Raw genomic sequence first — 139,892 nt, 5'->3', positions numbered from 1 at the left:
GTCGTCCCCTTCCCACCCAGCTGCAGAGCAGTCATCATCACACATCCCCCAAAATACAGAATGAGGCTCTGCACAAGTGATTTTAGGGTCATCATTACACCATTATCAGCACAGCTCTTCCCCCTAAGACCTTTAAATCTCAGGGGGTTTTCTACGGCCAGCTAACACTCACTGCCTCCCAAAGCACCAACCCTGAGCTCCCTTCTGTTGGCCACCAGGGGACTTGGGGGGAGAAGGGAGCATGGAGCCGGACACTTCCCACACTGTCCCCATCTGCTTCCCTGGTGCCGGTTGCTCTTCTCCAAGCTAAATAAGCCCTTTGCATTTGTTGTGGTCTCCTCTCTCTTTCTCTCCTGTCCGCTGCTCTGTCAAGGCAAACCTTGCCCAAAGAGCTGCTGTGATTTACAGCGCTGCTAACAAATGTCGGAGCCAGGGAGCCGTGCTGGAGCCACTGGCTGGCAGCCTGCCTGGACAAACACACTAAAAGTCAACCCCAGTGTGGATACTTGAGGAATTAGTGTCCATACAAAGATGCATTAAACACAGGGAGAAAAATGGGCATTTCTTTACAACGTAGGGTTGAAAGGCTCTTCAGGGCTGGTTAACATATGTTGCATCTCCCTGCACCTGCCCCGCAGCCCCTTGCTGTCCGTCTCTGTTCCTATCCCCAGTCCCACACACAAGCATCCAATGAGCACTGCTCTGCTCTCAGCATTTGCCAAGGGCCTTGCCATCATACAAGGGCCTTCACCCATGTTTGGGGGTTAACCCCCTCTCCAGCATCTTCTGCTCTGTGGATTTGTCCATTCCCTGCCAGGAGAGGCAGCTCAGCCTTGTAATGCTCCCTGCCAGGAGAGGCAGCTCAGCCTTGTAATGCTCCTTGTCCAGTGCCAAATCTCCAACAGACCGGGAACAGTATGCAGAAAAATATGATGTCCTAAAATATAAAAAAAGAAATAAGTAGCCTCTGGGGCTCTTAGTCGGACACAACACTTTTCCCAAGCAAACCTATTCCCATACACACGCGGCTGCACGCCGCAGCTCTGGAAAGGCCATTAGACAAACTGATGTGCTGTAAATCTCCTGCATTAAAGGGGGATACCACAACCCACGGTAACCCGGCAGCTCACAGATCACCACGCTGCCCCAGCGGACAGCCTTACCTTATTTTACCTTCATGTCTCATCTCCAAAGGACAACTCCTCACACACCAGGAGATAGCTGGAGAATGGAAGCCTCCCCTTTATCAATGCATGGAATGTGGGCTGGTTTTACTCCGGCCACACAGTACCATCCATGCCAAAACCCAACTGTCATACTCTAGGCACCCAGTTGGCCATGACCGTGCCACCCAAAAGATACCCTACAAAGCCAGCATGGAGATCCTCCAGCTGGGATGAGGAATCAAAAAAGCAGCACTTTTTCATGCTGCAAGAGTCACCAAACAGGGTGAGCCCCAAGGGCTGGGCTTGAACCCTGCGTGCAGCAGGTACACAGAAAGATCCTGTTTGTTCCAGACGGGATCACCATGAATGGCCCTGCCACACATCATAACTTGAGATTTTATTAGCCCCCAGCCGCAGTGATTCCGGGAAGTTCTAAAAAGTCACTTTGATTCTCAGGCTCTGTTTTTTCTGTGGGAATTAAAATACCTTTCATCGTTGCAAAGAACGTAGAGGAGTTACAGAAAAAGGGTGGGGTAGGAAATTAAAGTAATTAGGGGGAATGGGTGGAATGTGCCAGGCCACTTTGGGCGCATCCTCACGTGGGGCGAGACTTCCTCACGTGGGGCGAGACTTGACCCAGCTCTGGCAGGGCAGAAGCATCGCTTGGGGCTATGGTGACTTCCCTATATGGGTGACGTGTGGTGGGAGCCCTTCCCCATGGCCATGGGGACCTTGGGGCCAGGAAGCATCTAAATCAGGCAGTGCTGCAGCACGCAGCAGCTTCCTGCCCAGTCCCACAGGAAAGGAACCAGTGAGCGAACAGCAGTGTGGCCAAAATGAAGGTAGTCCCCTGAGTCAGTAGGTTCATTTGGAATGCCAGTGGGGGTGTGAAAAATGGCAGCTGGGGGCCCAGGGGAAAAATAAGCAGGTCATGGATAGAGTCCTGGAGGCCTTATGGCCCATATAATCATAGAATCATAAGGTTGGGAAAGCCCTCTCAGCTCACCTAGCCCAACTCCAGCCCACCCCCACTGCCCATGCCTCTCAGTGCTGCATCTCCATGGCTCCACAACACCTCCAGGGACAGTGATTTCACAGTGAATTCATAGAGCTGTCTGCAGATCAGAGACCATCATGAGAATCATGGCCAAGTTCAGGGGGAAAAGGGAAAGAATACAAACTTAGGTCACACCTTTCCTCAGCTCTGTTTCCAGAAACAAAAATATCTTGGAGTGGAAGCCGTGGGGCTGCAACTCTGGTGCTGTCACCACACGGAAGTGCATGCAGGGCTTCTGCATCCACCATGCTCTGCTGTGTTTATTTGTGGCTCCAAGGGGGACCCCACAGACAGGGCTGCATATTGGCAAACATCTCCCCAACTCTACGTGTCAGCAGAGTGGAGAGGATGCCAGGGAAATACACTGTGCAAGCATCTGTCTGTCCGTACAGCTCTGAATCTGTCTGTGGGGACACGAGGCACTTCCACATTTCCATTTGCTTCTCATCGAGGGGCATCTGGTCGTGCCAGCACAGCAAAGCCACACTCGGCTACGGTGTATCGTTAATTTGGGCAGGCAACAGGAAGCCTCTTCACAGCCTGGGAGGCACCAGGCTGGAGGAAAACAATACTGGCTGCTGAACACTCGGGGCCCGGGTGCTTTTTTTGTAGAAAGTAAGAAGAATGGATGTTTACTTGCAGGAAAGCTAGGAGCGGAAAAAGTTATCAACTCCATTGTTTGCCACAAATAATTTCACCTTATCCAGTCATAGGGTGCATTTGAAAGAAAAATATCCCACAAAAAATTGTTATTAGTGTCACTCAGTGCCTTACCATGGAGGCAGCACCATCTCCTGGCCAAGCTCCCTGCACTGAGCTTGTAATGCCCCAAAGCACTGACCCACAGCTCACTTGCAGGGGTTGGCAGTGGGACCTTTGTGTTTTTGGGCATCATGTTGTGGAGAGAAGGGACAAACAGCCACCAGCTGGCTCTGGAAGGAGGGCTGATAAATGGCTGCACCGTGCTGCCTGAAGAATTATTAACATCAGGAAGGCTGACACCTTGGCTTTATTCATACAGCTGGGTCTGGGGCAGGAGTGGGGAGCCCACTGCTTCTCCCTGACAGGTTTATGAGCACGATGCTGGGGGGGGGTAAATCATTGCCAGAACCACAAGGCTGAGAGATCCCTAATGTAGGGGGCTCCTCACCACAAGCACCCCAAGCTCACATGCTTGTTGGTTTGGTGCAAACCACAGCCATCCTCTCACTGTCTCTCCAGCTCAAAGAGAGTGGGATGGAGCCGAGCGCTAAGTTCCAGGCTGGCCCCAACCCTTGTTCCCTTTGTCCCTTCTTTCCCCAAGACCCCCCCAGGGGCTCCAGGTGGCCACAGCATAGCATCAAGTATCGACCTGGTGTTATCAGCTCCCACTTTATCAGAAAGGGGCCCCTCCACGCCAAGCACCTGCCCCATCAATCTTCCCCCGTCCCTCAGTGCAAGGACCCAGCTGGGGACAGAGCGGCAGCAATGGGGACGAGCCGGCTGCCTGTCCCAGGCTGGCACCTGAAGGCTTCACAAGTGATGGACGGGCACCAGGTTCTGGACGCAGACATGCCTTGATTTGCCCTTCTGTCTCGCACTACAAAGTCTCCCCACTGCCCTCCCCATCGAGTGCAGCCCTGGCCCAGACGGGCGGCGTTCCCCCTCGCACGGCTTGGGATCCCCTTTCAGCTATCGCTTTTTGTATCAATTTTAAAAGGGGGCACTGCAGCTTTAAAGAGATTCCCAGACTTGCCTTTGTGACCGGAGGAGAGGGTGGAGTGGTGGCGGAGGTGGGGACCCAGAAGAATGAAATAAAGAGGAGTACAACAAAAAGAAGTTAAAAATGTGAGTGACAAGTTTGCGGCAACAGGCTCCAGCCCCTGTGGGGTCGTTTGCGCGAAGAATGGAAACAAACGAACAAATGAGCTGGATTTTCATGCTTGGTGGACGGTGAATGAATAAGCATCTTTTAAAACCCTATCAGGAACTCTTTGGATTGTCATTATAGCTGTGGGGGGGGGGGGGTGGGAGGCAGACTTTTGAGTGCTGGCCATGTGAAAGAATCCCAATTCTTTGCCTTTTCTTTGCCAGCGAGCGTGGCTCCACTGCAGCGTGCAGCAGTGCGGGAGCTCCAGGTCCACATGTGGGAGCATCCCATGCCCATGGAGCATCCCATGCACACAAGCGCATCTCATGCTTGCAGCTGCTGAGAGGCCATGGGGTTGGGGAGTGCCCCAGCCCATCAGTATCTGCTGCACTTGATCGCTTTTTGGAGGTGAGGGAACGAGGAGGAGCGGGGACACCTCTGTTGCCCAGAGGAAGGGACATGCTGCTTCCCCTTGGCTGGCCCTGGCCATGAGCCTGACCTTTCCAAGACATGCACATCACATATTGATGGACAGGTCCTGGTCTCAGTTGCTTGCTGTCCAAAATCTGGTCCAGCAAAATTCTGTATTGATGAGGCAGTAGTAAGCATATTACATATTCCAAATTTCCTATCTAAATCCAAATATTGTAGTGAAGGGATCACCCCCTCTGACTGCAAAACGAAAAGTCAAGTGCTCTGCAGAGGATTTCCATGCACAGGCCTGGCACAAGCCTGCACTCTGGGCTAGTGCGGGTCCCCACAGCCACCTGTCCCTTCCCACCACAAAGTGCAGAGGCATAAAGGCAGGCACTGGCACTGGGACAGCCCCATAGGGAGAAATGAGACCATCATGCACTGAACATAGAAAAAAGATAAATGGAAAAGGAGTCTTTCATTCTTCATTATCAAGTTTCCATGGGTTTGCCAAAACCATAGCAACCAGTTCAAGCAATGATTAACTTAATAATGTGGAGGCAAAGGGGGAGGAAAAAAAGCATTCAAGCCCTTAAAGAAGTCACTAGTTCTCCTGAGGTAGTAAATCCGACCCCCCCCAACACACAGCCCCACACAGGACCAGAAGCATCCCAAACTCCCAGAGAAAAGAAACTGCAATGCCGCGAAGTCCACTGCAGCAGCCACATTCTGGAAATCCAGCTGTGCCGTCCCCTTTCAGGACTTCTGTAACACCTGCTGCCCACTAGGCTTCATTTTCTTACCCCTTCTTCTGCCCATGCGTACCCTGAGTTCCTTTTGCCTGCTTTGACAAATGCTGCCTTTGCAGCACCCGTCCAGTTATTCTCCCCATCCCATGGCACATGCAGACACAGAAGAGTGATGTCCTCCGATACAGAGAGAAGCTGGGAAAGCATTAAATAATTTTATCACCCAAATAACCACGGGTTCTTGCCTGTGGCCACACACAGAGGCCTTGGAGCACTTTGCAAACTGTTAGGGTATGAAAACAAAAAGCAATTCAAGCAGCAAGGGGGGAAGGGGAGGAATACTGTTAGGTCTTTCATTCTGCCTGTCTGACCTGCGGTGCAGATAGATCACGTTCGGGAGCAGCGCTCACAGATGGGCGCACGCTGCCTGCTCCTGGCCTCAGCCTCTCCCACCGCCTGCGTTCCCCGAGGGGCAGGAAGAGCAGATCCCTTTTAAAAAGCCATGTATACATCCCAAAATAACCCGGCAGAAGTTTCCGAGCGCATCAGCCCCTCGCGGCCCTCTTCCCACCCCGCGGGCCGGAGCGCACGGCGGCGCCTTCAGCACCATGGCCAGGGCCCGGCGCGCCGCCGCGGGACAGCAGCGGGGCCGCCCGCGCAGATTCCGCGCAGATCCCGCGCAGCGCAACCGGATCCAGGACGAGGCGCCCGGGAATCCCGCACCCTCGCTCTCGTCTCTTTTTTTTTTTTTTCCCCTCTCGTTGCGGGGCCGGGAGGCTGTTTGTGCGCGCGCCTTTGTTTCCAGTAACCAAATTTCTTTTGTTCTACAAATTGCCTCAAAAGCGTCTCTTTGCTGCTGGCAAATGGGCTCAGATGAGAACAATTAGCATCACAATGGGCTTTCGGCCTCGCAGGGCGCTTTGTCTAGCGACGACCATCCCGCTGGGGAGCACCGAGCGGGGTGGGCGCCCGGCCGTAAATCTCCAGCTACAAATTGAGTCGCGGGAGGAGAGGACCGGGGAGGACTCGCGGGATCCCCTCCTCCCGGGGCCGCTGACGTGGGGCCTGTTCCTTTTCCCACCGGCTTTGCGGAGCTGCCCCGAGCCCGGCACCCTGCGTTAGGCTGAGCCCTCCTGGGGAGGCCGGGGTCGCGCCGGGGCCGCTCAGCTGCGGGCACTCGACTTCAGGAGCGCTGCGCCCCGGGGACGTCCCTAAAACTGCCTCGGGGGGCGAATCGGGCTCTGAAAATCGGGGGACCACGGTGCGAAGTGCGCGCAGGGTGCCGGAGGGCTCACGGCGGATTGCTCAAGGGCACAGGACCCCGATGAACCGCTTTGCGTGCACACAGTGCGCAGGCCTCCGCGAGGCCAGCGCTGTCCTCCCCGGCGCATACTGCGAGCAATTTTGAAAGATCTTGTTGGAAAGAAAAGCAGCAGGTTGCACAGGTCTGACCGCGACACATTTTATTCTCCTCTTCTTCCAACAGTAACTAAAAAATAATAAGGAAAAGAATACATCCGCGGCCCCTCCAACGGTAAAAACATGCGGACCACCGCTGCCAAAAATACTCTTATATACAAAATATATATTTGTTACGAAATATAATCAATAAATACAGATAGCGACAAATTAATATAATTTACCGTTTCCGAGTACAAAACCGTGATTTGTGTCTGCCCGCCCGACCTCAGGCCTGCTCCGCCAGGCAGGACGGGGTGGGACGGGGGGCCCAGCCGCCGCCCCCGGCGCAAGGTGCGCAGGGAGACCTTCGGGCCGGGGGCGATGTTCAGCGCCGGAGCGCGGCCCGACGGGCTCAGAGAAAGGCAGGGAAAGCGGCGGGCGGCGGGGCAGCGGGGCAGGGCGAACTCCAGGGCCCGGAGGAGGCGGCGGCGGCGACGGCGGCAGGGGGCGGCGGCGGGGGAGGCTCGGGCAAACCCTGCTCGGCCAGAAGCAGGCTCTGTGTGAGCGCCCAGATGTAGTTGTGCGCGAAGCGGAGAGTCTCGATCTTGGTGAGCTTGGCGTCGTCGGGGAAGGTGGGAAGGACGCTGCGGAGCGCGTCCAGGGCGGAGTTGAGGTGGTGCATGCGGTTCCTCTCCCGGTCGTTGGCTTTCATGCGCCGGCTTCGTTTCTGCTTGCTGAGCGGCCCCTCTCCGCGCGCCTTCCCGCGGCCACGCCGCGCCTTCCCCAGCCCCTTCCTGCGGGCCACCTCCCGCGGGGGCAGCGCGCTGCGGGCGGGCGACGCGCCCCGGCTGCCCGCGCCCGGAGAGCCGCCCGCGCCCGGGGATGCGGCGGTGTCGGGGCCGCCGAAGTAGGGTTGCCCGGCGCCCGGGGCGCGGTCGCTCTGCGGGGCCATCGTGCGAAGCCGAGCGGCGTCGGCCCGCGGGGAGCCGGCCCCGAGGCCCCGCTGCGCCCCGCGGCCGCCGACTGCACCTACGCGCCTTTGGGGAAGGCTCCGCGACCTCCCCGTGCCGAGCCTCGAGCGCGGGCAGCACGGGTTGCGCGGCCGGCACACGACTGCCGTTAAGCCCCTATATATAGGGCCGGCAGACAATGGGGATTTCCCGGTCGGGCGGCGTGCGCGCCCCCCCGCCCGCACCCACCCCTTGGCACGCTTTTATCTTATCAGCCCGCCGGGAGCGTGCCGGCCCGGCACCGCCCGCAGCCCCGGCCCGGCCGAGCGAGAGCCCCCGCAGCCCCTCCCGTCCCGCGCCCCCCAGTCTCCGATCTCCGGCACCCGGCCGGGGGAGGGGGAGCCCTCTCTGCCGCCCACTCCCGCCGCTTCTCCGCTGCACCCCGGGAAACGGTGGCTGCTTCCCGCCGGGGAAGGGTCCCTCCAAAGTGTCCCCGGCCCTCCTCGCCCCACCGGACCCGCGCTCGGCCCGGAGAGGGCAGCCCCACCGCCGGGGCTCGGTGCGCAAAATGAGTCCAGAGCTTTGCGCACGGACGGTGGCGGGCGGTGGGGAGCGGTCCCCTCCCTGCCCTCGTTCGCCCAGCGCGGTGTGGGGGTCCACGGACGGCGGGGCCGGAGTCCCCCGCGCAGCACAGAGCCCTCGGGTGGGGCGGGCAGGTCCGACTTCGGGGCGCAGTCCGGGTGGGGCGGGAGCCCCCCTCTCCATCACCAAAACGGCGCGGCGGTGCCCGCAAGAGGACGACGGCTCCGCCAGCGGCCGGGCCGGACCGCGGCGGGGCGGGGGGCGCAGCCCAGGGCCGGGCCCCGCCTTCCTCTCCCCTCCGCCTGCCCGCAGCCCCCGACCGTGGTTCGTGCCCGCGGGGGAGGCGGCGCGGGGCGCGGGGCCTCTCCAGGAGCGCGTGGCGGCGGCGTTCCCCCGCGGGCGGCGGTCGGGGGATGGCGGAGCGGGGCCGCGGGGTGGGGGGTGCGGCCCCAGGCGGCCCTCGCCGAGGGGCTGCGGAGAGGGCGGCGGGGGATGAATAGGGAGGGCTCGGCGGGGCCTTTTTTTGTTGGTTTTTTTTGTTTTTTTTTTTGTTTTTTTTTTGTGCCTGTGCAATTGGATGACAAAAAAATCTGGCGAGCGAATTTGCAAGGCTCAGACTGCCCACTTCAAACGTCCTTCAAACAAAAGCTGGAGAGGGAAAGAAAGCCCCACCTGGTACCGCTGTTTGCTAAAATAATAATAAATAGATTTCGTTTAATAAATAATTACAAGAGATTGTAAAGTGGAGTGCTTTGGGAAGCATTAATCACGGGGCCGGGGGCAGACATCACCTGCTGGCGGACGGGACAGCGGCATTGTGACATCACCTTCCCCCGCCGCCTCCCGATAACTGCCCCGCGCCGCACAAAGCCGCCCGGTGTGTTTACCCACGGGGGCAGAACCGGCACAATATCGCCGCGGACGTGATAAAAACCCGCGGGGGCTCCGCGTCGCGCTGCCGCTCGCACCTGGCCGGGTCCAGCGACGCGGGGTGGCACCGAGCGGCCCTCGGCCGCGTTTACATTGCCCCATTTTATGCTCCTTTACAACAGGTTTACTGCAAGCCCTATCTCTCGGCCCTATTTGTCTTATTTTATTGAAAACATATGGTAACCAGAGCGGCCCCCGCCTGCCAGGCGTTGGAGACGTTTCGCAAGCCGCAGTCTCCCGGCCGCTGTTTGAGCACCGGACGGGGGGGGGGGTGTACACGATGCTCGCCTCCCCCCGAGCCCCTCGGGGACCTCGGCCGCCCCCATCCCGCACAGCGCGGCCCCGCGCCCCCCGCCGGGGCTCCCTCCGATCCTCTCGTCCCCCCCCGGAGCTCCGCGCTGCGCTTTGTCACTCTGCGGAGGCGCCCGACAGATGCGCGCGGCCCCATCCCGGTGCGGGCGCGCACGGAGCGCAGATGCCAGGCGCGGGGTGCGCAGATGCCGCTTTGTGAACGACCGCTGCGAACAATATTTCTCCCTTCCTCCCCCCATGACGGGGAGAGGGGAAGGGGCGAGGAAGGGAAAAAAGAATTAAAGAGAGAAAATAGGAGAAAGAGAGAAAAGCGGTCATGGAAGCGTGTCCCGCCCCGCCGGGCGCACGGAGACCGTCGCGCAGCGTTCGACACAGGGGAGGGGGCGAACCGCCTTCGCGAGAGGGTCCCCAGGCGTCTCCTGGCCCCTTTCGCCAACCGGATCCCGCGGAGCACAGCCAGAGGCTGAGCTAAGGCTGTGTCCAAGGAGAAGGGCTGTAGGGAGCAGGAAAACCAAATGGCCCGGGGAGGAAGGAGAGGCAGCAGGTGCCGAGCACAGAGCGCTCAGCGTTAGCCGGGGTCTGTGGTGCACACACAGGTGGGTGCTGTGAAATTGTTCTGCTGAGGCATTCCACAGCGATGTGGGATGTATACCACGTGGAATTGCAAGGTCCTCGGTCACCACATCCCACCAGCTCCAGCTCCCTTCGTGGAGAGCACTCAGTGGCCCCACGCTGATTTACCATCACCAGGAGAGCTGCTCTCCTCTGGCTGTGCCTGAGCTCCACAAGCTCCTGGGGAGATCTCGCAGGAGACCCCAAGGCTGCACCCTGCACCCCATGACAGCTCTATGGGAAGCACAGATCTCTGCCACCAAGGAAGCAATCTCAGGCTGCCAGCCCTGAGCACTCCCAGCTGCAGGGCAAAGCCCAGCTCCTGCTTTGCAGGTGCACGGTGGATTTATGACTGGCACAACCCAGGATGCTCTCAGCAGCTGCCCGTCAAGCACACAGAAGAATTGAGCTGTGCTTGGCTCTGCTATGGAGCTTCCCTGGTTACACTTTAGGACACCAGGAAGGTATCCAACAGATGCCAAGCACCAGCCCTGATGCTCTCCATCTCCTTCCAGTCCTTTCTACCCTGCTGCCCAGGCCAGGCCAGGGCAAGGCTACTCCCAGAGAAAAGGAAATGTGTTCTGCTGTGGAACAAAGTGTGCAGTGGATGAAGTGAGCCCAGGAGTTCCTTGCACAGGAGGTGCCCATCCCCAGTCTGGTTGTGCTGTTTTGGTGGGGTGTGCAGGGGAGGGAGACAGCCAGGGGAATGGGCAGCTCTGGAGAGAAGATGACGTGTGAAAATACATTCTTGAAATACATATTGAAAATAATAAAAATTTGGGTATTTTCATCCAAAGCACTTTGCAGTACATACCTCATAACTCTACCACCACTCAGCCCTGAAAGAGAAGCTGAACCAAGACTGAAGCAGCTCTGGGCACTGCAGTTGCAACAAGTCATGCTCCAACCTTGTGCCAAAAGGCTGTGAAAGGTGGTGATTTCAGCATGGAACCTCACAAATACTCACCTCCCCAGGGCTGCATTATCTGGGGAGCCAGATGACCCTCAACTGTAAGGGGGGACCGGTGGTTCCCTACCGGCCATGCCTGGACTGGGGGGGGGCAGAGACCAAGGATAGGATCCTGCAAACCTATCCAGGATGGAGGCTGCCACCAGCAGCCCCGTGGCACCATCTGTTGAGCCTGTGCCCCAGCTGAGCTGGGCCATCATCGCAAAACATAGGAGGGAGTACAGGTTCACCCCCTCCACTGGCTGGAACTGCTGCCGTGCCGCACTCTGGGCTCCAATGCTCCCCAGTCCGCTGCTGGTCCCCACCCCCCACTGGCGACCAGGGGACTTGAGGCTGCCTTCCCCCTTACACCCACACCCGGGGGTGCCATCACCCAACACCTGCTTCCAGGTGTTATGGACGTGCAGGGCAGCGTTGCCTGGACTGGTGAAGCAGTAGGAGCTGTGTGACCCCAGCACACTCTGTGGACGGCTCCAAGCCACCTCCAGCTTTGGGGTCCCCAGCCCGACACAGCCCCTATGCCCCGATGTCCCTCCCTCCCCCAGCTCTCACAGTGGTCCCCATATTTTCCCAACATCATTTAAGTTTCTGGAGCAATCTTTTTTCTCTTTTTTTGTCCTTCCTTTTTTTTTTTTTTTTTTTTTTTTTTTTTTAAAGCAAACCATCTACCATATGTTCTCCCCTGAAAGGGGTAATTGTTAACAGATCATTAAAACACCGTGGCGAGTGCTCTGAGATTCCTTCCCTTGGTCTTACGCATTATCCCGTCTCTGTCACCCTTTCAATGCGGCTTTGAGGGCTCTGCTTTTCTAACTTCCTTCTCGGGGGAGAAAAAAAAAAAAAAAAATGAAAGAGCCACTAAAGTGACCCTCTTCACAGCTCTCCTCCTTTCTTTTCAATGTCTTTTTCGACACCCAACAATAATCGGGGCCGGCGTGCTGCAAGCTGGGGGCTGAGGGCTGCATCCTGCCCCGCTCGTGGGCACTGGGGTTCAGGGGCAGCACATGTTGTGGCATCAACCTTGCCCTTCCCTTCTGCAAAAGGGGTCTGCACATCCCTAGCCCTTCATCCCCTTGACTGTGGAGAGTGTGGGCACGGGCAGTGAGGTTTGGTTCCACATTCCCTGCTCAGTGCATTTTCCCCCGATCCCTTGGTTGCTCCCCCCAAGCAGTGCTGCGTTTGCATGGCTCAGCACAGCCTTGCTCTGCTCCTCCGTGTTTCTGAGCAGCAGCATGAAGCCCTAGAACCTATCCCTACCCACCTCCGGCACAGAAGCCTGGCACAGGGTAGAGGGCACTGACACCTGTGTTGAGGCAGATGGGAAGGAAAAGCCACTTGAGTTTAAAAAAAAATAAAAACAAAAAAAAAAACCAGAAGCTCCCAAGCCCGGCACGCAGATTCTCCAATGGCCTCCAGTAGCTCAGTGCCTGTTGCCTGCATGTAACCCTGGGGTCCAGCAGCAGGACGCAGTGATGCCGCCAGTAGCGAAAACATCGGCACGACGCATCGGCAGACGGCAGCAAATCTCTCTGCTCGCTGTTCCCCAGTTCTGCCGTGACGCACAAAGCGTGCGGCTGCCTCCTGCTGCTGGACATGGGCGCAGAGCCCCAGTGACGCGGTCCCACTGAGCCCCTGCATTCTCAGCAGCGACGCTCAGCCACCGCCACGTCCCTGGGCTGCAGACCGTCTCGGGTCCCACAGCGCCCATCCCGCAAAGCCCATCTCCACTTCATCCCGCTCCCATCTCGCTGCAGAGCCGCCCGCACACCCCCTCCCAATCCGTGGCTGAGAGCTGCTCGTGGAAGGGCACAAACGAAGCAGACACCAGCACTCGCAGCACCAAAGGATGCACAGCACAGAGATCTTGAGCAGCTGGTATAAAAAGAAAAAAAAAAAAAAGTTTCTTGTGCTCTGTCAAACCCACACCGCTAGAGGGGGGCTGTTTGTCGTGGCCCCACAGGTTTCCATTGCGCAGTGGCACAGAAGCAGCAGCTCCTAGAGCACTTTGGGGGGATGCAGATCGGAAGTAAGCAATGTTCAGCACTATTTAGCACTCTCAGGAGGAAGCAAGTGCTGCTGGATCCGACCCACCTGAACCAGAGAACCATTTCACGCCGGTATCCATCCCATCAGGAGGGCAGGAACTCCCTGGGAAGGGCTCAGCTGAGTGCCACGAGCTGGGCCACAGTGGGTTCTCATAGAGGCAACCACTGCTGGGATCAGCACAGCCACATGGGCACACTGAATGAGGTGCTGGCAATGGGTCCCCAGTTCCTGCTGAGCACCAGCAGGGAGGAACCAGTAAAACCTACTGCCAAACACTGTGCCAAGAAGTGTGGGTGGCCCCAAACCCTTTGTGCCCTAGCACCCGCTGTGCTGAAGAGCTGCTCCCCAGCAACCCCAAAGATTCTCCCATTATTTTATAACCACCCAACATCTAGCCATGCTTTTCTTGCCCCCTGCTTACCCACATTCCCGGAGCAAAGACCAGAGTGTGCTTTGGAGGAGACAACCAGACACTGCTGATGGGAAGAGAGATGTTCGACCTCTGTAACCACCATCAGCCATGCTGTCAATAGAGAATGGTTGGGCCAAGGTCTTTCCAAGCGCTGTGGAGATGTGGCACTGAGGGATGTGGCTCAGTGGGAAGGTGGGGGTGGGCTGGGTGAGCCAAGAGGGCTTTTTCAACTTGAGTACTTTTCTGATTCTTTTCTGGTAGCTGGAAAAGCACTGAACTTCCTCAGAAATCCTTGGTCAGGAAGAAGCCCTTACCTTCTCAGCACTGAGTGTCCAAATCGTTTTGAAAAAAAATATATATTTTTTTATTTTGACAAGAATCAAATTCAGAAACGTTTCAACATCGATAATTCCCCCCCAATCCCCTCTAACACTTAATTTACTAATGAGGAAAAATACAGTACATATACAAGACTTAAACATCTCATAAACTGATACAAAAGCCAGACAATAACAAACTGCATTAAAAGTCTATCAAGCATTACCTGATTAATCCAACATTGGCATTTGCCCCATCATTAAAAGGCACGAAGGACCGAGCAATGAAGTGTTCAGTGTCACACCCATTACTGTCAGTAAATTGATTGAGATTAGCATAAAAAAGTCATTAAACACGTGTTTAATATTCACCCTTTAGATCAGCAAGAAATCTCTCCTCCAATTTGCAACCAGTAAGAAATTGAAATTGGGAAGGGCACAGAGAGGCTGCCCAGGACATGGGGCTGCAGCCTCACCTTCCAGCATACAGCCAACAGCTTTAACTGCCAGCAAGGCCACCCTGCTTGCAGTGAGGCCCCGGGGTGCACAGGGAGTTGGAAGTGCTGGAGATCCCTTCCAACCCAAGCCATGCTGTCATCCCATGCAGCACCCCGCTCTGGGGCCAGTGGGCAGCCCCCAGCATTCTGCCTGGTTTTAGCCCCTAAAGAGGGAGGAGGGGGATAAGGAGGGAGGAAGGCGACGTGGAATGGGGCACGCGTGGTGATTCCACAGCAGTGTAGGCACGGCGGTTACTTGGTCCGCTTCCCAAAGAGCCAGGAGCAACCTGAGCACGGCACCCAGAGGTCTCATGAGAGCTGAACACACACCCAGAGGCAGCGGAAATGTTAGAAATATTAAGACCACGGGGTAAAGAAGAGACTCTGGTTTTGGTATTCTGCTTTAAAAGAAATACCAAAGAAGAGTTAGAGTTGATCAGTTGCACCCAATGTCCGTAATGGCCACAGAAGCACAAACCAGCACGCAGGCTGACAGGCTCCAAAGGCTCCTGCTGTCAGCCCGGGTAGCACATGCAGCAGCCTGCGCTGGCAAACTCGGGATCGGAGCGTTGCTGCATCTCCCCAAACAGGCTCTCGCCAAGCTTGTGCTCAGCTATGATGTCTTCCACCCGCGTGATGTACAGCAAGGACAGCAGCACCCCCAGGAACTGCAAAACAAGGGCATCGCACGCTGCTCACTGCACCTCATGGCACTGCTTGCACAAAGCACATACACAGCGCAGGCAGAGGGGCACAGCGTAGCATACGCACTGACATAGAACTGTGGAGTATCCCAAATTGGAAAGGACTCATAAGGATAACAGAGAGCAAGCCCAAAAAGCTCCCATCCCAGTTAAGCACAACAAGAAGTGGAATATCTCATATTGAAATTTCTGATGGGCATTTTGCATATAGGAGAAAATACAAGATATTGGGGGTTGGAAGATTCTTGACGTCCCTTCCAACCCTACCCATTCTATGAGAAACGAATAGTGCTTGTGAACAGCTGATATGACAAAAGATTTCCCACAGCACAAAGCAGCACTCCCTGTGGAGCCACGGCCCTTTTACCTGGGGGAGCAGGATGCCCAGCAAAACACCAGCCATGATGCTGTAGTTGTCCAAAAACCAAATGAGCACTGCATTGGTGCACCCACGGACATAGATGACATCTTGGATACTCAAGCGCTGCAAAGCAACAGAGCAGACATTATTAAAAAACTACAAGCCACCTTCTTTTAAGCCGCTCCCCCAAAAGCAGTGCATCTCATTCTAATTGCAGACCACACAAGAAGGACAGAAGAGTCTCTGCTGTTTTTATCAGTGCTTCCAAGTTTTAAATGCAGCAGTGGAAAAATATTAATAGTGGACAAGCTTTGCAATAGCCTACGAAAAGGTCTGCAACCAAAGCAGAGGCTACGTGCCACAGCACAGCCCAGCAGATCTGCTCCTCTTCCAGGAAAGAGCTCTTTCCAAGTATTTCAGATCCCAGTGGTGGGTATTTCATTCTGATGTCCTAAATTGGCTGTACAGAAATTGACTGTAATCACATCACTAATTTGAATATTGATGTGTCCCTCTTTGCTGAGCAGTGACTGTAAGTGGGAGGTTATTTCTGGAAATAAATGCTTCACGCATGTGTCAAACAAGGAATCACAGAAAATGCACAGTCAAGTACAATCAGTTTAATGGTTGCTTTAACTTTTCAGTAGATTCAAGGATGCAGAAGATCTTTTGTTACTGACAAGGATAAGCTCACAAAATCAGAACCTTTTACCATCATGAGGTGGGTGCTGGTTACTTTACCTCTTTGTCAATAGTCTTGTATCCACACATGGTGTTGATAATGTCTGTCTGAAAAGAAAATAAAACGTAGAGTAAAGCAAAAACCCAGAGGTGCCACCACCCCGGGTCATGGGCTGGGGACAGCCACACCACACTGCTTCCTCAGTTCACAACGCAGCCGGGAAGCAAGGAGGGACAGCCTGCAGCAGTGATACTTGTGCCCAACTCAGCCTTGGGGAAAGCAGAATGGTGATTACAGTGGGGAGAACCAAGAGCTAGTCCCAGGACCCCCAGGGTCAGACCTCCACGAGGCAGCTGACCCCTATCCATCCAGGAAGGAGTGCAGTGCCACAAACCGAGGCTGGCCATGACAGACCTCTAAGCTATGGCTGTTTCCATACAACAGCCAGTTCTAATTTTAAGGCTTTAATGGCTTAACTTGTCACATTAAGAAAGCCGGGGATTAAGGCCGTCATTCCATCACGAAGACAACTTTCAACTTGGAAATACCTGAAACCTAAATAATTTCCAATACTACAAGCGCTTAACGAACACATTACAAACCCAAAGCCTGAGTGTTTGCATTCACAGACGCTTACCAAAACACCTTCTGCAGCCATTTAATGCTTTGCTTGAGCTGTGAAGCCCAACCGGCCTGACAAGGCTTATAGGAAAGTACTGCCGTCGACTTACAAACCAAACATAAAGCCCACCGAGATCAAATGAAGCAATGCACACAGTGACAAAGCCAAATGAGAAGAAGAAAATGAGGAAAAAAAAAGCAGAGCTAACTCTACCTTGCTGATACACACCCCAACACAAGGAAAGACATAAAATTGAGATTTCTAAGTGCTAGTGGGTAGGGTCACATCTTTCATGCACCCCAAAAGCCAGGCTCTCCCTTGACCATGTGACAGGCAGGCAAACCAGGTTTGGGGCACTCTGTAGAAGCTCTCCCAGTCCGTTTTTGAAGGCACAAGGGGAGGTCCCAGCTGCAGTAACAGGGCACAGTTGTGAGGGGACTGCCTCTCTCACAGCACTTGAGTCTGACATAAACACATGGCCACCAGCAAAATATTGGACACCAGAGAACTTCATGACATCATCGCTGAATTTTAAACACAACATTTGCTAACGAGACATCATGGCACAAGAAACTGTGCTCAATGGAGATAAATGCATTCAAAACCAAAGTTTGCATACATCCGGGAATTGGATTGTTATCTCAGCTACACTTGTGTAAGTCTTTAATAAATACTTTGACTGGACAATAATTCCTTCAGATTGCCTCAACAGCAGCATGACCAGGGCCTGGCTCATCCTGTACAAGGCTTTTAAAACAGATCTGAAGTTGACCCTCCTACACGAACAGGAGTTTTCCATGACTACAGAGTCACTGAGTAATTACAAACTGTATCTGTGGCTTTCCAGGACAGAAACCAGCCTGTATTTGGAAGTATTTGTCAGACAGCCAAGATTGATGCATCTCCCAATGTTTTCCAAAGGCAGCAGGCTGTACAGTCACGCTGCTAACACTGCCCTGCCCAACGCACAGCCCTGCAACTGCAGCATAGCTACCAGCCCTTATGCTTTGCAGCATCTTGCTGAGCTCTCCAACATTAAATAAAGGGGTATCCATCATCTGGGGTCTTCTTTACACTTCTCAGTTAACTTGTCTGAGTTAACAAACCACATGCTACATCTCCTCTGCAAGAAACCCTATCCCTCCTTCCCCAGTTGGCAATGAAACAAGAGGAAACAGAACTCCTTGCATTCCTCAGAGAACTCCTTGGTTTTAAAACATTCCTGACTTTGGGCTGCTCTTGGAATACACAGTCTATGTGATTACCTGTCCCATGGCATGTGGCATTATCTCTGTTCCCCACAGAAGCAAGAAGAGCCCATTTGTCACAGACAAATAATAGCTCAGTTACAAAATCTATCAGCTCAAACACTGCGTAAAATAAGGAACACGCACCAAACACACGACCTAATAATTCTAAAGGAAACATCTGTGTAGCACCAACAGCCACTGCTTGTTATAGCGTTTCCCTTTACAGCACTGCTGCAATTCTACACACATGAACTGAGCTTCTAAAAGAAAGCTCCAATTGAGAAGGGCGAGACTCAGAAAAACAAGTGCTCCATTGAAACCACACTGAGCAGCCAGACTGCTCTCTCTGAGCCGCCTCTGCCTCCCTTCATCACCAACCGAGGGCAGAAGCCTGAGCTCTCCTGCCAGCTCCACACAGTTGTGGATAAGCATATATCACTTTCAGATACACGACTTCTCAAACACCTCGAGCTTAAAACATAGCTGTTTAGCTTTGGTTTCTCAGAATAAATCTCAGCTCAGCACAGATCTAAACACACTTCTGACACACAAGAATGTGCAAGTGTAAGCAATAGACACCTTTGTACTATACACACTTCTCAGCAATATCCAGCTGGATTACTGAGATTACTATTGCGTTTCTCTTCCCTTCTTTAATCAAACACCCAAGCCCCACAAGGAAAGGGCAGCACCTAACAGGCACCAGTGGGCTATCCATCACAGGTCTCTGTTGGAAGAGCTTCAGGAAACAAGACTCAAAGTGCTGACACAAGTGGCAGGGCTGGCACTGAGTGGGAATCACCACCCACCGCTGGCCCAAGGGACGTGAGCACAATGAGGCAGTGGGTGCCACATTTCAGCAGTGGTGGCAGTGGCTCACCTACACTGGTGCAGAGATAGGATGAGAGGTGATGGCCTCGGGTCGTGCCAGGGGAGGTTCAGGTTGGGTATTAGGATACATTTATCCTCCAAAAAAGCAGTGATGCAGTGGCACAGGCTGCCCAGGGAGGTGGAGGAGTCTCCACCCCTGGAGGTGTTGCAGAGCTGTGGAGATGTGGCACTGAGGGACGTGGGCAGTGGGGGGTGGGTATGAGAGGGCTTTTCCAAGTTCCATGCCTCTATCTTTCTATGACTGAGTGGTGATAGGTTGATGGTTGGACCTGATGATCTTGGAGGCCTTTTCCAACCCTAGTGATTCTTGGATTTGTCCATCTGTGAGGACAGAGGGTGGCTCAGCTAATGAGACAGCAGGCTCACCTTGTTCCGGACACAACACGTATAAGGCACTCCGCAGGCCAGCGGTCCCGGAGCGGCACAGTCATGGTAAGCATTCTTTGACCAATCCGTATAGTCTTCCCCACCGCAACACTTAAACTGCAAACACGACACAGAAGGCAAAGGCAGATTGCAGATAGTTACAGAAACTCTTCTAACAACTGGAGAGAAAAGTAGGAATAAAGCAGTTTTAAGAGCGCTGAGGGATAGGGCAGCTCCCCAGGAATATACATGTACTAGGTAAGTATAGTTATATACACAAGAAAAATACGTAAAAAAAGGGGGAAAAAAATTCCGATTAGACAGGAGCAACAAATATTTACACCTCCTGAATGCTTCCAGAATCAGCCAAGCTATGGAGATCAGTGCAAAATGGGGAAGAAAAGGCTCTTTGATTGCAAGTAGGAACGTTGTTTAATAATATATCTTATATAAAGTCACATCCAACGTGTGAAGGATCAACAATGAAATGCTTTCATGCTCAAGACAAACAGAAAAGGCAAAAAGAGACCCAAGTGGCATTTAAAATATCTGAGGGTGGCACAGCCAAACCAGCATAGCTCAGCATGGACTATCGATTCAACTAACAATATTTCTGATCACATCTAAAAGAAAAAAGTGTTGATATAAGGTATTAAATATATATATATATATATATATATCAAAATATTTCAGGCATAATTTAGTTAGTAGAACTGAGATCTGGCAAAAATAAAATACTGTAAGTTTACATTTGCTTAATACAAATACTCGCTCTGTTTTTTAAAGGAAGGGAGAAGCAGCAGTTTACTTCATCGCCACCATTTATCTCACTGCATATATACAAGATTTTGGGCAGTGCATGGAAACTTCAAAGCATTATGAAGTATTATGACAAAACTTCCTCAGACTTTCCGCGCTGACTCTGTTTTTCAAAGTAGGTTGCCCTTACCATAGCGGTGTCATAGAACTCCACAGCATTTACTGACCTAACTTTTTCAGTACTTTTTATCTGGGATGGCCACAGGCACCACGTAAGTTCTGCAAGCACATTTCTGAACGTTTTCTGTTTTTCCTGTCATCCCTGAACTGCATGGCAATACTCTTCCTTAAGCCAAGAAACATTTCAACACAGCAGCATTAAAAAAATATAGGGCTGTGAGTCAACTGCACGTGCCATTAAGTAATGCTCAGCTGTGCTCACTGCAATTTCTGAATTTTAATTGCAGGTATATACACTTCCACAGGGATTTCATTTGAATAACCACCCTATTAAAGGGCTTGCTATATGGCCTTGAGTGAAAACACATCAACCAGGTTCAAACAGCCCCACTGCCACCTCTCTTCTCCTCTTCCAGCACTTCCAATAGTTAACCATTGGTTTTGGATGTCTTGGACAAGCCAACAGAAACACAAAGAAGAACGTGGGTGGAATTGAAGCTGAGTTTGTCCAAACCTGGCTGTGGGTCCCATAGAAAAATCAAACATTTCAGGGCTCATTGAGAATTTGATTACCACATCCCTGGATCAGTGAGGACCCACCACATCTTAGCATTGCTAAGACTGAGCTGGTCTTCAAAAAAGGAAAAAATAAACAAACCCGCTTTTGAACAGAATCCATGATGTTCTTGAAGTCTAAATCATCGTAGTAATTCTCAATTCCTCTTCTAATGTTATCATTCAGAAACTTGATTGTCTAGAAGGCAAAAGCAAAAAGACTCATCAGTTAGAAATGCCAAAAGTTAAAGAAAAGGTCAAAGTTGTCAGGCTCTGAGCTCCTGATGGAGCTGTAGGTTTCCCTGTTCACAACAGGGGAGTTGAACCAAATGGCCTTCAGAGGTCTCTTCCAACTCTAAGGATTCTGTGATTCAGTAAGTGCCAGCTGTGGGTGGTGAGCACAAAAGGACAGCCTGTTTTCTATTTATTTTTGTAAAACAAGAATGGTTATCATGTTGGAAATTAGAAATGCCACCTCCATTTGTCACACCCCAACGCTTGATACTTGCCCTTGGGATCCTGGGACACACTCTGTCCTTCAAGAGCACCAAACAGATGTGAGCAATAAGGACAAGCAGTTGACAACCAGTGAAAACCCATGACAACCAGTTGTCCCACATCCCCAGTGCACCAAGCCAAACGGGCACGATGGACACGTGCTCACATATACAGGCAATGCTTTCTTTGTAAATACACACCACTGAAGGGTATTTCTTACAACAAGCACAGCTCAAAGAAAAGAAATAGAATGCCTCATATCTGAGAGGGGAATAGGGAAATAAATGGGGGGGGGAAAAAAAAACATTGGGACATGTGCAACAGTCAGCATTTACATGGAGGCTCTTAGCCTGAGCTTCTATTAAATGCTTCCTTCTCCTCCCCATCCTCACCCCAACGCACCCATTCATCTCACAGCACAAACACAAAGCTCTGGCCCCCGACACTGCCACCAACAATCGCACTGGGAAACTGCTTAGCACAAGCAAATCCAACAATGTGCTTTCTATGTACAAAAGCCAATCACTGTTCCTCCTCACCCTCTCAGCAAATACCATTCGGTGTTTACTTCACCTTCTGACCCACGACGTTCCCTCCTACACCACATGGGCTGCAGTGCTCCAACCACGGCTCATGAGAGCACAGTGCACAGGGCCAAAGTGAGCCATGGGGAGCGCCATCTTACTACTAAACACAAAGAACAAAATCTATCATTTTCCATGAGTTTGGGGTTTTTCTTTTTGTTTTTTTTTAAATGAAGGTGCGGTAAGCTTGTACATGTTGATGTTGGCTATAGAACCGAGCTCTTTTGCTTATGGACGTGGGCAGGGAAGAGATGCCACTCTGGTCAAGCATGTTGGCCAGTAAACAATGACTTGGTCTCCAAATGCAAATCTGAACTGGCAACCTGAGAGACAGAAGGAAAATACAAACACACTCTGCAATACATTAAGAGCTGAAAACCCGTTTTGCCTGTACCAAACCACACACAGATATTCTCCAAATTCTCCATCCTTGAGTTCATTTCCAGAACTGATGACCAGTTCCACCCTTCCCTAACCTGAAGAGCCCTGAGGAGCCTGTGCTTATCTTCAGGCTTCCTTCAGCTCTGCTGATGAACTGAACGCCTCTCTTTGCTCAGCAGCACAGCCATAACTCCACACTCATAACCCCAGCTCACCTGGTTTCTGAAAATTAAGGCCACGACAGCACCGGCCAGCTCGATCATCAGGCACAGACCCAGAATGTACATGAACTGGAAAGAAACAACAGCAAGTGAGATCTTACAACAAATCAGAATTGCTCCTTCAAGGACTGTGATCGAGTCTGTGACACTGCCAACTTTCTGAATATGAGATGTGTTCAAAGAAAAATAGATTTTGTTTTGTTCTTATAAAAATTGCTCATGCCACAGACAAGACTTCTTTCCTCGCTTTGATTTCTTTTTCCCCCAGTCAGCAAATCTATAACCTCCTGCTTTGAATGGAAACAAAACTAGGAGGTGCATGTATCATGCTGAGATATTTCTACCTACAAGAGCACCCTGCTTCATAGCAAAGCTCATAAATGCTCAGCTACATGCAGAATGTTACGCTTTTATGCTCCAAAGACAGCAATTACCTGTTAGCTTTCATTTCTTTGGTAAAGTGGTGCTTTAAAGTAATCCAAGCCATTTTCTATCAATTTGTCAGTGTTAAATCAGAGCCAAGTTCTGGCCTTGCTACATTTTGGCACATAGCACATTCATTCGGCACATTCATTTACTTGTGTATGTCTTGTCCCTTCATAACAGCAAAATTCACCACGGAAGCTTCACAATCTCCAGCAGTGTCAGAGCAAACCCATGGCTGATCTCAGGAGGAGGCTTTTCCCAGTCAGTGTAATTTTTGGACACAACCCGCTGGGTGGTAAAACCCAGATTCTGAGCTCAACTGTTTTGGATGGACAGGGTACATGCAGCACCACCTCAGGAGTCCCTGCTCTTCCATCAGTAATGAGTGCTTTAACCAAAGCAGATGTCTTTTGCTTTCACCCCAGACTTCTCCCTGCAGATCCTCCTGTGCCATGCTGCTTTCAGCTCTGCGCCACCCACACCAGTACCACTGTTCCAAGTTACCAGACAGACAGATGTCTTTGCTGCTGCTAAATGGGGAATCAGCCCAAGAAACAGACTGGGGGACTTCCAGGCTCATTCCCACAGCATGAACAGAAAGCGTGCTCTGTGCCAGACAAGGAAGCACAACCCCCAGGACAGGTTCTCAGCCGTTTGATGAGGAGAGCACAACACTTTTCAGCCAAGATCCAGCAAATAGTTTCAAAACTCACTATGACCTCTTGCTTTGGTCTATGTAACATCCTCCCCCACCTCCTCCCCAAGCTAGGGGCAGCCGGGCCCCAGCCATTTCCATGCAATGTGACCAAGGCTGGTTCTTGCTCTTGTGGCTGCCTCTGGTTGAAACAAGAACTTGTTGGAGGAACCACTGTGCCCAGAACTAAACCCTGTGCCTCGTGTTTCCTCAGTCTCCCAGCTGGTAGGCTGCAAGAACCCCCTGAGAAGCTGCAGCCACACCTCGGGGGCTTCCGGCTATGGGGCAGCACTCCAAACATCATTCACCCCCCTGAATGTGCCCACAGTACAGGAACAGGCATGTGCCACAGCTCTAGGCCAACCTCTCAGGGTAGCAGGGAATCAGCTATCAATACCTGGAATCTGCTCCTTCTAAATACACAATGTTTTTAGGTCACTTTTTGCATTTTCAACAGCAGCTTCTCTAAAAAAGCAGCCTGGCTCCCTCCATCCAAAACAGATGACCTCAGGATCTGGGTTTTACCACCCAACAGGATGCACAGGAGATGTTTCCATAGCACAGCTGCTCCCCAGCCTTCTGGAGCACAGCCAGCTCCAGACTCCCATTCCTCATCAGTTTCTCCATGCCCATGGAGCAACAAATCACCCGCTACAAAGTCAGGGAGTGCAATGAAATATTTTTCAGCGTAGACCTAGAAAGGGCCCCAGCTCTAAATCTAATCTATGTGATGATACAAAGCAATAAGCTCTAACTACCATGAAGAAGAAACCAACGGCACTTACTGCTTGAAGAAGGCAGAGGTTGTCCCTCAGTGAAGCCAGCACGCCCACAAAAGACACAAAGAACATGATAATGCCCAGAACGATTAAAATGATGGCTGGGGCTAGGAAGGCACTTTCCAGAGTCTTGTACCTCTGTCTTTCAACTTCTGCATAGATCCCGACAGCGAGAACAAGGCCCCCGATCACCTGGAATGACAACAGAACATGTTTTTCACTCCTGCTGTACCAGATCCATGATCAGGTGGACATGCAACCTGCTGTCACCTGAATAAACCCATGCGAATTCTCGTTTTAAAGCACAGCACAGCCTTAGCAGCGCTCTGGGAACGTGGGCAGCTCGAGGCTGCGGGGTTGTATGCACACCCCCAGGACAACCCGTACCCTGCTGGCACCAGGGGGCAGCCAGCTCAGAGCATCACAGGACGGCTCAGGGTGGAGGGGACCTTCGAGACCACCCAGTCTCCATCCTGTGCCGCAGGCAGGGCTGTGAGACCAAGTTGCAATCCGGGAGGGATAGCGGGAGCTGTGCGCCGCTCCTTCGCCCTCCTCCAAGCGCAACCAGCGGCAGCATCCCAGCCGTCACCGCCCGCTGCGCTCCTGCAAGCACACAGACCGTCCGCCCGTTCACCAGGCGGCAGCCGCTCCGCACCCCGCAACGCTGTAAGGATGATCCCGTTCCTGCGAGCAGAGGGGGAACGCAGCCCTTCCGCAAGCACCCGCCTGCTTACATCCCCATCCCGGCCTCGGCTCGCTTTTCCCCGCAAACCCCTGGGGCTGCCTCTGGGGCTTTCCCACGGAGAAGAGAAGCGACTTCTCAGCACTACCCGTTCAGCCCCGCACGGGTAGCTCTTCTCCTTAAACCGCTCGCTCACGGCAGCGCCTCCCGGTCACAGCGCGGGGGGTGGTTCCGTAGGGTTCCATAGGGCGACGGACACGGGCGGTGCTGCTGGCAGGAGGCGGCCCAGACGCGGCTGCAGGTGCCCGGGTCCCGCGGGGAGCTCCGCCCCGGGCTGCGCCTTGTGGCCGGAGGGACCCCGCGCCCCCGGCGCCGCGATGAAGCGGGGCTCGAGAGCAGCCCAGCGGCCAGCCCTCTTTTCCCAACCACCGCAGCTAGGAAACGCGGGCGGGTTTCATCCCCGTAGCCGCGCAGGGACAAAGCAGCCCCCGCCCCGCCGCTGCCCCCGGCCGTTCGGCTCACCCAGAAGGCGGTGCAGTAGGTGATGAGGCTGAATTTGAGGCAGAGGTAGGAGAGCCGCGCGCAGTACCGCGCCTGCTCCGCGTCCCCCGTCGCCATCCCGCCGCCGCCTCCCGGCAGCACCTGCCGCTCCTCTCCGCTCCTCCCGGCACCGCCGCTTCCGCCCGCGGAGGGCGCGGGCTGCGGGGACGCGTCCCCGGACCGAGCGCGTCCCCGGCAATGAGCGCGTTCCCGATGCCGAGCGCCGCGGCTGCGCGCTGCCGGGAAAGGGCTCGGCCGGGAGCGGCGACGCCGTCACAGAGTCGCGGTTCGCTGCTGGAAGCGGGCAGCGCGGAGCTGCTTGGCTCAGCGGCCAGCCCGGCTACCCGGTGCAGGCAGCGGCAGAGCAGCTCGGAACGTATAACACCAATAACATAGAACAATCATTCCGAGTATTCCTTGCCTAAGTTATCGCCTATTTCGAATGCCTCTGACATCTACCGCCTCGTCCCGTTGGCGTCACTCACAGGTGGATGTCCCTCAGCATCACCCCTGGTTAACAACTCGTGACTTCGGTTGCCCTTTCCCAACACATTCCCTTGTTTTCGTACTCCAGTTTCAGCAAAACATAACCTCAGAGCAGGACACGCTGGATGGGGACGCTGTGTGATAGCATCATCCATTTGCCCATTTGTGTTACTCTGGGGTTTCTATAAGGAAGCCATATGAAAATAGTTGAATAACCTTCTTTTGTCTAAATCCAGGCTTTGCCTCAACACTAAAACAACACCTTTCTGGACACAACTAATAGAGGTCAGCAGTAAATGGCCTTCCTCTCAAAGCTGAGGCCAACATGCAATACAGTGAAAGCCTCCACCACCTCTCTGTGTTATCGTTCCAAAACGCAAAATGTACCTTGTTCACGCTCATTGACCTTCCAGCCCCACATCTTTTGTTTGCATCTCTCACCCTTTGCTCAACCCTCTATCGCGCCAATAGAAAAAGCAACAACGGCAGCAGCCAAACCCAACCCCTGCCTTAGGTTGCCCCTTTCCCCGCTGTGTCCTCAGCAACATTGCAGGAACAGATTTTGCTCATGGCCACGGGCAAGTGTGAATTCTCAAGGAACTTGGAGCTGCCTTTGCAAAAATCACTCCAGTTTGGAAGTGAAAAGGCCAAGAGTGCATGCTCCCAGCCAGCTGGGTGCCAGCCTTGTCGCAGCAATGCCAGCCGGCGAGTAAGGACGATGATTGGAAGTGAGCGCAAATCCCTGGTGACAGCATGACACACATGGGACACATCCTGCTTCCAACAGAGCAGGCATGAGCTGTTGCCAAACAGCCTTTGAAACCTCAGCCTTGCCGTGCTGCTTGTATTTATGCAGTTTGCTCCAGCTCTGACAGTGAGCAGAGCTGTGCTCACTCAGCCCAGGCTTCTCACACACTTTTCTGCACCAGATGGAAGTGGGGCTGAATTTTCAGTAGCTGAAGGGAGATTTCTTCAGAGGGACTCTGAGAACCAGCATCCCCCCTAAGCCGTACCAGAAGTCACTGCTCAGATCTGGCTGTGGCAATAGGCACTGGCAATCCTTCATGCACCAACAGGACATGCTGCTTCCATTTGCATACATTAAATCATACTCCATCTATTAAACATTGATGGCTGAGTCATGTTGCATTGCACAGTCACCATTCAGTGAAACGTATCAAAATGCTGATAAGCTGACAGATAGCTGCAAAGGGCAACTTGCTCAACTCTCGTTGAGGATCATTTCCTTCTTGCTGCAGGAGTTCCCACATAGGCCCTGGATATACAGGGACCACAGCAATGCAGCCACCCCTTGGTCTCAGCCTTCAAATGCTGATACAGCAGCACTTCCATTTCAGAGTTTATTCCCAAATAAACGGAGGGAGGAAAGGAACTTTAAGCACCACTTTGCTGCGTTTCATTTGATGCCAACTTGGTTGTTTAGCTTTTGCCTGTGAGACTCCACCTCCTTTCCGAATCCCCTTAAACCACATACAACATCTGTCCCAGTGCAGCTCCTGCCCAGCACACCAGCAGAGCCGCGTCCCCGCGGTGCTGCAGAGCAGTTGGGCACGCGGTGCCTCCAAAAACCGCCACCACACAATGGGATTCCCATTGGATTGGAAGGATTTGTGGCTTGAAAGATCTATCAATATCTTCTTGTCCCTCCAATAATCTAAAGGAAGAGATTGCCTGGCACCAACTTCGGAAACATCCCTCTTCCTATTTTAAAGGAAAAAGGAGCGCAAGTGGGAAGAGTTCTTCTCTTGGTTTCGCTCTCCGCATGCAGGTTACAATGCCAGGCAGGGAGGAGGGCCTCTCTATCGATCATCTCCTCCTGGCACTCTGCTGCCTCACTCAGAAAACAAGAGAGGACACGAGACACCTCATCCCAAAGTGTTTTTAACTGCCCTTGAACCATTGGTTTGAGGATTCATAACACCAGCATTTACTGCAAGAAAGCACACAGATGCCAGATGATTTTGTTTTGTGCTTAGCTGGAAAGAAAAGATGAGCACCTTTCCCATTTCAAACGCCAGCAACATTTCGCAGGTCGACTACCTTGAGGACGATGACAACTGGACAGCAGTCACCCAATTCACCCAGCCTGGATGGCAGATCGCCCTGTGGGCCATCACCTATTCCTTCATCGTTATCGCCTCCATCATCGGCAATGTCACCGTCATCTGGATTATCCTGGCGCACAGAAGAATGAGGACTGCCACCAACTACTTCATTGTTAATTTGGCCCTTTCGGATTTGCTAATGTCCGCTTTCAATACCATCTTCAATTTTATCTACGCCAGCCACAACGTCTGGTATTTTGGCGAGGAATTCTGCAGGTTTCAGAACTGGTTCCCCATCACCGCAATGTTTGTGAGCATTTACTCCATGACGGCAGTGGCGGCAGAGAGGTAAGAGGCAAAGGGGCAAGATCTGAAAAGCCTTCCCTGAGTTATAGACCATGATTGCAATGCTTTGTGCGATCGGCCCCCACCTACCGTGTCAGGTGCCTTATCTGAAGAGTGGGGTGAGCGCTAGGCAAGTAGGCTATGGGGTTACAAGCTAGTCCTGGCATGAAAGTGTGCTCTTCTGGCTTATCTCCACCCTGAGTCTATAACAAGTAGAAGTGGCTGCAATTTTATTGTTCCCATGTTACTGGTCATAAAATGTTCCTTCGTCATCATGTTATCTCGTTCTTTCTTTTCAAACCACGAGGAGCCATCCCTGGGATGGAGCTGAAGCAATAGGAACACACTGTGGGATGCTGAAAACATTGTAAACCTCAGTCCCACTTGCTAGCCCAGTGCACTGGCAAACCCCCAGCAACAGTGGGAAGCAGATCAGGGACGGTGGTTGCAGCGGTTCACAAGAATGGCACATTCCAAGAGGGAGGGAAGTAATCACAGTGATTTTGTTTGACTTCTGAGGTAATTGGCATTTTCATAATACTCTTTACATCTGCCAAGCCTCTTTACTCGAGCTTAACTTCGGGCACTCACTGTGTTTACACCTCATTGGTAAGCAGTGTGACGCTGTTTTTCTTTTTACTAGAAAGTGGTCAGAAGTCCATGGGAATTTCCTGCCTTGCAGGCAGTCAGTGAGGGCATGGAGCAGCCGAGCGCCCTTCGGGACTCTCTGCCCTCCTTCCTTCCATCCTTCCGCCCTCCCTCTGTTCATTCTGCTGGCTGCCTGACTCCGGGAACCTTTTTGGCAGAGGCCTGTCCCCAGGCATCCAGAAATACTGCTGCTTCCTTATTGAGCACTCCTGTTGACCCCACATTCCCCTCCGATTTCCTGTTTCTTATCAAGCGTGCATATCTGCAGAAGCTCTTCCAGGGAGATGGTCCCTCTGGAGCCCCCCCGAGAAGCCCTACTCTGTGACTCATTGGGGTGAGCCCATCGCTCCCGCCCTGCTCAGGGCTGGGCTCGCCCCACACCCCCAGCAGCAGGAAGCAGGAGACGGGCGCATCGCAGCAGATAAACAAACCAGCTGGCAAGAGAAGGCCTTGCCCTGTGTGCGTGACGCCCAGAAACCGGCCCTGCAGCTTGCCAAGTAAGGGGCAGCGGCTGCCATAGCGGCTGGAAGGGTTGGTAATAAGCATGGGGATGACTGATGTGTTGATCGCCCTGCAGATGAAAGCAAGGCTGTATTTAGATGCAACAGCAGCTCCTTCTGAGACTCCGATACTCTTTTGCTTTTCCTGGCTTGAAAACAAGGGCTGTCAATAACAGCTGTTTCATACACACAGTCTGCTAAATGGGGTTGAAATAACCCCATTTCGGCCTGTCCCCTCGGCTTCCCGCTCTCATTGTTAGGGACGTTCGATGGAAGTATCTATACAGCCAAAATCTCCCTGGTCACATGGCAAGGATCAGAAAGAAAACTTGGCATCTCCCCACAAACCATATTTAGCTATTCTCGCTTACCCTTAAAATAGATCCTGACACGGTCTCCTGGAAACTCACAGCTTGCATTTATTGTTATGAGAACTCACGTCCTTTTCGGCTCCATTGCTTAGGTTTAACAGAACACTGTCTTTAGAACCTGTTTATTGTAAGAAAGGGGGACGAAAGTGTTTGAATCCATTTGTCATCACTGCCTGCATGGACAGTCACGGCTTCAATTGCTCACATCCACATCCTGGGATGTCCCGTGGATGGGGGTATAAGCAGGGGGCAAAGGCAGATCTGCACAGCAAGAGGAGAGAGGAAAGCACGGTGATACTTTGGGTTCCTGCAGCACGGGCTGCTGGTCAGGCTGCTCCAGCAGCACAGCAGTCATACCTGGCACCCACTGGTGCTGCAGATCATGGGTTTGGGAAACTCTTTGGAGAATATTTGCCATGTCATGCTTCCCTGAGCAGGTTCGAGCATTGTGTAACACTGCCTGCGATGAGCTAAGGAAATGTAAGGTGACACAAACATTTTATAGCTAAAAAAGGCTCTGCTGTGTGCAGCTCTGGCTTGTTGACCGTGCTGCCTGTGGGGCAGCCACCCTCCATCCTGCAGCAGTGTCAGCGGAGCTCCCTCTCAGCAGCTCAGCCAACAGACAGCACAGGATCCACAGATTTCCACCAGAGGCCATTGGCATTTTCCACTCTATTTTGCCTTTGTAACAACTGTGACAAAGACTGTGGAAAGCATGACAAGAAATGCATAATTGATTATGTACTCATTATGATCACACGCGTTTCTGCTTGGGGAACTTAAAACCAGGCAGAGAAGTAACCCAATAGTCAGATGTGGCATGAGGGCCCTGAGCAGGTGTGGGGCAGAAGCGGCAGCCCGTCCCTTAAATCACAAGGACTCCGGCTTTGGCAAGCAGAGGTGAATAGCACAACAGTTTCCCACTGCTAAGAATCAGTGGGAAAAAATGCAAAGTAAAGGATATTGAGGCTCCAATCTGCTGTCCTCATGATAGCCGGTATCAAATGATATGGACACAGTGGGAACAGCGTGTTTAGGTCTTTTTGCTCAAGGAGGGAAGAAAAGTAGCACGTAACTCCAAACAAACACAAACAGTTCACAGCACCAAATTTTAGACCAAATATACAAAGCATTTTAAAAAATAATTAAAAATAAAACTAGCTTTTTTTAAAAAAAAAAACAACCCATAATTCAAAGCAAGAGAAATACTTGAGAAGTATCGTCTGCAAACAGACAGCATAGGTGGTGCTTCGTCCTTGCACCAGAGGTACCCATCCATCCAAATGGGACTAACGTCCTACCTTAAGACTTGCAGTCATCCCCTTCGGAATGGACTTAGCTCTTGGAGCCTACCAGAATAGCTCTGCAAATAAGGCCCACCATATCGTTGGGTGAATTTTTACACTTGTTGTATTTGTTGCAAAGTTTACCAATGCAACCATAAATGTATTATTACCCATTTTTCTTGCAGGTATGTGGCAATAATTCATCCCTTCAAGCCCAGGCTTTCTGCTGGAAACACCAGGGTCATCATTGGGATAATCTGGCTGGTGGCCTTTGGGCTCGCCTTCCCACAGTGCTTCTACGCTGAGATCATGATGGACAATGGGACAACAAAGTGCATCGTCGTCTGGCCAGATGATGTTGGGTCAAAGCACCAGCTCACGTAAGAGAGAGAAGAAAACTCACCATTTCTACAAAAAGTTACCAAACTAATTTCATGTCTGAGCTGTTGGCTGCAGACAGTACTGGGGGAGAGGGCTGAGGGAGGGGGAGATATGAAAGAACCACATAGTGAGGGAAAATAGGTTTGAGGCAGCCCATCCAAGCTTAGTTTTAGTCAGCTGAGGGAACAGCTGCCATATGACCATGTTCATAGTAAGAAAGGGGCAGTCCTGCCCTGCTTTGCAAAGTGGCTGTAGGAGCTAGGCACTCTGGACACCTCCTGTGGCTGCTCACTGCCTCTGTAATTGATTGTCACACAATTATGTGCCAAGTTCCAGGAGCTCTGTGTGATCTGCAGCCTGTCCAGCATCATAAATCTTTGTGGATCTGCTAGCTCACTTCTCCCATGCAGCCTCAGACCTGAAGGATGGGGAGGCAGAGCTACAGGAGGCGGGCAACAGAGCAACCATCCCAAGAAGCAAACAACAGCAAGCAGCCTGATACCGATCCCTGTGGTTCTCTACAGAACAGCTGAGCCTGGTTCCTAACGCAATGAGGAGTTACACGGTGCTGTCACGCAGAGAAAAAGCACGCATACCCAGCCTTGTGCAGGCAGTGCCAGCAACGTGTGCCAGGGCCCTCCTTCCTAATCCCAGTTTTCACACTGTTTATGTTAATTTGACAGCCACTGTAATTGAATGAGCAGGTTGTTCCCTCCCCATAAATGGTGCTTGCTTAAAATAGTCAAACCCAAGCAGAGGAGCTGTGGGGTAACAGGGAGGGCCAGAGCTCACATACAGCCGAGGACCATAGCAGCACTTTCATCTGGAACAGAAATGGAGCAGTGTGCCGGTGAGAAATGCTTTCAATACACCACTCTCCTGCTGTAGCCCAGCAGTGGTCTATCCCACCACGAGAGAGATGAGCCTTTGCTGGAGTCACCATCCCTGGTGTTGCAGAGTCATGGAGATGTGGCACTGAGGGACGTGGGCAGTGGGCAGATGGGGGTAGGCTGGGTGAGAGCAGAGGGCTTCTCCAACCTCATGATTCCTTGATTCTGTTCACAGAAGCCCCTGTAATGATGTTGGTAGGCAAAATTTCTTGATGGTGCTTTGGCAATGAAGTTGATGGGAGTCAGACAACTTCTGGAGATCCCTTCAGGAGACACACTGATATGGAAATGTGCTTGTTTTTCTTTTTCAGGTATCACATTGCCGTGATCGTGTTGATTTATTTACTGCCTTTAATGGTGATGTTTGTTACATACAGCATTATAGGAATTACGCTGTGGAGCAGTGCGGTTCCAGGCAACCACGTTAATCGAGTCCGATACAAACATCAAGTTAACGCCAAAAAAAAGGTCAGAAGTGAGACTCAAAAATGAGTACCTTCAGCACAGCAGCCCTTCTGGCTCCTGCTTCAGTTAGAGCTTGTGTTTGATGTAAAATCTTGTGGGATCTTTGGGCATCAAAGTTTGATGGACTGTATCTTAGGCCAAGGGGCAAAGGGCATCATCCAGTGAGCAGGGTAAAAGCAATGTTCTTCACACCCCAGCCAGGGTCCAAAGAAGGCAGCTCACATCAGTGGCTGCCCGGCAGAACTCCATGCCTGGTGAATCCACATGCCTCCCATTTCCTCCACCGGGACTGGTTTCCTTGCCCAAACAGCCCATACACAGTACTTCGGGGGGCAAAACAGGCCTAGAACAGTAGCAGAGTTTTGTATATCCCAGCAAAATCAGCCAGACAGAGGCCCAGGAATAATGTACACTTCTTGTTTCTTTTCCCCAGTTTGTGAAGACCATGGTGGTGGTTGTGATCATTTTTGCTGTCTGCTGGCTGCCCTATCACATATACTTCATCCTGGGGAGTTTTAAGGAAGACATCTACCAGCAGAAGTACATTCAGCAGGTTTATCTAACCATCTTTCTGCTTGCCATGAGCTCAACAATGTACAACCCTATCATCTACTGTTGTCTCAACCAAAGGTGAGTAGCATGCCTTAATAGGAGGGAAGAATCTGCAACCCCTTCAATACATCTGCTGGCCCAGCACCAAGCTGATTCAGTCGCTTGCCCACACCTGAACTCCCAGCATGGGAATGATGCTCATGTGGGTCTGCACACCCCTAGCAGCACCAGCCCAGATTCACTGGGACACCACCAACAAAATGCCAAACCCTAGAGCAGAACCTTTTATTTCCATGGTGATTCAGGAGTAGAATCAAAATGCACGTTTGCTCTTTTGATTGAAAAGGTCTTTGCATTTATTTTCTTCTCTTATGCTTACAGGTTTCGTTCTGGTTTCAAATTAGCCTTCCGGTGGTGTCCATGCATAAAAGCAACTGAGAAAGACAAGCTTAAACTCACGGCCCCATCTCTCTGTCAGTCAACCCGCAGAAAGGCAAGAAGATCAAGTTCCAACACTGAAACTCAATTCAATGAGAAAGAGAAGACATCACTTACCCTCACCCAGCAAACCCTTTGATTTCTTCTGAAAAGCCTTTCTGGAACTGTGCTGAATTCTAGGGTTTTCAGCCCTGCCACTTCCACTCTCACCAATTAGAAGTGAGAAACAGTTCCCTAAAGAGTTATCTTTGCATGGATTTCTGTAAGCTTGTACCAAAATATGATGTAATTTTCCTGTTAAACTGTGCTCAGGTGACTCCTCCACCTTCACCTCCTTCATTGTGGCACCCAGTTGGGGACTGGTCCTCTGAAGAGTCACAGACAGGGTTGGTTGAGCCTGTGAGCTCCTGTCCTTAAGGAAGGTGCTCAGCAATACCTGCTGAGGGCAGCTCCTTAGCCCCCACATTGAGCAGCACATGGTGTGATACATAGGTGTGCAATAGCCTTGGCATTTCTGAGCTTTGTACTCTGAGGCTGCCTGTACCACAACCTCAGCAGCCCTGTCAGGTCCCCATCACAGAAGCCCCTTTGTTTTCCCCTTCTAGACTTACCCATTTCTGTCATCACTGTTCTTCCCTCGTCAGATACTAAAATAAAGGCTGAAATGTGTCATCTTCAAAGCCTGAGATAGGCGCACCTATGCAAAACAGAAGCTGAAATACAAAAGTGATATATAATGTGACACAGCATTTTATACCAGGTTGATAAGTAGCACCTTGCAATCCCCTTCACCCTTCATGATAGGTTTGCATGTAGCATTACAGAGCCACACCTTGGCATGCAGGAAGATCCTACAATGTCAACAAGATCCACTTATTTCAAATACGGGGTCTAGAGGTTGTGCGGACTCATGCTGCAGGGAAGCAAACACCTCCCCAGTGAGCTCACTATTTTGTTCTCACAAGCCAAACCTCTCTCACATGCAGCAGTCCCTGAGGACTTCTATTCTCTAAGGGTAAGAAGCAGTTTGGAAATGGAAGCCCCACCAGTTCCCGCTGCTTCCACCTGTGGTAGGTGGTTGCTATGAGCTGCATCCAACTAACAAAATCCAACAAAACCTGTGCCCTCACCTCCAAAACTCAGTCACCCTAAGATCAGGGTGCTGTCAGCTCTGTGCCTCTGCTGAGCTATGAGGGGGAGCACCAGGCACAGAGGCCTGCACGACAAGCACCCTGTTGGAACAAACACACACACACAAAGGCATACACACACAAAGGCACACACCAGAAAAAAAAACAAAACAAAAAACAACCAGGCACTATCAGGATTAGGTTCTGGCTCTCCCTGCACAATAACTCTTCCCAAAGCACGAAGCTGGCGGCCAACAGCACCTCTTCCAGAAAGAACCACTAAACACCAGGTAACACACATCAGAAAGTTTAATATTGTCACAAATACCATGTAACACTAGTATCAGAGCTACTAGTGTGCAAAATAAAAAGACTCTCTACCTTTGCAAAACCAGTCAGGCATGCAATTTTTCAGGTAGACACACTTAAAGCTGCAATGACTGTTTGTGACTCACATGTTACTTTACAACATTCACTCACAGTGCACCATAACGCATATTGAAATGTTATCGATAGGTAGGGCAATCCAAATCTTACGGGTGGCAAGAGGACGAAGAGGAGCAGCCCGCACGCTGTCAGCTACTTTCTGCGGGAGAAGAGAGTGGGGAGAACCATGCAGAGACTTCACATGTATTTTGGTAGAAGAGTGGGAATTCAGCGCTGCTGCGTGGTCTCCCTCTTTGCAGAAAGCAGAGCGACTGGCAAGTGTTATTTAGCTTTTGCCTTCCTAACTTGCTTCTCAGTGTAAGTAATGCAACTGACTGCTGTGCAGATACAGTAATGGCATCGACTCGAACTCGACAGAGGGCAGGATGCACCAAGTGTACACGGTCTTTGTCATTGCTTTAGTCCTTGGAATAAGCCGGGCCTGATGTTGTCTTTGTGGTTTGTTTAGGTCCTCAATGTCAAGGATAAAACAAAGCCCCCATGTTCCTTTCTGGTCATTAGCTCTAGCTGAATGCTCGTGTTCTGAGTGCCTGCTTAACAGTACTAAAGATTAAAGCTTTGTGTGGAAGCAAATACCCATTTAAGGCGAGAGGCAGAAGTACGCGTCTGAGCAATACTACTGAGCTGCAGATTCCTAGGAGGGCAGCCGCACACCCTGAGCTAAACTAATGAGAAGAAATAAAAAATAACTTTCCTAAGAACTCTTTAAACAGATGAAGGTCAGCACAGCCCAGGGACCAGAGGTTTACTCATTTCCCAGGTCTGAAGATTTGGATTACCCCAATCACCAGCTGCTTTGTTGGACTCCGTAGGGATTTCGTGCCAAAATGTTACAGATTTTGCTCAGTAACACAACACCGTTCACAGAAGCAAGGGGAAATACCAGTGGAACCAGAACAGTGGGACAAGGGCGTTTACTTTAATTTTACCATGACAAAACAGGCATCAAGAAAGCAAGTAAGTCGCGTTGTCAAATCCCACTATAGAGTTACGTGCGTGCACAGCGCCGACACACCGCAATTCTTCCAAAGTGGCCTTAAACAAAACAACAGCAGGTAGATCTGCGGGAGGGAACTGTTGCTTCCCTTTCACAGAAAGCATCAGCACCCAGGGATGGTGGTCAGCGTGCTGGCAGTGCACTTCATAGGGAAGCTGCAAAGGTCACACTCGGTACGACGCAGTGGCAGATCTCAACGCACATCAACTGGGGGGAATTTCATCTCGGACAACAACCGATTGTTTTGTAACTGCGGAAATTATAGACCAGTTTTGTCCATGACCTACAGATGGGAAAGGTACCAACAAGGTGAATAAGAAACATGCAGATTGGGGTCCATAAACAGGAGATATTATTAACAGCACACATTCTATCTTGAATCCTATTCTTTTTATGTCATTAGTTGCATTTTTTTTTCCCGATAAAGCAGTGAGTTCTGCTGTTTTCTTTCTTTTCTTTCTTTTATTTTTTTTTTAAACCAGTTCAGACTACGCAGTCGCTGCTTTAGGAGAAGGTGCTCACGAGACAGACTCAAGGCCAGGGTTGTGGAGTTCAGTTCTGCTCGGCATCACGAAGCCTGCATCCCACTGCTGTGATGAGCGCTGCCCCTTTCCCGCTGCCGTCTTCTGAGAGCAGGAAAGTCACATCACACTTGGGTGCCAGGTCTTTGACTGTTTGGTGCATAATCCTCGAAAAGCTGCAAAGGGAAACATTGGCAGTGGGCAAGGGAGGTCTTGCAGCACCTGCAGAGCACAGCACTGCTGCAGGCCTTTGCAGTGCTCCCCTTATCACAGCAAAGGCAATTAAATGCTGGAAACTATAGTGGGTGAGAAGACTGGGAGCAGAGGTCTCTTCTCTCTCTCTCTCTTCATACGGGTCTACCTGGACCACTAGAACTACAGCAAAGTGGAAAAAAAGATACTGTATGCTCTTCTCCTTCTCATCTACCTCCTTACACTGGAGACAGGCACTATTCCTGTCCTCCCTGTGGACCTAACTGTGCTAGACCCCCTGCCTTCGCCTGTTGCTGCTTCCTAGTGGTCCATCCCCTCTGCCTGATGAGCAGAGCCATCTCCCAGAGAAGCGTCAGGCACTCAAGTTGCTCTGTCATTGTCAGAGATCATTCCCTTGCAACGTGGCCTCAAACGTGTTCAGCAAGCTGTGTCGCCTTCAGCTTGGCACAGCCCCTGAGTCCTTCCCAAGTCTTTCTTGATCCTCTCATAACCCTCTAGAAGGCTCCAGCCAACCCTGATTAAGATCTCTTTTCCCTGGCTCTCATCCTAGCAAACAAGTGAAACCACCTGGGAGAAGGACACGCAGCAACACACTACAGGTCGCAAAACAAACACAGAGGTGAATACTCACTGTGGGTGTAGTTTGTACAGAGTCCCATCCACACCAACCGTTATCTCCAGGTGCTCTAAGCCTCTGTTCTCCCTAATTTTATCTACAACTGCAGCCATTCCAGCACCACACAACTGAGCTGCTCGCTTCGACACCGCTCCACACACTGTCTTGACAATGATACTGTCATCGCATGTGCTGTTGAGCCCCAGCTGCTGAAGAATGGTTCGCACCTGAAGCAAGGCTAACCTGTCACTGTGGGAGCAGAAGAACACAGCATTAGAGGCTTTCCTCAGCTGAGCCACTGGCAGGAGCCTCACTGCATCAACAGCTGCTTCCACTGTCAGGCCCCGCCAGCAGCACCACGACAGGTTACCGCACTGATTCACTCTGCACAGCCTCCCACACGATGCCCTTACCTTTCAATCTGTGAAAGGAACTTGGTTTCAAAGATATGTCTGGTCTTCAGTGTCTCTGAGATCTGCCCTCTGAACAGGAACCCTCGTTTGGTGAAGTCAATCAAAATATTGCGGACTATTTCCCCCAGGTACATCCCACTGATCATCTTCTCATACCTGCAAGGAAAGCCAGCAGCACAGCTCAGAGGGACACCTGACAGAGGGACACGTGCAGGCAGGGCATGAAACATGCAAACCAATTGAAAAAGAACAGTCATTTATTATGGCAAGAAAAAGCAAAACACTCAGTGGCAAACCTTGTGAGTCCATCTAAAAGTACCTCACATATTCTTCATGTCCATTTCTGCCCAGGCAGGCAGTTGTTAATGACAGTTAATATTTCTCCCATACAAAAGAAATGAAAAATTGTTGCCAGAGAGACAAATGGTGCCTGAATGGAAGCTGTTTGCTGTGCATTCCTTAGCAAAGTGCTGAGCAGAACCTGGGGAAAACCTGTAGCCACTGTCCAGCTTGGGGAGTCCTCTCAAAGCATGGATGGGACCTTGAGTAGAAGAAGCTCAGTGGCTCCGTGCAGGAAAAGTACAGCAAAGTCACAAGGTATGGTCACTCTGAGCACAGCATTTTTAAGGGAGTGCTGCAAAATAGCTCTTGAAAGTTAAAAAAAAAAAAAAAAAAAAAAGGTGAAGAGGTATGGTCAGCACATTCCCAGAGTCACTGACCTGTATGCTAGCAAGCCAGGGGACCAGGGCTGGTTTGGGCTTTTCAATTAATTCCAGCACCTGATTTCCTGTAGAGAACCAGTATTCAAAAGCCAGCAGAAGGAACCAAGCCATTCCAAACCTCTCACTCAGCACACAAACCCTAGTTTCCCACCAGGTCTGCCCCAGTCTGCGGAGAGGGAATGTTTTCCCCTTGCAGACTTCCTCCTGGCACACACCAAGTAGTGGCTCTCCATGTGGCCGTGGGCAGCCCTGTGGTGAGGACAGGAGTCTGTTTGGCTCTCCTTCCCTTCCAGCATCATTCTGGTGTGAAAGGAGCATTCTGTGCTCCGTAACCGAGCTGTGCCCTTAGCAATGAGAACTGAACAATTTTTCACTTAGTGAAAAGTGCTTTCAGTGATGCATCCTTTATTTCACCTCCTGAAGCTCTAAGCAGGGTTCCTGCCCTGTAGGGAACTGAGCCCAGCAGAGCAGCCACCTGGAAGCAGGCCATGCAGTCCATTTAATACCAGGATCTCTCCCAGGCTTGTACCCAGTAAGGGCCCTGAGTGCCCAACTCTTTCTGGAATCAATTATTCCCCCTGGCAGCCTCCCTCCTATGGCTGTTTACTCTATGCCAGCTCCACCGCTGCATGAGCCTCACTCAGTGTCTGCCCCTCTGCGCCTGTTTGCACTTTAGCCTCCCAAGAGCTTCCTCAGGGACCTTCCCACTTGCCCACATCCCCGAGGTTCCCAGGCAGGTTTACTTTTTTTGCACAGTTTTCTTATGCACTGCTGCAGAGAAAAATAGCAGTCTGGGCATGAGGCAGCACATGTGTGTCACCACAGTAATGCCATGCTGGGTCCACTCCTTGTCAGCCCTTTCTTACAGGGCACAGGGAAATGCTCACACAAGAGCTGAGTCCCCAAAATGGGGCCAAGGTCCTCTAATGTACCACATTATCCAGAAAATTGCCTCAAACAAGAATTGGCTGCAACTGATAGAGAGCTCATAACTGCATTACAGTGATCAGCTTCAAGCTCCAAACCATGCCAGCAGGTTTAGGCTGAGCATTTCAGCCCTCCAGAGATTGGAGTTAAATGATTTTGAGGTCTGTACCTACTCAAGCCATCCTGTAATTCTGCAACTCCAAGAGCTCTCTACAGGGAGAGTTCAGCTAAAAGAGATTGAACTGAGATCAAGAGCACAAGAATGACAAGCCATCATGACACCACTGCATACAACATGGCATGAGAAATAGGGCAGTAATCAGAAGTCTCCTGAGACTCTCACCAAAAACCCTGCACCACAGTTCCATGGCAGCAAACAAGCACTGGACAGACATTCAGTGGACATAAGGGCTCTACCTACTCAAAGGGCTGGAAAAGGAATTTGATAGTAGTTAAAATGAACTTAGGGCTTTGTAAAGAAGACACAGAGATGCTGCTGCAGAACAGCTTGGCAATGATTAGGACCTCAACTACCAATATAAAAGACAGTAGAAAGAGAAGATGAGAGATGTTTGCCCTCTTGGAGGCTAGAAAAAGAGAAACAGAGAAGGAGGAAATTACACAGGATAGAATGGCTGCAGTCATTCTCCACTCTTGACCTCTCCTTTCTGAGACCTGGGAGCAATCCAGTTCTCTCTTAAAAGCATTTGAGGCAGCCTGGCTTATTCTCAGCACAGCATTTATCCCACAGTACCTTTGCTTTCCAGCATTTAGTGAATAGTCATCAACTGCTTTGTCATATATTGTCCTGATATCGTCCAGGCATCCATTATCCCCGAACGCTCCCCACTCCATGTTCACACACATCCGTCCTTGCTCACCATCCACCATCTCTATGTTTCTCATCTCCTCCATGTAACAGGCATTGCTGCCAGTTCCTGAAGAGAAAAAACATTGAAAAAATATTGAAATTCCTGGCAGTCACCTCCAACAAAGCCCATAGACCTGTGAAATCTGGGGGAAAATCTGGCGAAGGGAAAACTTCAGGAAGTTCTGAGGCATCAAGCAAAGAAAGCTCCAGAGATTTTAGTGGCTAGTGGCAGGGTATTGTGTAGTTTTTGCTTGTTTTGTTGGGTGGGTTTTTTTCTGATGCACAAAATTCAATTGTAGACTGACAGGCTGTAGATGATCTCTTGTTGCCAGCAGGCAAAAAGCAGAGACCCAGTCTCACCTGTGGCAGTTTCCAAAGTATTCAATGGCCAAAGCAATTCAAGCAGGGGACAGAGAGCTGCTAAAGCCCTGGGGTTTTTGCTCTTATTATCCCAGGCCACCTACCAAGTCCCTGCTCTGCACGCAGACAGCAGCTGCAGATTGTGTCTGGCAGGGCCACAGCACAGACAGAGGATGCTCACAGCATCCCAAGGACGTCATGCCCTTCCTGCAGGGAACTCCCCCTGCAAACATGTCAGCAGTGGAGCAGCACAGACACGGCTTCCTACCTACACTGCACTGTGCTGACTCATCCTGGACATTCTCCAGCTGTCTGAAGGAGTAATTGGTAATATTTTATCTTCCTCAATGCCAATTTGAAAGCATTGTTTAAGCTCACAGATGCTTTGATCCCTTCTCTTTCTTACTGGGCAAGGCCCAGAGAACTAATTTCTCTGGAGAACTTTGTAAATTCACACTATCCATGCCATAAGGATAGCCAAAGCCCAGGCATGACATGTGCAAAGGCATCAGCAGACACCTATGGAGTTAAGCTCTTTACTATGAGAGTGGTGAGGTGCTGGAACAGGCTGCCCAGAGAGGTTGTGGATGCCCTGTCCATGGAGGTGTTCAGGGCCAGATTGGATGGGGCCCTGGGCAGCCTGGTCTACTATTAAGTGGAGGTTGGTGGCCCTGGATGTGGCAGGGGGCTTGGAGGTTCGTGATCCTTGAGGTCCCTTCAACCCTGGCTATTCTGTGATTCTGTGATTTCAGCTGTTCAACTGCCAGAAAGGGAGCTGGTAGCAGATGCATTTTGTCAATCAGATGCATTTAGTCAATCAGAACCTTCCTTTGTGTGCACAAATGGCATATTTTTAGGAAAGCACAGGGATATCCCAATGAGAATACAGACAGAAGTATTTCAAACATACCCACAATGAGTCCGATTTCACAGTTTGGGTCTTCATAAGCACAAGTCATCATTGTGCCCACTGTATCATTCACTACAGCTACTACATCCAAGTCAAACTCCTTGGGAAAAGAAAAAAATAACAGTGAGAACTCTGAGTTTGGAGAAACCCCCCACACCAAAGGCAGCACCAAAAGGGACACTACCAAAACAAACAACTGGAAGTACTGGCCTGATTTCACATGTGCAAAAGTCAGAAGTTAACATTCCAGCAAGCAGTGACAGCACCTTGCATACTCTACCTGCTAAAGACTATAACAACAGAAGGAAGTACTTTTCCAGCTGTTCTCTTTGGCTTATGCATAGTTGAGTACAGATCTTGTATACAGGCACACAGCAGAGAGCTGTTGTCATTCTTTATTTCAATAGTGCAATAGCAAATCCAGCAGCACTTGCTGATAAAACTCAGCTAAATTTCACGCTGTCCTCTGGTTATTTTCTTCCCTTACTAGAAAGCATCAGTTAAGTTGCTTGAAGCTTTTTAAAGAACAAGTGTTACAGGGGCCTGTCATTTAGGGTGCACTGAGAAGCATTCCTACAGCCACTACATTGAATACTCCTGCTTTCTCAGTGCTCTGATGCAGTGGCAATCGCCACAGGGTTTGAAAACTGCTTTGAAAGCTCTGTTCAATTTAGCAAAGTCAGAAGCCTCTGGGGGAAAAAAAAAAAAAACAAAAAAAAACAACTAAGCGAAGAAATTCCCCAGCACGGCCCATTTTCAGCAGCAGTTGCAGTTTGGTGGCTGAACTCTCTCATTTCTCCTAGACTGCCCTCTATGGTGACCAGGACATGTGGCCAGCAGAGCCACAAGCCACCAAAGTAGGTGCGTCTGGACCTTCCATGCAAGGCAGGAGGCACACTAACCCCACCAGAGGGAGCCAGACTAACCAGGAGTTCTGTAGGCCCTGCAGGGGGGGGAGAATTAGGAGGAAGGAAAAGTAAAATCACCTCTCTTCTTTTAATTCCTTCTCTTAGCAAATACACGACGTCTTCTCCCTCACAGTCTGTAGCTTTGAATCCTTTTGTCCAGTTGAGAAGGATACCCTACAAAAAAAGCAAACAGGTTATCACACTTCCTGATGTACTGCAGAATGCCCCAAATCCCATATCCCCCTAAGGGAACATCACTGAGTACTTCTATCTAATAATTTCCCTGCATATGCATTTGAAATGTGAAGTGCTTTAGTGTGTAGTTTTACAGAAGGTTCTGTTATCTCTGGAATTTGCATCTAACATTACTAACCATGCTCAGTCTCCAGACTTCCAGGACAGAAACACTTGCTAATGAGTGAATCATTCTGCATCATGCCCAAAGACAGAAGAAGACAGTTAAAACGAAAAAGGAAAACATCAGACATCTTAGTTTGAGACAGAAACTACTTTTTTTTGAAAGCACAGCTCACTACAAAGCCATCACACCAGGAGACAGAGCTACTGCCCAAACTGCAGCAACGCGACAAACTCAGAAAGTAAAGAACGCAACAGAAAATGTATCTTTCTTCCAAAAACAAACAAAAGAAAATGCTAAGAGAACAAGAAATTATTAACAGCTGCACAGATGGAATTGGTGGTGATACATGGCAGCAGAGGAATTCAACAGGAACTGTAGGCTACAGCAGTCCCTGGTTCATCTGGCAGTACCAGATCAGCCTGGGAAGGGCTCTGGCAGCAGGGGGGGACAGAGCCAGTGCTGCTTACTGCTCACACAACCAGGGAGGTAGCACAGTCCAGTGCGTTTATATGGTTGGAAAAAAACATGTTGCATTAAAAAAAGGCACATTGCCATCATGGAAAATTTAAATGCTCTTATCTGTCACGGCCATGGGCTAACCAGCATTTGAATTACTGCCTTAAAAAAAAACTATAGGAGGAGCTCTACTAGTCATAGTCAGAGCATGAACCCTCCCCTCTTACGACTTCCCTGTAAGTGCCCAATGGCTGATCCAAAAGCAGAGAATTCAGGCCTAGCATAAGCACAAAAGCAGATTCAAGAAAATTAAGGAACTCACAGCGTCCAGACTGGTCTGTTTGCAAGGGAAGGAGAACGTGAAGCCAAGAGGAAGCCGTGCACCTTTTATTCCCATATAATCCAGGAAGTCGGAAATGCAGGTAACGATGTGGTCAAACAGCTTTAAAGAGAAGAGTCAAGCATTTGAAGTTGCACATCACACAACTGTTCTTCAAAAAGCAGCAGTGCTGTAGAAGAGAAACACAGATAATCACCTCTTCTCCCGTTCCCTGCATCACCTCTATAGGAATTGCATAGATCTTGTTGTGCATTTCAACTGTTCTCCTTTTACCACTGCGAATTTTCACCAGCAACACTCTGAAGTTTGTCCCTCCGAGGTCAAGTGCCAGAAAGTCTCCGTTCTCTGTAAAAGAATATGTGTGTGTGTGCATTTCAAGAATAAGAAGCAAAGACATGGGGTTGGGCTGCCTGCAGCACAAGGGTAGCACAGGCTGCCCTGTCCGGGACTGGCATTTTCTCTTTTGAGGTAGTCTTCTCTTTCATTACAACAGACCTGCTCACCCTTCACCAAACCCAAATCTCATTGCAGACGGCTCACATTGGGTGCCCACGCATCCAAGCCACATCCTCTTCTCCAGCTCTGGTACTCCCATACCTGTGCCATCTGGTGTGCTGCGGACAAAGGTGGGCAGCATTTTCACTTTGGCAGTCTCGTGACTCTTCTTCTTCAGGCCTGCTTCCATCTCTGTCCTCATCCTCTTCTTCACCTGCAGGAGCTGCTCATGGGTGAGCTTGAACTCAGCCAGCGTTTCGTCGATGAGCCGGTGCTGCTCCGACAGCCGGTACGCCACCGCCGTCACCATCGCTGCCCCTTTCCCACTGCCGCTCTCTGACAGCAGGAACCGCACATCTGAGTCAGGCACCAGGCGCCGGGTGGTTTTGTGCAAGCGCCGAGCGTACCTGCGGGGAGAGGCTGCGAGTTCATCCTCTGTGTTGCCTCCCCACCGGGCCCCGGAATCTCGAGCTACAGCCTTTCAAGAAGGTAAACTGCCAGGGAAGAGCAGCTCCTCCTCACTGTCCCTTTCCTTTCCTCCTGAATTCCTAAGTACTTTAATGTAGGTCTTCCTCAAAGCCAAACCCATCTGCGCAGCTGAAGACTCTGTAAATGAAGTCTCCTTCCGAGACATCTATTGAGACCCTATGAGAGAATACGTACTCAGAGACTACATAGCTTTCATTGATACTGGAGTATCCAATTACTTTGGGGTTTTGGCTGCTTTGTTATCTTTGGGTGTTGTTTTTTGTTGTTTTTCTGTTTGGCTGGTTGGTTGGTGTTTTTAATCTCACTCTTCAACTAAAGGCAGGTTTCCTTCCCATAAGATCCCCATCTCAGACTGAACTGCCCACACCCATTTTTTGGACACCTCATCATCTCACATCCAGTCTGGGTGACATCTTGGGATTACACATCCAACTCTTTGCAAAACAGAACCTGTGGCTGGAGCCAAGCAGGGAACTCACTGTGGATGCATCTTGTAGAGGGAGCCATCGACGCCCACAGTGGTGCGGAGGCGGCCAACCCCTTTGTTATCCCGCAGTTGGTTGAGGATGGCACCCAGCGTGGAGGCCACCAGGTTGGCTGAGCGGAAGGACACGATGGTGCAGACGTGCTGGACTGCTATGCAGTCCTCGTGGGACGGCTCCACCCCCAGCCGGGTTAAGATTTCTTTGGCTTTGTTCAAACCTTCTTTGCTCCTACAAAGAAAGGGTAGTAATGAGTACTCCTTAGGCTATAAAATACAGGATTGAGACACATTCAGCCACATATCTTCCTGCATAGCATATGAGAAAGGGGCTAGAAAGACCAACTCTTCAGACTCAAACCAGCTTCTCTGGAGCTGGAAGCACCAGCCTCACCACTCAGCACAGGTCTGAGTGCACAGCTAATCCAGCACCCGTTCAATCAAGCAGCGTGGAAAACAAAACCCTGAGCGAAGGTTGCCTAAGTGATTCATCCTAATGGCTCTCTTTTCAGACTTTTACAACATCAATGAATTTCTGCCTCTCACACTCAATTTTCCCATGCTAGAACCCAGCCTGAAAGCAAAGTTTCTGGCAAAACTCACTCATGTGCAGCTCAGTCACTTCCAAGACAAAAACAGGAGGTGTATATCTTGCTGCCATCACTACACTCCCATACATCTCTTTAAGCACTCTCGCACATAGTTAGCACCAGCTAGAAATTTGAAACTGCACAGGAATGTGCCCCCTACTTACAACCAAAGTGCTCTTTGGACGGTGAGGTAGAATTTCAGGTCTAATTTTGCTCATGATAACCAAGTTTCTCAATATCTACATTTTTCTCACTATTGTTCATCACTACACTGGCTCCACATGGATGTGAGACCAGCACGAATGGACCCACACATTCACTGGAAAGCTGTTCAGACTAGACAGCCTGCAGGGAGTCACTGCCTGTCCCCTTGGCACTGCACTCACTGCACTCCCCTTGGTACACGAGCACCAAAATCGGAAGCTTTTCAAAGAGAAAAGCTGGCCCAGTCACTACAGCACAAATACCCCAGTGATGTGAATTTTAAGAACGTGGGGGACAGAGCCAGTAGGCACTGACCGAAAGGGTGATGACACTGTAAGAAACCAACTGGCGCATAGCTCAGAGGTCGCCCAGCGCTGCCTACGAGACTGAATGCTCTGCCTTGTCACACTTGTTTTCTTGCTGCCCAGCAATCCCGTGGATACAGCAAGAAGCAACACAAGTATTTGGGAGGAGGCACTAAGCCAATTCACTCCCACGTTTAGCTGCAGGGTAGCAACTTTTAGGTCTTTGCAAGCTGGGTGAGTGGTAAAGCACAGTAGCTGTAGCAGTGTGGATGGTCAGGCTTTTATCGTGCCTCCCAAAACACACACAGGGAGAAACCTGCTGCCTCTCAGCTCAGCGGAGCTGGTGGTTTTGAGAAAAGGGTGCTGACTGCCTCCTGTGGATCCTCACATGTTCAGTATGTACCCATGCTGGAGGACGGCTGCCATCTCCAGTGCAGCTCATTCCCCAGCAAAGCAAAAAGAGAGATTGGAAAATTAACATTCAGAGTCATTTGGAAGTCAAAGCAGAAGGGAGTACTCACTTTTCAATGGCAGAAACATGCTTTGTCTCAAACTTTCCTTTGGTGAGAAGCTCAGGGGTAATTCTTCCCTCAAAGAGCAGTCCCTCCTTGGCCATCTTCACCAGGATAAGCCTCACCAGCTCCCCCATGTACATTCCACTGACCATCTTCTCAAACCTGCAGGAGAGGGCAGCAGCAGTCAGCCATGAGCTCACAGGCTACACCAAGAGGCATAGACCAGCTATGCATTTGCACCACATACACCAAACAGTGGTTTGCATTGGCACAGGCAAAGTCAGGCTTTCTTGAACTTCTAGATTCACAACATGAGTGGAAAAGGGAGCACAATGCAGCAAAGAAAAGCAGCAAGAGTTAACTTTAATTGTCTGGCTCCAGGAAGGGCTGCGTTGATAAGCTGTGAATTGAAGCTAATGAGTAAATAGCCCTAATCAAGACTCTGATCATATCCTTCCTCCCAGAAAGGTCCTATCTGCATCAGGGCTGCTAAAGGAGCAATTCTGAAGCAAAGACAAAAGAGGCACAAAAACCGACCTGCACAGGGAACAACCAGTCATCCTGTCAGATGGCCAACTGCAGGCAAAATGTGATCATGCCTGGACCACACCACCATCTCCTGTTTATGGTGACAGCAAATATTTTGCCAGAACCACACCACACATCAAATGAAGCCCAAAAGTTCATAAGTAACCGCCTTACTCACAGTTGCTTGCCAGGATTTAGGGATCCACGGTCGATCTCTCTGTCAAACTCTGTCCTGATGTCTTCTAGTGAGCCGTCATCACCAAAGGCCCCCCATTCTGTGTTTATGCACATCCTGCCCTCATCCCCTTCCACTAGGTCAATGTGCCGCATCTCCTCCATGTAACAGGCATTGGTGCCAGTGCCTTTATGGGAAGGCCATGAAAGTACTAATTAAACACGCCAGGCAAAGGGAAAAAAGCCACATGAATTCTGCAGCAGAAATGCGTCTTACCAATGATCAAGCCAACTTCACAACGTTGGTCATCAAAACCACAGGTCATCATAGTCCCAACGGTATCATTTACAACAGCCATGATATCTGCATCGTAGTCCTGATGGAGGAAAAACAGTATCTGTAACATATGGCTTCTCTGGAAAACACTGCTTGTGTTTGTCATTGGTTTGCTCAGAACTAATTCCACCAGGAAGAGGGGAAAATCATAGAATCACAGAATCATTAGCATTGGAAAAGCTCTCTCTGCTCACCCAGCCCAACCCCATTGCCCAGGACCTTCAGTGTCGCATCTCCATGGCAACACCTCCAGGGACAATGACTCCCCCACCTCCCTGGGCAGCCTGTGCCACTGCATCACTGCTCTTTCTGAGGAAAAGTATGTCCTAATGCCCAGCCTGACACTCTCCTGGCACAACCTGAAGCCATCACCTCTTGCCCTATTGCTATTACCTGGGAGGAGAGGCTGACCCCCATCTCACTGTATGAGCCCAAATTCATCCCATCTCATGCTCAAAGCCTTCTTGTCTAAAATCAGCAACCTGGTTACCATCACCCTCCATAAAATCTGCAGAGAGAAACTGCAAGGAACAACACAGCTCACTGAGCATAAAACTCCCCTTCTCTTCTGCTCCTCTCCCATGTCAGCCTACTGCACAACTTTGCTGAGCTGCTGCGGGGGAGCCTGAACCATGACATGCAGCTTCTCAGGAATGAAATGTGTGGGTATTGCTGAAAAATTGTGGAACCAAAGGGCAGCACTTCCTCAGTTTTTAGAGGGTGATAGAATTGCTGAAGATTGCCAGCAACAAGCCACTACGTAGTAGTTGAGTTTTGTGCTACGAGGAGCATCACAGCTTCCACACAGTAATGGTAAGATCACTTCATTTTTCCCAGCAAGCAGCACGTCTACATGCAAGTGCACCATCACTCACACCACATGCTCAAGTCAGTGCTGTGAACAAAGGTCTGTGACACAGAAACAGCAGTTTGCTATGATGAAGAGTTTAAAAGAGGGGAAAAAAAAAAAAAAAACAAAGCCCAGTTTACCCCACGTTTCTTGATGGCCTTGTTAAGCAGCTTCACAACATCTGCTCCCTCCACTCCGCTCGCTTTGAAGCGCTTTGTCCAGGTTATCAGAATACCCTGATGAAACAAGAGAGCGACCTTAGGACAGTGCCACCATAAAAGCAAGTCAATTTTACTTTTTTCCCTTTAAAAACAAGATTTTGTTCTTCAACAGCATCCACAGGTCTCTGTTCTTAAACGGAAATATCAGAAATGGAGCAAGGGTTAAAATGCTTAAACACCTATGGTATGTACCTGTGCTCAAAGGTAAGTATTGGGATTAGGTGTATATTTAACATATGTACACATATAAAAAGTCATTATAGCCAAGGCTTAGACACAAAGTCTAAGCATGAAAATAATTTCTATGCTGAAAAGGATGAAAACAAGAACAAATGAGGCAAGAGAACAAGATTTAAAAGTTAAACAAAGAAGAACCTCAGCAAAAAGCATGTATAATATGATAAATTCTATTAAAAATCCTGATATACAGCATGGTTCAAATACATCGCACAGCTCAAGCAGTGTGAAATGTAATCAGCACTGCCTCACCTGGCCCTGCTCAGCACCAACACTAGGAGATGTGCACCAGGGTGCCTGCAGCCCTGCAAGCTAGCAAACAGGTCAGGCTCTAACAGCACAACCTCGTACTAAAGGTGCAGCATGGGGTTGACTTCCCTGCATTTATTTGCTACGCCATTGCCATAGCAATGCTGCACCAGGAGGCTGCTGAGTCACTTGCGCTATAAAGAGCAAAAGAAGGAAAATATTGTAGCACACTTGTCATGGGAATCACACCAGTCACTCCGTGCAAGGCTGGGTTTTTTTGCATGCAAAAGCATGTTGCTCATGTTGCTCCCAGGCATCATATACAGGAGGGCATGGCTCAGCACCACTGCTTGCGAGGAAGACCCCAAGCTGAATTGGTGTGTGCACACGGGAAGTTCAGCAGCAGGATGGGCCCTTCCCAATTCTCCTCCACGCAGAGGTGAAAGGCTGCAAACCTGCTGTTTGTGTTTACACAGCGAACCACAACCCTGAGGAGCTCCCGCAGAGGCAGTATAAAACATCAGATGCCTCTTTGTCATCTGCTAACCGGCTTCCTCGCATAGAAGCATAAATACCAATCTGACAGTGAAGCACAGCACTCACTTACTCCAAAAACATGAAACCTGTCTGGGATTCTAATTTCATAGCATTCTTCTGCATGTTAAAAAAGGTGTGCAGTCGTCTTACCTCATCCAGCTTAGATTGTCTGCACGGGAAAGAAAAGGTAAACCCAACCGGTAACTTCTTGTCTTTGATTTGTTGTTTCTCCATAAAGTCTCCCAGGCATTCAGCAACATGATCAAAAAGCTGCAAGGAAAGCAGAAAAGCGCCTTGATGAGAGTTACGGGTTGAGGGAGGGCACACTTCCACAGCATGTGAGGAGAAAGGGGAAAAGGTCTACTCCAGATTTTTAGAGATGTTACTGTCAGAACTATAGAAATATTCCCAGGCCGTGTGCATGTCCTGTGTTATTTAAAACACTGAGGGGGATAATTGGAAGGGAGTACCAAAAGCTATCTGTTGGGTGCAATTAGCCCTTGCAGCTTCACTGAGAACAATTTACAGTCTCAGAGACAGCAGAGCACTACAGACGATCATGAACACCAAGAGGAATGTCTGGCTGTCTGAAGTGGGTCAGTGAGTGGTGTGTGCAACCTTACGATTTAACAGAACACCTTTAACTCGTTCCTAAAACGAGATCTAATTTGATTAAGCCCAGCAACAGTGGTTTCCCAGGGAAGAGGCTGCCCTTTGCTGTCTGGGGCAGATCAAGGCCACTTTGCTGGGTACACAGTGATGCAGCATGGGACACACTGCACTCAGTGAAGTAATAAGACACGATGGCTTCTTCGGGAGGCACACAGTAATAACAACAGCCAAATGAAAAACAAAATAGAGATGTAGGAAGTATCTTGCTACATACTCAATCTCATTAAAGCTCCAGCTGCCAGCAGAATTACAGACAACAGCCAGGGGCCAAGTGTAAACCCCTCAGGAGTTTGGAGAGCAGGAAACAGATACTGACTGAAGACATTGCTGCAAAATTCCTCTCTTATGCAACAAATCACGACCATGTCAAGAAGAGACAGGGCATGCTTCATGAGTCTGACTACAGAAGATCCTTCAGCATTCTCAGTGCAGCTGGCTGTGCAGGTCCTGGCAGCCCACTGGGATGTCCTTCTGCAGGTCAGCAGGCAGGCAGGCTGCAGGCAGTGCACCGTGACTCAGGAGGCACGCAGCAAGCCACGCGCACACCGCTCCGACCCAAAACGTGCATGGGCAAATCCAGTTAACTATTAGCTACATTCTTCATGTTACAGTAGCTGTGTCTGCTCAATAATGCATGCTCTGGGTGTGCTACTGCTTTCAGTAAAGCACAGAATAAAGGCATTGCTCAAAAGAAGGGGAAAAAAAGGGAGGCATTTATCGATTTTGCTACCATTAAGCGCAGTGCGTTTTTTCCTAAGAAGACTCAAGGATGCATCTGTGTGCTCCCCATGTCCACACTAACATCCACTTCTCACAAATAACCAGTTCTGCCAGGACGGTAGAGGCAACATCACAAGTTCTTGAGGATTTCATATAAGTGAGGCAGGCAGATGGAGGAAAAGTCCAAATCACAGGTGTGCAGTCCTGGAAGCCCAGCAGTATCATAGATAGAACTGTAGAATCATTCAGGTTGGAAAAGCCCTCTCAGCTCACCCAGCCCAACCCCAGTCCACCCTCACCCACCTAACAGGTGGGGGAGCAGAGGCCGACCCCCACCTAAACACAACTAAGCAACCAGGCCAAGACTCTGGCCATGACGTTGCCTGCTCAGTTGGGCCCAGAGAGGTTTCCTCAAGGATGCACTCAGTGGGAAGCCAGCAGGCTTTGGCAGGCAGCTGCAGACCTGAGCTCAGGCTCAGATTCCTGAATAGGGAGGACTTAAAAGGAGCAAGGAAACCTTCAGATCTGGAGAACAGTCACAAACTCAAAACCTACCTCCAACACAGAAAGCAAAACCGAAATCAAGCATCACACGTGCTCCCATTTGTTGTGCTGACACAGAACAACACAGAACACAGACTTCTTACAAATTTTAGACCTGCTATTACATTGTAGGAGTCAGTAAGAGTTTTGCCCTTGACTTTGACAGGGAACTGTCTCCAACTGTCAAAGCTGTCAGGCCACACCTGACAGATGGGGAAAAGTAGAACTTTGAATGCAGTGAAGTAGGAAATATCAAAACATACTGCACCAGCAAGGCACAAAGCCACAAACAGCAATCCCTTCAATAAGGTGATTATATATTAGGCTAAAAGAGTATAACTCACCAAAGTTAATCACACAGTCTGCTGAAAAACATTTTCATAGCCTACCCTGAGCAGGCAGTTCAGTCCAAGTATTCCACTAATCTAGCTCAGAGATCTCACAAACCTCAGCCACGTGCATCACATCATCACCTGCCTGTGTGCCTCCCAGGCATCTGCCATGTTTTCCTGTCAAGTCTCACAACAAGCATTTCAGTCGTGGTCGCATATTGTCACAAGACAATTACGACCTGGATGCAATTTCAGTGATGGTCAGCCCTCTTTTTCCTGTTAGTTAAATACCAGAAGTACTGCCCACCATGAGTCACTGGAAGCCATCCTTGCTCCCTCTCCCAGTTAAAAAACTATGAGAGAATCTATCAGCCTGAGCTCCAAGCTGCTGCCTCCCAACAGCAGAATAGCCTTGGGATATTTAAAAACCAAAACACAAACACAACAAAGCCCAGGAAAGAATGCAGCTCCTCTCTCAGCTTCTCCTTAGTGTCCTTCTTGTTCCTCCATCCAGTCTCAACTGTGTTAGAATTGCAGGGTTGGGCATGCCATTTGCCTACAATACTAAGTCGTCTTCCTGCCTTCCATTCCTATCTCTGGAAGGTAAGTTTACTACAAACGCTGGAATTTTTATTTCTGGGCCAATTTGCTCCTGCACAATGTCAGGCCAAAAGTCTCCTGCACAATGACAGCAGAGCAGCAGTAGGCATGAATGCTCTGTTACTAACTACAGCTTATTTATTCTCAGCATTGACAAAGAGCTGTAGGGCATCCATGCGTGGTACTGTTAAGATGCTCTGGTCATTCTTGCGCTCTTTTCCAAAAAGTGCAGAGTGAAAGCAGTGAATCTTTAGGGAGGAGTCATAAGGAAGAGGCACTTACCCGTGTCCCACTGCCATGCATGATATCTTCAGGTGTATTATAAATTTCACTTTCCATTTGTACTGTCTGCTTTTTTTCATGCGATACTTTCACCCGCAAAATTCGAAAGTAAGAACCACCGAGATCCAGAGCGATGAAATCTCCTTTCTCTATGTGGAAAACAAGACACAGGTGATTAAAAACTGCATGTAACACACACTTGGGAAAAAAATAATGCACAGAGAAATGCACAGTGCTTATGGCAAGCAAGTCTTTAGCTGTAGGGCATCCACGCAGAGCATCAGCCCAGTTCCCCCCAGCTGAAGATGAACATGGTGCAAAGGCAAGGATGGCTGCCATTGATGCATGGGTAACTGCAGTGAGGGCTCATCCAGAAAGAATGAACCGAGAGCGGGCAGTTTGTATCCAGATCTCATGACTAAGCTGGCAGAGCAAGGATCTCAGGAGAAAGCTGAAAGGATGTTGGAAAAAGAAGAGGAAACGAAGGGATGCCAGAGCACTGATGAGCCCGCCTTGTGTTGTAAGTAAGCCTGTGTAACTTTGGCAAGTAGCAGCAAATAGTGGCTGATTTGCGCTCTGCTTTGAAATCAACAGATTACAGGGAAACATAGTTAAGCAGGAGCTACCCATTCCACCCCTAGAAGCAGAGATTCACTACAGTCTGCAGTCACATAACAGAAGTCAGAGAAACGGCAACCCGACACACCACGCAGAGCCCTGTGCTGCTGCAGGAGTTACTTGAATCTGCAAGCCCTTGCATAGAACTCCTAAGCACCTCACCAGGAATCAGGGCAGAAGTGAGGGTGCCTCCATCCCCCTCTGCACTGGGAAGGATTTCAGAGGTCTGAAGCCAAATACACAACCCTGCAATCAATCCAGCTATCTGGGAAACCACACTGTCAGTACCCCCTGGAGAGTAAGGCAAATACCATCTGACTGAACTGCTCCTGCTATCTTCTCTTATCGAAGAGGGAACAAAGACAGCCATCACTGAAGTCTGTGAATAGCATTTGGGGAAGCAGCAGCACACCTTAACAAACAGCCATGTGTGCCCAGGCTGCAGCTAATCACTGAGGCTATTTGCAAGCACCTGCATGTGTACACAGCATCCCCGGCTCACCCAGGCTGCTCTGAGGGAAGCAGCACAGGCACGCAGTGCTTTCTCACCCTTGTTTTTTATTGGTTTGTGCTTTTTGACAGTGCCAGAAGTACTCTGCACTGCAAGTGGGATGAGCTTCATCCCCAGCTGCCTTCCATATCACCAATTCCATCCCACAGCACTCTTCAGGCTTGCATCTAAGGCTGTTCCAACTTTACTCTATGCCTATGGGAAGGCCATTCCCAACATCATCATTTCTCCACTTCTAACTAAATTCTACATGGAAAGAGCTCTCGCAGCTGGGAAGATCAATATCTATTGATGTGTCATGCCGCTTCAAACCTCAGCTCTTAGAGCTGTCTGACTCCGCACTGCTGCCAAAACACAGGGTATGCAATGTACCATGAGGATTAGCAGACTCAAACTCACTTCTGAGATAACTGTCCAACATCAGGCCACGACTCCTCCAGTCTCACAGCTCCTCCGCATCACCCCACCACCCCAGGAGCCCTGCTCCACTCAGCAAAGCCCTCCAACAGCCAAAAGAGGCAAACACACAGCAGAAGCCCTTATGGTTTCGCAATATTGTGGTCTAACACAGCAAACAACCACCACATGAGAAATTACAAAGAGCAACAGCCTGTTTACAGAATATGTAATGAAAAGACAGTGGAGCCCATAACTTCTACCAGCCCTTAGAATTGCACTGCTTTTCAATGCAGCCTTCTCTTCACACTGCCTAAGACATGGGCAAACTCAGGGTTTGCTGAGATAAGGGCTGCGCAGTGCTTGTCTTCCTGCTTCTGAACGCTGAAGCTTTGAATATTGCTTTGCACCATTGAAGATGTCATTGAAAATGTGAACACATCCAAATTGCACATGCAGTTCTCCTACTGGGGTTTGCATCACAGATTCAGTCCCTCACCTTCATCGGGACAAGACTGGAAGGAAACATTTACCAGGAGCACCTCATTAAGCCAAATACCTGAATAAGCGTTATCGTTACAGGGCATCATTTCTTGAATGTAAACCATTACCTTCAATAAATAAATGAAAAATCAACACTGGGCCAGATGGCCCTTTTTCAAGCCTAAATGCACCTCAGTACATACTTCAAACAAATCCTGCACTTCAGAAACAGCTTCCCTGGCAGCAAACTGACAGATCAGGCTGCTGATTTCCAGCCAGACTCATAGCAAGTTAATATTCAGTAAGAGCTATCCTTCTGCATTAAAAAGGTTGAAGCGCTCTGAACAAAACCTAAAGCTTTCTGTATGTTAAGTGACAGTTTTCTCTCCGACTATTTCAGGAAAAGAAACTCAACTAGCAACAGTGAATCTACAATTTATACCACAAAGATGCTGGAGCCAGAGGAGCAGGAGGGACCAGGCAGAGCCCCTTTCCCCATGCCACACCACATCCCCAGTCCATACCGTGGAACAATCTGCAAAACTATAGCAGCACTTGCACGTGATTGCCTCTCCTGCAGTCCCTTAGAGCAAGCCCTGCCCATTACCCAGCTGCATGCAGCAGCTTCATGGCTGCCTTTCTCAACAGGCTGCAAATTTCCACACAACATTGCAACATAACAGTTAGCAGTGCTAAATCAAGGGAGATGCAGGAATTGGGCTTGTTCTATCTTTATTTTTTAAATAGAAAATTGCATTGAAGTTAAAAAAGCATAAGGTGGCAAGAACACAACAGCAGAGCTATCAAAGACTTCCATCTACCAGACAATTACAACTACTACTCTCAGTAGTGCTTTGGACCATTTCTAACAGGTATCCCATGAAGCACACCATCTTCAATAAAGAAAATTCTCAGATGCTTACCTGAGCCATCAGGAATAGACCTTACAAAGGTAGGGAGCATTTTCACTGTAGCTGTTGGGTTAAAATCTCTGGAGAGGCCGTTCTTCATTTCCCTCCGGAAGCGAGCCATGATGTCTATCAGAGTTTCGTCAGAGAGCCGCATGGCGTAAAGGTATTTATCGATCTGCGGAGAGAGATGAACACAAGCATGGATGTCCCAAGGTGTCCAAGCAGAGCTGTACGAGGTACTGCTCCTGAATTACACAGATAATACAAGGACAGTCCTTAGCACTGGTGCCCTGCCCAAGCCAGGAACACAGTTGAGCACTTCATGCCTTGTCTTTTGATACAAAACCGAGGAACAAGTACGAGTGCTATGACTTGCATTAGTTGAAGCCAACCCATCCTACTGCCTTCCCAAGGCAAGGCCCAGCCCCACATCACTCTGCATTCCCCATCCCACAGAAAAAGCTTACCCACAGCCTCACACCTTTACTGCCAGCCTTCCTCCACCTCTCATCTCTCCTGACTATCCACAAGCTGAAAAACCACAGCTAAACATTTCTGTTGTCCTACATGGGGGGATGTAGGCATTGCCACAGCGCACCAAGGTGTCTTGTGTTGAAATCTTCAATTGCTAAGGAGCCGCTGCAGCAATTTCAGCGCTATGTTAATAGCTGAGAGATGATTCCATTTCCAGAGTACCTTCCCTGTGCTGCTGCAAACCATCTCAGCCAGAGGCTGGGGAGAGGCAGAACTTTGCTGTGGGCAGGTTGAACCTTCCTCCTCAACATAAAACATCAAATTAAAAGTGGTTGACTTCTCCCTTCTGGTTTCCCAAGACAGGAACTTCATCACCCTGGAAAAAGGACGTGTTTCTAGACTCCTGGTAACGTTGCTTTTATAACGTTACAGCCATCTTCAGTGCCAGGAAGAGTGAGAGATGCTTTGCACCTCAGAAGTACAACTCAGCCTTGGGAGTCCTTGCCAAATGTATGACCCACTCCATCCATCTAAGCTGTCAGTCTATTCATGCCTTCATTTATTATTTGCCTCACAAACATGATTCTGCAAATGGCACACAAATGGTCCAAACTGAAGCCACACCTCTGGGATTGCTTTTGCTCGCAGCTTAGCAGGATCGAGGAAATAAAGCCCTGCTCATGTTTTATGTCCTCAGCAAAACTGGAAGAATCACCTGATTCAAAGCCACACCTCCGTGCCGGGGCTCTGCATCTCCTCTGCTGCTGTGGAAGACTCAAGAGCACTCATCTCCCCGCTGATGTTACGTCTCAGCAGAAGCAACAAGAAAACACCCCTTGAAAAGTGTATATATGTAAACACTCCATATACCTGGGACTTTGATACAGGAAATGATGGATAATGCCAAACATGAAGGAAACACAGACAGCCAAAATGTAATTAGAGCCTAAGCTGGTCATAAACCCAGCGCCACTTGGATTGCTCTGCAAAAAGCACTTCTGCAGTACCAGATAGTGTATCAACCCAAACCAGATGTACTCCAGTGACAGGCACTTGTGCAGCCAAGGAAGGGGGCATAGATAGCACCAGCAGGGCTGGGGGCTGAAACGTGGGGCTGCAAACGCAGGCAGAGCAGACCCTGCACATCACCAAGCAGCGTGCGGACAGACGGGTGCTGAGGCTGGTGCCACGCTGCAGGAAGGTTTCTCTCTGCCACTGCAAATGCCGCCAGAGCTTTTTTTAGCAGAGCCTGTTCAGCAGTGATGTCAGAGCCCGAGGTTATTCCCTTTTAAAGGAGGGAGGGGACTGGAGCTATCATGGCTGTCAGCAGCCCACGCTGCCGCTCAGAGGCCCCATCACCCAAATCCCCCAGTGACAGCTACGCTAATGCATCACGCCATGAAAATACCGCCTTACAACATTGCACTCTCCTTCTGAAAACAGGGCTGAGGCCCTGAATTCCACCTTACCCAGCCGTGAGTGCAGCTTTTGGTGTTTGCACAGTCAGGACCAGGCAAGCCCATGCTCCTAGAGCTGCTCTCCTGCAGTGGGGAAAAATGGGAGGCAGGGCTCTGGTTTCCCTTTGAAAGGCCAGTGAAAGCCATCAGCCTCACCAGGCTAGGAGCATCATGCTGAGGCCATCTCCACCGCTGGGACTCATGGGGCAGGGAAGAGGGGAGGCAAGGACAGAACCATGCTTCAAAACAAAATAGCTCCTGTGTATTAGTCTGGGGGGGGGGGGGGGGGGGGGAAGGGGGAATAGCTATTTTCTCCCAGGCAGGAAAAGGGTTAGTCATCTCATCAGGACAGCCAAAGGGAAAAGCAGCACTCCTCTGAGGGAAAACCCCCAGCAAACAGCAGTGAATAACTGGGCAGGGAGATGGGGGCTGGATTACGGGAGGGAGGTTTAATAACACCCCACTCTGCTCATGGCCAAAGCCGATCAGAGAGCAAATCCCAGCCTTATCCAAAGGGATGTGGCAGCAGGGCGGCAGGGACAGCGGGACTCCTGGTAGCTGCCTGCCAAGCACAGCCCTGCACACAGTGTGAGCAGCAAGGGGCGGAAAACACTGCTATATGTAGCTGCCTCCAGGATGGGCATCCTCCCTCACTGCTGCTCTGCAAGCCTCCAGGAGCTTTCCTTATTTCCATTTTTTTTAAATGTTTTTTAACAGCCAGACAGAACTTGCAAGCATATTTTTTTTTTAAATGGGATTTCATCATCCAAACCACACATAGGTAATTTTTCTTGGTCACATAAAAAAAGACTCTTTGTACTGGGAGAAAAGGGCTGTTTGAAATTTGGAATATTGCAGGAGCCCCATGGGAAGGTGTGGATCATCGTGAGTGGGTAATGCAATAAATAGCACTGAGGGCGCATCCTCACACACACTGCGGAAGACGAGGAAGGCTCCATGGACACCTGATAACAGTCTCTCAGTACCTGGAAGGAGCTTATAAGCAAGAAGTGGAGCAACTTTTTACATGGACTGATAGTGATAGGACAAGGGGAAATGGCTGTAAACTAAAAGACCTGATATTCAGGTTAGATGTTAGAAGGAAATTCTTCACTCAGAGAGTGGTAAAGAGCTGGCACTGCTGCCCAGAGCTGGGTACACCATCCCTGGAGGTGCACAGTGCCATGGATGTGGCTCTTGGCAACCTGAGCTGCTGAGGGACAGCCAGCCCATGGCAAGGGTTGGGGCTGGGTGGGCTTTGAGGTTCCTTCCACCCCAAACCATTCTGTGGCTCTGTGATTCTATGAAACACACAGCCAATAACTCAGACACTGCCAGCAGCATCCAAGAGCAGGGCACTCCCATAACTTCGGAAATCATTAACATCTTTTGTACCAGCGTAGTAGCCTTCGTGTAACGCCCATCCCCATGCCAACACCTTCCTGCAGATCTGTGCTCCTTGGGAAGATTCACCAGGAGCCACACATGTTACAACAGGCAGCTCAGCCATCCCAACCTTACTGTTTATCAGATCAGTTTCTGAAAAGCCTTTACACAACAGGACAGAGCTCCAGGGGTTTTCTTGATACCTACATTTTATGCCCTGTTCCATCACATTCTTTTCAAAGTTAATAATCTTGGTGTCACTCTCAAAAGATTTTTTTCTTCTCATGTCAGGCAACACGACAAAAAGACACTGTTCCCCTGATAGGGCAATCAGGCAACACCTAGTGCTCCCCACTCCAGAGGCAGCTCAGCAGGCACAAACCTGCTGGGACCAAAGCATTCAGTCACGACCCAGTCAAACCACCCTATTTGGGTAGTACATGGCATTGCACGTCACCTGCTTGATTCTGCGCAGCAGGCTCATGTGCAAGTGTGTAAGGCTTTGTGTGTCCTTCAGCACCCTACACACTGCCTTGCTCCTCCTGCCTGCTGTGACTCGCCCTGTACAATGCTCCAAAACCTGCAAGGTGGGGCCAAAATTCCTCTAAAACAGTAAGAGAGTGCCTAACATCCAGCAACACAGAAGCAGCAGACCCTGCTCCTCAGGCTGAGGGAGCCTGAACCACGAGCCTGGAACCAGCCTGAGGGTCACACAGGGGCTGAGCAGCACAGAGACTCTACCTAAAGACGTTCAAGTGAAGGGGCTCAAAACCTGCCCCAAGTCATGTAGGCAGGAGCAGATGTCTGAAGTCCTCCAGAATGGGCAGCCTGCTTTTCTCTTACTGGATTTCATTTTAGTTTCCAAACCGAAGAATGCCTCCCTGCTCCCCAGCCAAATGATTTGCCATGCCACCAGCCATCAGCAGCTCGTGCTGCCAAACCAGCCTGCAATAAATAACCCCCAGGAGTACCATGGAGGCCTACATGCTTCCTCTCAGCCCTCCCCACGCAGCACCGCAGCATGCAACCCTACGCTTATCTGGGGTTGCTAAATATAACAGCACAGCCGGGCAGGGGAGGCCTCACCCAGGCACACAGGCCCAGCATCGGCTGCAGCGTGCACAAATCCTATGGGAAAGGGAAAGAAGGGCCTTTGGGAGCAAGGAGCTGCTACTGCAGGGGCTGAAGGCCCTCAAGGCCTTCCAGCTCCTCACAAGAGCTGCAGAATGGAAGAGCCAAAAGGCAAAATGGTGGAAGGAGATGGGGAGCAAAAGGGGTGCTGCTTGGGTTGATGCAAGGGAGGAACGGACCGCAGGCAGGCAGGGCGGGCAGGGCAGTGCCCCCGGGCACAGGCAGGGGCCCCAGAGAGAAGATGGCTCTTCCTGCAGGGTGAGCCCCACAGAGCAGCCCTGTCAATGCCACGGCCGAGGCTTCCCCACAGTACTGTAGGAATGGATGCCTTTGGTGGGCACTGGGCTGCGCCGAGTGGGTCACGTAGCAGCGCCGGAGGAGGTGGCAGAAAGGAAGGGAAGCCTCTGCTCCGTGACGTCAGCCCGGCAGCACAGCGGGGCCTGGTGACATTTGCAATTATTTTCCTGATTTGCATCCCCACATCCCCAGCCCTAGGCTCCCTGCTCCGCCAGCCCTGCAGCGTGCTCGGCCAGGACCTCCCTGCCATGTTTGTATCTACCCCGTGCTGTGCATCACGCCACAGGGCTGCTACGCCAACCGTGCTGCTTAATGCAGGAGAAGAAACAAAAATACCCACAGAGCAACTTCTCCCTTCCGAGCATCGCCGCCTATATACTCAGAAGACACGGCGAGATGAAACTCAAAAACGATCTGCAAGCAATTGCTGAGCGATGGATGCTCACGGCGGCCCGGAGAGGAGCAGTCCCCTGTTGAAGGATGCCAGAGCCAGGAACGGCCCCTGGGGCTGCACCCATCCCCATCAACAGCACGGCACTCCAGCCGTGCCCACCTCGCCTTGCTCGGGCTGGGTGAGGCTCACGGTTGTGCCGCCCATAGCGGGGTGGCCATGGGGACAAAGCAACGACGGCAGCAAAATAAATAATTTAGGAAGAAAAAAAAAAAAAAAAAAAAGAAGAAAAAAAAAGCAGGCACTTGGGCTGCGGCGGGGGTGCAGCCCTTCCTCCTCGAGGCTGAACCCTACCTTTTTGACCTGGTCCTCCTTAAGCTCGGTGAAGTAGTAGGCCAGGAGCTGGGCGGCGATCATCCTGCCGGCTGCAGCGGGCGGCTCCGCGCACGCAGCGATGCGGCGCCCCGGGATGGCCGCGGCGCCTCCCCTTCCTCCACTCCTCCTCCTCCTCCTCCTCCGCTGCCGCCCCGGCCCCGCCCGCTCCCGGAGCTCGTGCGGCACGGAGCCCTCGGCCCTGCGGGGGGAAGGAGGCAGCGCGAGCGAGGAGAGGAAGAGCGCTACAGAAATGGTCTTTTCCAGCAATGGGAAGGACAATGCAGGCTGCTGGGGCTTGCATTACTGTGGAACAGGAAAAGCAAAATGCAAACAAACAAAAACTTCGGAAATTCTGCGCTACAGCCTCTCCATTCAGAAGCATTTGAGAAAACAGCACAAACGCGGTGAGAACCGCCCCCGCCACACGATGCTGGGGCAGCTCCGAACATCCCCTCCCGATGTCTGATGGCACCGAGCGAGCAGGACGCAGCCCTGACCCCTGGACCTGATGTCTGTCCTTCCTTCACCAGTGCCATCCCCACACCAACGCTGCTGGACAGGATGGGAACCCCTCTCCCAAAACTTGCTGCCACTCCTCTGTCGTTGCGTTCTCCATCATCACCCCAAAAAGTGTGCCAGTCACCGAAAAGCCCAAGTCCACGTAAGCAAGGATGAAGCTTCCCCCTGGGAGCAGAAGGATGAAGGCAGATGCCGAGGTGACACGTGTTGCACCCACACCTCGTCCAGGAATGCACAGCCATGCATACTGCACTGATGCTTGAAAGCATGATTTGCATAGGCATTGTCTGCCGAAGTCCAAGTGATAAAAAACCTGGTTCTCGAGTTTCCGGCTTCCTTTTCAGTGCTGCTTCAATTAAATGGCCACACTGGTGAATGCCACAAGTTCTTTGGCAGCCATCCTCCTTTGGACTGCCACGGTCTCTGCAGCAGGGCAGGCAGGATTTCCTCCACCTCAGCACGTTGGCTTCAGCTCATCAAGTGTTCCACTGCTCTGTATGCTCGGTTTTGGAGAGCCAACAAGTGAACACACAGTGCTCCAGGCACGGGCTGTGGGTGCCTGAAGACACAGCAGCCTGGAGCAGGGCAGCAGCTTCCAGCTATGCCCAGTGATACCCCCCCAGCCCCTCTCACCAGCCAACAGAATTCTCATTTGGGTGCAGCTCTCTGCTGGGCCTCTCCTCTGCTGCTGGTTAGAAAGTACCTTAATTCCCAGCCCGGGCTTGCTCCTGCTTTCAGTCCATCTGTCATCTCCTAACCTTTGCCTTTCACCTCAGCTCACACTCCAAACTCCTGTTGTTCACTGGCTATAAATACATAGGAAGGTAACTGGACCCTCCTTAGCATCTCCTTTGCCAGAAAGAAGAGACCAAGCTGGATTAGCAGCCCTTTCCCATGTGTGCTGCAGTCCAAAACTGTCTCTATTAAACATGCCAGCCAAAGTAAGGTGTTTCAGAAAAGGCTGAAGCCCCTGTGCCGACTTGCATGGCTCAAACTGGAAATACAGCACCAACCCCTTTCCAAATAGGAGCACAACGCCTGAGGCTCTGAGGATAACTAGGACACCAAGATTCCCCCACCTTGGCCCCTGCTGCCAGTGGTGTCCTCACTCAAACCAGCCCTGCAGCAGCCCAAGCAAGGTTTGAAAGCAAGAAGTCGCTTCCTGCATGTAGGCACTTCCCTCTGCCTCTTGGTACTGTGAGAATGCAGCCCAACTCTGCAGGCTTTGTGCTAGCTGTGCTGCTGCTGCATGAAGTGTAAGAGCCCTCTCTGTCATCACATGGCCACCACCTAACTACATGGTACACAGGAATGCCTGCCTGTTCGGTTAAAGCACATGGGCAAGTGCAAGTTTTTCTCAACTCATTAAGTTGAGAAGTTTCATTTGATGGGGTTGGAAATGAAAGGGCTTGGAACTGTCCCCTCTGGGCTCGCAAGGAACTTAAGCCAGCCAGCTCACAACAAGCAGCCCACAGTACCCAAACTGGTTGTGAGTAACAATGGTCTGAATGACCAAGAGAAGTTTGATTTCTTCACCTGCCAGAATTGTGACTCAGAAGTGAATCGAAGTTACAACTTTCACAAATCTTTAGGATGTCTTTTGTCTCTGCTGACCATTTGTACTGGAACATATTTCAACACTTGCCAAGTGCAGCTGCTTCATGTTTACTGTAAGCAATAAATAAATTCAGAACATTGCTACTCTGAAGACCTCTGAGTTCTGCACAGTGACAATAAAACCAATACATACTACAAACTCCAAAAGTATGTGTTTAAGCAGCAGGTGGCTTTGGTTTGCCTTCAGTTGTTGAGCATGGTGCTCAGCAAGAACTCTGCACTCCAGAAGCCGTTACAGAAAAATTAAAGCCCATCAGAAGCAAAGCGACCGCGTTGTTTGAACATTCGGTATCTCCACACTGTTCCTTGCAGCGCCTGACCAGTTTTCACGCTGGAAGCACTGCTGGATGAAGGAGCTTTCCTCCCACCTGCCAGCTAGAAAGGCAGCTCAGCGTGCCCACATGCACAGCAGCCCTCTTCACAGTCCAGCATGCAGGTGCAGCTGCTGGGTACCCCACAGGATCCATGCAGCACCTGCAGCAGCTCTGTGTGCCAGGGCCCCCACCAGCCTCCTGCACCTCCTCACCATGCAGCCCTGCACTCTCCTTCTGCTTTACTGCAAGAGATCCATTCAGCAGCCAATTAATTAGCAGCACCTAATAGGTGCCGCCAGGCATCCCGCAGGCTATTTTTGCAGCCCGGCATGCTGTGAGACAAATGACCGGAGGCCAGCATGACACCTGATGACTTGCAGCTATTTCGCCTGTGCTCTAATCTCATTGCCCAGGTTTAGCTGTGCTGTCTGAAGTCATTCGGTGCACCAGCTCTCCTGGGCAGCTCTCTGCTTGTTTTTCCTTCCTTACCTATTTCTTCATTAAATACTTACTGTTCTGTGTTAGTCCATGTTCAGATTTAAATCCTCCAGGATAGGGGGGATTTTGTTATCGGTCACACCCATTGCATAGTTTTGATGCACTCAGTAGCTAAATACTTCTTTCTCTTGTCATGAAAACAATCAAGTCGTAGCTGTGTTTGTAGAGTTGTCTGTTGTTTGCTTGTTGTAGGTTCCTGATCAACGCACATTTACCTACAAGGCATTTCTCCTTCATAATATTTACAGCAATGTGAAAGAAAGCACCATCACTAAGAAGCACTCATTTCCAGTTCACAGCAGCCTGGCTGACTAACGAGGGTTTTGTAATAGCCTTCCAAATTCCCATTCCTCAATAGGACGCTACACGCACAAAAGAACTCACTGTGCATTTTGCTGGACCCGGTGCAGAAGCAACAAACAAAACCAGATATCGATTCGATAAGGAACTCAGCTGAGTGAGGTTAAATCCATGGTCTAACTTGACCTTGCCAGGAGGCACAGCAAGCAGGCACTGCCACCACTAATCATGGTGTTTTACCTTGCTTTTTTTCCCTACTAACACAGTTAGCTAGAGTGCCTCGGGGGGAGCTCATTCCATGCACAGAAAAGGCCATGCCACACGTAGACATAGCAGAACACTCTTCAAAAGTGGGTTTTACAGTGTCACATTTTTATGCTCCAGGTACAGTGTGTTTCCCAGATTTGAGAGCTTCCCTGGGAAGCATGGAGCCAGTACCTTAAGGAAGGGCCAGAACAGGCTCAGCAGGCCTCACCGAGCCAACCACTCCAGCCAAGAAAGAGCCACAGGTTCCACCTGCACCAAAACATAGGCATGGCTCTGAGCCAAGAGGGACCAGCAGACCCTGCTTGGGCAGGAGAGGTGAGAGCAGACAGCCACCATCACCCATGACAGAAGGACATCAGGTGACAAATCCCAGAATGGTTCGGGTTGGAAGGGACCTCAAAGCCCACCCAGCCCCAACCCCTGCCGTGGGCTGGCTGCTCCCCAGCAGCTCTGGCTGCCCAGATCCCCATCCATGGCACTGAGCATCTCCAGGGATGGGACCCACAGCTCCCCAGAGTCACAATGTCACACCACTTCATGTCTAGAGCCTGTGCTGCACAGCAGGGATTTCTTTGCAGCTGTATGACAAAGATTCTAATAATTTTAAGCATTTTAGTATTCACTTGTGTCATGTTTCAACAGCGAACACGTCACCGGAGGTGGGCAGGTGGCCCAGCAGCACCTTGGTGCTCCAGCAGCACCTTGGTGCCCCAGCATCCCCTGCTGGCTGCAGGCGGGCAGGAATTTACCTACAACTAAGCATCATCTCTAAACTCAAAGCTCAAACTCAGGTGCATTGTCACCCCATGTTCATACGAACATCAATCATCTAAATCTCCAGTTCTCTGGTGTTTTATAATGTTTACAAACACCAAATACTGCTTCAGGACAGACGCCCTTCCTGCAGCAGTGTATCACCAGCTCCAACACAGAGCACACACAGGAGGGCAGCACCGTCCCCTTGTGCCCCAGGCACCCCCAGAGCAGTGAGGGGACCCACTGCAGGAAAAGGCCCTTCTTCCTGTGAGGCTGATGGATAAACCAGGGAACCACTACCCCAGAGGTTTTCCCTTCCTCACAGGAGACAGTGAAATCAGTGCTGTGATGTGCATCAAGGATGATTGCAGGCATCATGCCCCAGAGAAGTACGGTTGCGTGTGCAGCTCAGCGGCAGCTCTGGGAGGTGCAGGCATTAGCCGGTGTCCATCCACACCCCCAGCAGCTGTGCTGCCATCACACAGCCAAGGAAGCATGTGGTCTAAGCAATTAACCAGCCAATGTAGAACACAATGCTCCTGTCCATACAAGGTGCTGAGTTGTGTATTAACGCTAGTTACGATAAATTACACCTACAGATTTTCCAACCTATGATAATTTCCCAACATAGAGCCGGACTGCTCACACCCCTGAGCACTTCGCATGCAAGTCTGCTCAATTTGCTCTTTCCTTACATACTAAAAATGAAGTGGAGGTATAATCCAAACTCATCTTTCTTCTTTCCTATGTTGTGTACAACTTCTCTCTCCCCCATGCCAAAGAGGAGAAAGAAGGAAATGTACCCAAAGGGAAGCAATACCTGCCCTGATTTTCTGACTCAACCTGGGGACTGTGGTGAATCCATCGAGGTGAAAATTGTTGCACTGAGGAACTGCTTTTTCTAGTGTAAGTCATCATTGCAGACCATGGGTGTGCACACATATACACACAGAAGCATTTCTGCAAACTCACTTTGCAGGGCAATAAAAGGGCTGTGTTCCTATAGAGATGAACCTGAAGTCAATTAATGGTTTTTCCTGACCAGGAGGTGAAGTATGTGTTTCATTTTGTAAAGGATCCCTTCACAGCAGCAATTTGAAGCGAGCACAAATGCATGTTTCTGATACGCTACTTAATCTCTAATGTTAACAGAATGTTTAAAGAAACAGCACTGTCCCAAGAAGGCTTTTATGTGCATCTTCTCTCCATCAGCATTAAAACCCTAATGAAGAGCTTGTACTGTACAGAAAGGAGGGTGAGATCCGCCCCTCTTTTGTTTGTCCAGCAATAACTGATTCCAAACAAGGCACTACTTCCTCTCAGCCCAGTCCAAGAGCAAACGTATACATTTCTCTTCAATCCACCACTTCATGCTAGTGAAAATCACTTTGCATTGTTGGTTCCAAACCCACAGTAGCACAGACATTAATTATAGAGACTTCAGAGTCACAGTCCTCTTTCAGCACACCCAGTGCAAGAGAGCTCTGCTCCAGGCCAGGTTAAAACGCACATGACAACAAGCTTTCTCCACCACCGTGTCAATGACGCCCACCTCCCTTCAGTTGGGAAGAGGTGTGAGGCAGGTACTTACTTTGCACAGCGGGGAGCAGCAGTAGCCAGATACATCCAAGGCGTTGGGTTCCTTCCGCACAGCCATAGCGAGAGCACCTCTTGCCATGTCACATGGTCATCACAGGGGCTGTCAACAAGAATGGAGGCAGAACTGTAGGTTTTCCTATCTCTCTCCAGCCTCAGGATGCCTATGAATATCACACAGGCTTGCGCATACCTTGCAGTCAGGTGCTCTGTTTCAAGCACATCCAATGGCTGGGGTATGGCAGGTACAAACCCATGGTTTGCACCTCTCCAAGAACCAGGGAACATGGGGACACATGGGCAACGGACAGCAAGTGTAGCTCAGAATAATGGTGGAAATGGGGAATGTGTGGGCAAAATATTGGCCTTTATGTGGATCCAAGCGAGGCAGAGCTGTGGAATTCCTGCTGCATGTGGGGAAGGAGAACTTAAACAAACATTGTTTGGCTTCACAGCATAGCTACAACAGACAGGCAACAGGAAATCCTGGTGGGTATCTTGTTTTAATGTAAAACAAGAAGCACTACTTAATTTGGTTTTGTAAACAGAAAGAATCCTGGAAAGAAGACAAACCTCAGATATGGTTTTCTTTGAAAGACGCAAGTTATCTGAGATCCATGCTAGGGGCTTTGAGAGGAAAAATTTTGTTTACAAAGCAAAAGTGCTGAATACAACACCGATTTCTTTAATGGAAAAGTCATCATCCATGTGCCCACGTGTCCTGGTATCCCAGTTTCTGTTGAATCTGTATCATCTTGGTGCTTTATATATGGGCAACTCACTGCTATCACAGAGAAACAAAATCATAGGGTTAGAAAGGACCTCTGGAGATCATCTCGTTCAACCCCTGCTAAAGGAGGGCCTTACAGTTTGTGGAGGGTTTCAGGTATCTCCAGAGAAGGAGAGTCCACAGCCTCTCTGGGCATCCTGCTCCAGTGCACTGTCATTTTCATATTAAAGAAGTTCTTTCTCATGTTCATTCTCATATTAAAGAAATTCTTTCTCATGTTCAGATGGAACTTCCTATGCATTGCCCCTTGTCCTGTAACTGGGCATTCCTGAAGAGAACCTGGTCCCATCCATTTCACTCCCACCCTTTAGGTATTTACAGGCACTTATCAGATCGCCCCATCTTCCCTCCTTCAAGCTGAACAGCCCCAGATCTCTCAGCTTTCCCTCTTACAGGAGATGCTCCAGGCCCTCATTTGTAGCATTCCACTGGACTTTCTCCAGCAGTTTCTTGTCTTTCTTAAACTGAGGAGCCTGGAATTGACAAGGTACTCCAGCTGTGGCCTCCCCAGGGAAGAGCAGAGAGGAAGGAGAACCTATGGGATGTGGGTTCCCAGCCAATATTTCTGGCCCTAGGTCAGACTGGACAGGGCTATGAGCACCTGATGGAGCTGTAGGCAACCCTGCTCATTGCAGGGGAGTTGGACTAGATGACCTTTAAGGGTTTCTTGCAACTTGAACAATTCTGTCATTCTATGATTTCTGCAGCAGCCCCTATCAGTCGCTGCAGCAATACATAACCCCCTCCAGCTTCTCACCCTTTCTTCCCCGCAGAGGATGTAATTGCTGGCAAAGCAAAGCTACCCCCACAAAATAGCTTTGTGTTGTCTTAGACCACTACAACTTGTCCCTACTAGCTTGTCAGACAGCTGCCATGAGCTCATCAATCCCCTATGGGACATGACCCAGCATCAGCTGACCCATGTTCTTGCTCAGGGCACCCCTGTCTCCAACCAGGGTTACAGTCAGTTCAGCTCTGACATTTAATATCAATACAAACAAATGCATTAATGATCACTTTTATCTATAGCCAGATTTTGGCTAGGTAATGGCAACAACACAGTCTGCAGTTACCATTCAGCATTCAAGACCCAAAAAATCCCACCAGCGTTTCTATTGCCTGCCCCCAATATAAGATACTACCAATGCAGGGCTACAGCACCAATCTGCATGGCAGGGATGTGCATCACGTGCAGGTCAGGAGGTCTCAGGCTTATCAGTATCGGCCTGGTCAGTCCCCTCCTTCCCCCTGCACGGTGTTGGCATTGCATGTGGCTCAATAGATGCTGTATGGGTGTTGGGACGAGCACGTTTCTCACAGTGCTCTGTCGGCACCCCGAGCACACAAAGGGGATTTTTGCCTCTCTGAAGCAGAACATTTTCAGAATAACAGGGATCAGTTCAGACTCCTTAAACTTTGATCAGAGCAGGGACAATAAATCTGATTGCTTTTCAACTGCAAAATAGAAACTTTCATAAAAATAACACTGAATTTTTCACATACCCTTGTCTTTATCAGGAGAGCAATCTGGTCAGTAAGATACAACCACCATCACAAACAGGATCCCAAACATATTTAAAGAGCAAAGAGCCTCTCTCTGCAGTTGGGTGACAATGGTGCTTCATTCGGATCTGCTTTCCAAATACTTACACAGCATCCCCTTCCAATCACAACATGCCACTTTGAAATGCCAGTATCACTTAGCTCCTGAGTCTATTAGACCATGAAACAATAAACCCAGAGATACAAAAATAACTCAGATACCTACTTTAGCACCCAGTTGAGTTGGCAGGTGTTATCCTGATGGCTCCGTGGCAAAAGCATCCTCAGAAGTGCCATATCTTGACCTTTGTGCAGCAGGCATCATGAAGCCGATCTCCAGAAACCACGGTGTCTTCCCAAAAGGTGCTAATATTAACTATAGCCCTTTGTTTCTTTGCACTCAAGGTTTCTCCCCGTCAGCTTTCTGGCATTTGCCAGTGCGATGCACGCTTTATTGGGCAGATATTGAGCTGCAAATTCCTTCATACTTCTCCATCCGCAGCATTCTGCAGCTAAAGCACTAACCAGCCAGCAGATGAAAATGCCACTTGCTGCTTATTCCTGCTGCAGTTTGTTGAATTAAAACCTCTTTGTTTGCAAGCTGTAAACAAATTCTTCTTAATCTTTCAATAAAAAATGTCAATTATGCTCTCTAACAATGAAACTTCACTGCAGTGAAAGAGGGCATTGCTATTGCTCTAGTCATGATAACATATCAGCTGCTTTTAGAGTCAATTCCTTTTTGTACAAAATGTAATGACCGTGCAATTATTCAAATTTCAGACTAACAGACCCACAGTGCTACTCCCCTGCTCTTCAAACACAGCCTTGAAAGCAACAGAAAAGTCTCTAGAGTACAGGTTCCGAGCTCAGAATACAAAACACCTTTAAAATTCATTCAGTACAGCCAGTATCGGGCCCTCGTTAAACACAGCTACTTCAGTGGAGAGCCAAAAAAGAAAGCCAGATCTTCAGCACGTTATTGCAGGCACTTCTCAGGCCCATGGCCTTCATTTGGCTTTGCTGGGGGCCGTGTTTATCTGCAGCTTCCCCGTCTCTCTCCAGTTTCGGTGCATTTCCTGCAGAATTGCTGGCCACAGCAGATGCGCCCTTCGGGCATTTCAACTTTTTTTTTTCCTCATGCCACTATTTATCCCATTTGTTTCCAGAATCAGCCGCAGCTCTCAGATCAGCATCTGTAACTTTCCGCTGTGAAGCATTCAGGACAGGCCTGCTGCGAAAGCTTCCTCCTCCTTCACCTGCTCAGCCCCTCACCGACTCCTGCTCCATGGACTCCTGCTCCATGCCCTCCCGCCGTCCATTTTCTCCTCCTGCAGAGAGCTCCCCCCTACAACACAGTTGTCCATCAGCAGCTGCTCTGCTCCATTAACCGCTTGTGCCCCAACAACCATTCTTGCCATCCTAACCATGCTCTATGTATGTTGGCATGCATCCACAGCCAGAGCAGCCTCGGTTCGCCCATAAGGTGCCTTTTCCCCATTGTCGAGACAGTGTGTGCCTCCCAGCTTTCTGTACTGGCACAGTACTTTCTGTACAGACTGTCTCTGTGGCTCCCAGGAGGGGCCACAGCCGGCAGCGAGGGGGACGATCCTCTCCAGCAACCTCATGGGAGTTCTCTTGGTCCCATAGCTAAACAGATGGCCCAGTATCACGACCATATGGCCACCCTATAGGAAAGAGGACTTCCCAGGGCCTCTCCAGATGCACAGAAACCTTTGGCAAGCCAAAGTTACATATAGCAGGCACAAAAATATTGCACTGAATCAGCAGCACCGGTGTTCTGAGAGTTGAAGCCTGGTATTTTGTATATGTCCAAGGCTGGGTGCAACTTCACACTTCTGAGTCCCAATGAATGAGAAGGGTTCTGATACAACAACCACCCTGCTCCTCCTTCCCCTGTTATCCTACTCACAAAACAATACAAATCTGAGCCAAATAACTTAGTTACCTCCCTTAATTGTCCTTGCAATTTGCTGCTTGTAACACATCACATCTTGTATTGCTGTTACCTTTTTTCCCCATTACTGTGACTTAAAGTTGCTCCAAACTGCAGTAACAAATCTATAGGAAGTTCTGACTGCTGATGTGCCATACTCCTCTCACATCCCCCCCTTCTTCTCCAAACAGCTTTTATCCTTTCCAACAAAAAGGAAAAAAGACGTGGTGGCAGTGAAACAGACTGTCTTCCTCCACTCCCACCCACTCCCAGGATAAAACCAAAGTACACTGGCACTTCCCTCTCAGATACGCATTGACCATCACCTTTACACACTTTCAGTGTGTGCCTACAGTGTACTGGGATCAACCAGAGAGGAGAAAAAGTTAATTAAACTTCTGGTGTTTTTATACACCCAGAGACTGGAGGCAGTGCTAGGGCAAAGCAGGCACTGATTTCCCTGCCTCTGCACATCACAAACAGGATTTTCACACTCAAGAGCAGGAATAGTTTTGTATTTTTGTTCACTTGTGGGTTTCTTTTGGTTGGTTTGTTTATTATGTATTATTTTTTAAGAATCACTTGACAAGCTACCCAATGGACAAGTCTGGGAAATGCTCCTGGTGGGCCTCAATGACGCTTCAAGGCAGTGCAGATGCCTTCCAGAGGATCATGAGGGGTATGGCTTAGTGGGCATGGTGGTGATGGGGTGATGGTTGGATCTCACGATCTTAGTGGTCTTTTCCAATCTTAATGATTCAAAGATCATATGATTAAGTGTAATTGTACCTGGCTGGACAGCACTCACCAAGCCCCCCTTCCTCCCTTCTCCATGCAGCACAAAGCTGATGTTGTATCTGAGACCCCCAAACAAGAGCCAGCTCATTTCAACATAACCAAAGAAACAAGTTACAACAAGACTTTCATTCTGATATTGTCTACATTTCACTCCTTTGCGCTAATCTGCTAATCCTATAATACTGACTTCCCAAGAATGGAGATTATGCTAATCAGGCTTTACACATGATCCTATATTTACTTTTGCACTGACAAGAGGAACATGTCACCAGTGAGCTGCTACTGCATTTTCTCTGGATTACGAGTCAAGCATCAGCGCTGTCCAAACCTACAGCCACTGAAATGCTCCTCTAGCAAGCAAACCAATGTATTAAGGATCACTATTTCACTGCAGCTGAAAGGGTAACCACAATACCCTGCTGGGAGTTTCTAGAAGGCAAAAACCTTTATTTCTCGACTCAGTAATACTTCTGCCATGCTCACACCTGGTGTGGTGGTTCAAAGGTCTTCCATTTTTCCAAAATCAAACACAGGACTCAGAGCTGAAAAATGATGTTCATGTCTTCAAGAGGCAACAAAACAAAAGAGTAAATTCTAGAAGTACCAAACATATGGACTGGAACAAAATCCCACAAAACCCACAGAAGTGAAATATCATGAGAATACCAGAAAACAGTAGAAACGCACATCTAAAATGTGAAACTGGAAGAATCTCGTTTTATTTTACATTAATTAACAATTTTATGCAACCAATTGTGCTATGTTTTTCAGAATATCTTTCATAGTTAATGGGAGGCCTCCACCTTTGATTTTAAAACAGGGCTTCTGAGTCACCACATAAAACACGTAGAGAAAGATTTAGGTTTGGTGGCTTAAAATCCGTAGAAGACAGTATGCAAGTTCGCATTACTCCTTGAGTTTCCACACATCAACACTATCAGGGACACGAGTGCTGCATCCTCCCAGCCCAGATGCCATCTCCCTGCCCAGCAGACATGTTAGCAGACCCATGGGGCAGCTGCCTGAGTTTGCAGCAACCTGCAGGAAAGGCAGGAACATGCATGTCCTGGGCCTTAGGGACTGCAACATGAGCTGTAAGTCACCAGGCACTTAGCAAGCAGCATTTCAAGTTCATGTGATCAGATTCCACACCACCCACGGATTCAACAGAAAGAAAAATAAACAAATAAACCCTGTAGACGTAAAAAGATATATATTTTTAAATCGTGTGGGCCTAATCTACTGCAGCTGAGGTATAAACTGTTGCATATTTAACTTCCCAAAAAAGACTAAAAAGAAAATTCAAAGCAATACAGATTTAAATTTCTAAAGCAAGGATCTGTGCAAGTGGTTTACCTTGTGTTGTTACAGATTTGCATTCCAGTTGTGCAGAGCAGGCTTTAGAACAGAAGTGCAATAGATCTCTGCATCATACTCACGTGGCCATCCTGGGGCAAGTCCATGTCACCTCCCTCCAGCTATAGAGGGACATATTTCACCCACGGGCGCACTTTTGCAGATTAGCACAATCCAATCCCCCGAAAGGACCCAGAAGTACACAACAAATACAAGATCTCAGAGTGCCCAGGGGAGAAACAGCCAAACCAGAAGAGCTATTTCTAGGCTCCACACAGCCCCAAGCCAGGACAGCTTTTTGCTGCACCTTGTCCCACTGAATTTAATCTGTTCATCATTAGGAAAACAGCCAGTTCCAAATAACTTTGCACCCCCTGCATAGCAAGCTTCAGTTTCTGTGACTCGGTGGATTCAGAAATAAAGACAAAATTAAAATACTAAGCTGCTTGACAGAAGGAAGAAAACAGTACATGCTACTTCATAATGTATCTCTTCTCAGTTGCCCTCCCTGCACAGAGGGAGCTCTGTATGGTGAGGAACTCCTTCTGAAAATAAAAATTATTCCCAGCTCTTATTCTTTAACCATCCTGTGGCTGCAGCACACACACAGAGATGCTGAATGTTTCTTCTAAAAAAACTACAAAACAAAAAATGTTGGTATCTTTACTTTTTATACTTGCCATTGCTAAATTTAGACCCATCGGCCTTATTACAGATTTTTATATGAATTCAGCTGCTTATCCCCTGTACAGTAGTTACTTTTGACCCATCTAAGGCTTAGGTATATTTTTGGGCCCCGCTTTCTGCTGCCTGCCTGAGTAGAAGCAAATACTCAGGCATAGAGGATGTCAGAAGATCCTGCAATACCTGAGAACAGAATAGCAAGCTCCAGACCTGCTGCTTCTCTGCACCACATTATTGTTTCAGTTTACTCTGAAATGTGTACATCAGGGGAAGGATATTTGGTGACACAAGAGCATGAGTTATTTTTCCTGGTGTTTGCAGGCCTTTGGGTAAGCTAATGATAAATTAAAAAGCGCTTTATCAGTGTAGAGGTAAATTTGGCTCCATTTAGGTCCTGTCTGAAAGCCACTTTTGTAATAACCACAATGCTGCAGAGTACTGTTATACATAGATTTAAAGAAAGTTCTGACTTGCCTGTATGTTCTTCCCACTGCTCAGAAGAGGCAGTAGGCAGAGAAGCAAAGACTCACAGCGCCACGGATTTATTTATGACAAACTGCAGACAGGCAGAGCAGCAGGCAACAGACAACAAAAAGCAAGGATAAAGTCCCTTCCACAAAATGGAAGTTATCCTCCCTCAAACAGGCATGCAGATCACTGAGTGAAAACAAATAGGAGAATTTCAGAAATCCAAATGATTCTTTTTTCCTCTCTAAAAAGCTATTTTGATGGCCCAAAGATGAGCCATTATGTTACCCTTTAGACAGATCTAATACACACGTGGCAGACCTTGTAGCTGCTTTTACATCCTCTTTTTCCCCGAGAATCAAATAAAATTACTCACAATCAAAATCCATTCAGTGCTGTTTATGTCTATGTGCACTGAAGTGCACCAAGATATTTTGGCACAAACTGATATTCTTTGGAATCACACTTCTTTTTCACTGCATCATTAAACACACTCCAGTACTTCAGGGAACTACTACATTACAATACACTCATAACCAATGTAGCTGGGTGCTGGGGAAGCATCACTGACCAAAGCCCATTCATTTTATTTACTTGCAGATTTATTGTAAAACCTGGGATGCATTAAACAAACATGTCTACTAGATATGTGCAACACTAGATCTCAACACTCCTTGAGACAGGCCAAGTCAAAACTAAAAACCACACCAAATCTATGAAACTTGTGATAGATTTGATTGCGCTACAGTAGCTTAATTAAACAATTGTAAAAATACATTGTTGGGTTTTTGGTTGGTTGGTTGGATTGGTTTTTTTTTGTTTGTCTGACTCTCCCATAGATGTTATAGATGCGCTTCAGGAAGTAGAGAATTGAGTATGTTGCAGTGTTTCAAGACATAATGGTGGGGAGAAGAAACATCAGACCTAAGAGATGTCCAAGGGACAAAAATTCACAATCCTGGCTGCTCAATAACCAGCTGCTCCCTAAAAAACAGGTACCTGTATGCTGGTGTCTGGCAAAGCTGTCTTCAATCACTTGTCAACAAATCTCTAGTGTGCATGCCTGGTAATGTTGAAATGAATTGAATTCACTTCTTATTTTTACTTCTGTCCAATATTATGCAATCTTTTTGCTACTGCAGTAATGAGAGCAGCTCCCTTCCCACTCCCATCTTCAGAAAGCATGAAAGTCACATCACACCGAGGTGCCAGTTCCTTCACTGTTTCCTGCAGGACCCTAGAAAAACTGAAAAAAAAAGGGAGAGAAGAATATTCCAGGAGTGCTTTTCTGATCCGAGACCTTTGCATTTATCTGCTGGTGAGGAACCATAACCTCAACCAACACTTTCCACTGGTTCTCCAGAGCATTCCTTTCCATTTGTTTTTTCTCCTATACAAAACAGAGACAAGTTCCTATACTCTATCAGATTTTAATTTCTGTATTTCTATTTTAATTTTCTTCAGCAACATATCAGACAGGTCTCTAGACTTTAGAGATTATGGAGAAAGCACTTCTCATGCAATGGCTTGGGTCATAAGGGACCTTAAAGCCCATCCAGTTCCAACCCCTGACATGGGCTGGCTGTCCCCCAGTAGCTCAGGCTGCCCAGGGCCCCATCCATGGCACCGTACACTTCCAGGGATGGGGCACCCACAGCTCTGGGCAGCAGTGCCAGCACCTCACCACCCTCTGAGTGAAGAATGTCTTCTTAATATCTAACCTAAATCTCAGGTTTTTTAGTTAAAGCCATTCTCCTTTGTCCTATTGTCATCTATCTGTGGAAGAGGTTGCTATCCCTCTTTTCTGTTTGTTTGTTTGTTTTCTGTACACCCCTTTCAGTACTGAGAGATCTCAATGAGGTCTCCCCAGAGCTGTCTCTTCTCCAGTCTGAACAAGCCTAGCTCCCTTAGCTCCCTTCACATGTCATGTGCTCCAGGCCTCTGGTCATCTTCATGGCTCTAAAAAGCCCACATCTTTTTTTATGCTGGTACTCATGACCTGGATGCAGTACTCCATGTTGCCTCTTCTCACAACTCTAAAGTTAATACATCTATTTCAAAGCCTTGTTCACAAAGACACTCCCAGCTCTAAAAATTCAACATTGCTTTCCTTCTGGAATACCCAGATATTGTAGAAATCCCCTAAAACACTAAAAAATAAATACTAGAAAAGTTTCCTCTGTACCCCACAGAGAAAGAGCCTTCAGCCGGTAATTGGACTTTTCTCTCCAGTTTTCAATTCTTTGCCTAGGTGAAATAAATGACAGGATACAGGGAAGCCTGTTAGATCTTTATCCTCTCTCATTTTTGACTACCTCAGAAAGAAGGCTAGTAGAAATTGGTGCATGTTCACAGTGGAAATGAGCAAACAGCAAAGGGATGGGCAACAAGGTACTCACTGTGGATGAAGCTTGTACAAAGTCCCGTCTACTCCAACGGTAATTTGCAAGTGCTCCATACCTCGGTTTTCTCTCTTCTTCTCTACAATGGCTGCCAGTCCTGCTCCACACAGCTGGGCAGCTCTCCTGGAAACAGCCCCACACACCTCTTTCACAATGATGCTGTCTTCACACGTGCTGTCGAGGCCGAGCTGCTGCAGAATCCGTCGGACTTGGAGGAGGGCGAGCCGGTCGCTGCGTAAAGGGAAACACAGGCAGCGTCACAGTATTATGGAAAGCTCTGGCAGGTACGAAAATTCTAAAGCCTTTCAGATGAGATTCTGTCATTATTCAAAGGAAATGGCACCACTGCTTCCAGTTCTCACATCCTCTGATTGTTTTAAAGCAGGTTTCAGTCCAGATCCCAAAGTTGCTCATGGCCCATTCTTTGTTATGTTCATCTATATTTCCAGTTATTCACCTAGCTCCCAATATCATGAGGAAGCTGTGTCAGATCAGTCATTTGACCGTGTTGTTCCTTAATCTAATGGCCAAGACAATACCTTCAAAGTTTTTTCAGTAGTCAAAGTGTTTCAAGCATCCCTGAGGACTGCTGTAGTCATGCACAGATAAGTAGGTAAGCACATGTTCAGGGAGTATTTATGTAACACTGATTTTTGATTAATTATTTTTAAGTATTGAAGATCTACGAAGAAAGATTCCAGATGCAGTAGTGTTTAATGGCTAAGTACTTGAAGACAACATAGCTGTGTGGAAATTAAATGATGATTCATTATTTGGGTTAAGGCTGAGGGCTTGGGGGTAAAGGAGAGAACCATAATTGATTTCGTGAAGAAAAGGGCTCCACAGTTTCACAGAAGATTATTTTTCTACAGGCCCTAAAAGACCTTGAGAAATCATAGCAAGTAAATTAATTAACTTTACCTCTCAATCTGAGATAGGAATTTTGTTTCAAATATGCCTCTTTTCCTCAGTGATTCTGAAATCTGTCCTCTGAACAGCAGTCCTTGTTTGGTCAAGTCGATCAAAATTTGCCTCACTATTTCACCTAGATACATTCCACTGGTCATTTTTTCATATCTGTTAAAATATCAAAGAAGAAAAGTGCTTTTAAAGAGGTTGCAGATTATTTAACAGGAGTGGTATGTACACATCTGATCAGCAAGATAAACTCAGGAAAGTAGTAAAACCTTCAAAAGCAATAGCCATTTTTCAACCACCAAACGAATCATTATTGAAGTTCCCTTTCAAATTATTTTCATTATTCTCATTTCATAAAGCAGTCAGTGTCTCAAAGACTCACTCAATCTGGTTCTTAGCATCAGAATCATCACATTTACCTCTGTTTCCCTGCATTTAGTGAGCCTTCATCTACTTCTTTATCGTATTTTGTTCTGATGTTGTCAATGCAGCCATTATCACCAAATCCTCCCCATTCTGTATTAATGCACATTTTTCCTTCATTCCCTTCGACTGTTTCTATGTTCTTCATGTCCTCCATGTAGCACACATTGCTACCTGTTCCTAGGAGAAAAGAAATGTCAAGAGTTCAGTCAGAAGAGTGAACTAGCACCTTAAATACAAGAAAGGTGATTACAGTGATCATCTTTAAAGCTCTTTTCTCCATTCAAAGACCTCCCCAGGTCTTAGACAAGCAGGCATTAGCAGTAATGCTTCCCTAAGTGTGCGTGCTGTACCGTATTACAACAGAAATGTTACTGAGTGAAGTGGATCCAGCACAGAATATTCCCAGTGCAGAGGAACATAGATTCCCTGTTATAGGTCAGAAATGGCTTTGGCAGCCCATTGGCAAGCACTGATCAGTCATTGCTGCCAGCTTGGTTGTAATATACCACGAACCATTTGCTAAAACAAAGAGCCGTGACATATTTACTGTTCTCATACTCTTTCACCATGCACTCAGTTACTGGGCTTCATCAGATCCTGAACCTGTTGAACTGCTGGTTTTATCTGCTGTCAGTGCTGTCTGCTCTGTTGAATACCATACAGATCTGCCAAGAATCCCAAGTGAATAGTAACACCATATATCAAACTCAAATAAAGGACATTGTTTTACAAATTCTAAACAAGTGTGTGAAGCCAAGCAGCTGCTTACAGTGGCAGTTTCAACATCACCGTACCTGCAATAAGGCCAATCTCGCAGTTTGGATCCTCATATCCACAAGTCATCATCGTCCCAACAGTGTCATTCACCACCGCTACAATGTCCAAGTCAAACTCCTGGAACACAAGTCACAGTCACCAGTGGAGTTGTGGAGAAAGAGGCATCAGGAATTAAATCATTAAGTACATCAGGAAGCTCAGAAAAGAATAGCTCACATTTCTTCTTCTGATGGCCTCCCTAAGCATATCAACAACATCTTCCCCTTCACAATCAGTTGCCTTGAATCCTTTTGTCCATCCCACAAGCGTTCCCTGAAACAGAAGAGGGAGAAAACCATAAAATGAAGATAGAGAGAAGATAAATATACCCTTTTTTCTTTGATCCTGAACTATCTTTTTTACATACCTCTTGTGTTCAAGAGGCGACTGGATGACGTGCTGCGTGATATGGTTTAGTGCTTGTGGTGGCAATGGTGATGAGGAGACGATTGGACTAGATGATCTTATAAATTGTTTCCAACCTTGTGATTCTGTGATTCTATACTGTTATTTCCCTGGCCAGGCTATAGTGAGTGCCCAGTGCAGAGTGCACGTCCACATATCTTTATGACTCAACTACAGATAGGATTGACTTCAGGTTTACACAGGCATTTATCAGCTCAGTGCCTTCTAACACACTTTTCTCCTTTGGAAAACATTCCCATCTCACCTCCTTCTGCGCACAAATTCATTGCATCATTTGTGGGGGAAAGAGTACAAAAAAAATTTACTTGCGATGAATAAACACACAACTACCATTAACGAACGTCAACTGTTAATTTTAGGCTCATTCACTGAATAACAGTTGTTATGACCATCGGTACTGCAGACAATGTTGCTTGTTTTCTTTTTGGACAGCAGCCTGGATCAATAGAAGCAGTTTTCAGGTTTTGTGAAGTAATGAGCCTTCCATTTGGTGACTGGCTCTGCACTGTCTGTCCAAAAACAGGAAAAACAAACAAACAAGAGACAACAGGAGGAAAAACTGCTCTTCAAAACAGAACAAAAAATCTCCATTTCAGCTCACCATTACTGTTGTGGAGATTGTTTCTTCGTGTTTTGCCAAGATCTAAATCCTGTGCTGCTGGTTTGGAAAGCGTATTAAGTGGTCTTCCAACAAACAGACAACTCTACTGCTATAATGACAACTGTGAGCTGACAACTGAGGCAGATTAGACTAATCTCAAGATTTAGAGACTATTACGAAAACCACCAAGACATGAAAACCTTCAATAAAATAGTAGTCTCTCGTTTCCTAATATGTGGTAAATATTTGACTAGAAGTAGGCAGAAAAAGCTCTTTTCTTCCCTTTAGAAAATGAACTAAAATAATCAAGAATGAATTCTTTCTGAATTAGATTTCTTAATTGTAATTACTACTCTTACATCTGATCCAGGAAGATAAAGGTATGAGATCAGTCATAAAGCCGTATGTGTCAGATTGATAAATCAAAGACAGAGATCCAACCATTCCAAGCTCTGAACAAGCAAATTCAGTTCTGCTCACTAAAAACCTTGCCAAGTCCTACCTGGAGGAAAACATTCAGAAGAAGAGTCTTTGGTGGCAATCTCCCAACCAACAAACCATCCTCCCACCCAAAATGACATCAGCTGCCATTTGACTCATTCTTTCTTGCAGTCCTTACCTTGTCAATGCTGGCTTGCCTGCACGGGAATGAGAAGGTGAAACCCAGAGGTAGGCGGGCGCCTTTAATCCCCATATACTCCAAGAAGTCTGCTATGCACTGGACTATATGGTCAAAGAGCTGGAAGGGCAGAAAAAACATGCCACATTTGCTCCCATGCACTGGGGCTCAGTTGGATCAATTAAGTGTTCTTTAGAAGTTACCTCTTCCCCTGTCCCTTGCATGATCTCCAAAGGAATGGCAAATATTTTATTATACATTTGTACTGATCTCCTTCTTCCACTTCTAATTTTGACGAGCAAAACCCTGAAATTTGTCCCACCAAGATCAAGGGCAAGGTATTTTCCATTCTCTGTAAGAGAAGAAAGATATTTCATTTTGGTGCTTCTTGTAGCATGTTTTCCAGTCAGAATGCTATACTCTGCCAGACATTTGCAAGAAACTTCACCCAGGTCAGTGACAGCACACTACTCCTTATGGCATTTATCCCATCTGTATGTTAGGCCAGGGGCTAATGGACCAGCCAGGTAACACTGCAGGAAACATTGGTTTGCCAACAGAAATTGTGTCATTTGCCAGACAAGCAGCTTTCCTGCACCATCTCCAGGCAACCAGGTAATAACCTTACCTGTTCCATCCGGTGTCCCACAGACATACGTGGGCAACATCTTCACTGTAGCCCTGTCTTGTGTCTCTCTCTTTAGCCCATACTCCAGCTCGGTCCTCATTTTGTTCTTTACATCTCTGAGGGTCTCCAGGGATAGCAGGAAAGGTGCAAGAACAGCATCAATTTGCTTTCGCTGAGCGGCCAGCCTGTATGCCACTGCTGTCACCATGGCAGCCCCCTTTGCACTGCCACTCTGAGAGAGGAGGAACCGAACGTCACAATTTGGGACCAGCCTTCTCACCACCTTGTGCAGGCGTTTAGGATATCTACAGGAATAAAGAACATTTCACACAAGGCTTGCTTTGCATTTGCTTCTAATGCACGTGCACATTCAACACTGCAAGCACTGAAGCGCCACCAGAGGAGCACAGAGTCAGAAACAAGACAGACACAATACTTCTGGTTTCTTGCTGTTCTGCAGAAGCTGTGTGCTTACAGGAATGTGAAGATACCTCTAAACTAGTGTGAGTGCCTCGGGGGAAAAGCCAGGCAAGAATGGAGAGCCCACCATCAGAAAGCAGATAATAAGTCTTCAGAGTAGGAGAAATGTAAGCATAGGGGAAAAAAAAGAAGGAAACAATGAACAGCAAGCGTTGTGGATGCTCAGGAATCACTTGGAAAATCAATTGCTCTTACTCAGGTGCCAGTCTGCCATGTCACATTGTTCCCTCCCCCCGTCCCACCCCAATCTCTAAAGCTCTTCAAGCAGCCTTGCGATAATGAGATCCTCTACATTCCACCACATCTCATCCCAACCCTGCAGCAAAACAAGCTCTTCTCCAAAAGCCATATATATATGCAGGTGGAGACACTGCAATACCAACACGGGTCCAGCAATTATCGAACCCTCTTTATCTGCTTACTGGGGGTGGGTTTTATAGAGTCCTCCATCAATCCCAACAGTGGTTCGCAGCCGTAGCAGTTTTTTATTCTCTCTCAGTCGGGTCAGTATGGCTGCTAGGGCTGCAGCACAGAGATTGGCTGAGCGGAAGGACACGATGGTGCAGACACGCTGAACGGCAATGCAGTCGTCTTCAGAGGGAAACAGGTTCAGCTCTGTGAGGATCTCTTTCGTGTTGCTCAGACCTTCCTTGTATCTAACCCAAAACAAAGGAAAGGATCACCTAATGCAAAGATACTAAGGCAGCACTTAAATCAGTATCTGCATGTTGGCTCAGACAAGTGAGAGAAGACCAAGGTACAGCCTACTGAGCAGTGTCATAATTGGTTCCATAGATCAGTAGTGCCCTTTCCACACTATTCCCAGAAGCATCTGGGAGAGAGACCAGACTTTTAAGAGGCTATTCAGTTTTATGCAAGACATACAGAGAGGCTGGCCAGGTATGGAACAGGATAAATATTTAGTTCATAGAAGAAGAGCACAGCAGCTTCACTCAGTACAAGGGAAATTATTCCTGAAGTAACAGTGTAGATCAAGATTCAGTTTCCCATGCAGCCATCCATTAGATGACCTGGAGCATGCCTTGCCCATCCACAGCCCTAATATTTAAACATCTGAAAACTGCTGAAAAATCCCCCCACGCGCTCAGGTCTCCAAATAAGTTCTTTACACAGAGAACCTGTACTCTGTGATGGTTAACAATACATTTGCTACTGTGATATTTTGTTAATACCCAATCCTCCATCACTTCTACTCACAGAAGAATCCATTTTTCTCTTAGGCAAAAGTAAAATCAATTTGAACAGTTCACGATCAACTCCCAGCACTCCCTGATTATGAAACATTAATTATCACTGCTCTGCTTGTGGAAATTTAACAGCACCTCTGTTAAAGGGCATATCTCAGGCCCTTACTTTTCCATTGCAGACACATGTTTCATTTCAATCTTGCCCTTAGTAAGCAGAGCTGCTGATGCTTTTCCGTTGAAGAGCAGGCCTTCCTTTGTCATTTTAAGAAGAATGAGTCTTACAAGTTCCCCCAAATACAGGCTGCTGATCATCTTCTCAAACCTGGAATGGGAAGCAAGAAGGATTAGAAAGCGCCCACAAGCTCACCAAAGCCTCCACAACTTCAAGAATGTTCTTATGCAGGTTGATCTCATTTAAGCGTCTGCATAGGGGACCAGAAGATAAGCTGTGGATGTGATGCCTTCCTGAGGTCCTGGGACCCAACTCCAGCTCAAGATAAGTAATCAAAAAGACTATTCAAAAACCAGAGCAACAACCTATTTTTCATGACACGTAAGTGACTGCAGCAGCAACCCTTTGGGCTGGGAGGCAGAGAGGTGTACCCACCTTCTCAGAAACCCACCCTTCCCTGAAGAGAAAGATCTGAATAGGAAAGGACCAAGGCCACATTTGTTAGGGTTTGCTCAGCTGCATTCCTGTTCCAATGGGACTCCTGGGAAATGCCAGAAATGCACTCAGAGAACTCAGATGGCCAAAGCAAATCAAATCAAGGGAATCACTTACAATTGTTTTCCAGGATTGAGAGATCCCAGATCGAGTTCCCGATCAAACTCTGTGCGGAGGTCATCCAAAGCACCATCATCTCCAAAAGCACCCCACTCTGTGTTAATGCACATTCTCCCTTCATCACCTTCCACCAAATCGATGTGCCTCATATCCTCCATGTAGCATGCATTGGTGCCAGTCCCTGTTTGTGTTAGAGCCAGTGTGGTTAAATTAGCTGTTTGCCTCAGGCTTTTTGTTTTAAGCCCACATGTTTGCAAGTAAATCAATATATCGCCTTTGAAAGAAAATACAAACACATAACCCAGTGGTAAGGATGTTAATATCAAGCCACCTGTACTTGTTAAATATTCATTTATCAATGAGTGAAAGTGTGAGAAATTCATCTAAGGTTTGACTTGTTTAAAATCATCTTTTCCCCTATCTCAAATGTACTTCCATGTGCCTTTAAAGAGTCACCAATTTGTGTGAAGTGGAAGGGTTATGGAAAGCCTAGCTGATCCTAATTACTAGACGTGAGATGAATTCAGCTTTCTCTGGACAGACAGACAGTAATTTTCTATGCAGTCAGCAGAAAAGTTTAGTTTGCTGGTCACAACTGAACCCAGACAAAATGGGGACTGTGGTATTTGATGGCAATGTGATCAGCATAAAAACAGCTGCTTTATAAAGGGCAGCCGTGCTTGAAAATCAGCCGCTGTTTTTTTCCACTTCCTTCCTGCTCCTTCCGTTACTGGGACACTCCCTCCTACTCAAGATTCATTAGGATTAACCAAACAAGGAAAAAGACAGTGCATAGTGAGCACATAGTGAGAAAAAATTACCAATTATGAGTCCAATTTCACAGCGTGGGTCATCGTAACCACAGGTCATCATGGTTCCTACAGTGTCATTGACCATCGCCAAAACATCGACGTCTATGTCCTAACAGCAGGAAGATGAGCAATTAACAGAAAAAAACTTACAAAGCCTTTGTACTTGATTACTTTAGGAAAACTCTTCCCTTTAAAGAAACATTATTTCCTTTACAACATTATCCCTACAACGCTGTAAAGCAGAAGATATCTGAGGATTTTCAAGTGATGAGCCAGACAGGATCTTTGGTTGCATGACTTATTTTCATGTGATTCATCCCTTTTTACCAGAAGAGCAACATCTTTGGTTTGAGCCCTGTGATATTCTAACACTGGTGTGGCTGTCCTTACACTCTGCATTGTAGCAGCTCGATCAGGCTCAAACAATGTCCCTCCTCAAGAGCAGACCCCAGCAAAGTGACAGATTGACAACTGACACCGGGCAAAACTGGCAGTAAAAGAAGACATAAATGTAACTACTCAATGCAAGGCTGTGCAGCAATGTCACACATGTGCAAAAAGCTTTTCCAACAGAGCTGTGCAGTTCCCTTATCACACCAAGGTAACTTGATTAAGCATGGTCAAAGTTATCTATTGCATAATATCTATTATATCTATATATATCATATATCTATAATATCTATTGCAAAATATCTATTGCAGAAATATCTGCAACATGGATGCCAACATAAGCAGGGGGCTAGACTTTACCCAGGAAGGCTCAGATCTTTTGTTCTTACTAACTACAAGTCTGATGCAGAGAAAGAAGTGAACCAAAATTAAAGCTGTATTTTTGCCATGTGAGAAAACAGAAGACCTACTACAAAGATGCCAAGATATGATTTTTCTTAGATTATGATACCAATAGCATGGAGTATGAAAAACAAGACTTCACAAAATATTAAACAGCATGCTATTTAAAGGAATACACTAGTTTAAAGGCAGATTTAATCAAGTTTTACTGTGGTCTTCAAAAATTACCATCAATCACTCCATCCCTCTGAGGCCCACAGCCAGATCTACTCAATGTACAGCCATGTTGAATGCTTGCTACTGGCTGCCCTTGGAGAATGTCCAACAATTTGCTGAACAACCCACAGACCAAGAGAAGATTAGCCACTCAGATTCAGACACAGAACTTGCCTTATGTTTCTGGAGGGCCTTGCGCAGAGAGCTCGCCACATCTGTACCCTGCACTCCTCGGGCCTTGAAGTGTTTCGTCCAGGAAAGAAGGACTCCCTGCGAAGTAAAACTTCAGTGACCCAAAAGTTCTAGCTTTGGTATGCAAACCTGTGGGAAGACTACTATGTCTCTACACACATAAATATTTAGGCAAAAAGAAGTCACAGCAAAAGATCTCAACCTCAGCTGGGTGCATGTCAGCAACTAAATGGGCATAGAAATGAAGTCCCAGTCTTCTAAATGCACCTCCCTGTTCTTTGTTTAAAGCATGCATGGTTTTATCAGTGTTTGTAACACACTAACAGGATAAAGCACAAAGCATTTGTAGGACTGGAACCCAAAGCACAGATCCCAAGAAAGAGAAGAAAAACTATAATAAGAGGCTACAAAGTATTTGTAACCAGCTCTTCCTTTCAAGCAGCTCTGCTACGGGTCTTTCCTAATTACTGTCACTTGTAAAAAGTACTGAATGAGAAGTGATCAAAAAGGAAGGATGGACCCAAAAATATGTGATTTAAAGGCCAGCAGACTTCATACAAGCACATGGTTACTATGGAATATTAATTAAGCTAAATAATAAAGATTTTGTTGCCCTGAGATAGTGGATAAGTCCTTGAATGGTAGTCGACTGTAATTAAATGGCTCATCCATGCCTTCTTCAGAGTGCTATGGATAGGCAATACCTCAAAAAGGCTATGAAGTAACACTTCCATGCAATAGCTTCTAAGGATTCTGCAACAAGCTATGCTTGCCATTATCTTTTTTGCACCTTACCTCTTCCAGTTGGGTCTGTTTGCATGGAAAAGAGAACGTAAAGCCAAGAGGTAACTTCTTATGCTTCAGGTTTCTGGACTCCATGAAATCTGACAGACAGTCAGCAACATAACTGAAGAGCTGGGAGAGAAAGGAGAGAACAGAATCGGGCTTTGACTAGCAGACATTTCCTGGAGCATGGCACCACCACCAAAGACCTTGCATGGCCTACCTCTGCTCCACTGCCCTGTATGACTTCCTTTGGTGTAGGGTAAAACTTGCTCTCCAGTTGGCTGCTCTGTTTCCCATCATTAAACACCTTCACCTCAAGGGCACGAAACTGGGAGCCACCCAGGTCAACGGCGAGGAAATCACCCTTCTCTGCAACACAAGTGGGCAGCCATCAGTGGTGATGGCTAGCAAGCAAGCCCCACTGCAGCAAGAATCCCCCAGAAGGCAGCTCAGAGCTCCTGCCTCACCATGACCACAGGATCTCTCCCCTTTGAGTCAGGGACCACCACCAGGAAAGCTGCAATCCCGCAATGCCCCAATTTATTTGTTCTAGCAACCTGGTTTGCCTACTCTGCTCTTGTCACAGCAGCACGTTTTTAAGCTGGAGGAGGATGAACTTTGCAGAAAGAAAGGCCCAAGGACAGTTCCTACTCACTACTACAATAAAGCACTATCTATCCACCCCACATGAAAAGGAAAGGAAAATGCATGTCATAGCCCTGCATGATCTTTGTTCCATGGTCCAAGCACCTGATTAAAACTCATCAAACATGACCCTGAGAGGGAAGGAAGCAGGAAATTACATCTGTAATATCACAGCTACATATGATAGAGGTGATGAGACAAACTGGTTACTCAGTAAACTATGACATTAGTCAGATCATTAATCTCTAAATCATTAATGATGCTTCACACAGGTCATTCCAGGTAGTAATACTGTGGGCAGTGAAAAATCTGCAAGTTCACTGCTATTGCAAATGGCATAATCCAGCCAAGTTTGAGGTGTCTGAGCCTGCTGGAAGTTTTGTTTGGAAACATAATAACCAATAAGGAATTCAGCAAAGAAACAAAAATAGAAAAATCAATGTCATGCCTAAAATGGGTGTATCATGAACACATAGCCCAACATGACACCAAAGTACGTCCTTGGGTACAGAGGAACGGCTACACAGGCCAAGAGACCACTGTCCAACGTTGGCCTTGAGGAACACAAAGTTTTGCAACAATGCTGACATGACACGTAATTTCCCAAGTCTCCTGACCTGAGGTGCTCCCTGCAACTTCCGGGTAGGATCAGTGTCATACGAGACCGTAGGACCCCAGGGCCACAGAGGTAACAAGGACTCAGCTAACATTTAGTTTTCTTCGGTGAAGGCTGCTGTCAGAGGAAGGGCACTCAACTCCAACCAGGAACTTTCTGAGGAGTTAGGTCTAGACATCCCTAATTTCAAAGGACTGCCATGAAACTTTGGGCTACCACCAATTGTTCCCTTTATGCCATAAAAGCTATTATTTCTCATTTAACCGTGAGAAGATTAACTTCAGGAGGAATCAGTTCCTTTGGGAATGATGTACAGAGCAGCATTTCTTACATTTCTCTGCATCAACAGGTGTTATGCACTGCATCCTCACTTAAGCCTTACAAGAATTCAAAGACTCGGTTATACAGAAAAAAATACAAACCAAATTATGTTACTTAGGATAGAAAATTATCTGTCAGCGTGCACTGCTGGCACCAGCTGAGCCAGGAGCCTCAGAGCTACCTTGGGTGTGCACGTCTCCAAGCAGAACTGGCTTTTAGATCCTATAGCTGGGCAGTGACAAGAACCAGCAATGCTCACTTCCCCACACCTGCAGCACGCTGCACTGCAGGCTCCGGGCTGTAGAGGCTGCCCTTGCCACATCCAGACACAGCTCCTGCTACTAGGCCTGCAATAGGTACAGCCACATTTGCAGACCGAAGAGGCTGCTTCCTAAGATCTATAACTACACCTTTCTCTCCAAAAAGCAGCGCTTGGCCTAAATGCATCTGGTGTGAGGAAAAAACCCTGCCAACACCCACAAGTCTCCTCAGCAGACATCTGCTTGCTGAGCATGAGTTAAGGCAGTCAACTAGGGGACCGGCTGCCCTGTGCTCTTGCTGCGCTGTCCTTGAGTACAAGCAACAACCCATCTTGTTCCCTAAACCAGCACTGCTGTGGGAGCAGGGGGAACTCACCTGAGCCATCAGGAAGCGAGCGCACTAATGAAGGCAGCATTTTGACTGTCGCTGTGGGGTTGGTGTCTCTGCCCAGGCCCTTCACCATCTCAGCCCGGAAGCGAGCCATCACGTCCAGCAGGACATCGTCAGAGAGACGCATGTGGTACAGGTACCTGTCAACCTGGCAGCAGGGAAGGTGTTACTTGGAAGGCACGCAAACTGCTCGGTGTTCAGCAGCTGGCTGTCAGGGCTGCTGCTTTCATGAGCCTTACTGACAGAAAGTAAGCCATCTTTTCTGATGGACCAATAACTTCTGCCCCACGTACACCCACAAGTCTCCCTACATCCCGACAGGCTGTTCTTACCCCATCTTTTCCTCCTGTTCACATAATGAACTAGAACTGCAAAGCTGGTGAGGATCTGACCCATCTGAGTCAGGTCCAGAAAATGCCGTCAGTGCCCAAGCGTGTCGGCTACAGTCTGAAAACATCTATTCAGCTACTGCTTCACTCCACAGACAATTAACTTTGCTGGCATGCCAGGCTGGAACTCAAAGCCTTTTTCTCACCCCAGTTCTGCCCTCTGTTCTCTGTGATGTTAGGATTACATCCAGAAAACAATTCTGGGTGCAGTAAACATACTTAAGAGTGCGTTACTCACAACATACGATCAAAATAAAGGCCAGATGAATTAGAGGGAAATAGAGGATCTAAGAAGTGGCACTGTTTAAACAAAGAAGGCAGGCTGTGGATAAACTGGCCTATCCTGTAACTGAGTGGCCACCCATGTTAATGAGGCACAAACCAATTACCTGGTTACATATTCACAGACCTGTTTTAAATGGATGGTCAGCAGTGACCCATTTGAGAGTGTCAGCCCCCTGGAAATAATGCAGGCCTTACCCAACAGCAAGAGAAAGACAAACTACAAGATGCCATTGTCAAGAAGCAGCAATCGCCTTAAGACACAGCCATGCCTTGAAAGGACCATTATTTACATATTTCTCTGTAGCCCCAGTTTGGACACCACTGGACTACCTCTAGGGCTTTCCTGAGGCCCTGCCACTGTGCAGGATTCACCATCCCAGCTCAGACACTATGCTTTCTTGGGCATACCGAAAGAAGGAAACACAATGACTCAAGGTATGCAGCAGCCATGCACTCTCACACAGGCCCACATAACATTCTGAGATAATTCCTTGAGGAAATAAAACTAAAAAGCAATAAAAATGCCCACGTTTGTATTTGCAGACACCACATACAAGCTCTCTGCACTCCATGGAAATTGTGTTCTCTGCCCTGTTTACCTACAGCCATAGAAGGAGAAAATCCTCTCCAAGGAGCCAGATAAGGCGCAGCCTGCCTGCTCTCTAGCTTGATTTACAACCAGAACAAAGGCACACTACCTTATCAGTGGTTTACAAATGCAGGAATGGCCAGGTCATGCAACACCAAAATTTGCTGCACCACCTCCCTTCCAGCACAAGTACAGTCCTTGTTTTTAAATGTGTCACCTCAACATAGAATCAGCAGTGTTTTCATGGCAGAGAGGCTCTTGCTCTTGACACCAGAAGGCAAACAAGCCAGGGTCAGATAGGGAGGGAGGCACTTCTCTTTAATTAGAGAGAAATCAGCTCTGCTCCATACTGCCTGCACTGAGCTTCCTTCCTAAGAAGCCTCTGCACGGCAGTACATTTTCTTGCCTTCAGGCAAAACTAGTTTGCACCTAGCAAAAAGATCTTATTTTTCTAAGAGCTTCACAGAATGTTTCTGCCCCTCTCTCCATTGTCCCCACTTCAGGAAAACCCTTCCTCAGCCACACACACTGGGCGTTTCTTGTAAGAGCCCGTTCTACCCAAGCAGTGCACCACAAGGCCTCTCTGTTTCTTTGTAAAGACATAGGGAAAAAACACACTGTCCAGACAAGAGATCTTAGATCTGGTTTTCAGGGGCACAAGGGCCCCCTTCTGATCACATGGGGACAAAAGGGCTGTGGCCATCAGAGACATCTGACCTTCATGTGTAAGCACAGGCACAGTGAGGACACCCCAGTGCTGCTCACCCTGCCACGGAGGCAGCATTACCTCCTGCCATGCACCTGCACACAGCCCCACCTCCAGCTGGCCGTAAAACTAGAGGACAGGGCTGGGTGGTGACAGCCACAAAGCACTCTGTGTAGACGCCAGGAAAACAGAGCACCCCTGAGGATACGTCTAGAAACCACAGTGCCTCTAATTCAAACTTACAGGTCCCACGTGGTCTTATGATGGAGGGACAACAACCCGCTGCAGCCCAGCCATGAAAGCAAATGGGAAAAGCAACCACCAGGCAGTTCACTTTCAGTACTGACAGCTTCTGATCTGGTTTACTTTTAGCTTTCCCACTTCTAATTCCACCACCACTACTTGGAACTGTGTATTGAATCACAGAAGACCTGTTCCAAAGCCCCCAGGAGATCTTCCTATCCTTCCTATCATGGGGGTGAATCAGGCACCTACTCAGATTTAAAAATCCCATCCTCCACACTACTCACAAAGCAACTTAACGAAAGGTCCTTCCTGCCCTCTGGACTACACCACACCGTGCCGGGTCAAGTTTAAATATCATTTTTCCTTACTGAAGATCATTTGTTCCATTGCAATTTATAATTGTGCAGGGAAAAGCTCTAAGCAGACCTATTTTCACAGTCATCAGATGTATGCAAATGCTTCTCATGCCATTTGCCTCCATAGTGGCAGTAGAAAAAGCCATAACCTAGCCTGCATTACACACTGCAGACCCTGCAGAGCATAACAGTTCTGAAAACAGGTTACTGCTCTAACTTACCTTTTTTATTTGATCCTCCTTTAGCTTTGCAAAATGGAAAGCTAGCAAGTGGACGGCGAACATTTTCTCAAGGCAGATGGAGGTGTCAGTAGTGACAGCTGCTGTTGAGTAATTCCAAAGCGACGCGTCTTTATCCACTAAGCTGGAGCTAGAGAAACTTCAGCTGAGGCATTTCCCCCAAGGCGAAACAGTGGAGTTCCTGGGAAATTGAGTCCAGAAATAAATCCATCCAGCGTGATCGGTTCAATGATTAAACTTCTGTCTCTTTGTATCTCCCCCACCATCACCCCAAAGTCCCTCCCTCTCAGCTACGCGCTCCATTGTGCCCAAGCAGGCACCTGGAGATCTGCCAAGCTGAAGGGGAGAAAAATCAATTTTGTTACAGCCACACTTAGGAATGATAACCACTTTGCCACGCAGTTGCTATGCACCCAGCCTGCCCTGCTTACTTTGCTTCCTTCCCCTTGGCTGACAGCGGCACAGCACAAAGTGCTGCAGGGAATCTGGAAAGCTGAGAGAGGATGTTAGGTTTCTTGCCTCTGCTTGGCACTCCCACTTGCACTCTTCTGCATGAATTAACTCCTCTCTAGTCCCACACAGTGCACCCTTATCTCCAGCCCTTCTCGATTAAGCTCCAGCCACGGTAAGGAGGGAAGGCACGAAGCCCCCCACCCCCAGCTGAAACACCTCTTTCGCAATTCCCAGCCCAGAAAGGTTTTGCACGGATTACCCTCCCTTCAGCCCTCCTCTGGAGGCAAAGTTTCAGGCCAGTGCAGATCCTCAGTGTTGCAAAACCTGGGGAGAGAACAGACTTACCTGGCAGCCAGCAGAGTAGATATCAGACTGTGGCACTCAGTGCAACAAGCACCTTTAACTGGCAAAGCACAGTTTGCTTGTGGCAAAACTGCTTCCTTGCGCTATCAGAGTTGAATCTGACACAGCCTTTAACCATTACTCTTCAGGTTTACCCTTAATACACAAGTGCTTCCAGTGTTTATCACTAATGAAAGATACAAAAAGAGCTGAGATATTGACCCAGGGAAAGGGGAAAGAAAAGCATTGGCATGGAGCAATGGGAGGCTCACTAAACTGCTCCTACAGTCTGTGTGCTTCCCCCAGCAGGAGCGCTTACTTCACTGGTAGATAATCTAAAATAACCCACCTAAAATTCTGCAGAAAAATATCACAATCCAAAATTCCATTGATAATTCAGAATGACAGTCTTGGGAAGGGATAAGTGGGAGCTGGAAAGGTGCGACGTGCTGAGCAGTGGGAGAGATCACAGAAAGATACTGCTTCAGCTGCTGTAGGGAACCTGCTTTAGCAGGGGTTGGACTCAGCGATCTCTAGAGGTCCCTTCTGATCTCTACAGTTCTGTGATTCTGTAGTAGGCGAAATCAAATATGGTTACACAGATCCACAACAGGGCAGAAGTGGCCAGTTAGCAGAAAAAGATCTTAGGCCATGCCGTGTCGTAGCCTAAGAAGGACCCAACAGTCTCATGCTACTGTAAATACATATGTATATGTATGCATACGATTTAACTGAGCCATATGAACACAGGAGAAAATCCACAGACATGCAATACTTCAGCTCTACCCAGCACTGGTCTCACAAAGACGATTCTACCCAGTTCTGGCAGCTTCAAGAACACACAGATCAGGAGATAAGCTCTGCTGAACATCAGAGCAGCCAAGGTTACAGTTGTTCAAGTCTCTCATCACAAGGAAAGACTTAAAGAGCTGAGGGAAGGTAGAGAACAGCCCCACAGAGACAAATTACACAAAAGCTCTGCTAGGAAAGGTTGAGGCCTTTTCTATTCCTTTTGCATGACTTGCATCAGGGATTAGCCCCAGACACCAGGAGATCCCAACAGCTGTTTATTTTCCACTATTCTAAAACAAGAAAAGCAAGAGTAAAGCAAAGGGGCTGAACAGTTCATAAATAGGGCTTGGTCTAAAATTAGGCTTTTGATCTTCAAGAGAAAGGGAAAAAAGGAAGAAGAAAAAAAGCCACACTACCAGCCAGAAAGCACGGTTCACTTCTCCTGCATTCATCTTCCAATAACTGCCGGCTCGTTAAGTCAGACACTGACTCCCAGAGGGACTGTCTCTCTCCTCATTGTTTACCCACACCACCCGAGCCACAACCCCTCTGGCCAGCAAAACTGAAAACATCACCTTTCAAGCTCCATCCCACTATGATCCACAGCTCATTGTGACTGTAATACGTAGATTTATTTCTCATTCTCTCTTTTCTTTTTTTCTCTAACAGATGCCACTGAAAAAGGGTCTTAAAGAGCTAAATGTTACAGAGCTGGCAGCAAGCACTGTCAAATACGTGATGTGTCAGATCCACTGCATGAATCAATTGCTCATCTGTGGTGCATCCTAGCTTCAAGGAAGCTGTTGTGCACAGAAAGACAAGATATTGTTTCATTGCCATGTAGGCAGCAGTTCGGTGTTGTAAGGACTGAATTCCCAACTACATAATGGCCATTTTGTATGTATTCTGGCCAACAAATGGGAAACAATCCTGAACAGATAGGCTCCCCTTGCCTGCCACACAGAGGCTTGGGGCTTCCTCCTTCCCCTCTCACAGCAGAGAAAGCATCAGGCTGCAGAATTAATGCAGAACACCTGAGGCAACCAACCAGAAAATGCACCCCAAGGACAGGCAATATTTAGAAGAGATGGAGCCAGCACAGACAGAAAAAAGTTCATTGGCTTAAGAGAAAGGCAGCTTTGTTTTTGCCTTTACCAAACAGCACTGTTAGCATCATCTCCCATTAAAAGTACAACAGCTAAACACATACACACACACACAAAAATTAACTGTGAAACTAATAAATTTCCAAACATCTGAAAGTTGAATGACTGAAATTAATCTGGAAATCCGAGCACTTGAAACAAAGTACTGCAAATGTGATTCCCAAATCAAATGAACAATGTTGCTGCTGCTGTTTAGAAAAACCACTTTCCAGCTCAGCCCCCCCAAGAAGAGCCACTCCATCTCCCCCAGGGGCTTGCTTGAACACGGAATGTTCATGATGCACAGCATGCATACCTCTGCACTGCACCAGTCCGGATTTACCACGTGGGATCCATTTGGCAGCCATACTAACAACAGCCAATGACAGTCACATCATTAGCTCAGAAGAAAAGAAAACTTTCGTAAAAAGTCAGCCTGGAAACGCCTGAATACACTTCAGAGCTCTTGTAACAGTTACTATGGAGTCACTATGGATACAAGCCACCAGTTAAGCCAAGCACTAATCTCACCAAAATACAAAAAAGAATGCTTATAGGCTTTTTGCTTCCGTATTGCAAGACTGGCTTACACCCCTAGACCCAGCCACTCTTTCCTTGCTCAAAATATATGCTAGCATCAGCTACGCATACAATTAAAGGGTACATTCATCAAAACAGTCTAGAAGCAGCCCACGGGCAACATGAATCTCCTGCAACCCACATCCATAGGGACAGGGGAAAGAAGAGGGGAGTCATCCTCACACAAGTGTTGCATGCTGTGCAAGCTGTGTTGCTTTTAGGCAGAGGCCGTCATGAATCTGGGAAGCAAAGCAGAATTACTCGTCCTCAAGCCAGAAAATTCACAACATGTTCATGGCCTCAGCCATACATACATAGCTGCTTATTTTTTCCTTGGAGGAGGAAAGAAAGATGGGGCTTTGCAGAAGAACAGGAACACTTCCCCCTATGATGGTTTGGCTCTGAAATCGGCATGAAATCACATGGACTAGCAACATTTATGCACTGCTTGCATTTTAGTAAATAATGCAAAAAGCGTGTGTAATACATTGAGAACAGCTGTGAAAAACTGTTAGCACACACTCAGCTGCTGCAACACAGTTGTCTCCATGCAACCACAGCAACAGCTGAAACCTCCTTCTGTGAACACACACTGCAGCCTCAGCATCCAACTCTTTCCAGTCCCCATTACCTCAACGGAGAGCTCAAGGGGCTGCTTCCACTACAAACATATGCCAGGGCAACAGAGCACAGGCGTGTGTGTGAAAGCAGAGCCTGGTGTTGCACTGCCTTAAACGTTATTGAGTGACACTGTGTCAGCAGAAAAGAAAAACAAACAGCTTCCTGAGAACTTGATTCCAGCAAACTACACTTTCCACCCAGCAGTAAGCATCTAGGTTTCCCACCAGCCATAATAAAATGTAAAATGGGTACTTAGGAATGGTACTGGCACGAGTACCAAACCTTACCTGTTATAAAAGCTCAATGAACAGTCTATAGTTTTAAGTGAAGTATTTCACACATCTCCCCTCCAAGTCCACCTGTCACAAACAAGCTAGAATGTGAAGCAAAAAAAATATATCATTCATGAAGTGCCACATAACAAAATTGCTTCTATAAAACTGAATTAGCAGAAACAGACATGAATGTCTCAGAAATCAATTACACCTATGCCTCTAACATCTTCACCTTTCCACCAAAAAATAATCACATAATTTTTTTCCCCCAAAAATTTGCCTTTTAAATTTTTTTAGCAAAAAAATAAAACTCAAAGAGCAAGGACAGGTTTAATTACCCATCACACAACAGAATTTACCTGAAAAAAATCCTGTGACCAGGATTTAACCCCCAAGAATTAACACAAATGCTTTTTGCCTCCTCCCACATTTTCACAAGACACAAAGGTTAAAAGCACATAACTCCTATCACCATTCTGACCAATTTCCTGCCAGATTGCTCATTATCTGCTAAACTCTGCCCTTTGAGAAGGTATGGAATGAGTAGCTAATTCATTACCAGTGAAATATCTGATGTTTATTAATGATGTGAGGATATATTTTAAGAAGGCATCAGGTTCAAATTTTCACAGAGCAGTATATCATACACCGTTGCTGAACACCACAACTGAAGTGTACAGCAGATTGCTAAAAACAAAGGTAGGCCTCTCAGCCTACACGAGTGTATTTCTCTGAATGCTTCACATAACTAGTCACAAGTGGAGGAAAAACATCAAGGAGCTGCATCAGCATAAACATGAAATGCCATAGAAGTTATTAAAATAGCATTTTATTTTAAGAATAAAAACTAAACAGAGTCAGGACATGGATTCTATTTTTTCTTTTTTCCCATTTCCTTTGAACTACTCTGGTCATTTCTTTTTGAAGCAAGGCCATATCTACCACTCCTGTGCTGATCCTGCCACTCGCTCTCCAGCTGTCTCAGCATCTCTTGCGTTAGAAGTCCTTCACGTAGCAATCTGTTGGCAAGAGATCCACGCCTGTGGCTTTTCAGATCCTCCTGCCTTGTGGCAGACCGATAGGTTCTCAAGCTCTTTCCTCTTCTTTCTCCTGGGACCTCTAGTGCAATGGAGAGCGGCTCTGTGGATTTTGCATCACGATGGTCTGAAACCGTCCTAGCATCTCTCTTAGTCCTTGAAAGAGGAAAGCCTTCTGACGTGACTTCTGCCACCCCAGAAGCAGCAGCAGACTGGGAAGCTCGGATCAGCTTGGTGATGTTGCAGACACCAATTTGTATAATGTCATCTAGCTTTTTCTGAATGTCCCGTACGAGGGCAGCATCAGGGAACATATCCATGAAGCGGTAACTGAAGAGGTGAAACACAACAGTATTCAGTTAAACCTCCACGTTAAAGAGCTACTGACTGGGACAAAAAAAGAGACATATAATATGTTAAGTAAAAAAGAAAATGTGCTAAATGTTGTATGGAAAGATCACTGTATTTTAAGTGGTGTTTCTGATGCTCCAATCCGGGATGCCCTTGCTCCTAACTCTCTGCCAGTCACAAATTGTTCTCTGCAGAACCCATGACTTGCTCCCACACTATAGCTACATCAACATTTCCCAAGACCTTCAAAGGCCACAGTCTGCACCACATACACACTGCCTGGAAAGACACTGCTTTTCTAGGACTGTACATTATGAATAGTAGCAGGAAAAAAGTGAATCTCAAGTACATATACCTTAACCACAGATACAGGTCAAAAACGTCATGAACAGCTTCAAGGTGCACTAGTTCCTTGATGTTCTTTGGCGGGGCTAGTGGCCACTTGGTGTGTCGACAGAGCCAGTCAAATGTCAGAGGCTCATTCCTACTGAACTGTCTGGCAAACTGGGGGAGGGGGAAGACAAAAAAAAAAAAAAGAGGATTCAGTGAAATCCACATTAGTCAGAAGGGAGGAAATCAAACCATCGTTTCTGAAATGAGTTGTATTATTCATTCAACTTATAAACAAACAGGCTGCTTGCACTCCTCATAACTGACTGAATGTCCTTTTGTACTCCCACAGCTACACTCTAGCAAATGTCTACTGAAACCCTCAGAGCATAGAACTGAATGAAGACTCAGTAGTGTAGTCTGCTCCTAGATGTTTTCATGCCAGTTTATTATCAAAGGAGCAACCACTAACCAAATCAAAGTAATTCCACTGAACTAAATTCCCTTGAGTCTGTGTCCAATACTCCAGAAAATACCTGCTTTGTTTTACACAGCCCAAATGCCACACATTCTTTTACTTAATTACTCAACCAGGAGTCATTTCTCCTTTCCCAGACCTCATTAACACGATTTGTCCATGGGCCATGCACAGAGTTAAGCTGCAAAAGTACAGAACTATCCAGAAAAACATGACAGTAGAGATATATGATTTCACCCAGCAGAACAGACTTCATGCTTTCTACTCCTCCTGCTCCTATTCTGTTAATTATCTTGTTTCATAATCTCCAGGATTGAGAAAATTATATTAAATGTATTCCTTGACTTAGGAAACACTTCATTTACAACCAAGCAGATTAATCTGCAATAACAGCTCTTCAAAGATAGACATCTCTGCTCTTTTACTAACAGATAAACAAGACAAATAAGATTTAAATTAAAAAAATATTCAGGAGCACTGATGAATTTGTGTAACTACTTCCTAGCTGGCTAATATATAATATAATACCACACATAGATATAATACCAGCATTTCTTTTTTTAATAGCAATGGGGATTACATTCACATTGGCCTTTAACAGTGTACCTCCCTTCAGTACTACATTATGCCTTCCTGCACCTTTATTACTCAAGATCTGAATGCTTGGTTGTTTGTTTGGCTGTTTTTTTTAAGAAGGGACAAGTCATTTTTTATACTCTTTAAACTGATCTGTCAGCTCTTAAGGAAAGTCAGTACCTATTTTTGAAAGGCGTAAGTCTATACCTAACATCTGTCACAACACAAGAGGTTACAACATATTATTAAAAATGTTTAATATAATCCCTAAAGAGGGAAAAAGACGATGGTGTCAAACAAAGTAACAAGTAAACACACTTGAAAGAAATTATTAATTTTGAAAAACTGAAATCAGCTGACTAAAAATTCCTGAAAGGAAGAGTTTATCCAGGCCAGAAAACTGAACTGATGCAACTCTGACATCAAATTCACAGGATTACATTCTGTGGGATTTCAATTCTACTTAAATGTGTTTTCACATCAATCATCAATTAAATCCCACATTCCCCTAGGTTGCTGACAAGCTAACACCTTGAATTAGTGTCACCTTGTTTTTAAAGGACTATTTTTCATGACCAGAATTAAGCATCAAGAATGCTCTCAAATGACCTAACGACAAAACTCCCAATAAATACAGCTGCTCACTACACCACAATATGCTTAGTCTAAAATAAAGTTGACATTTTCCCAGGAACAAACAAAAACTGACCTTCAGCAATGTGGTACACACAAAAGGCTCCTTTCTGTTCAAGGGTGCAGTGCAGAAGACGTACCGTGATCGCAAATTCAGTGGAATGTGCTGAATCATATCTGCTAGAAACTTAAAGTCGTCGATATTGCAGACAAAGTACAGCCCATCAACTTGTGAGAGGCTCACAAAAATATCCTGCGAGAACATCACCAAACAAAGAGGTTTGTTATTACAGCAAAGAGTTGTCACGGTTTCTATTACCAAAAGAAAAAAAAAAGATTTGGTGGTTTAAATGCTGGTTATACTGAAAGAACAGTTAAATATCAAATGTAATCCATAGTAATAATTTTTTTTTAAAAAAGGGGGGGGAGAAGAGGGAGTAGGAAGATCAGAAGAGCTGCCTCTACTCTTTGAAATGTGATTTTCATTAAATTCTCTGACACAGGCTCAGAAGAGAAGACATAATGCTCTCACTGTCCTTTAATACGCATTTTCAACCGGTCTTCTAAGTACCCAAAGCAGTTTTCAAGAAATGTACATTTTAGCTAGAAAGAATACTATCATAAAAATCAACCACTTCCAGGTTTGCCACTTAGCATGGCACAAAAAGCTGCCTTTACAGTACAAAAAAATCAACAACTGAGCTATCTTTAGGCCAGTGCCAGGAGCAGATCTATTTTAAGAACAATCAAAAGATAAATATGATGTTGCAAAAGAGGAGTCCAAAGAATACCTGACAATTATCCAAGGTCTGTAGAAATAAGAGATGCCCTGTGCTGTTAAATGCCTATAAGACTAGTTTCTCTGCTGTATATCTTCTGAAGATTTTTTTTAAAGTTCTTTAGAAAAGCACTGAGCTTCTTAACAAGATACGTGACTGAATACTTAAAGATATCAATAACAGACTTTTTTTTTTTTCTTTAACAAATCTCAGTATCTACAAGCTAGCCCTGAAATACACAAATTTTAAAAGTCTGCTGTCACCCTACCAGCCTCAATCTTCCAGGTCTCCAAGCATCATGTTTTACTTCTAGGTTAGAAACTATATACTTTGCTGTATAACACTAACATCAGCAAACAATGCATGCCTCACAAGCTGTCAGGCTCCTGAAGTACTGGTTTCTAAAAAAACAGTGACAATGAACAATGCTATGGAAGCTAATAATTTCAATTGCTCTTACAATGAGGTTAGATAGAGTGGCGTCAGGGAGATGATAAGCAAACATTTCTATCTGCTCGGGAGTAGGATGTAGGCCAGCAGCCTAAAGGAAAAAACAAAGACAACATTTTCCATTAATTCTCAGCATTGTTCTTATGTTAGTGCATCAGATACAAAATCCAGAAAGACAAAACTCCAAAGCACCCTACAGAGTTCCTTTTTTAGAGCACACTTAGCTGGAACTTAAAATCTTCTATGCCTGAGCTTTTAATTCTTAAAAATACAAGCAGTTTCAATATACCTGCAGCACATCTGTACAAACCAGGTAAAGACTCCCACCTTCACAGGGGGCACAGACTCGCTCAAGATCTCCTTCAGCTGCAGCAGGTCATCACGGTGCATTGTAGTGACTTCTCCTTGCTTGAAAGATGAGCCAAAACGCCCAGCTCTGCCTGCAATTTGTAGGGCCTGAGAGGTTGTAATTGAATCTATTTCCTTCTCTCCTTTTTCATTGACGGTTGGCTTTACTATTGAGTTAAAAATTATTCTTTTTATACACCTGAAATAGATGAACAAAAACAGAGAGAAATCCTTTTTGCAAACCATTTCCACTATATAACCTACTGCAGAAGAATGAAAGCCTTATTTTCTAAGGCCCCTTCTCTTGTAAAATAAATGGCTACAGACATTACTTAGGAACATATCATTCAGAAGGGCACCACTACATCGCATCCCTTAGAGTCACATCCACATTCACCTAAATATCTCCAGGGATGGCAACTCCACACTCTCCCTGAGCTGCCTGTTCCAATGCTCAGCCACTCTGTGAAGAAATTCTTCATGACATCCAATCTAAACCTCTGCAGTTTTAGACCGAAGCAGGTTCCTCCCATCTTATAACACAGAATTAGGTCAAATAAGCCATTCAAATTAAAGCTTAGTTCTTCACAGTCAAATTTATCAGTACTTCAGAATGAAAGCATTATGTACTATGTGAGGAAGTGAGGAAACTAATTAGATCCCATAATCATTATTATTATTATTATATCAATATAGTTATCATACTATAACCTGTCCAGAGTACTTACAAATTCAGTCCCATTCCAATGGCATCTGTAGCAACTAAGATTTTGCATGGGTCATTGGGATCATTGAATTTCTTTGCCTGTTCAAGTTTTGTTCCTAAAGCAGAATGACAGACACTTCACATAGCAAACTCTTCGTATAAAATAAATACAGCACATCACTAAGATTGATGACTTTAAAGTAAGTTGAGAAAAAAAAACTTTATATTTGGCTGGTATTTGGCTTTGATTGAGGGTAGAGGGACAGGAGAGATTTAAACCATTCCCTGAGCTGCTGGCAGACAGCAGCCTATATTTTAATTAAGCCTATATAAAGAACAATATTAAGTATTAAATGGTACATAATAAAACGTCTAACACCAAGATGACAACATCAGTCAACAAAAACCTTTCACTATATTTAAAAATGCAACTAAAACTTCATTTTAGAAGTTTTTCTACACAAGCATCAAAATCAGAAGACTCTTTTAAAAATAAAAGGAAGAATGCTTTACCTGGTGGCAGACTGCCATATATGACAGCACATTCTAATCCTCTAGCTTCGATCTGTCGACTGACGGAATAAATGTCATTCTTACTGAAACAAACAATGCAGTCCCCGGGCTGGAGGTTATCCAAAGACTCTAAGGCATAATCCAACACAGTAAGAGGAGTGAGTCTCTTGTAGTTTCGGACCTAGAATCAAAACAGTTATCAAAGAAAACATGACTTCAGATGAAAAATTCCTCTGGGAGATCACACAGCACAGTTACCACCCCAACTGACCACAACACTGAGGGACTTCTCGCAGACCGTAATTACCTCTTCAGATAATTACTGGAAAAAAGGTGTAATTGCATACTTGCAGCACTTCTCCAGCTGCAGACTACACATCTGTACATGTCAACTAGATTAAAGTGAAGAAATACATAGATTACATAACAGTGGCCATTCTAGGAAGAAATAAGAGTCTGTTCTCAATATTTCAGTCATCCAAATGTTGTAAGTGGCCCTCTTTCATAGCTTTCAACCCAGCAATCACAGATAAGTAAAGCCACACCTATTCACCAGGAATTATGCAGGCTGGATTTTTTTAGGATCAAATTGTGATGTCTTTAATAAGGTTCATAAAGGAGCCTTCTGAAGACAGCAGCTTTTATGATAGGAAATTTGGGTTTCAGAGATTTTTCTATCGCTTTCTTCTAGAGATGAAAGCTCTTTTAACTCTTTTTCTCATCACATGAGGAATAACAGATCAAGTAACTAGAGCAAAATGAAAGAAACTGTTCCATCTAGGAAGAACAGATCTGCAAAGACAGCCACTACAGAGCTGCAGCAATCCCTAAGGAGAATTCAGCAAAATGATTACCTTTCTTTAAGAAAAATAAACCAAAAAGAATACAAACACTTTATAACATTTCCTTCCGTTTACAGGAATTGAGAAACATTCTAGAAAACGTTCTAACAACAGCTACTGCAAGAGTAAGTTTGATCAGTGGTATCCCAGACAAGAGCCCACGTTTGTTTTCCCAGCAAGAACTTGATGTTCTATCCGTAACTTCACAGAACTAAACAGCTTACCTCCACCTCCTCCCCTGTAGTGAACATGAGCTCTGTCACCAAATCAATGGCAGCACTTTCTCCACAAACATGGATCTCTTCTGCACAGAGTCCTAAACAAGACACAATGAAACAAAGGACAAAACATTACACATTTACATCCAACAGTAGATTGGCTGACATAAACAGTTACCCAAAAACTACATTTTGCAGCTAAACACATTGAGGACTGTACATTTCACCTTACATTATATTAAAAACTACTGTCATTATTTTTATCTACCCATGAACAAAAGTTAATTGCCAACACTATCAAGCTTACCCAGAAGGGCTCTTGTCCAAGCCCATCCTCTGGCAGGATCTCTGATCATCTGAATTTCATCAATCACAGCAACTTCATCTTAAAAACAACAACAAAAACATTGATGCATCAAGGAACAGCAGTACTACACAGAAATATCACAAATGCTTTCCAAAAAAAGTTGCTGAAATCAAGCTAAACCTCTACCACCAAAAATGCTGCCTACAGTGATTCAGGTTTTACTGAAACTGCTGTAACAAAGTACAGAAATCACTCCAACAGGAGTGAAAAGGAATAGCTGTGTTACCTCACAATGTCTCAGTGTTAACACACAAAGATCCCATAGAAGTCAGTGAAACACTTGAGTATACGTACAAGGTGTGTTTGTGCTGCACATTTCAATGGTACAAGCAATGTGAGAAGCTTGCCTGGCATCTTCAGTGGCATACACACGCTCTTCTCCTGTCACCAAATCACATGGCACATTCTACAGGAATTCAGAAAACTCATGTTAAATTTCTTCATTACAACATAATCTTCTTCTCAAAGAGGGAAGATATCAGTTTCTTTAAGCAGCTTCTAAGACTTGTGCCCTGTATTTAAGTCCTATTAGACTGAAGGGCATAATGAAGAAGTAATATCCTTAATTAGATGTCCTCCTCCATTTCAGCAAAAAAAAAAAATTACATCTTACAGTTAACAGCACAACCAGGCTGAACCCACAAAGAGAAAACAGCAACAGAAAATGAACGCAGGTTACAGGGATGGCAACGTGGCACACGCTCTGAAGAAAGTGATGCTCTTCTCTGCTAAAGCTGAAATGACTGCTGGGAACTGACACTGCTACAAGTTTGCCAAATGCACCATACTAGGAATGCTGCTTCATGGACTGTTTCAAGCAGTTACAACACTTAACAAACATGCATTCATGAGACTGTTCCAATACTAAGTGTATGGATAAGTAATATAACATACTGACAGCAGCATTACTCTTTTGGAAGATCTCATGAGCCAGAAGTTTTAGTGGACCACAGTAGATTCCAGATTTTGCTGACAAAAATCTCTGGATAGCATGGTATGTTTTTCCACTATTTGTAGGGCCAGCATGGAATATTATCTTTCTCTGAATAGCCCTGGCTTCTGGATACCTAAAACACACACACAAAAAAAGATCTGTTGAACCTATATCTGATGTTCTGGATACTGATTTAGGTGACATTCTTAAACGTTTATTATGAAACATTTATTTAAAAGCTTAAAGACTTTAGCGGGTATTGAAAACATAAAGATCAAGGTCTTAAATACATCCAGTGTAAAGAGGTTCCCATGTCTTACATACTCACTGCACTAATCATACAATCCTTTCTAACATTTAGATTTAAATTTACACAGTATTCAAAATTACTCTGGCTGTTATGGTCTCTCTCTTTGGGTACATTAACATTTTAATATTCCAACATACTATTTCCTAGATACAGCCAAAAGACAGCTTTCTGGAGAGCCAATACCAACTCAGTTATTTTCACAATTGATACAACCAAACTTTCCTCTTAATTGATTGCAATATACCTGGTAACACAGATAAGAACTTCTGACACAAGCTATTATAAAAACAGAGGAATGAATCTGAAAACATTACACAAACATTCAGAAAAAAATTTAGTCCACAGACTTTGAAATTGCAAGTCCCTAAGAAAAGGAAACATCACAATCACTTGTGATGCCCTCACTGACCAGTTGGGCGGCAATCTTAAATCGCTGATCTTGCGCAGATCATCCATACAGTCCAGCATTGGAAAGATCTGCTTTGCATGTCGCAAGAAGAATGGAAAGAGATCATCCACGTGACCTGGAAGGCAAACGCTTTTAAGTAAGCTGATGTGCTTGTCTGAAGGCTGGCATCTTCATAACACGTTCTGAAAAAACTCAGTGCTACGTCCACCACACATTTACGCAGGTCTTTCAGCTTCTGGCTCTCTGTAGAAAACGAGAAACTAACACGAGCACGTGAGCTCACAAAAGAACATGGAAAAATATCTGAGATCAGTTTATCACTCTTGCAAGTCTCCGAGACTACAGAACTTCTATATAAGAAGCTATGAAAAAGCAGGGTGAGAAATACTTTTTTCTGTTCCAAGATCTGAGTCTTTTCTCCCTAAATTCACATGCTGCCTTAGAATGAGGAAAAGCTTCTAGATTGTGTTTGTTGATAAACAGAGAAAAGCAGAGGACCTCCAGAATAGTTTGCAGCTTCCTGAAGCCACAAAGACTTGGGTTCCCATTTCAGAATTTTGAGACGCTAACCCCTAGGTGAGTGAAATAAAAATCAAAAATAAAAAGTCAATTCAGAAAAGAGATCCAAGTTCACCATTCACAGTTCTGAATGCTTGCAGAGCAGACATGGGGTCTTAAATTACTATCATTGAAAACTACATACAATGCTAAAGTTCAACCTCTGGAGAAAGTTGGTTCTACAATTACCAGCCAGCATTGCCCCTTGGTTAAGCACTGTTAATTACAACTCATAATGCAGTAAGCAAGCAAGCAAGCAAAGCTTTTGCCTACTACAGGATGAGGGAAAATGGTTTTAATCTGGAAGACAGTAGATTCTTATTAGATATTAGGAAGAAATTCTTTACTGTGAGGATGGTGACAGACTGGAACCGGTTGCCCAGTGAGGCTGTGAATGCTCCCTCCCTGAAAGCATTCAAGGCCAGGCTGGATGGGGCTGTGAGCAACCTGGTCTGGAGGAAGGTGTCCCTGCCTATAGCAGGGGAGTTGGAATACATTATCTTAAATGTCCCTTCCAACACAAACCATTCTATGATTCTGATTCCACTAGTGCCACACAGAAAGTGGTCACAGAGCTGAGCTCCCAAGTTTCTCAAGGGCAGGAGAAAGCTCTCAAAGTGCCCCCTAGTGACAAAGGAACACATCGAACAGTGTAGTTTTCATTTCACAATGAGCAGCTGCTACAAAGCAATGGGCTTCCACTTGCTAAGATCTCCACCTCTTTTGTTCCCACTTCAGAAGGTTTAAAGACAGAGCACAGCCTGTGTTCTGCATGGTAGGGGGGATCACAGATAGGTAGGTGAGTACAGAGGTAAAAAACAGGAATAGAAAATGCACATTATCTTACAAGCACTCCAGATACTTGCCTGCACCACAGCATATATCATTGAGAATAATATGCAAATCAGCACTCACAGAACTGGATTCCATGATATATTTCCTAAAGCTTATAAAGGCTTGGTGAAACAGGCGAGCTGCAAAAGATAATGAAAATCCGAATGTGAGTGGGATCACAACACTGTATTTGTGAACAAACCACTGATGTGGTTCACCAAAAATCTATTCCTTCACATGAAATACTGCAAATAAATTTAAGGTTATCTGAACCCAGTGAGAGAAGAAACCACAGAGAAGTAACCAACCACTGATGTGAGAATCATGAAAGACCCAACCTACTAATAGTCATATCCAAATAAAACCAGATTTCACATAAAAGAAAATCTTAGAACATTTTCTTACCATCTAATCCATTTTCTGCTCCTAGCCTTTGGATTTCTTTTCTCTTGTAAAACTTATTTAAGTTTTTCAGAACTTCACCTGCAGAAGAAGAATAGCATTTCTTAGCTGGCTCAAAATCAAATCACATTTTGCTGACCCAGAGGTCATGGCTTGCAGTCTCATTACTCTGGAGAGAGGGACTCTGTGCCATCCTGAACAGTCTCAAATGACTTCTCCCCATATTAACCTCGATCACTGATTAAGGCTTTTGTGGAAGAAGACAATCTTAAGCTGCAATAGAACAGCTTCTCCCAGTAGAGAGAGGAAACCATAAGCAAGGGAACCTGCAGCAAACATCTTACAAAACAAAACAAGAGGTACATTTTGGGGGCAGTTTGCATTGTGTTGTTTTGTTTTTTTTTTTTTCTGGCCCCTATCAGTGAGCAGTAGGTTTTAATGTTAAAATTAAATCTGCTTGAATCACTCTATTAAAGCTTTCACTGAGCATCTTGAGAGACCTTCTCTGCTTTTAAGACAGACACTCAGGAACATCTGGCAAAGCAGGTGCAGAGTTCTTCCTATTTCTCTGCTAAAATAAAGGTGGGGAGAAGAAAACTTAGCGGGCTTCCTTCAAATAGATCACAAATTAAGAGATTTGACATGAACACCTGATTACTATGAAGTTATTAATAAGCCCATTCCCTTCCCTGAAAGAGAAGTTCTGAGCTGTAAAAAAAAACAAACAAAAAAAACCATTCACCAATGTATGTTCTGAATTCAGTTCATTAAATGTTAGTTAAATCACAGTGGCAAAAGTGCCCCATTCCCATCATTAGCAAATCAGGAGTTCATAGCAGCCCCACAGATCTCATCAGCACCTAGCCACAAACTTATGCTAATTTTAAAATCAATGTCTACGAAGGCCTGCACGACACAATGCCAGGACACACACAAAATGCCCACCACGACACAGAAAGCTTTCCGTTAAATAACCAAAAGATTGCCTCTTTTTATGAAAAACTATATTCTAGAGCAGAGGTAACCTATTTTGAATAATGAAAATCACCAAGTGACAAGAGCAGAAAACCAATGCAGCCAGAGCCAAAAGTGTGAGAGTGGTGGCTACATCCCATACCCCAGGCCTTGTTACAGCAGTGTTATGAATGGATTTCCAACCACAACCTGTAGATTACTTCTGGAGTGCTCACACAGGTAACTGAGTAAGACCAAGGCTGCTGTCAGCAGGCAAACATTAATAAACAGCCATCTATATCTTCATCAGAGAATGGTTAAGGGCCAAGGAAACCAAAGACAGATTGGAAAACACCTCAGTAGGAGAAAGAATGATTTCTTCTGAGAAGCGTCTGTAGGAAGGGACAGCAGCTAACACGACATCAGACATATCTGAACTCACAACCTGCTGGCCTTTACTGCAAGATGAAAAGGTCTGCCAGAACATGCCAGAACATCCAAGGCAACGTGACAGTAGGACCATCACAGCTCTAAACATCTAAGGTCATGATCCTTCCTAAGCACAAACATTCATCTTAAAAATAAGGTCTATCTAAACAAAATGATGCTGCCATCACAAACCAACTAGGGTATGGCCACGGTAACTTAACGCACATAGTCAATATATTTCTGCAAAAACAACTAGCAACCAGGGTAGATATGCAGGAGACGTATCCTAGCTCAATCACTAATTACCCTTTCCACCATTCACTTCTGTTATAAGAATTTCTTCCCTCATCTCAACAATTTTCTCACTCTAGAACACTATTTTAGTTCATATTCTTCAATTACTTGAGCATTACTGATTTCTCAGCACAATTTTTCAATCAGGCTTACGTGGTCTAATCCAAGCGACCAACCAATACACTTATTCAGGCATCTCTTCTTTCTGATGCAGGAACTGCTGATAACACCCACCTTTCTCAGCTTCCACCTCTCATCAGCAAGCACACACCCACGGTCTGACGGCCGAAGACATTCAACTGGCTTTCAGCGTGCTGAGTGTTATAGCTACAAATCAGCTTAATCTAGAACTCTGAAGTTACACGGCATGATGTGCTGGCTTCCCACACAGCAGATCTGTCTGTTCAAAAGGATCATCAATTCCAACTCCTGGCTCCACATGGGACTGCCCAAAAATCAGGCCATGTACCTCAGAGCATCGTCCTGACGCTTCTTGAATTCAGTCAAGCTCGGTGCTGCGAGCACTTCCCTGGGCAGGCGGCTCCTGTGCCCTTCTCCGGTGAAGAACCTTTTCCTGATGCCCAACCTGACCCCCCTCTGTACAGCTCCACGCCTTCCCCTTGGGTTCTGCCATCACTCACCAGCGAGCAGCGCTTAGCACAGCCCTCTGCTACCCCTCGGAGAGATCCAAACCAACGCAGATCGCTTTACCACACTTCCTATGACCGGGTTTAACGACAGTAACACGCCACCAGCACGCTTCATTAAGTCCGGCGCCCGCAGCTCGGCCGCCCCTCCCCCCAGCTTCCACCCCGCCGTCGGACGGACTGCTACCGCAGCCCGGGCTCGGCTCGCGGGACACCGCCGCCCGCCTCACCCTTATCGAGGGGCCGCGTGAGCTCGGCGCCCACGTCCTCCTCCGCCGCGCCCTCGGCGGGCTTCAGCGGCACGGGCACGAAGAGGGAGGTGTCGGGGGCACGCAAGCCGCCGCCGTCCGAGGACGATGAGGAGGAGGACGACGAGGCGGCGGCGGGGCGGAGGCGAAGCGCCCCGCCATGGCGCAGGGCGAGCCCCGCGCGCGCCGACAGCCGCAGCAGCGGCCACGCGCACCGCCTCATCGGCAGAGAAGGGCAGCCGCGTCGCAGCGAACGCGTCACAGCGCGGCGCCCGCCTTACGCCGCGCATGCGCGGCCCGCCCACGGCGGCTGTCAACATGGCGGCGAGCGGAAGCCGTGCCCTGAGGGAGCGGGTTTGACGCGCGCCGGGCCGCTCCCTGCCTGCGGGCCGGAACTCCCGGCTCCTTTGGAGCAGGCCTTCTCCGTCCCTGCTGAGACAGGAGGGGAAAAAAAAAAAGAAAGAAAACACCTGCAAAATTAAAACTCATGTTACCGCAAAGGCAGAGCTGGAAGCAGTTTAAGCAACCCCCCCACGAACAAAGACAAGGCAGTGCTTAGTGAGAATACAGCTGTTTTAATAAGTCAAATAGCAGCTCAGTACGTTTCTCATTTATTATACATGGTTGCACGATCTGAGGCTGGTTAAATACAATCAGTTTCAAAATATCTCAGAATAATTTTCAGATTACAACATGCAAGTGACCATGAAAATATTTGGCTTTTTGTTTTTTACTTTATTCTTTAAATTTCTGAACAGGCACTTACATGAGGGAGTTAAATTTGCTTTCTTCCAAAAGATACCCACATGAAGAGAAGTATCCTAGCATGTAGTACACAGAGTCTTTGTCTGCTTTATCAAAGTGCCACAGTAATAAAACAGTTCTTACAGAAATGTAATTCAATTATTTGCTTACTCATAAAGTAAGGTTACCAATGACACTTGCACTGAAGTCAAGAAGCCTTGGTTGAAAGGCCAAGTGAACTACAAGCGCAAGTAGCCTCCCACACAGCAGGCCTCGCATTGCGCCCAAGCCCCATATCTGCGAGCAGACTGCACACTCACAGGGAGTAGATGAAGGCTAACCTGTTTAAGCTATTTCTTCAAACACTAAATGCATACGAGATGATCAAGACAAACAATCTGCTGTGCTAGACAAGTGTCCGGTCACTCTGGAGCTTGCCTAGCTTCACAGTACCTTCATAGAAGAGCACATAAAGCACATTTACCATCCTCACAGGCCTAGACAGATGAGGAAGAGGATCTCCTCTGAGGGTATTCTGCCACTCTTACCAGGACAGTGAGGAAACAGATCATGAATGAAGTGGAAACAAAAAAGCACAAGGACCCGCGTAACTGTGTATTTGCAACATCAATGTTACCAGTGTTTAGAATCATTTTGATACTTTACCCACTCACCAGCTGAAAGTGAAGTCATGAGAACTTACCCAAAGCCATTACTTACTGGGCAATGAACCCTCAAAAGTCAGAGGTGACTCAAGTGAAAGGCTTAAGAGAGGAATGACAAAATGAGAACTGGGGGAAGGGAGGGCAAAGACGTTTACTAACATTCTTTGCTTCAAATTCAAAGCTTCTTAGAAACCTTGATAAGGTGTCTGGAGGCTCCAGTTATAGGGCATATACATGCAGCTTCAGTTAAACCCCTGTCTAATACAGCAATTAGAAATCTTAGGACAAGTCCACAAACCTTGATTTTTAGTGTGATTTAGTTATTTGCCTTACTGCCATTTCAAATCAAAACAAATGCAAATAAGCAACATTGGAGAAAGACATGCAATAAACCAATATGAAAAAGGAAATGCTTTTATCTACACCGTGACCAGAAAAACCAAATACACCGGCCTACCATGCATGGAAATAACTAGATTTAAGCTTATGCATATCCAAGTGCATATAACATTGTCAAATAAAAGTAAATATGCAGTACAAAATAGCTTAAGAAAGTTCCAGTGTTTGAGAAAGCACTTTATTTTAAAGGTATATACATACTTGAATGTTTAACTGAAGAACGTTTTAGTAGTATGGTAAATGCAGCACTGTAAGATGAAGGAAGACGGTTGTAATGGGAATTTTGGCCTTCTTTTCCCACAGGCTGCTGTCATCTTTAACCTGCTGAAGCACTGCAAAGTTTTTCACCATATACCAGTTCACATTTCAGGCTGCTCAGCAGATGCTTGTGATTCCGGAGATTCAAACCGCTGGTGAAAGTTTGTTCGCTGTTTCCTCAGCTTCTCAGGTGCTTTTCTCCATAGAATTATTTCCTATTTGAGGAAACAAACACTTATGAAACAACTATTTACCACGAAGCCAGTAGCAGCATTAGACATTTATAGGCAGAATGGGTAAAGGCTTTTGGAAAAAACTCTGCATCCTATTATTTTCCATATGCACTGTACTGTTGTAACCAGAAAGACACCACAAATCATTCAGTTTACCTATTTAGCTGCAGCCCAAATACACATTTATCAATACAAAGCAGTCAACTCTTCCTTCACAATCCTACTGCTCACTGATGGTATTAGAAAAATCCCCCTAATTCTTTCAAATTCAAAGTCCATAATAGAAACTGGAATGCTCCAGTTACCTTCCATTTTCTAGAGTCATATCACCTTGTCTATCTTTTGGAAGGAAGATTCTGACAGACTTTGCCATAGCTTACATAGCTTCATGCCAGCGACCCTTTCCACTATTCCCTTCCCTATTATGTCCTTACAGTTTTCAGTCAAACATCTTGCTCTTACTACAGTTTTGTAGCTTCAAACCTAGGAAAATGCTGGGAATAGAAATTATCTGCAGGAGTTACAAAACCAAGCAAGCAAATGCATCAGTAGCTCATTTTAATCACATAATCTTGATATTCCAAGTACAGTTATTTTATGGCACTTAGCATGTGTATAATCAATTAATATACTGATGCTATAATTAAGAAATACACAGGAAAGTTAGGCTAAACAGGTTATCACGCTAAAGAAGAATGGAAAGCTTACTCTTGTCCTAGGCTCACTGAGAAGACTCCAAGAGGAGCGATCTCCAAAAGAGATCTTTCCCCAGTGGTGGTCAGCTCTTAAATGGGTCTAGAAGAGGTGGAACCAGGCTCCACCCCTTCCAATAGCACAGAATTGCCTACACCTGTGCTCCCAGGGCTGACTCATTGCTCATCTCAGGTGGTCAATCAGAGGTTCAGGCCGTGATTCAGCACTTCCCATGCAGCATTCTAGCTTTCTATCCTTACTATCAGTTATCTTCACTATTCTGCAAGCTAGGATATTCTGTACATCTTTCAATACATTCAACCGCAGAATTATTTACACCATACATAAAGCACAGTAGGCTTCTAATATGTTTAACATTCAAAGCAGCATGCAAAACGCTCCAGAATTCTGCAACAAGATCCACCTGGACCATACCTGCTGTTTGAAGTATCGTCTGTCTTCTTCATCCACAAGCACTAGATTTAAGAAGTATCTCACTGAAAATTTCTTGTTGACATCTCTCATTGTAGGGGTTGGGTCATAGCCTGCTAAGAATAATCTTATAGGAATCGATTCACCTTAAAGAGGAAAGTTTCAATTAGTTCCTGACAACCAGATAACATTAACAGCTTTATTATCTATGCAAAATAAGAGCATCTTCCGAAGCACTGTGCCTTTTCTTTTCACAGAAAGGAACAGACTTCCAGTATCCAAGGCAACAGCCCTCTCACCACCAACTTGCACCTCTCATTAGGTTTGATAGGTTAAGGTTTTTCTACTTATCACCAGCACCAGCTCCCACAAATAGTAGTAAATGGGAGTCTACATTAAGATTTAATCATCATACTTAGACAGCACCTAAGTTACACCAGCTTTTGCTACCAAAGCACCTTTATACTGCTGCTGCTGCTGCCTTGTGCATCTACGAGCTGAGCCCTGAAGTCAGCAGCAAGTGTTCAGAAATAGAATGTTTGGTTTAAAAAAAAATAATAAAGCATACATACACAGAACTAAGTGTGAAATCAAAGGTAGAAGTCAAAACACTTGATGACCTTAAGAGATCTTTTTCAGCCTAAATTATTCTGTGATTCTGTGAAGCTGCATCTTGAACTCTCAACAGCTAATCTGCATCATGCAGTAAAGCTTGAATCAAAGTGCTACATTGATGAGACACAACATTTTCAATGCTAAATAAATGTAAGGAATTTCACTGAGACCCTGGTAGTTCTTAAGTCAATGAAAACATCAGTTTTAAACAGGAAAGAAGCTTCTCCAAAGAAGCTTACACAAGCCACTTTCCTCCTGATTTGTTTTCTTTAAAGTACAATTGTAACTGAGAATGCTTACTCTTCAAAATAGTATCACAAGTATTTACCTTTAACTGGTGCGCCATCCATTATTTCATACTTGGCAATTGTTTCAGTCTCTGTTGTGGTACTGGGTCCTGGCAAAACAAGTTTTCACTGAGAACATGCTTTAGTTTTAAAACCTTGTAGGTAAATAGATTTATCACAGCAATTTCTGCTCTGCAGCACTGGACTTACCTTTTTTTTTTTTTTTTTTGCCATCATTTTTCAGTCACACATAATTAAAGCAAGCAAAACCATCTCCCAGACTGGATAACTGCTTCTTACTATCTCCTTCCAGTACTGACACAGTAGCTCTGGCTACAGCCTCTTCAAAGAGACCCTCAGTACACAGGCTTAGATAAGGGACAAGTATGCAGGGTAAGATTTGTGAAACTTCTCCGTTCAGAGGCCAACACTAGCAACTGATACTGGTAGGCCGTGGTCAGACTAAAAACCCAAAAGGTCTTCAGTCAGCACAAGAGCCACTGTTCTCCAACACCTAAGATGAAGCACCAGCTAGGTTAGTGACAAAAGAAAGAAAGAAAGCACAACTACCTGCCATACCTCTACTGCTACAGAGGCAGGTTCTCCACACAAGCAACTCACTAAGGCCCCAGCCACTTGGGAAGGAAGTCATAAGCCACCTCTTACTGCCTTCCCAGTGCCAGCAGTATGCAAGCCCAGTCTGCAATAATCAGACTACTTCTCCTTAAAAACCTCTTGATATTTTCCATCATATCTCATTTAGGCTAATAGAAGATTATATATTTTTACAGTAGAAGAGAGATTTCATGCCACCAGCTTATCTCTGCAGACACAAAGTCTTCAAGATGCGTTTTACTCTTTTTCCTTTGTTCACTATCAAATCAAGACTGCTTAAGCTCTTCCGTATTTCTGCATGAGCTCCATTTACATTGGTTCAAGCCTGTAGAGCCAGCCCAACACTCATAAAGTCTGTGGCATTGCTCTAGGGTTAATTTGCACAATATGCAAGCGGCAGTCAAACACCAGCAAGAAACAAGCAGACTGAGCATCAGTTCAGCCAAAGCTGCAACTATTGACTTCATTCTCCAAGTATGCACAAGGCTCAACTGGCATACAAGTTGTCATCATCTCTTTTGGATTTTTTCTTACCAATTCCAGTAATCTCCTTTTTGATCAGCTGCAACTCCATGTGCTGAATTTTTATTCTCACTAAGAGGAAATAAATTTTTCCAACAATCACATCCTTTAAGTGATACCTTTAAAAGAAACAAACAGGGGTTTTCATTAAAGAGCAAGCATTCCTTTTACATCTTCTCCAAAATAAGTTACATAGGCAGTTACCGTATCCACCTCTTACTCAGATGTAACTTCTCCACCAAGTTAAGCATCTCAACCAGACCAGTGTAATTAGCACCTTTCCATCACTGCAGTACCAGTAAAGGAAGTACTGCAGTTTTATTAAAAAAAAAAAAAAAAGCCCACATGTATCTGCATTGACCTTCCCATTAGTACTGAAGGCAAAACAGACAAGGATTCCTCATAGAAGGCCATCATAATTAGTAAGCAAACAGCTCAATACAGTAGTCATTAAAAGCGCTGCTTTAAATCTCAAGTCTGTAGAAGCCAGGTTCTTCATCAAGTAGAATCACAGGTGGCCTGGGTTGAAAAGGACCTCAAAGATTACCTGGTTTCAACCCCTTGCCACAGGCAGGGTCACCAACCACCAAACCAGGCTGCCCAGAGCCACATCCAGCCTGGCCTTGAATGCCTCCAGGGATGGGGCATCCACAACCTCCTTGGGCAACCTGTCCCAGTGTGTCACCACCTCTGAGTGGAAAAACTTCCTCCTAAGTATTTTTTTCCTACTTTTCTCTTCCAAGGCATTTATTAGCACATTTCAATCTAAGTCACACTTACTTTGATTTATTGTATTCAAATTCTATATGAAGACAGTCTTCAATGCCTACTTCCATTTTAATGGAGTTGTTTACATCTGGGTACGTAGCAAGCTGATGAACAATCAGATCGTATTCTTTCACTATGTCTGACAGCCGTCTCACTATTGTCACTTTTAGAAAATATCTAGGAAGAAAGCCACAGAGTTAGCCAGAATTATCCAGCACTGGGGAGAAGAGGCACAACACAATTTCTAAATTATGGAATACCCTGTAGGGTAGGAGGGGGAAAAAAAAATCCTAGCAGATACAAACCTCAGTCTGACATTGGCACCAATGTAGGATTCATATGGCTTCTCAACCTGCATGAATTCAAAGTCATAGCTTCTGCTCTGGGTCAGCTCTCCAGGTAAGGCGAGTTCCTTCACTAAGTTGACAAATTCATGTGTATTGCTCTTGTCATTGAAGAGCTCTACAGTTGAGGAAGATAAAGTAGAGCAGGTTTCAGTGTTTTGGTTTTTTTTTTTTTAAAACCAAAAACAATACATACAATAAATCAAAACATTTTTTTGATTTCATTTTTTGATTGCAATTATTATTCATCCCTAGACCTATGTCATGCGATTCCCACTGAGATAAAAAAGCTACACCCTACTGTTAAAAAAGAAATCACTTTATTTATATAAAAAACAAGCTTCTCCACAATTACCGACTGAAAATACCAGGTAAGCAGCAGCAGCAGAAATGAGCAGCAGAAATTCTGCTTTTTTCTCCTCTTTCTTCAGGTGTTTTGTTTTTTGTTGTTTGTTTGTTTTTTTGTAACAGAAGGCAGCATTCCAGAAGAGAATAATTTGCAATAATTTCACAGTTCATTACAGCCAATTCGATAGAAGCGTGTCGCTAGTAACCACTTATTTTCTAATACAGGCACAAAGAAAGGTGTGCTTTGCTGGCTATGACAAAATCTTGTATCATTTCAAAGTTATTTACTGTATCAGTCAGAAAAACACACAGAAGAGGAGGCTTGAAATGTATTCGTAACATGTAGCTGGAGCTGATCTCCAAGCAGTACAGTCACACTACTGGGGAAGTTTTTTGTATTATTCTATTAAAACTTGAAGGAAATGTGGAAAAGTAAAACAAAAAAAAACCCCACACAACAGTAGCTGAAGTCACCTCTGCATAACATCTTGAGAATTTCTGAACTGTAGCATAAGAAAAAGATCCAGCACTGTATCTCCAAGTTTTCAGAAGTCTCTTTTGGTTCTTCAGAAAATTCTCAGCCTGTCTGAGACAGAATACTTGCCATCCCAGTTCTCCCTCACACATCATCCATGATTTTCTGGCTAACACATATCAGTACATCATTTCTGTTAAAAAGGGTAGAATATCATCTTCCTTTAGTACTTGTCAGCCACTGACCTGACAGGGTTGCAACAGATGAGCCAAACTGCTGCAGCCACATATGCAAAGTTCCATAAACCACACCTACCCAACATCCTCTTCATAGCTCAAAACTCACCAATTTGTCCTACAAATTCAATTCTAATTCCTTGGTGCTCTAATCTCTTGCCATGCTGCTTAGAGACATTCACCTACAAAGACAAAAAAAAAAGCAAGAGTTAAAAGTTTAACATCTTTACTTAATACATGGTCTTAGAAAAAAGCAAAAATACATTACTACAAGCCTGTGAAAACTGCAATATCTTCTCAACAACTTGAATCTGAGCTTGAATCAAATCAAATGGTTGATTTTAAAATTAATCACTACCTAATGTCCTACCGAAGCCTCTAAGAAAAATCTAACCATCTGCAAGACTGAACTTAGATAGACCTGAAACATTTGTGTCTCACAATTCAGTATCCAAGCCAGAGCTTCAGCTGTGTTCGTCTAAGCTTTCAGTGACATCCTGGCCATCTTTGAAGGTAGAGAGCTTCAAAACATCTTCCAACAGTCACATTGGGGAGTCCAAAAAAGAACTGATTTAATTTTTTCAAGTCAAGTGCACTCGAGCCTCTTCCTCAGCAGAAAGTCAATGCAAAAGCAAGAGATGACAACATCTGCTACCAAGATTTTTGAATTTGATTTTCATAAACAGACCTCAGCCTCACAAAAACAGACTCTATAATGTTACTTCCCATGGGTATAAAGCATATGCAAAGTTCCCTCACTAGACAGCTATTACTAGAGAAATCCCTGTATCTTAAAATCCAATGCATTGCTGATATCTGAGTAGAAAGCAAACTAAGTGAATGATTAATCACCGTGGTGAAAAGGGAAGAGGCAATAAACTACTGCTCTTCCAAGCCTTCTGATCCCACTGTGCCTGTGGATGTCAGGGCCCCTCGGGCACCTCTCAGGAGCTGCTGATCAAAGCAACAAGTCATCAGGCCAGTGAACATACAAAAGTTAGTTCCCTCCATTTCCTGAGTTTGAGGGCTGTGTTATGAGAGTTTCACATCTGTTTAAGGATCTTTGTAGAGAACCAAGATCTTAACATGGAAAGGCAACATAAGAGCAGGAAGGTGCTTAGTAACAGTAAGTATTTAGTACATATTAGAAGTACATATTTGGAAGTCAGTCTCAGAAACCAATACTTAGGCTTCTCGGAAGAAAAGCAAATCCTAACTATTCAGAGAATGAGAATGCTCTAGAAAAACAAGAATGATGGCAAGAACTCCCTGGGTCTGATACTGAAAGATGAGGAATCCCTCTGGCAATCCCTGTTTCATCTCTCACCTGACAATCCTCACCCCCACCAAGAAAAACTCTTGTTGACTCAACAGCCAGCTAAACTTAACACACTGGTCTTCTGATGCAGTTCCAGAAACCACTTTGGGGCATGAAACATAAGGCTTAGCTTCAGGGGACGCAAAGTACATTGGCTGCACCAGCCAAAAATTACTCATACGCACATGGAGTTGTGGATTTTGGAGTTGAAAGGGAAGAAAGGGGGGCGGATACAGTTTGGAATAGTTTTCTTGTCAGAAGGAAAGACAGGATTGCACGTGGTCACACGAGCAGCTAATTCACAAAGTCAAGATGACTGGAAAAGATTATCAGAAACAACAAACTATTGAAAGGGCTCAGATTTCCCAGTTGCCTGAATAACTATGGTTAAGAAGATCAGATAAAAGAAGATAGTGTTTTCTCTTTGAATAACTGCCTAACCCAAAAGAGCGGCTCTTGCTTATGTGTTTTCTTTTGATTTTCTACATGCATTACCATCAGCATCAGTAAAGTAATTAATAGCAAAAAGTTACCTTTCCTGAAACAGATTCACCATCATAGAAGAGAAAATGCTTTTCTACTTTACCATCTTCTGTTTTCATTTCTGCTGTTTTTCGTGTTTCTGCATCATTAAGAATAACATCAATCTCACAAACGGGACCGAAGAAGCCTCCAAGAAAACTCTGCAATAAAGAATTCTGAAGTTATTTCCCAGTGGACACTCCACTTTAAATGTGGTATTTACCTGCAGCTGTGCCCCACACGTGGGAAAAACACTTGTGCTTCCATGAAGTTACAAAGCCATTCTGTACTCAAGACCCAAAATTTAGCAGTGATGGACAGTTGTTCACCTAGCAAGTAATTGCAATCGGGTCAGTTTCTAAACATATTTAGAGCACAGATTTCACTTTCAAAAAAGTAATCTCTTTTAATGACAATTCCAAAAAAAAAAATTGTGTTAACAAGTTTATTCTGCCTCATTTGGGATTTGGGACAGTGCGTAGTTTTCAGCATGGTTTGTACCCATTGGAACTCACTGCATAAACAGTAGTAACAGATGACCAGAAGTAGGAGGGGTAATGGAGCAAACCAAGGTGAAAACAAGCAGCTAAACGGGGATCTAACAGAATACAGGAAGCAATTCCCTGATTAGAAAGAAGCTGAATAAGGAACTTTTATTTGCTGCCCCCTCCTGTGCCTTGTCATTCGCTTAGGAATGAATGAGAGCATCAACAGGTACAGAAGACAGCAGCTTTTCATACGATCTACCTCAGCTGTGCCACTCTGCTATCAGATACAGCAGGTGTTTCTGCTTACCTGTAACACTGCTCCAGATGCTGATATACTGCAAGCACTAAATGCTTCTCCTCACCTTACAACAGCACTCCCGAGGCACAAACTTTTGACTATTATCAAACAACCCTCACTCTTTGACCTTGCTCAAACATCTCTCACAACAAACTGCAAAGCAGGGTAGCTGTTCTATGAAGCTCAGTAAGGTCCATACTAAGTCCCACATTTTTTTCTTAAGAACCAGGCACTAATCTGCTTTGATGTACTAAAGTAGACATTATGGTAATTCGGGGCAATATTTTTTTTTTCTATTTGTTAAGCACTTGTTTGTTTGTTTTTAGAAGCTACACTGTTCTGGATAAGGGCATCCACTTCAGCTGTACAAACACAGAATATGTGAAATCATAATTCTTGCCTCATCAGCTGCACAGGAACTCATCCAAAACCTGAGATCCTGAAGTAGGACTGAAAACAAAATAATCTACAAGAGCGTACAAAACAAATGCAACTGCCCAGCAATAGGAATGCTGAGCAACTTGCTGTAAGACATGGTGCAATTCGAAGCTGTAAAACAGCCATTCACACACATCTAAAGCAGCTCTGTATTAGCTCAGAAAGCAAGTGGCCCTAATTCCAGCCACACAGCTACAAGGCTTCACTTACAGACCCTATGTACATCTCTTCCATGTTCTCAGAGGAAAGCAAAAGCAGACAAGCGGGTAGGTGGTCAAACCGAAGGCTGAACAGACCTCTGAGTGCCTGCCAACCACATGCAGGTGCATTCACTGCTGCAACAAGAACAGAGGCTTTGGGGTTTTACTGCTGTGTTGTTTTGGTTTGTTTTTTTTTTGTTTTGTTTTTTTTTTTTTTAAAGTAACTGCTCACTAGAATTGCTCTGAGTTTGGCTCCCGCAGAAGGGGGATGCAGGAAAAAAAAAAACAAAAAAACAAAAAAACAAGATTTCAGATTTTTAGGCTATTTTAAACTGTCACACGAGTTATTTTGGCATAGTCATCTCTCTTATCTTCAGTTTTGTATTTGTTTTCCAGGTTAGCTCGTGTTTGCACCCCGTCCCAGCCCATGCAAGGAAGCGCATTACCTCCAGGTGAGCATTACACAGGGTGGTCACACAGCATTTTTCACCCCGAGAAGGTGCACCGTGACTTGGAGCAGCCAGCCAGCCCTAGCCCTGTATCACACCCCTGCCCAGCACACCATTCTCACGCTCCAGCTACACCCTCAGAAATAAGCTGCGATGTCAGCCGGGAGGACGTGAGCATATGGAGCAGAGAACGCAGAAGTCGCCAGCTCCTCCAGTTGCCAGCAGATACTGCTGCAGGGAAACGATGCGAGACAAGACGCCTTATTTTCAGAACCCACGCCGCGTCTTACTGTGCTCCAGCTTCATAAAGGCAGAACCGGACTCAGAAAAACCAAACGCTACGGCGCGTTCCAGCCCTCGTGCAGGAGGTGGGGATGCTGCCGCACGAGGGCTGGAAGCGCCGCGCGGCGTCGCAGCCGCACCGAAGGCCAGCCGTGGCGGCTTCGCCACGAGCCCTCGGTAAGAAGGGGAACGCGCGCACGGCGAGGCTCGGGCAGCCCCACGCTGAAGCCGGCTGCGGCCCGTTACTTCCCGCCGCCCCCGCCCGCAGGCCACGCGCCGCCCGCTCCCGCCGTCGGGGCGCAGCCCGGGGCCGGCCGTGTGGCGGCGGCGGCTCGGCACTCGCCGCAGGCCGGGGAAGGGCCGTCGGGGCGGCTCTCCTCACACGCGGCCACAGGTGGGCGGCGACGCACCGTCCGGACCGGGCGGCCGCCTCGGGCCTCGGCCCCGCGCGGCACGGCCGTCGGTAACTAACGGCCGCCGCTGCCCCGCCCCCACTCACCATGGTCGGTGCCCTCCGCCGCCGCCGCGCGCCACCAGCAGCCGGCCCGCGCCCCTGTCATGTGACGCTCCGGGCGGCCGCGCCACGCCCACCCCCGCGGCACGTGACCGCCCCTCCCCTCAGCGCCCCGTGGCCGGAGGGGCGGTGGCGGCGCGTGCGCGGCGGAGGGGCGGGGCGGAGCTGCGTCGGTGATGTGGTGCGGCGCTCGTCGCCCCCCGACCGCGTACTTCGTACCAAAACGAGCGAAGGTCGAGCTCGAATAAAGATAGTGCACAAAAGCCACGAGGGTTGTAAGACAGCGGTTTTATTGAGCAGGGGATGGGTCGGGGACCGTCCGTCACGGCGCCGAGGCGCTACGGCAGCAGGGCCTCCTCCTGCAGCCGCTGCCCCAGCCCCGCCGGCAGATCTGGGCGGTGCGCGGACCGGATGGCGGGAACGGCCTCAGCTCCCGAGCCCGAGCCCGGCTCCAGCGCCGGCTCCCAGCCCGAGCCCGACTGCTCCTCGGAGAGCGGGAAGATGTCGCCCAGCTCCTGGTACCTCTTCATCCTGAAACACCGGAGCCGTCACAAACGCTGCTTCCCTCTCTCGCCTGCCGCATGCCCCGAGCCCACCCGCGAATCCCCGCACTTACAGGGCAGGGTTGGCCAGGGGCGGCAGGATCCTGTTGGCCGCGTCGTCGGGCAGCTGGAACCGGGGCCCCATCTCCTCCACGCAGTTGGGGGACCAGGCGTCGGGCCGGCACCGCACCCGCTTGTAGCGCGCCCTGTGCGCGGGGGCACCTGATGGGAGCAGCCCGCGTCACTCCGCAGCTGAGCAAGGCTCCAAGGCTCGCCGAGCTGCTGCCTCGGCTCGGTGCTGATAGACCCAAAGGACCGAAGCAACGATCCTTCCTTTCAGCCTCGTTTAATTAACTTGTTCTTAACCTCCCTGGCACGCTGTGCTCCTTTTGGCACTTTATCTAATTTTTCTTGGGAATGTCTGCCTGTAATTATGGCTCTATTGCCTTATGTATTGCTGTATAGTGCTAGGTGACTTTCACCATCCTACTACACTCTTCTGCAAAAGACAAAAAATCTCTCAGGAAGGATTTCCTGTTGCTTTCACAGCATATTCCCTTTTTTTATTTACCTTCCTTAGCACCTTATTAAGAAGACTGGTGTTTTGTAATAACAGAAGAAACAACTGTGGCCGAGTACTTTGCACATAAGCATTACAGAACTGAGGCTACAGACAACGTCTCAAAGACCATCCTCAGGATAGAAACAGCAGTAGGTGTCTAATGGAAGCCTCTCACTGTCTTAACCTTGGTTTGATGGAGAATTATCCTACATATGCTTGCTAAGTGTTTCTCTCTTGCAAGAAATGACTCCACAGGGCACTTGTCGTCATGAATCAACATTTCCTTTTCGTTGTTTAGTGCTGTGTGTTGCAATACTTTCTGTACCCAATAAACTGTACAGTTTCCTCATACTTATACACAATTTCCTCTCCTCCCCCCCAAAGCAGACTGGAGACCAGAGTAGTTATGACATGGGGACTGCAACAGGCTTAATTTGTAACTGCATAACGGAATAGCAGGGCAAAACCAGACCTCTAAGGGAGGGCTGGATAAATGTATACATTGGTATATACATTTGAGATGTGTGTGTACATAGAGTAGTTTACTTGATAAGGTCTTCTTCTCATACGGGCCAGGTGAGAGACACAGAAATATTTCATTTGCAAGAGGTATCTTATCTTCCCACTCCCCCTCCAGAAAACAGAACTCTAGCAAAGCAGGCTTCCTAAGCAGACCTCATTCCTCCTAGAAGGTCAATTGCAATATTCTCCTTTAAATTTGGAGGCTGCCTCCTCAGCCCACACTGCCTAGCACAGAAAGAGTATTGCAGAGAGAACAACCGCTCGGTGTTACCTTGCACTGTGCATCCCACAAAGAGGATTACACAAACAGCCAGGAAAATCCTCCTGCTACATCTGACCGGGAGCTGCATGTTGGCCGGCGCTCCTCCACTCCCTGCCAGCCTTCACCACGGCCTCGCGCTTCAGAAACACGGCAGGGCAAGGAAACCGACTTTTAGACAAGGTTTCCAAAACCTCAAACCCAACCCATAACCTGCGTCACCATTTCCTGATTGACTGAAGTGAGACATCTGCGGAAAAGCCCAGTGCTCCAGCCCCTCAGTCTCCCACCCAGCACGGAAATCTCCACTCTGGTGCTGGCTGTGCGGAGAAGCAAACCCAAGGCAAACCCTCCAGGCACACATCTCTGCCCACTGCTCTTTCCTCCAGTACATTGTGCTTTTGTGTTGGCAATTCAACCATCCAGGCTCGAGTTTAGCCAAGTTAGGCACAAGACAGCTACGGCAGCAGCAGGCTTTTCTTAATCATCCTGCTTCCAGTGGGTTAACCAAGGAGTGATGCAGAGCCCAGCACCATGGCAGCCACAGCACCAAGGCCAGCAGTGTCAGCCATGTGGTGGAACACTTTCTCATGGCGGAAAGTCTACCGAGATCTTGGCGGTGCTTCTGGTGAGCAGTGACTTTGCCTGTGCCCATCTTGTGCTCCTGCAGATCCTCTGCGAGACAAGGGGCTGAGCATCCTTGCCATTTATTAGGTGTTTTCATGTTTTTTTCTCAACAGGGAAAAACAGGAGACTCCAAACACCACGTGGAGATCAACTTGCATGCAGCAGTTATTTGTAGTGACTTCTTCTCTACTTTGTATTTTTCGTATCAACTCTCTTGTTTTTTTCCTCTCTTTTATTTTTTTGTCAGGCTGTGTGCTCAGCAGCAAACAGCGATGTGGGTGCGGAAGTGGTCCGTGCTGTCACACCTCTGACTTTCCGTGGTCACAGTCCCCATGTGGGCAGAGGAACAGCACAGAGGCTGCACCATATCAGAACAATAACCTTGAAATGTGTCAATATGCAGCTATCAGTGTTGAAAAGGGCGTTTTTTGCCACTGCTGTGCTGAAAACACTGCTGCTGCTTTCCCATCATGTGTAAAGCAGATTAAGAGCTTTGCATTTTTCCAAGGCATTAATTTGGGGGCAGGGAGAAGGAGGGGTCTGCTGCAGCTCTGGGCCTCCAGCTTCTCATACAGACACCTGGGACTCCTCCTGAGATGACCAAAATGCCTGGAAGTAGTCCCTAAGCAGAGAACAAACATCTCAAGTGATGATCTGCTCCTTGGATATCTCTCAGATCTGTTTTTATCTCCCAGTTTGCTTCCTGAATGTAACATTACCATGCTAGGACCATGTCCAGCATGGGAATATCTATCCTGCCATTGACAGTAGGGAATTTCACTCAGGAAAATTCCTTCTCAGCAGCTGCATGATATCCATGTGCAGGAGGGAAGGCATCAACCATGCAGACAGGGTCTCAATAAAGAAGTTCCTCTTTCATAACTGCTCAGAAATCAGACCGCAACTGCTGCCAGGTCCCTGTTCCCATGAGTCAGACTGTTATCTGCACACAGACATTGGTGTGCTCCTGCGGGTCCCTGCTCTGGGCACAGGCTGCTACAGACAGGCTGTGCCTGTGCTGATCAGCACTAAGGGGCAGGGGGAGATGAATGGCCAGAAAAGGGAAAAGAAAGGTCAGACAGTGAGCAAGAGTTGAGGAGAAAGGAAATACAGACTGCGTACAAGGAAAAGGTTTTACACTAAGAGTGGTGAGGCACTGCCACAGATTGCCCAGAGATGTGATGGGTGCCCCACCCCTGGAGACACCCAAGGCCAGGCTGGACAGAGCTCTGAGTTCTTGATGGAGCTGAAGGACTCTGATCGTTGCAGGACAGTTGGAGCAGATGGCCTTTAACAGTCCCTTCTAACTGAAACAATTCTATGATTCCATGAAAGGCAGCAGGAATGCATCTTTTTTCCCATCTTGTTCTTCAGGATGGAAGGAGAGATTTCTTCCTGTTGCCATGGTGGGATCTGGGGCAAATAGTAAAGAGCTGATGAGCCCAGGAGGTAGATTTGGGTCACTGCAGGGGATTTCTGAGTCCAGGCTGGGGCTGGGATGGATCCTCAGCCCAGCACCTGAGATGCTGAGCACGGGACCCCTCCAGCACATGGCATCTCTGCCTCTCGTGCTGTGCCTCTGGCCTCTGAGGGCAGTATCACAATCTGGCCCATGAAGATAAGATTCAAAACTCACAAGAAATCATTACAGCTCACATGCATTGTGTAGAAATCTAATGTTTGCTGCCATCTAGATCACACAGAGGAACAGTTCTCTGTTTTTTTCCCATGATAGAGGTCAGAGATCATTGCTCAAAAGCCACAACTGCATCAGCACTGAGCACAGCTGATGGCCCACAGGAAGCTGCCAACGGCTTCTTCCCACCAGCAATTCTTGTCACCATAAAAGCTCTGAATGTGGGATGGATTCAACCCTGGGTCCCCAGAACGCACCTGGGAACTCCTGCTACTTCTTCCCCATCCAGTCAGTCTGCTTACAGGAAGTCATTTCATTATTCCTTCTTTTCACCCCATATATTTCCACTGTGGATCTTTAGGCTCTCCAATGCAAGCACTCATAGTTCTCTCCCTCCATCACAATCACACAGAGTCACTCATCCAATTTGTCTTTGTTTAGGGGCAAATTATATTAACAGCTCTAACAGGGAAATGCTTGCATCACTGCTCAATGTCTCTTTTACAGCAACAAGAACACAGAGAATGTCACGTGCATACCAGATGCCAAAAACTCAAGCATTACATATTTGAAGCACTGCTACAAAGCTAATGAACTATTACTGCTGATCCAAACTCATGCACTGCATTACTATCACTCACTTCTCTAGATAAATGCTTAACACCACAGACATGTTAGAGGGGGAAAAAAAAAGTGCTGTTTAGTATTCTTGTCTCTGAACTGTCTCCAGTGCATCACTTCCACCTTTGGCTGTAAAGACACCATCAGAAGACTTTGGAAAAGGGCAGGCAGGTAAATGGTTCTCATTAGGATAACACAGACTGCCCCCAGGCCTGGCTGGAATGAGGAAGAGGTGTGCAGCATCAGCCAAACTGCAAAACGTGGAAGTGCCAGCAGGCACTTTGCAACAGTTACTAGGAAGGGCATAACGCACTTTTATAAGGAATTTAAAAATCAGCATTAGTCATTCCTGACGAGCTCTGAAGTAAGCTAAAATGTTGCAATTTAAGAAGAATAAGTTGACAAATGTTTCCAGCCACAAATTCATGCTCTTGATTTTAAGGCAGCAGTCTTTAGGTCGCTAACTGCAAGGCTCCAATGGACTTGGCCTCAGTGATGGCAGCCTCGTAGAACCTGCTTCACAGGACTGCTTCAGGGCATTCCACAATGAAAAGTTCCATGGAAAACACCGAAGTATCATTGACCACCTCAATCATTTAAAATACACTCAAAAAGTAAAACCCGGTTTCACTGAGCAAAAGGAAAACCCCAAGCAAAACTGAAACGCTTAAAGGCGTGAGTAAAGCAGATCAGTCCGATATCTCACTGTCTGATACTCAGCTTTATCAGGCTCCTACAATGTTTCCGAGCACAGAGTTGTAGCAGCAATCATACCCAGTGCCAGCACTGCACTGGTACATCGAGGCATCTCCGCTCTGCAGATAGAGAAGGCAGCCATCTGCCTTGCCAAGACGTATGCCTGTGCCTTTGGCAACGTGGGGAACCCATTTTTCTGATGAGAAGTGGAAGTGAGGGGTCATTTCTCACTTCCCCCTGGTATTTCAGGTGTAAGAGGAGAGAGCAGTGAAGGAGAGGGCCTTCTCCTGCTGCTCTCCTCAATGGAAAAAAGAGTTTCCTCCCATGGGGGACTTGCAGAGAGAGCCAGAACAAGGCACCAACGTAATTATTCTCTCGGTCCTGAAACATTTCATCTGCCTGGATCAACCCTATTTATGCTACATAACACATTCAGAACAAAAGCTGAGAGCATTTCAGTTGCAACAAAACTGTTCTTAGCCAAAGCACATTACCTCTAGTGAGTACTATGCACTGCTTCAAGAGGATGCTGAGGTTGCAGCCTGTTTTGGAGATCTTACACTTGATATGTGTTTGGCACAAGTGTGGGCGTCTTGAAAACCTCACTGCTTTATGCTGGGTAAAGAAAAAATACTAGCAGAACAACAGTAAAGAATTTTCAGTGGTAAGATTTTTTTTCCAAGGTACAAAAAGGAATAAAAAATGCAGGTTAAATGGAGTTCACAGGAATCTAATCTTCACTTAATCTTTGAAATAAACGCCTGACCTCACACATACTTCACACAGTTAGAACTCAGCATTCCTGAAGGGAGCTTTGTTGCCTAATCCTACCTGCCCCTTCTCGCTCCACCTCCCTCCTTTTCTTTTTTTTTTTTTTTTTTTTTTTTTGGAAACCTAAATACAAGATCTTAGTTCACTTTGTCAAAAGCAGGAATTATTCAAAAGGTTTCCACGAAAAAGACATGCCTTAAAAGTATCAATGCAATAATGTGTTGCAGTGAGCACCTGCCATGATAGTCTCACCAATAAACTGCGTTCAGCCAGTGGCAGTCTTCACCATCTGCTGTAGGAGATGAAGAACTGACATTACTGGTTTCTGTCAGTCTATATGTATTTAATACATTTGAAATTTACTTACAGCGTACTGCAGTTTTTAAGAAACTGTGGGCTGTCTTACTATCATGCAAAGGGAAAAACCGAATTAAAGAACTGAGAACGGAAACTTTTAAAGGCTGATCAAACATTTATTTAGGAAAATAAACATTCACACACACTTTCTCCCTTATTCTGCATGCATGCAAATAGGTGATCCAGTTCTGAGTTTTGCCATCTCTCATTTCCAGGACCCATTCGTTGGCCTGTTTGTGATTAGCAGTCAGCCGGCCAGTTCTATTGAGGATTCTGCAAACTAGAGATCTTGACCACATGTACAAGACGTTCTTGCTTGCGTATGCTCCTCCTTTGCCCTCCCTCCTACTTTTTTTTCTTGTTTCCCCCCTCCGCCCCCCATAAGAAACCAGTTCTTACACTTGCAGCTCCAACCAACACAAGGAGCCACTAACGGCTTCTCAAGCCTTTACATGTTAGCATCTGCTGCAGCACTGTATCATAGTATCTCTACACCAGCAGTTTCCTATAGGAGTATTAAGAGCAGGGTTTCCCCTCCCACCTCCATTCATAAAGTCTGCTGCTCTCTTGCTCAGCATTCTGGCAGTTCAAATGCTCAGAAACACTTTCATCACTATGTATTTTGGCAGTTGTACTGTATATCTTAGTAACATAAAAGGAAACAGAATTCAAAGGAGTCTGAAAAATATTTAGCCAAGCTACTCATTTATTGAACCTCTATCAGTTACATCTAAATTAACAGGGAAAGAAAAAACAAACATCAAGCATCACAAAATAAATATAGAAAATAAAATTCCCTTCATGTGCATAGGGTTTTCTGGGGACAAAGGTTAGAAGAGAGAAAATATTTTCTAGTTTTCTAGGTGGAAGAACATGCCTTAAGTTTCTTAGAAAAATTTTCCCAGAGCAATAGAGTCTCAGAAGAAACCATTTTTGTACAGCACTACACTTAGATCCCAAGTGAAAGGAAAAAACAAAAAGGAGAAAAGGTTTATATTTATGTACAGACAAGCAATACAAAGCATCAGCTGGACGTTCACTTAACATTTAAGGTTTACAGCATTAGTGTGGTGAGCTACTAAGTCAGAGAGCTCTTTTTTTCCCAGAAGGTTGTATTACTGCAGGTTCTAGCTGGACGGCCAAACTGTAGCCACTTAAGTTCTATTAATCAGCCCAGAAGCTGATTTTGACAGGTATCATTTTAATAGCACACATTTCCTTCAAGTCAAACATTTATATGAATGGACACAGTTTTGCTCTTAGCCTCTCCATTCTCGTTGGAAGAAGACCCACCATCTCCTTACTGAGTTCTAGCTCAGTTTCAACAGCACGGACAGCATCTGGGTGCTTCTCACAATAGTCTACCAGAAACATGTAATACTCTAATGACGTCTGCATATTTTCCAGCTGCTTTTTGCTATCTGAAGTAATAAGTTTACCATACAGTCGTGCAATATGAAATTTAGCCACCATTGCAGGGCGAAGAACATCTTCCTCGAGCTCCTCAGGAAACACCTTATCTGGGTTCCTCAAAGAATCTAAGAAGAGTTCATAATATTTGATGGCTAACTGAGCCAGAGAGTTAATTTTTTTTATTGTGTGTGAGTCTAGTTCTTCCAACCTGTTACCAATAGCTACCTTCAAATCCATCATCTCATAATAGGTATCTGCTAGTTCAAACTGAAGCTGCCTACTAATCAACAGGTAATACTGTGGGTTCAAGTCTGCATATATAGGCTCCAACATGTCTATTCTACGCTTGTGCATTTTGCAACGTCTCTCATAGTCTTCTTCAAAGAAAGCAAGCACCTTAAACAAAGCACTGTGATCCTGAACAATTTCAATATGGTCAGTAACATAACCATCAACCTGAAAAAACTCCTTTGCCTCCTGAACGTAGTTCTGACCCACTAGGAAGATTTCTCTGGCTTCCTGAAAATCTAAAGGATATACACTGCTTACTTTCTCTTCCATGGCTAACACAGAGTCACATATATCACTTGTCCCAAAAAGCACAGCCTTTTTCATGCCATTCTCTTTTTCATCTTCCTCTTTCTTCCTTTGGGCTTTAAGTTCCAATTGCCTGTCTGGATCCAGCTCTCCTATGTTATCCTGAAAAGATACAGCATACTAATTAAAAACACGTGCCATGCAAAGACAAGCTTGCACTGCATCATTTTTCTTCTGAGTTATCTTTCAAACACAAAGTAATTAGCAACCAAACAAGACAAGACACATGAGTTATTTAACCTTATACTCACTAAAAACCACATTGATAACATCTACATTCTACAAAAAAAAAAAAAAAAAAAAAAAACCAATAACGATGCTAAAACAATTTAAGTCTCTCCACTCTGCAACAACACAGCCAAACCATGAAAGCTCCTGTTTTAGTAGAGGATTTCAGCAAATGCTCATTTTTAAGCATTCCGCATGAAAATATGAGCATACAGAAATGCAAGATGTTCTGCTTGTTAACTAAGAAACCAATCTGCCAAAAATCAAGGCATGAGAAAACTCAACAGAGAGGAGGGGAATTTGTGAAACTGCTGTACAAGCAGCACACTGATCACACTACAGAGCTGATCTCCCATTCCTTCTTATTTCTAAGTACTGCAATAAAGTCTAGGCATGACATGAAGTACCTGCTAGATTTCCAGCATCTCTTGAATTATTCATTGGACGATTGTTCATCATTTGCTACCAGCTATGAATCAATTACTGCTACAAGCATCAAAACAGATTTTTTAAGCAACAACAAAAGAAAAGATTTCCAGTTACCTCAAGTAATTTCCGAGCACTCTGCAGAAGATTCAAGCAATACTTAATCCAGCACCTTGCAATTTCAGCTTTTCTCTGTCTAAGGTCCTGCTGGTCTTGCTCTGCTTCATCTAGTTTATGGACATAAGCACATAGCCTTCAGAAAAGCTTAAGTGTTCCAGTAATAACCTCAAATGTTGTGCAAAGAATACATTATTTATATTTGTTTTTTTTTTCCTCGTTGTTAGACAAAAATACATTCTGTGTTGGGGCATATAACAATTCTGTAAACTGTCATTCTGGCAGAAACCCATGCAGATTAACATGGATGTGTCACGCATGAATTCTTCAAAAAGGAATGCACATTTAGAAAGCTTTTGATTCTGGAGGAGTCTTACTGGAAAAGATTTTCATGTCTCTCTGTAGCAGGAGAAAAAAACAATAGTTTGCTTTCTAAGATTCATCTGCCTGTTCAGTAATTGCTTCTGTCAGTGACAGATTCCAGACTCAATGTCAAAAAAGGGAACAAAATTAAGGGAAACTGCCTTTGGTACCAACGTAGTACCTATTAGCTCTACAACTCCAGTATTTTTTCCCCCTGTTCTCTCCACTGCTATAAATAGTCTTGAGATTTCATTTTCAAAACAAAAAAGGGTTTCTAGAGAGAGAACTAACTTCCCATTCTCTGGGCAGAGGGCACTGAGCTTGCTGAACAACGAAGAGATGCGAACGTTCCTTACCACCAAATAAAAGGTCAGACTCAGATCTGCTCTATTTGTTATTTTCCATAAAAGAACCAGGTTGTTCTTATAAGGAAATGATTGTTAATTTCAAAAAGGCACCTTCACATTTGTGCACCTCTTTATATACTGATTAACAAGACAGAAGGAAAGTGCTTGAGAGTGGCCAATGTTAACTGTGTGTTAGACTTTCTGTGAGCTAGTGCCTTCTGCACAGTGATCTTCAGGTCCACAGCCCTGCTCTTTGTTCTGGGAAAAGTGAATATCAGAGAAAAATTCACTCCTCCAAACAGACTCAAATATCACTGTTTAGTGTAGGAAGAAACCCAGATAAATGTTGGTTGACTCGCCCAAAAGTCACACAAGAAATTTATCAAGTACAAGCACAACCAGGACTCTTCTCAGTCTCAGACCTGAATTCTACAGCATAACTGCACGTGTGCTCCTGTGTTCTGTTCCTACTGAACATATAACCTCCATTTTTGGCTCATGAATCATATTAAATCAAAACAACCGTGCAGGCAGGCAGCTACAGAAGCCTGTAAACACACACTCACTCAGATCTACTGAATGTTTCATAAAATATATTGTCTGAAAACAGCCTACAGATAAGTATAACTTAACTCTGACAGCCCTGTTCCCTGAACATAAAAGTCTTTTGGACACCATCCTCAAAGGCAACTGCACAGAGTTCTGTGTTTTTGAGCTAAGGGAAATTCTAAAAGCAATGAAACTAACTGAAGTTCAGTGACAGTGGATTAAATAGAATTCATCTGAACCTATTCAAGATTCTATTTCACTTGTAATAACATCAATGGATTAAAGTGCTTGTATTCTGAACAGCTCAAACCATTAGAAGCTGAACAATACGCACTGTTATAAGCCAGAGTTAAAAACTCACTCTAGGGCTGCCCTGGGTGCTTGCTCACTCTCCGTGAGTTAAGCTCTGTCATTTTGAAACTGTCATTTGCCCAAGACTTAGAATGTAAAAGGCTGTGCTGTAGATAAGGAAAGCATAAGCATACAACAGAGGATTTGAATGCTGATGCTGTCACATAACCACAGATCCTTAAAGCTATAGTCAGTTCTCTTTTTTTCCCCCCCTTTAAAAACCATTCCTAGGAAGTATTTGTTTTGAATCATTGAATTACTGTCTTCTGACAATTCAGAAGTCAAGGCAAGCTGTATTTTGCACATAAATACAAGCCAATTTATTGTAAACAGAAAAAGATTGCTGAAAATTTAACACTTGGGTAAGTTTAGTACATACACATAGGCTTCATTTTAATGTAGGTACTAATGATGCACAATTCACCTTGTTTATCAAGGAACACTTCTATATGAACTTACTGTCTTCAGTAGATGGCACCTGTCCAGCCTGGCTGAAGATGACACTGGCTGCTGCTAAACAGTGCCGTGACTCCATGAAGCATTGCTGAGAGAGACAGAAACAACAGTTTATCACCAATGGGAGGAACAGAAAGGTTGCTCTCAGCTAAACCCCTCATCACAGGCAGTAAGAAATGGGGCACAAGACAAACTACAGAACCAAGGCTCAGCAGCTTGCTCCCCAGGACACTGGAAGAAAGTACGTTTTTTCCACACCTACACTGAGTGCAATATTTTTAGCTAAGCATTTTTTGTGCTACCAGAGCCACAAGAACAATTGTGAACATTTTCTGATCGATTCTACCATCACTTCCTTCCGCCTTCTGGTGGTATCAGAGGGCGTTAAACAGTATCAGCTGGACAAACAAGTCAACATTACAAGTGAGAGTCAGATCTCTTTACTCATATTTGCCTTGTTTAATGATTATGGTTGTCAGTGCATCAAAAAACATGGAAATCATGAATTGCTGTTGAAATTAGCATTAATTGACGTAGGTATGGTAAAAGACTTATGTAAAGGAAAAAGTACCTGAGTAGTCTGGACATAACCCCTAAAGAAAGACCTGAAGTATTTCCTGGCTCAGTGGATTATTTAGAGGCAATAAAGACGTGTGGAGGTAAACAATTTCTTATGTAATTACAGCAGAAAAGCATGAGGTGTATTACCTTAGAGAGATAGTACTGTGACAAGGTAGCAGCATTAAGTGCCCATTCTACCGGGTAGTAGCCGCAGTACTCAAGCTGCCGTTTAAGAGTAGTATGGCAATACTGAGCAGCCTTCTCAATCATCTCCAGGTGCTGGTAGACTTGTGCCAGATAATACAATGTATGTGTATAGGCTTTTTCAAACCTGGAAAAGAAAAAAATCTTTAGACTTCTTAATTCTTCTTAAGTCCCTAAAAACAACCTCCTAAACAAAAATCAAAATAAAAATAAGAAAAATCTAGGTTGCTGTTACTCACCCACCTTTTTGATCTTTCTTGGTCTGTGAGCTTTTCTTCTTCTGCCATGAAGTGTTCACTGGGATCCAGAGGAGGATTTCCATCCTGCATGGATGAACATGATAGGTTCAGGAAGATACATTTCTCTTACTTTGTGACTCCCTCTTCTGGCTGCAGACTATTTACCTATTTTCCATTTCTAAACTGAACAGATTCACATAATGCATCTACTGCTATCACAGAATCACACAGAATCACACAGAATCACAGAATCACCCGGGTTGGAAGGGACCCCAAGGATCATGTAGTTCCAACCCCCCTGCCTAGCAGGGCCACCAAACATACACATTCAGATCAGGTTGCCCAGGACCCCGTCCAACCTGGCCTTGAACACGTCCAAGGACGGGGCATCCACAACCTCCCTGGGCAGCCCGTTCCAGGGCCTAACCACTCTCCTAGTAAAGAACTTCCCCCTAACATCCAACCTAAATCTTCCCTCCTTCAACTTAAAACCATTTCCCCTAGTCCTGCTGTTATCAGCCCTTTTGAAGAGTTTACTCCCCTCCTGGGTGTAGGTTCCCTTCAGGTATTGATAGGCTGCAATGAGGTCACCCCGCAGCCTTCTCTTCTCCAGGCTGAACAAGCCCAACTCCCTCAGCCTGTCCTCACAGGGGAGGTGCTCCAGCCCCCTGATCATCTTAGTCGCCCTCCTCTGGACCCTTTCCAAAATCTCAATGTCTTTCTTGTACTGAGGGCTCCACACCTGGACACAGTACTCCAGATGGGGCCTCACAAGAGCCGAGTAGAGAGGGACAATCACCTCCCTGTCCCTGCTGGCCACCCCTCTCCTGATGGAGCCCAGGATCCCATTTGCCTTTCGAGCTGCCAGAGCGCACTGCTGGCTCATATTCAGTCTCTCGTCCATCAGGACCCCCAGGTCCTTCTCTGCCGAGCTGCTATCTGACTGCCATACTTCTGGAGCAATTCTACAAACCTCAAGAAACTTAGGGAAAGAAGGCCATGATTTCATGTGATTCTGTGATTTCAAACAGAAATACAAAGTGTTTGGCTTGTAATACCTTGTTTGCGTAATTTAAATTCTACAGGACTACAAATGGAGTGTCTGTAGATTGCACAGCAACAAAATGGCTTTACATGATGCTTTTTAAAGCATTTACTACTAAGCGTGTCTGCAAGCATGAAATGTTCACTTGCCCAGCAGCACTGATCTGCAACGTGAAAACATTCTGCAGAAAGTACTGCAAGGAACATGATGTCAGGAGTGCTCAGCTGTAAAGACTGCTCGTGCTGCCTTGACGTGACTCCAAGTCCTTTTATTCACAAGCTGGTGAGACTATTTACTCAACTGTATGAGTGAGACAGCAGGCAATGTGTCTGGAAGATGAAGCTGCTAAATCTTGATCTACATGACCCATATGCAAGTTGAATTGAGGTTTTTTTTTTTGTTATTTAAACCAAAAACTCTGTCCGAATCTTTACAGAGATATATCTTGTGATATGTACAAGATGGCTTATTTTCTTCATACAAGAACAGAAAGATTTTGTTGGAATATTGGAATTAACAAAAGTAAGCTAACAATATCATGCTTGGCTGGGTATAAATATCAAAGATGAACATCAGGAATTAATTACACTGAGGGTCTGTGGAGAGATCTCTAGTATCTCTAGTTAGACCAACTGACCCAGAAGGCGGAAAACAGAAGACTTTTAGCATGGGCATTTTTTAATTCCTTATATCCACTACCTATCCTGTAACCATAGACTAGCACAGCTACAAAGGCAGCGCTATGGCAGGGAATAACCAGCAAGGAATAACCTCTGCTAAAATTCCCATGAGAGTAACCTGTACTGTAAGCCATATCCCCACAAAACCATAATTTCATGAAACAACCTTCTGTTTAACCTGAAACACAGAACACTGCTCCTTTAAGGCCACAAATATTTTCAGCTCACTCAACAACTGCCCTGTCCCTGAAGCAAGATTGTGTTGGAAAGGCTTTGCAAAGAACGTAACAATAGCACAAGGGAGCCTTTGTTGATACACAGCAGAATCCACAACTCAGAACATCATTTAACATGCAAACGGGGTTTAGCTGTTCAGAAGATTGTCCCCTTTGAAACAAGCTGAACTACTTGCCTCTGCGCAGCAGGATATTATGTTCAGTCAGAGCAAACCATGCAGATAATACAGTTTGTTTTCCTTTTCCTACTGAAAGCAATTGCTTGACCTCCTACAGCATTCCCAAGACAAAAGTAGGACGATCTAAATCAGAAGCCATGTTCAGCACTGGAGTATCAATTCAAAGACCCTATAACAAGGATCACTATTTCCTGAGACAAACTACTTTCCCAGATCCATGCTAAAATTATCAAGTGATCCTCCTACGCCTTCTATGCCAGCAAACAAACCATACTGTTTTTCAGAAGCATTATCACACCACGAAGCTCAGAAACTCAAGTTCCATTGTATGTTTTCTTCCACAATTATCAAAACTGTAAGTGGTGCACGAAAGTAAGACCTGCTGCCAGATTAATAAGCACCGTACCTCTTTCATGTACTGATTATACAAGGCTTCTGCAGATTCCAAGTAAGTCTGTGCGGTTTTAATTTCACCCCTTTCGGACCACAGGATACCTAGATTGTTCTGAAGTTAAAAGGAAAAACAACAATTATTTTCCAATCAATTCCACTTACACTAAACATTTTCTTCAAATAATTTATCACTCTTCATCGCTATGTACATGTCTACATACACACACACTCCTAACATACCAGATTCCAAAAGGCAAAAATTGTTCCCACCCATTTTATTGTAAGCTGCTCAAAGAAGAGGGTTTTCACAGAGGCAAGCACACAAAGTCACCTCACAAATGGCAATTTTCCGTGTTTACCCTGCTAAATTATCTCTGGTACATTCATATAGAAAGCTTTTTCTACACGGTGTGTTCTACCTCTGATTCAAGCAACTCTGAAATCATAAAGGAGAGTCACAGACATAGAAATTTGCCACTGTGTCTTCATGGAAAAATCTAATAGGGAAAAAGTGCTAAAGGAATGAATGTACGTTTTGACAAGGAAATTAAAACCTGCTGTGATGCAAAAGCTATAAGCTTAAAGGAGTGAATATCACAGCAACGTGCATGGTAACATCTCACTGCACCTACTTTTTACAAAAAACAACCCTAATTTTATTATGAAGATGAGATGTTAATTACAGATCCATGTTTAATGGACTAATTTAATTCCTAGCATATGTTATCACAAAATCTAATAAGACTGGGAATAAAAACCTTCAGAAAGCTCCTACGTGTAGCTGTACGTCAGACTTGTAGCCCTTTCAATTCCTTCTATTTTATTATGTTTTGAGAGAAAGCCCCATGTATCATGACAGCTATGAACAAAAACACTTCACCCACAGCTGTGCAATGGAATTGACCAAATTTAATTAGACAGAAATCGTCACATGCATCCTTAAGCAAAAAGACAAATGAGAACAACTATAGAAACAGGCCCAGCAGGAAAAGGAATGCTCCTCCTTGCCAAAACAGGCATCAATGAGGTGACAATGTATTTTATAGCACTAGAGACGTGCTCATGTACAAATACAGCCACTGCTGACCACCAACAGCCTTGATACTCAGTGTTGTTTTGGCTTGGTTTTTGTTTGTTATTGAAATGCTCAGGTGTTATTTCCAGCACATCAGCAAAAACGCTGGGCAGAAATTCTCTTGCAGTGGCAATGAGGCACTGCTGCCCAGAGCTGTGGCTGTCCCATCCCTGGAGGTGCCCAGTGCCACGGATTGGCAGCTTGAACTGCTAGGGGCAACCAGCCCACAAGCAGGGATTGGGGCTCCATGGTCCCTCCCAACCCAAGCCATTCTATGAAAAAGTTTTAAAAAGGCACCTGAATCCCTGTCCCTCAGCCATAATGGCAACAATGCCCCAACAGCACACTGTGAGCACCCCATGCAAACACTGAGAAGATGCTCCTTGGTTTTGCCTGACTTCTCAGGCAACCTCAGATCACACCACTGGCAACAGACTGACAGCAGAGTACCCAAACCACCCCTCTGAAGGACAAGGAGCAGATGTAACCTCATGAGTCCCAAATAACTAAAAGCTGACAGGGTCACTGGGGTTGGAAAAAACCCTCTCAGCTCACCCAGCCCACCACCACCTGCCCACATCCCTCAGTGCCACATCCCCACAGCTTTGCAATACCTCCAAGCATTGCCCACATCCCTGGGCAGCCTGTGCCACTGCATCACTGCTCTTTTGAAGAATTTTTTCCTAATACCCAACCTGAACCACCCCGGTGCAAACTGAGGCAATTACCTCCCATCTTATTGCTATTACCTGCTCCGAGGGTGACCTCCACCTCATTACAGCCTCTCCTCACGTAGAGAAAGAGAAGCCACTGCCTGATCCGTGCTTCGCCGGACCACACAATCCCTCCGCAGCTTTACGCTGTGTGGCAGTGAAGTACCGTGAGCCCTTCCTAAATCACAGCAGACATTTCTGACAGACACACAGACAACTGCTCTACTTCAGTGAAAGCATGTGTGTGCGTGCGTATAAATGCACAGCAGCTGTCGCGAGGCACAGGTCACCACACGAACATTCAGAGAAGGATGTGATCACATTCTTCAGTGTTTTCTCCTTACGCTTAAGACTGAGAACATGAGCATCCCTCAGCTTCACTTGGGCAGCAAGTAAAAGCGAAGGGACCGCAATAAGGTCGCAAACCAGTCTTCTCCCGCTGTGCCGTACCTCCGCCAGCCCCGCAGCCCCGAGGAGCGGGCCGTTCCTCGGCTCGGAGGGGTCACTCCGCCACCCGAAGCCGCCTCGCGCAGCCCCAGCCCCGCACCCCCCGCCCACCTGGGCCTGTATGTAGAGCGAGACGCAGTCCCGGGACAGGCGGTGCGGCTCGAGCAGCTGCGTGCAGCGCTGCAGGTGCTCCTCGCCGGCCGACAGCTCCTCCGTGTC

At 46.7% G+C, this 139,892-nt stretch overlaps 9 protein-coding genes across 13 annotated transcripts in view; 1 reads left to right on the top strand and 8 right to left on the bottom strand.

Moving 5' to 3' along the window:
- Positions 1–7,048: 7,048 nt before the first annotated feature.
- On the bottom strand, positions 7,049–7,588 carry NEUROG3 (neurogenin 3). Its single transcript, XM_042863141.1, has one exon. The coding sequence runs from the start codon at positions 7,586–7,588 to the stop codon at positions 7,049–7,051; it is 540 nt and encodes a 179-aa protein (XP_042719075.1).
- Positions 7,589–13,790: 6,202 nt separating this feature from the next.
- TSPAN15 (tetraspanin 15) lies at positions 13,791–25,560 on the bottom strand. The gene is made up of 8 exons (XM_042863499.1): positions 25,422–25,560; positions 24,224–24,409; positions 22,313–22,387; positions 20,738–20,833; positions 19,141–19,257; positions 16,071–16,118; positions 15,336–15,452; positions 13,791–14,932 (listed from the first exon to the last, which is right to left on the bottom strand). Exons 1-8 carry the CDS (start codon positions 25,515–25,517, stop codon positions 14,780–14,782), a joined length of 888 nt encoding a protein of 295 aa, XP_042719433.1. The 5' UTR covers positions 25,518–25,560; the 3' UTR covers positions 13,791–14,779.
- Positions 25,561–27,834: 2,274 nt separating this feature from the next.
- Positions 27,835–34,531, top strand: TACR2 (tachykinin receptor 2). 2 transcript variants are annotated; one of them, XM_042862994.1, is made up of 5 exons: positions 27,835–28,339; positions 31,327–31,521; positions 32,724–32,880; positions 33,311–33,507; positions 33,811–34,531. In XM_042862994.1, the coding sequence occupies exons 1-5, from the start codon at positions 27,936–27,938 to the stop codon at positions 34,004–34,006; spliced, it is 1,149 nt and encodes a 382-aa protein (XP_042718928.1). In that variant the 5' UTR covers positions 27,835–27,935; the 3' UTR covers positions 34,007–34,531. The 2 variants fall into 2 exon arrangements, with proteins under 2 accessions (XP_042718928.1, XP_042718929.1); XM_042862995.1 differs by lacking the exon at positions 33,811–34,531 and having other exon boundaries at positions 33,311–33,511.
- A 757-nt stretch (positions 34,532–35,288) lies between these two features.
- Positions 35,289–61,945, bottom strand: HK1 (hexokinase 1). The gene is made up of 18 exons (XM_042862993.1): positions 61,830–61,945; positions 56,352–56,514; positions 53,421–53,569; positions 50,422–50,541; positions 49,168–49,263; positions 48,118–48,217; positions 47,845–48,028; positions 47,145–47,300; positions 45,523–45,756; positions 44,657–44,961; positions 44,256–44,404; positions 44,042–44,161; positions 42,981–43,076; positions 41,995–42,094; positions 40,608–40,791; positions 38,205–38,360; positions 37,807–38,040; positions 35,289–37,138 (listed from the first exon to the last, which is right to left on the bottom strand). The coding sequence occupies exons 1-18, from the start codon at positions 61,890–61,892 to the stop codon at positions 36,994–36,996; spliced, it is 2,754 nt and encodes a 917-aa protein (XP_042718927.1). The 5' UTR covers positions 61,893–61,945; the 3' UTR covers positions 35,289–36,993.
- Positions 61,946–73,535: 11,590 nt separating this feature from the next.
- Positions 73,536–92,925, bottom strand: LOC122175572 (hexokinase HKDC1). Its single transcript, XM_042863332.1, has 19 exons — positions 92,896–92,925; positions 92,447–92,645; positions 89,640–89,802; positions 87,642–87,790; positions 87,431–87,550; positions 86,618–86,713; positions 85,445–85,544; positions 84,621–84,804; positions 84,003–84,158; positions 83,051–83,284; positions 82,149–82,453; positions 81,724–81,872; positions 81,521–81,640; positions 80,052–80,147; positions 79,853–79,952; positions 79,052–79,235; positions 78,636–78,791; positions 77,712–77,945; positions 73,536–76,558 (listed from the first exon to the last, which is right to left on the bottom strand). Exons 2-19 carry the CDS (start codon positions 92,507–92,509, stop codon positions 76,414–76,416), a joined length of 2,754 nt encoding a protein of 917 aa, XP_042719266.1. The 5' UTR covers positions 92,510–92,645; positions 92,896–92,925; the 3' UTR covers positions 73,536–76,413.
- A 4,555-nt stretch (positions 92,926–97,480) lies between these two features.
- On the bottom strand, positions 97,481–110,403 carry SUPV3L1 (Suv3 like RNA helicase). Of its 3 annotated transcripts, none has more exons than XM_042863254.1 (15): positions 110,301–110,403; positions 107,750–107,827; positions 107,377–107,484; positions 105,953–106,067; positions 105,198–105,366; positions 104,594–104,705; positions 104,240–104,317; positions 103,939–104,030; positions 102,873–103,053; positions 102,382–102,475; positions 101,633–101,852; positions 101,316–101,396; positions 100,153–100,329; positions 98,415–98,563; positions 97,481–98,038 (listed from the first exon to the last, which is right to left on the bottom strand). In XM_042863254.1, exons 3-15 carry the CDS (start codon positions 107,438–107,440, stop codon positions 97,543–97,545), a joined length of 2,028 nt encoding a protein of 675 aa, XP_042719188.1. In that variant the 5' UTR covers positions 107,441–107,484; positions 107,750–107,827; positions 110,301–110,403; the 3' UTR covers positions 97,481–97,542. The 3 variants fall into 3 exon arrangements, with proteins under 3 accessions (XP_042719188.1, XP_042719189.1, XP_042719190.1); XM_042863255.1 differs by lacking the exon at positions 110,301–110,403 and adding an exon at positions 109,658–109,972; XM_042863256.1 differs by lacking the exons at positions 105,953–106,067; positions 107,377–107,484; positions 107,750–107,827; positions 110,301–110,403 and having other exon boundaries at positions 105,209–105,310.
- A 470-nt stretch (positions 110,404–110,873) lies between these two features.
- VPS26A (VPS26, retromer complex component A) lies at positions 110,874–122,516 on the bottom strand. Of its 2 annotated transcripts, XM_042863252.1 has the most exons (9): positions 122,447–122,516; positions 119,804–119,953; positions 118,062–118,134; positions 116,855–117,011; positions 116,562–116,726; positions 115,794–115,900; positions 114,686–114,754; positions 113,746–113,888; positions 110,874–112,599 (listed from the first exon to the last, which is right to left on the bottom strand). In XM_042863252.1, exons 1-9 carry the CDS (start codon positions 122,447–122,449, stop codon positions 112,486–112,488), a joined length of 981 nt encoding a protein of 326 aa, XP_042719186.1. In that variant the 5' UTR covers positions 122,450–122,516; the 3' UTR covers positions 110,874–112,485. The 2 variants fall into 2 exon arrangements, with proteins under 2 accessions (XP_042719186.1, XP_042719187.1); XM_042863253.1 differs by lacking the exon at positions 122,447–122,516 and having other exon boundaries at positions 119,857–119,934.
- A 216-nt stretch (positions 122,517–122,732) lies between these two features.
- SRGN (serglycin) lies at positions 122,733–124,511 on the bottom strand. Its single transcript, XM_042863257.1, has 3 exons — positions 124,359–124,511; positions 123,078–123,225; positions 122,733–122,992 (listed from the first exon to the last, which is right to left on the bottom strand). The coding sequence occupies exons 1-3, from the start codon at positions 124,435–124,437 to the stop codon at positions 122,800–122,802; spliced, it is 420 nt and encodes a 139-aa protein (XP_042719191.1). The 5' UTR covers positions 124,438–124,511; the 3' UTR covers positions 122,733–122,799.
- Positions 124,512–129,740: 5,229 nt separating this feature from the next.
- The window catches only part of LOC122175550 (kinesin family binding protein), a 10,397-nt gene continuing 245 nt past the window's right edge, over positions 129,741–139,892 (bottom strand). Inside the window, exons 1-7 of the mRNA XM_042863292.1 lie at positions 139,785–139,892; positions 137,452–137,550; positions 134,910–134,989; positions 134,610–134,793; positions 133,905–133,989; positions 131,836–131,945; positions 129,741–131,166 (exon numbers count right to left, since the gene is read on the bottom strand). The exon at positions 139,785–139,892 is cut by the window's right edge and continues 245 nt beyond it. Of these exons, the coding sequence (XP_042719226.1) occupies positions 130,288–131,166; positions 131,836–131,945; positions 133,905–133,989; positions 134,610–134,793; positions 134,910–134,989; positions 137,452–137,550; positions 139,785–139,892 (1,545 nt within the window). The 3' untranslated portion in view covers positions 129,741–130,287. The remainder of the gene's footprint in view (positions 131,167–131,835; positions 131,946–133,904; positions 133,990–134,609; positions 134,794–134,909; positions 134,990–137,451; positions 137,551–139,784) is intronic.

Source organism: Lagopus leucura, unplaced genomic scaffold (genome assembly GCF_019238085.1).
Source record: "Lagopus leucura isolate 7727_CA_CO unplaced genomic scaffold, USGS_WTPT01 Super-Scaffold_739, whole genome shotgun sequence".
Lineage (NCBI taxonomy): Eukaryota > Metazoa > Chordata > Aves > Galliformes > Phasianidae > Lagopus > Lagopus leucura.
Note: the sequence above shows the minus strand (reverse complement) of the source record. Positions and strands in the feature narration are given on the sequence as shown.

Excerpts from the sequence above, each read along its gene's own strand:
- NEUROG3 (XM_042863141.1), bottom strand. The coding sequence starts at position 7,588 with ATGGCCCCGCAGAGCGACCGCGCCCCGGGCGCCGGGCAACCCTACTTC.
- TSPAN15 (XM_042863499.1), bottom strand. The coding sequence starts at position 25,517 with ATGGCGACGGGGGACGCGGAGCAGGCGCGGTACTGCGCGCGGCTCTCC. Across the intron at positions 20,834-22,312 it reads CCTTAATTTTCAGAAACCAG|ACAATCAAGTTTCTGAATGA; the intron begins GTGAGCTGGGGT and ends TTTGCCTTCTAG. Across the intron at positions 16,119-19,140 it reads CGTGTTGTGTCCGGAACAAG|ACAGACATTATCAACACCAT; the intron begins GTGAGCCTGCTG and ends TTTTCTTTTCAG.
- TACR2 (XM_042862994.1), top strand. The coding sequence starts at position 27,936 with ATGAGCACCTTTCCCATTTCAAACGCCAGCAACATTTCGCAGGTCGAC. Across the intron at positions 31,522-32,723 it reads GGGTCAAAGCACCAGCTCAC|GTATCACATTGCCGTGATCG; the intron begins GTAAGAGAGAGA and ends TTTCTTTTTCAG. Across the intron at positions 33,508-33,810 it reads TACTGTTGTCTCAACCAAAG|GTTTCGTTCTGGTTTCAAAT; the intron begins GTGAGTAGCATG and ends TTATGCTTACAG.
- HK1 (XM_042862993.1), bottom strand. The coding sequence starts at position 61,892 with ATGATCGCCGCCCAGCTCCTGGCCTACTACTTCACCGAGCTTAAGGAG. Across the intron at positions 56,515-61,829 it reads AGGAGGACCAGGTCAAAAAG|ATCGATAAATACCTTTACGC; the intron begins GTAGGGTTCAGC and ends CTCTCTCCGCAG. Across the intron at positions 43,077-44,041 it reads AACAGACCAGTCTGGACGCT|GGTATCCTTCTCAACTGGAC; the intron begins GTGAGTTCCTTA and ends CTTTTTTTGTAG.
- LOC122175572 (XM_042863332.1), bottom strand. The coding sequence starts at position 92,509 with ATGTTCGCCGTCCACTTGCTAGCTTTCCATTTTGCAAAGCTAAAGGAG. Across the intron at positions 84,805-85,444 it reads TGAAATTGGACTCATAATTG|GGACTGGCACCAATGCATGC; the intron begins GTAATTTTTTCT and ends TAACACAAACAG. Across the intron at positions 84,159-84,620 it reads CTCAATCCTGGAAAACAATT|GTTTGAGAAGATGATCAGCA; the intron begins GTAAGTGATTCC and ends TTCCCATTCCAG.
- SUPV3L1 (XM_042863254.1), bottom strand. The coding sequence starts at position 107,440 with ATGGAATCCAGTTCTGTGAGTGCTGATTTGCATATTATTCTCAATGAT. Across the intron at positions 104,031-104,239 it reads TTGGACAAGAGCCCTTCTGG|GACTCTGTGCAGAAGAGATC; the intron begins GTAAGCTTGATA and ends TGTCTTGTTTAG. Across the intron at positions 103,054-103,938 it reads CTACAGGGGAGGAGGTGGAG|GTCCGAAACTACAAGAGACT; the intron begins GTAAGCTGTTTA and ends TTTTGATTCTAG.
- VPS26A (XM_042863252.1), bottom strand. Across the intron at positions 116,727-116,854 it reads GGTGCCAATGTCAGACTGAG|ATATTTTCTAAAAGTGACAA; the intron begins GTTTGTATCTGC and ends CTTTCTTCCTAG. Across the intron at positions 112,600-113,745 it reads GACGATACTTCAAACAGCAG|GAAATAATTCTATGGAGAAA; the intron begins GTATGGTCCAGG and ends TTCCTCAAATAG.
- SRGN (XM_042863257.1), bottom strand. The coding sequence starts at position 124,437 with ATGCAGCTCCCGGTCAGATGTAGCAGGAGGATTTTCCTGGCTGTTTGT. Across the intron at positions 123,226-124,358 it reads TGTGGGATGCACAGTGCAAG|GTGCCCCCGCGCACAGGGCG; the intron begins GTAACACCGAGC and ends TGCTCCCATCAG. Across the intron at positions 122,993-123,077 it reads CCCCTGGCCAACCCTGCCCT|GATGAAGAGGTACCAGGAGC; the intron begins GTAAGTGCGGGG and ends CCGGTGTTTCAG.